General features: G+C 39.9%; 2 protein-coding genes and 1 long non-coding RNA gene across 3 annotated transcripts; 2 read left to right on the forward strand and 1 right to left on the reverse strand.

The window, feature by feature from the left end:
• Positions 1-13,063: 13,063 nt before the first annotated feature.
• On the forward strand, positions 13,064-32,183 carry SLC35A2 (solute carrier family 35 member A2). The gene is made up of 5 exons (XM_072431387.1): positions 13,064-13,222; positions 16,648-16,833; positions 21,213-21,364; positions 21,476-22,143; positions 32,067-32,183. The coding sequence occupies exons 1-5, from the start codon at positions 13,120-13,122 to the stop codon at positions 32,092-32,094; spliced, it is 1,137 nt and encodes a 378-aa protein (XP_072287488.1). The 5' UTR covers positions 13,064-13,119; the 3' UTR covers positions 32,095-32,183.
• A 5,976-nt stretch (positions 32,184-38,159) lies between these two features.
• PLXNA3 (plexin A3) lies at positions 38,160-111,043 on the reverse strand. The gene is made up of 31 exons (XM_072431321.1): positions 109,807-111,043; positions 103,069-103,251; positions 89,788-89,916; positions 88,724-88,824; positions 75,075-75,198; positions 74,640-74,793; positions 74,045-74,144; positions 73,380-73,494; positions 67,753-67,953; positions 63,673-63,769; positions 61,128-61,318; positions 60,673-60,818; positions 58,157-58,277; positions 57,331-57,467; positions 57,075-57,245; positions 56,816-56,909; positions 55,607-55,849; positions 54,272-54,415; positions 52,863-53,097; positions 50,673-50,815; positions 49,983-50,239; positions 49,002-49,068; positions 47,778-47,924; positions 46,283-46,442; positions 45,641-45,744; positions 45,431-45,527; positions 44,745-44,935; positions 44,474-44,643; positions 43,303-43,515; positions 42,381-42,531; positions 38,160-41,708 (listed from the first exon to the last, which is right to left on the reverse strand). The coding sequence occupies exons 1-31, from the start codon at positions 110,950-110,952 to the stop codon at positions 41,613-41,615; spliced, it is 5,628 nt and encodes a 1,875-aa protein (XP_072287422.1). The 5' UTR covers positions 110,953-111,043; the 3' UTR covers positions 38,160-41,612.
• LOC140344271 (uncharacterized) lies at positions 43,516-50,380 on the forward strand. The gene is made up of 3 exons (XR_011923533.1): positions 43,516-43,737; positions 44,489-44,685; positions 50,021-50,380. It is a non-coding gene; the product is annotated as an uncharacterized lncRNA (long non-coding RNA).
• Positions 111,044-137,548: the final 26,505 nt, after the last annotated feature.

Below are 137,548 nucleotides of genomic sequence, written 5' to 3' on the forward strand. Positions count from 1 at the left end.
ATTTTTCTGGGTTTTTGAAAAGATAGCAAGTGCTATCAGAATTAAATATCTTTATTTTTTGGACAGTCAGAAATACATTTTAATGGCTTTTTGGATAGATAGCAAGTGCTATAAGAATTAAATATCTTTATTTTTTGAGAGAAATACAGAAATGTTTCTGGCCTTTTGGATAGATACCAAGTGCTATCAGAATTAACTATCTAAATGTTTTTTTTGAGAAAAAAAAAATTATGGCTTTTTGGATAGATAGCAAGTACTATCAGAATTAAATATCTGATTTTTTTTTTGAGAAAAAAAATGTTATGGCTTTATGGATAGATATTTTTGGATAGATAGCAAGTGCTATCAGAATTAAATATCTGTATTTTTTGTAGAGAAATACAGACATTTTTCTGGGTTTTTGGATAGATAGCAAGTGCTAGAAGAATTAAATATCTGTACTTTATGGGGACAAATACAGAATTTTTTCTGGGTTTTTGGATAGACAGCAAGTGCTATCAGAATTAAATATCTGTATTTTTTGGAGAGAAATAAAGAAAATTTTCTGGCCTTTTGGATAGATACCAAGTGCTATCAGAATAAATATCGGTATTTTTTGAGAGAAATACAGAAATTGTTATGGCTTTTTGGATAGAGAGCAACTGCTATCAGAAATAAAGATCTGTATTTTTTGGAAAGAAATGCAGAATTTTTATGGCTTTTTGCATAGATAGCAAGTGCTATTAGAAAATAAACATCTGTATTTTTTGGACAGTATAACAACATTTTTATGGCTTTTTGGATAGATAGCAAGTCCTATCAGAATTAAATATCTTTATTTTTTTAGAGAAATACAGAAATTTTTATGGCTTTTTGGATAGATAGCAAGTGCTATCAGAATTAAATATCTGTATTTTTTGGAGAAGAAATACAGACATTTTTCTGGGTTTTTGGATAGATACCAAGTGCTATCAGAATTAAATATCTGTACTTTATGGGGAAAAATACAGAAAATTTTCTGGGTTTTTATATAGATAGCAAGTGCTATCAAAATTAAATATCTGTATTTTTTGGAGAGAAATACAGAAATGTTTCTGGCTTTTTGGATAGATAGCAAGTGCTATTAGAAAATAAATATCTGGGGGCGTGGCCTAGCTGGCTAACAGGATGGATGTGTGATCTGTGTCCTCTGCAGGCGCCGATCGCAATCCGCAGCAGACGCACACATAATTATGGGCAAACAACGAAGAGCGAGAGTGGGGAAGTTCCCCCCCACTCCAGCGCCGCAACAGCACTCTCTTCAGCCCTCTATACGGGCTTATATCGGGGATCCCTCGCCGGCCTCCTCTCCGGCTTCCAAGATGGCGCCGTCTCCCTCCCCGCACACGTGGCAGCGGGGAGAGATAGATCGGGACACGGCTGACACGGAGCTGCAGCCAGCAGATCACTCTGCAGATGGCGGGGATTCATCATCTTCCTCTTCCCACAGCCCAGAATCTCCTGCACTGGACCCGGTGAGTCCTGCGGATCATACTGGGGGACTCTGCTCCCCTGCAGCTTCCCCCAGCGGGGTAATTACCCAGTCATCAGGCCCCCTGGAGGTACTTAGGGGAGCCAGGGAGCCTACTGCATGCAGGAGGGGTGCTTATGTATCAGAACAGGCTACATATATGGAGGGGATCGGGGATAACCTAGTGCTGGGTTTCCCCTCATGTGCCTCAGGTCCCCCCCTTTGGACGCTTCCCCAACTGTTTGTGGGGATTTAGTGGGGGAAACCCCTGGCTTAAAGGCCTGGCCAGGTTCTTATACGAGGAGGGAGAGAGGCCATCGTCTGTTAGAAGATTGCCCCCACCCCCCATGGCAGCAGTACTTACAATCCTTACCTACTAAGGATGATTTCCAGAAAATAGTGGCAGAAGTTCAGGCAACATACCGTACCGAAATAGGGGCCCTGCGTGCTGATTTGCATTCCTTGGCTGGGAGAGTAGATGACCTGGATGAAACTGTACAACTGGCCAAGGAGGATATTACAACACTTTCACGCAAAGTAGGGGATAGTGATCAGAAAATAAGAGAGCTTCAACGTTCGATTGAGGACTTGGACAACAAATCTAGACGGAATTATATTAGGGTACGGGGTCTCCCTGAGGGGACCCGAGATTCTGATCTTAAACTGGTCCTGCAAGCTTTTTTTACCAAGGTGCTAGGGCGCCCAGCCTCCTGGGAAGTTCAAATTTCCAGGGCCTTTCGTACCTCCAGACAACCTGGGACTGCGGCCAGACCACGAGATGTTATCTGCCAATTGGTGGACGCAGACCTGAACGATGAATTCATGACCACCGCCAGAAATATGCACAATCTTGAATTCGATGGGGCCCCACTACAGCTTTATCAGGATCTGTCCTGGCATACACTACAGCAACGCCGTTTACTCCAACCTTTGCTGACTGTGCTAAGAGATCATCATATCCCATATAGATGGGGATTCCCGTTTAGTCTCTCAGCTCGCCATGAAGGGAGAACGACCTTGTTACGGTCCCCAGAGGACTTAACCTCCTTCTGCAGTGACTTGGGAATACCTCGTCCTAAACTCCCGGGATGGGAACGAGAGGAATCTTTGCGACCCCGCTCCCCACCCTGGCAGACGGTGGCCTCCCGGAAAAGATCCAGGGGCAATCATCGGGATTCTACATCTCCACATGACCGTCCACCTAGCCAACGCCATTGAGACATTGGACTAATGTCTTGCAAAGTGCCTTTTTTGAGCTATAATTTTTGTTTGCTCTGATGGAGCTGTTTTGGTCGCTTTTTCTGACGGCCTTACTCATATGGTGTATACTTTTATACTGCAAATGGCTATCTTGAGGCGGCTTGGTCTGCTACACTATGCATCTTGCCTCTTATTGGTTTTCCATTATATTGTTAGTCTACATAAATATTTGCTCGCATACCACTTTATGGTTTCTAATTGATGTAAAACTGTTGTTCTAATTGTCTTGCCCTATAGCCTTGCTATAATTGCATATATGCTCTATTGTTGAAATACCTGGGTATATCGCGGCCCTGGGGGGGCTCGAGGCTGTCCCTAATTTTTGCTGGGGCTGTCCCGATCTCAGTCTAGTGGCCTGACACTGACTGTGGTCGGCGCTGGCCGACACCATTTTGTTGTTGATGGGGTTTACTGATCAGCGTTCTCTGGCCCTCTGGGTCCATGGTCCCTCTGGGAGGATCCATTCATCTGCCAGGCGTATTTGTTCCCTGCCCCCACCTTGTAGGTGGCGAGGACCGGCGGATGTTGACTCCTCCCTACTCGCCGATAGGCGAGTACTCACCTACTGGCTTATATTTTTTCTTGTTTTCCGTTTTTTTTGTTGTTGTTGTTATGGGGGTGTTTTGTGACCCCTTTTCCCTCCCCCCCCCTCTTGAATGTGACATGATGTGGAACAGAACCTGGCTCTGGATGCTATCCTGGGGGTTTTCCGAAGGATACTCTAATAAGTGGCTGATTTTGGCTGTGGCATATTGGTTCCCTCTCACTCCTAATGGCTACTAGGATATTATCTTTTAATGTAAGGGGTTTAAATTCTAACACGAAGCGGAAACTGGCCCTTTTAACTTTGCCTCCAGACTTTACCCTCAGGCGTACCTTGCTAATTCCGTGGGCAAGAAGAAGGCCGGAGTTGCGGTCCTCTTAAAGGACTCCCTCAAATTTACATTGTCCCGCTCCAATATAGATACTGATGGGAGATACATTATCTTGAATGGCGCAGTGCAGGGAGTGCCTATTACACTATGTAACCTATACGCCCCTAACACCATTCAGACTCACTTTATCAGTAAGGTATTGTCCCGCCTTCAAGATTTCAGCCATACCTATTTGATAGTGGGGGGAGACTTTAACTTGATTTTCTCTCCCACTAGGGACAGGCATACTTTGCTCCATTCCCAGCCCCCGGCGCAGGTGTCCAGGCAATCCAGAGTGTTTATTCTTTAGTGAAAATGAAGGCACTGTGGCCCATAATTCCACGCTCTGGGAAGCCCATAAAACTGTATTCAGAGGACATTGTATAGCCCTGGGTTCCCGCCTTAAAAGGGACTCTAATTTACAGCGGACGCTTGTGGAACAGGCCTTAAAATCTGTATAGGCAAAATACACAGCGAAACCGTCCTTGGGTCTCTTGCAGGAACTAATCACCTTCAGGTCTAGGCTGCGGGCCCTGGAATTGAGGAAGGTTAGTTGGTGGATGCAGCGTACCCGTCAACAATACTATTATAAGGGTGATAAGGCGGACACACTGCTGGCCCGTAAACTGAGGGATATGCAGCTCCACTCTTCTCCTGGGGCGGTTAGAGATGAGAGCGGAAAGGTGCGGTACAACCCCTCCCACATTGCCTCCTGTTTTGAGACCTATTATTCACAATTATACCAAACGGTTCACTGTGCCCAAGCTCCTCTGGGTAGATCGCTGAGGCCAAAAATAGACTCGTACCTGGCACAGGTGGTCCTCCCTAGGATTGAGTCGGATCACCTGGAGCAACTTAATAACCCCATTACGGAAGAGGAACTCGCAAAAACTATTGCCCAATTGCCTTCCTCTAAAGCTCCTGGCCCGGACAGTTTGCCCTACTTTTACTACAAAACGTTCCTACCAGAGCTCTCCCCACATCTCCTGAATCTTTTAAATGATTTTTTGAAAGGCAAGCCAATCCTCTCCTCTATGCTGGCTTCTCATATAACAGTGATATCAAAACTGGGCAAGGACCCATTGGACTGCTCGAGCTATAGACCAATAGCTCTTCTAAACTCTGACTTAAAAATTTTTACAAAAATTTTGGCCTCTAGGTTGTCCAGGTTCCTTCCCTCTCTCATCCATGGGGATCAAACGGGCTTTATTCCGTACAGACAAGCGGGTGACAATACCAGATGAGTTGTCAACATTGTTGATATTGTTAATAAACGGAAGACCCCGTCCCTGATACTTAGTTTGGATGCCGAAAAGGCCTTTGACCGACTCAGTTGGCCCTTTATGCTAGCCACCCTGAATAAAATGGGCTTTACAGCTCCCTTTGTTGAGGCGATTGAATCTTTATATACGGCCCCGTCGGCCTCAGTCAAACTGCCCCATGCTTCCTCAGCCATGTTTTCTATTAAGAATGGGACGAGGCAGAGGTGCCCATTGTCGCCCCTGCTCTTCGCCTTGTGTATAGAGCCTTTGGCAGCCTGCATCCGCTCCAACCCCAGTATACATGGGGTGCCCGTGAAAGGGAAAACGTACAATCTTTCTCTATATGCAGATGACATTCTCCTGACTCTCTCCCAACCGGTTACCTCTCTCCCAAATTTATGGAGAGTACTAGAAGAATATGGTGCGGTCTCTGGATTTAAAATTAATTTCTCTAAAACAGAGGCATTGCCTCTCCACATCCCCTCATTGGAACTGCAGGCCCTGCGGGACTCTTTTTCCTTTACCTGGCAGGAGCGCTCCCTCCGCTATCTGGAGACCCAAATTACTTCCACATACTCTCAATTGTACTCCCACAATTTCCCCCCGTTATTCAGAGAGGTGAACAACTTTTTATGTAAATGGAAAGGTCACCCTTTGTCGCTGCTGGGTCGGATAGCCTCAGTAAAGGTGATGCTTCTCCCCAAAATATTGTATTTATTTGAGACACTACCAGTTAGAGTTCCGTCTCAAGTATTGAAAAGAATCCAAACTGACTTTATGCGCTTTATCTGAGCCTATAAAAGGCATAGAGTAGCTAAACACATTGTACTCCTAGGGAGGGGGGAGGTTATTCCTGGATATTCCCAAATATTACCTGGCGGCCCACCTGGGGCACCTCCAGCAGTGGACATCCCCTCATCCTCCTAGTGTCTGTGTAGAGCTGGAGGAGGAATGGATAGCCCCTATACACCCCAATGTCATGCTGTGGAGCTCCTCCTTACTACTAGCGGAGTCGGACTTAACGGCACCCATGGTATTTACGAGGAACATATGGAGGACCTGCAAGGACAAATTTGGCCTGGCATCCTCAGCCTCGAGGTTAACCTCTATAATCCTTAACCCACAAATTCCAGATAGTCTGGTTCAATGTCTGGCCCTTGGAAGGACAGAGGTCTATACCAAATCAGACATATCTTGCACCCAATTGAACAGAGGTTGCTCTCCTTTTCCGAGCTAGGTGACAGAGTGGAACTGCCCCCCACCTCTTTCTACGCCTATCTTCAAATAAGACATTATATTTTGTCACTCCAACCCACAGCCACCTTCCAAGCCCTTACTGTCTTTGAAAGATTATGAATGGAAGGACCCCATACCAAAGGTACGATTTCTGCTATTTACCGTCTCCTTCACACTTCCACACAGGGGAACTCAAATAAGTTCGGCTATATGCTCAAATGGGAGGAGGTACTGGGTCGGTCCTTATCCCCAGAAGAATGGCTTGACATCTGGGAAGCAGCACACAAAAGTTCTATCTGTACTTTGTATAAAGAAAATCTGTATAAAATTTTGCTCAGGTGGTACCACACCCCGGCGGTTCTTCACCGATTGTTTCCTAATGTGGACCCCATGTGCAGGAGATGTGGAAACCATAGAGGCACGATAGAACTCATATTTTGGTTCTGCCCCCTTATCCAGATGTATTGGTCACGGGTTAACGACTTATTATCGGCTGTGGTCCAGCATCCCCTCCCATTAGACCCTCTCTCCCACCTCCTAGGTCAACCCTCCCCAACACTGCCGAATGTGTCTCGCAAACTAGCAACTCATGTTCTAGTTGCAGCGCGAACACTGATCCCCTCCAGATGGAAGGGGACTACGCCTCCTTCCATGGAAGATCTTTATGCGCGGATCCAAGAGATTCGCCCAATGGAGTACCTTACGGCGCTCCTTAAAAACACAGTGGATAAATTTAAAATAATCTGGGAGGCTTGGGATCGTTATTATGCTAATTTGCCCGGCTGATCCACTTGACGCTTTTCTTGTTTGCTAATGTCACAACGCCTTTTCTTTGTTCCTACCACCTCCACATTCTAAGATGTTTATGCTATGTGCTATGTCTGGGAAATGGTTATTGTATTTTTGAAACTCAGATGTGTTTTGTTCTGGTTTAAGATTGTTAATTCCCTTTTGTGTAATTCCTTTTCCCTTCTGTACCCTATTATAAAAACTTTTCAATAAAATAAAATACAATTTAAAAAAAAAAGAAAATAAATATCTGTATTTTTTGGACAGTATAACAAGATTTTTATGGCTTTTTGGATAGATAGCAAGTCCTATCAGAAATAAATAGCTGTATTTTTTTGAGAGAAATACAGAAATTTTTATGGCTTTTTGGATAGATTGCAAGAGGTATCAGAATTAAATATCTGTATTTTTTGGACAGTAGGACAGAAATGTTACTGCCTTTTTTGACAAAAAGCAATCTGTATATTTCAAGATATACAGAAGGCTCCTAACCTGTCCCTGTCACAATGCACAATGGCTTTTGTGATAAATTGCAAGAGGTATCAGACTGAAATATCTCTATTTTTTGGAGAAAGAGTAGGACAGAAATGTTTCTGCATTTTTTGATAAATAGCAGGAGGTAGCAACAAAAATTGCACAATCTGTATATTTCAAGATATACTGAAGGCTCCTAACCTATCCCTGTCACAATGCACTTCTCTCCCTGCTTCTTTCCCTCACACAGAACACAAGATGGAGTGACTAACCCCTCCATTCTTCCTTCTGAGATCTCTGCTGATTGGGTTTTTGGGCCTTGCTGTGCATCCTGGGAGCAAATGATTCGTTCCCAACCGCGACATTCCCGCAAGAAATAGTCGCCAATCCCGCCCACTGCATTTTGTCTTGTTTGTTCGGCAAGAACACAACCTCATGGCGAATCACAAGGCTGTTCTCGCTTGAATGTTCGGTAAGCGAGAAATCGAATTTACAAATTTCGCTCCCTCATCCCTACTACACTACATACACCTAAACCCTGCACTGTGTATATTACATACACCTCACTCTGGTACTAGGTATGTTACATACACCTGATCCTTGCACTATGTATATTACATACAACTGAACCCTTCATAATGTTCATACACTTGACCCCTATACAATGTATAATAAATACACCTTACCCCTGCACTATGTTTAATACATACACCTGTCCCCTGCACAATGTGCATTACATACACCTGGCATTTGTACTATGTATATTACATATACCTAAGCCCTGCACTGTGTATACTACATACACCTGACCCCTGCACTATGTATAATACATACACCCAAGGCTTTTTATCTGATTGAACTCACCTTTTTATCAACAGATTTTCCAAAGGAGAATTACAACTCTAAAGCCCTCATGAAAGCTTTCCGTACTCTCTTTCCCTCACATACCTCTGTATGGAGTGCTCCCTGGGGGAAAGGTCTGGCACAGTATCTGAAGGGGGAGGGGGGGCAGTGTCTGCACTCTGGAAGACTAACAAGATGTGGGTTTCGGCACTTTATTTCAAACAAAAAAAGCACTGTATATACCTGACACATACACCTGTCCCCTGTACTATGTATATTACATACAACTGACCCCTTCACAACGTATAATAACTAAACCTGACTCTTGCAAAATGTGTGTTAAATACACCCGACCCCTGCACTATGTGTGTTGCATACACTTGACCTCTGCCCTATGTCTAATACATACACCTGATCCCTGCACCATGAATAATACATACACCTGATCCCTGTACAATGTATGTTACAAACACCTGAACCCTGCACAATACCTATCACATAAGCCTGACCCCAGCACTATATATAAAACATACACCTGACCCTGTGCATTCCATACACTTAACCTCTGTACTATGTAAATTACATATACATATCCCCTGCACTATGTGCATTACATATCCCTGACCCCTGCGCTGTGTATAATACACACCCCTGACCCCTGCGTGTTACATACCAATGTGTGTTACATACTCCTCCCCCCTGTACTATGTATAATATATACACTTTACCCCTGCACTATGAACATCACATACACCTGACCACTACACTATGTATATTACATGTATACATATACTATGTATATACATCCGACCCCAGCACTATGAGTGTTACATGCACTTGACCCCTGCCCTATGTATATTACATACACCTGAACCCTTTACAATGTTTATTGCATACACTTGACCCCTATACTGTGTTTATTAAATACACTTTACCCCTGCACTATGTTTAATACATACACCTGTTTCCAGCTCAATCTGCATTACATACACCTGACCATTGTACTATGTATATTACATATACCTAACCCCTGCACTATGTGTATGACATACTCCTGACCCCTGCACTATGTATAGTACATATTCCTGACCCCTGTACTATGTATAATAAATACACCCGACCCCTGCACTATATGTAGTGCATACACTCGACCCTTTCTCTATCTATTTTACGTACATCTGTACCCTGTACTCTGCATATAACATACACCTGACCTCTGCACTATGTATAATACATTCATCTGACCCCTGCACTATGTATAATACATACACCTGACCCCTGCACTCTGTATAATAGATTCAACCCATCCCTGTTCTCTTTATAATACATTCACCCGACCCCTGGATTATGTATAATACATTCACCCGACCCCTGCACTCTGTGTAATACATTCCCCCGATTCCTTCACTCTGTATTTTACATTCACCCAACCCCTGGACTATGTATAATACATTCACCCGACCCCTGGTCTATGTTTTATACATTCACCTGACCCCTGCTCTCTGTATATTAGTTTCACCCGACCCTGCACTCTGTATAGTACATTCACTTGTCACCTGCAGTATGTATAATACATACATCTGACCCATAGACTATAAATAATACATCCATCTGACCTCTGCACTCTGTATAATACATTCACCTGACTCCTGCACTCTGTATAATACATTCACCCCACCCCTGGACTCTGTATAATACGTTCACCCAACCCGTGCACTCTGTATAATACATTCACCTAACCCCTGCACTTTGTATATTACATTCACCTGACCCCTGGACTATAAATAATACATTCACCTGACCCCTGCACTCTATGTAATACATCCACCTGACCTCTGCACTCTGTAAAATATATTTATTTGACTCCTGCACTCTGTATAATACATTCACCTACCCCTGGACTATGTATATTACGTTCACCCAACCCGTGCACTCTGTATAATACATTCACCTGACCCCTGCACTTTGTATAATACATTCACCCAACCCCTGCATTCTTAATAATACATTCACCTGACCCCTGGACTATATATAATACATTCACCTGACCCTGCTTTCTGTATAATAGATTCACCCCACCCTGCACTCTGTATAATACATTCACCTATCGCCTGCAGTATGTATAAAACATATACTTAACCCATGGACTATGTATAATACATTCATCTGACCCCTGCACTATGTACAATACATACACCCGGACCCCTGGACTATATAAAATTCATTCACCTGACCCCTGCACTCTGTATAATACATACACCTGACCCCTGCACTTTGAATAATACATTCACCTGACCCCTGAACTATGTTTAGTACATTCACCTGACCCCTGGACTATGTATAATATGTTCACATGACCCCTGCACTCTGTATATTACATTCACTTAACCCCTGCACTCTGTGTAGTACATTCACCTGACCCCCTACACTCTGAATAATAAATTCACCTGAACCCTGCTCCCCTAAAATACATTCAACCCACCCCTGCACTCTGTATAATAATTTCACCCAACCCCTGCACTCAGTATAATACATTCACCCATCCCTGCACTCTGCTTATACATTCACCCAACCCCTGGACTATGTATAATACATTCACTCGACACCTGGTCTATGTATATTACATTCACCTGACCCCTGGACTATGTATAATACATTCACCTGATCCCTGCACTCTGTATATTACATTTACTTAACCGCTGCACTCTGTGTAGCACATTCACCTGACCCCTGCACTCTGTATAATACATTCACCTGACCCCTGCTCTCTGTATAATAGATTCACCCAACTCTGCACTCTGTGTAATACATTTACCTGTCCCCTGGACTATGTTTATTACATTCACCTGACCCCTGCACTCTGTATATTACATTCACTTAACCCCTGCACTCTGTATAATACATTCACCTAACCCCTGCACTCTGTATCATAGATTCACCCGATCCTTTCACTATGTATAATAGATTCACCAGATCCCTTCACTATGTATATTACATTCATCTGACCTCTGCACTCTGGATAATAGATTCACCCGATCCCTTCACTATGTATAATACATTCACCTGACCTCTGCACTCTGTGTAATACATTCACCCGACCCCTGCACTCTGTGTAATACATTCCCCCGATTCCTTCACTCTGTATAATACATTCACCCAACCCCTGGACTATGTATTATACATTCACCTGGCCCCTGAACTATATATAACACATTTACCTGACCCCTGCTCTCTGTATAATAGATTCCCCCGACCCTGCACTCTGTATAGTACATTTACTTGTTGCCTGCAGTATGTATAATACATACACCTGACCCATGGACTATGTATAACATATTCACCTGACCTCTGAACTCTGTATAATACATTCACCTGACCCCTGCACTCTGTATATTACATTCACCTGACCCCTGGACTATATATAATACATTCACCTGACCCCTGCACTGTGTATAATACATCCACCTGCCCTCTGCACTCTGTATAATACATTCACCTGACTCCTGCACTCTGTATAACATTCACCCACCCCTGGACTATGTATAATACATTCACCCGACCTCTGCACTCTGTGTAATACATTCACCCAACCCCTGCACTCTGTGTAATACATTCACCCGACTCCTTTACTCTGTATAATACATTCACCCGACCCCTGCTCTCTGTATAATAGAATAAACTTAGCACTCAGTATAATACATTCATCCGTCACATGCAGTACCGTATTTTTCGCCCTATAAGACGCTCCGGAATATAAGACGCACCCAATTTTAAAGGAGGAAAATCTAGAAAAAAAAGATTCTGAAAGAATATTCCCCTTCTGATCACTCGAGTGCCATTCAAATTCCCTTTCTGATCACTCTGTGCTTTTTTTTCCACTGTACGGCAGTTAGGACAGGGAACAGCAGGTGGCGCTGTGCCGGCTTCTTTCGCTCTGCTTTACAGACAGGAGAAGACACGATGCTGGCAGAGGAGTGAAGAGACACACGCTGCATGCAGCCAGAGACACACGCAGGATCAGGTATCGGGTGAGTATATTATTTTATAACACATTTGTCGTATAGGACACACTAACTTTTCCCCCCCAGTTTTGAAAAAGTGCGTCTTATACGGCAAAAAATACGGTATGTATAATACATTCTCCTGACCCCTGCACTCTGTATAATACATTCACCTGACCTCTGCACTCTTTATAATACATTCACCTAACCTCCACCTATTCACCAGTGGAGAGCCCACTGGTCTATAGACGCAAGTGATGGCGGGAACTGTAGTAGCGGCGCTTTTTCAATGCAGCAGCGGGCCAGCTGCAATTCATTTTTAGGATTCCTTTGGGGCCAAAAAAAAGGAATCTGGGGTTTAGAGTTTGACACCCCTAATTTAAAAGATTTTAGGTGCACAGAAATGATGATCTGTGAGTACAGACTACCTTACTGAGGAGATTTCTTTCACGTTCGGAGTGGACACCAGTACCGGAAATTGGGAAAACATCTCTCTGGTGTAAGAAACACAGGAAACGTTACAGAAGTTCCAGTCTTGCTCTGATCTAACAATATATTTAACGATGAAACTGTAATTCCCCCTTATGCCCCCCTTGTATACTACACAGTCATTCCTGACACTACAGCCCTCTCTTTCTATAAAATATCACTGGCGTATGAGGACAAGAGCCTCTGGGTGGTCGTTGTCATGGTTACATAAAACCACAGCTCAGACTAGGAAGTAACCCGTCCCTGGTTGCCATGAGATCCGGCTCCGCCCCCCTCCTAAGGGTTAGGTGACGCTACCCGGAAGTGAGCTGGCGTTGTCCCCGTGGTACGGCGGACCAGGAAGTGCGGCAGGACTGTGGGAAATGGCAGCGGCTGTGGGATCTGGGGACGAGGAGAGGGACATGAAGCAACTGCAGGCGGACCTGAGGGAACCGGGGAGCCCTCCGTGCAGAAGCTCGGGAGACAGTAAGTCACCAGAAACTAGACTGCAGGCTGTAATTCTGGGACTTGTAGTGCACCCGGTCCTGGGCAGAGCTTCGTGTGTTCATAATATTGCACACTTATGTATTGTACATCTGTTATATTCTAATTTATGTTCTTTACTATATTGTATTGGTGTGTTTGAAGTATTTAGTTTTATGATACATGTTTCCCCATATAGAATAGAGCAGAGTTTGTCCTTTAACCATCCCATAGTCAGGGGAGCTTTAAAATAGGGGCAGAAAAGGAAGCGTTGGCCGTGGTGAGGGAATAAATCATTTCTCTGCTGTCATTTTTATGAGGAGGACACAGGTATCTGGCCCTGGTCTTGTATGTCTGTGCCCCCTGCTATGGTTCCATCCATAACCCTTATTTTGGCCTCAGTAGTAATGTAGGAGGGTCACAGTAGGGGGCAGCAGCATCTGACAATCCCAGGGAGTGTTGTATATCTGTGCCCTCTGCTGAGCTCCCACTCCTAACCCTCCATTGGTGCCTACCATGATGTAACTGGTCATTATGGAACTGGGGCACAAAGTGGGGACACAGCATCTGATACTTCCTGGAATGGCGGAATGCTGAAGGCACTGACAGAAGCTTTAGTTCTGGCTGCAATGGAGGAAGTGGGTGACACGAGCCATGCTAGATTCAAGTACTGTATTTTTCGCCGTATAAGACGCTCCGGAATATAAGACGCACCCAATTTTAAAGGAGGAAAATCTAGAAAAAAAGATTTTGAAAGATTATTTCCCTTCTGATCACTCATGTGCCATTCATACCGGTATTCCCCTTCTGATCACTCATGTGCCATTCAAATTCCCTTTCTGATCACTCTGTACCTTTCAAATTGCCTTTCTGATCACTCTGTGTCATTCAAACTCCCCTTCTGTTCACTCTGTCATTCAAATTCCCCTTCTGATCACTCTGTGCTTTTTTTCTATTGTACGGCAGTTAGGACAGGGAACAGCAGGTGGCGCTGTGCCGGCTTCTTTCGCTTTGCTTTACAGACAGGAGAAAACACGATGCTGGCAGAGGAGAGAAGAGAGACACGCTGCAGCCAGAGACACACGCAGGATCGGGTGAGTATAATATTTTAAATATTTTTTTTAACACATTTGTCGTATAGGACGCACTAACTTTTCCCCCCAAGTTTTGGGGAAGAAAAAGTGCGTCTTATACGGCAAAAAATACGGTATACCCCCGCTTCTTTCACATTGAGAATGAATAGTTTAGTAACGTTGGTATATTTGGAAGGTTGGTACTGGGAATAGTAAGTGATGGCTGACAATATACCTGTAAAGGGTGCTGATGACATATTGAGGACTGTAGGTGGGGGAGCCATATTTGTGATCTTGAGATGATTGGTGTGGAGCTGGTGCTGGGAATTTCCTTTGTTGATGGGAACAGGTTACCTGGGTTCACACTACACATGAGAAGGACACACACTGGCTAGAATCAATTACACATTGATGAGAAACACTCTGCAACTGCTGGGAACTGACAGAGAGGTGTGAAGAATGGACAATTGAAGCCATCATTCCAAAGGATTGATGTTGGAGACCAGAAGAAGTAAGGAGTGGACGTTCGTGAAACTCCCCAGTTTTGTGAATGTTTCATACCAAAATGGTTTATATAGGTGATTTTGATTAACTGACGACTGTAATGAATGGTAAATGATGCATTATGAGGTAATTTCTAGTTTGCTTGCCATATTAGGATTCAGTCCTCAGCTGGGCCTGGACCTGGTCCTTGGCTTGACTCTGCATCTGGTCCTCCACTAAATCTGACACCAGGCCTAAGGATATTTTTCAGATATCTGCTGATCCCAAGTTGATGCAGGAAAGTTAATTGTATTAGGCAATAATAACTTGGCGTCTAGTAAGGTATTATAACCTAGTTACAAGAATTTGGTTAACACTAACAAAACAGTCAAATCCCAACATTGGGATATACTCTGGTCACAAGGTGTCTCTGGGAACACTTATGCTGCAATGGTAAGGGGCAGTGGGTGCCAAGTTTGCAGATCCGTGCCCTATTAGCAGACATTGGGTATGCAATAGACTTTTAAGCTTCCAGTGTCTGTGTTGTCCTGTTTCGGCTCCCCAGCACTGTGTATTGTATGAATGAGATCGGTGTTGCAGGCTTCTCCTATTTACAAGACCTCCAGTGTTTGGCTCTCGCTGCCCCTGTCTGGGAGTGTTCCAGGCACATACAGTGTACACCTTTGTAGTCTGCACTCCAAGGACTATGCATAGGACATTGGTATGTGACGGCAGTATTAATCATTACACGCCTACAATCTGTGCAGGTATTTAGGGTGTGTGTAGTCAGTGAGTTGAATGAGATTTACAGGTCATCATTGTCAATGTAACTTGTTTTCTGTCCTAATTACGACAGATTTATCCAAACAATTAGTAATGTAAATAAAAGATGGGGGAAGGTTGTTTTCTTGTGTAGGCCAGACTTTATGTCTTTATCATGGTTGCTTGCCTCCATGCAGGGTGACTTTTGTTTGTTAAAAGGGGAGACAAGAAACCAGTATTAATCTGACCATCAAATAAAACACAGCATGATGGGATGGTCTAACTAGCAGTCTATGGAGATGGGGAAGGCAGATAGAACATTTACATACTGGTAGAGTCCAGTCAGACAGGCTTGCCCTAATCCTCTGATTGAAAGTCAGATAAGGTATTTAAAGAAGACATTCTACCTATACCAGCATGACTTGTTTGTTATAAAGGAGAGGAAAATAAGGAGGTTATAGAGAGCAGTCAGTAGGAGGATATGTGACAGGTGCATGTAAAAACAAAAAGTGACCACAGGTTCATACATGAAGACATTGTCAATGATATTTCAGAAATTATTGTGGTGTTATTAATGGTATTAAACGTATTATAAACTGGTTTATATAAAAAATTATATTTTATTAGGGCAAGAATCTGCCTTTACAAAACATATTATACGTGTATTAGATTGTTTAGAAACATTGTCCTCTCATTGCTGCCTGTTGCCAATGTAAATAACCAGTTGTTAGGTACACTAAACTTAGTAATGTTATGCCCAAGTGTTAGAAATCAATACAGTATTGCCAAAAATATCACAATACTCGAGTGTGTGTATATTTTCAAACATTTCATGGATTATTGAAATTTTTCAGAAGATGGTCATATTTCTAGAAAAGAAGGTGCTATGGTAAAAAGCTATGGTTTTCTTAAGAACTGACTTACCTGTAAAGTGATCCCCAAATACAAAACTGCCAATTCTTTCCTTGTGCCTAGGGTGACATCCTGCCTGGGTCATCAGGGTGCAAAGCAAAGTTCAGTAACATAAAATGTTTCAATATCTGTACAGGAGTTTGTTTTACATAATGCCATTTTTAGATTCTGTATTCTTTGCTCTTTTATCTTTTGCAGGGGTGAACCGTCGCCTCAAGTATGTGAGCCTGGCTGTGCTAGTGGTACAGAATGCTTCCCTCATCCTCAGCATCCGATATGCCCGCACCCTGCCTGGGGATCGCTTCTTTTCCACCACTGCTGTGGTCATGGCAGAAATTCTGAAGGGCATCACCTGCCTTCTCCTCATGTTGGCACAGAAGAGAGGTAAATTGTGTAATAGACTATATTGGAAATCTTTGGAAGGATGTCATTTGTTTGCATCTGGCAGAAATCCACAATCGGTGTCATATCTCTCATTTGGATTTTTTTCATGCTCTCATGTTTTGCACGCTGGGCTAAACAGATCCTGGCTAATGACATACTGTTGCCACTTGTGGCCTTTTAAAGTTTGAAAATTGAAGGTCCTACACATTAGCTGCTGTTATCTTCCAAACATACTTCTGTTTATCTGGTATGTTAACTTCTGCAATTTTAGAGATGACCACCTTCCTCAGTGATAAGCCATACACACCACCACCATCCAGTGTGGTTGAAGCTTCAGTAATGCTAGACAGTGCGCTTCTGCCTGGTAGGGAGTTTAATCCAGGGGAGGGTTCCCCCACAAAGTAGAAGTCAGAATTGACTATACTTTACTGGGAGAAATAGCTAGATGATAGATTGCAAGCAATTCTTTCAGTTTATCCATTTTTTTTAAATATGATCTTAAAGCTTACCTAAATGCATGCACAGTGAGGTCAGCAAGTTTTTTTTCAACCTAGGTCACCCGATCTCGCGCCAGGGTCGGGTGACGTAGGAAGAAGAAGAAAAGATGCCAGGGCGCTGGCTCTGAGACAGATGCTGAGACGACACGGGACCCGATGGAAGACACCTCCGGACTGATTGACTGCGCTGCAGGATTAAAGGTAAGTGGATTTTTTTTTGTTTTAGGCATTTTTGAGTTTAGCTTCTCTTTAAGGAAAATCTATTACAGAGATGAGGTGAGCTGTCATTTCTGAACTCCTTCCAAAGAATGCTACTTCTCTGGAAGTAAAGCTGTTGGTTTTAGAAGCTTGTTACACCCCTGAAACAAGCATCCAGCTAACAGTGAAAATGAGCTGCATACTTGTTCTGTGTTACATAGTCAGGTCAAAAAAAGACATAAGTCCATCAAGTCCAACCACTAGGAAAATAAACATATCCCAGATATAAAACCCTATGCACATAGTTGGTCCAGAGGAAGGCAAAAAAAAACCCTGGTACAATTTGCTTCAACGGGAAAAAATTCCTTCCTGATCCAGTGAGGCAATCTGATGTTCCCTGGATCAATAGTTTCTGTTATCTTTACTTTAAAACTTTATTACCAAGTTATATTCTGTGCTTCTAGAAAGGCATTCAGCTTCACAGACCTTACAGTGAAGAATCCCTTCCTTATCCGGAGATTTAAATTCTTTTCCTCTAGACACAAAGAGTGCCCTCACATCCTTTGAAATCACCTTAAACTGAATGGTTGGGAAGATATTTCCCTATATGGACCATTTATATAGGGTATACATATCTCTCATTAAACGTCTCTTCTCAAGGGAGAATAGATTCAGTGTTGGTGACCCAAATAAAGCTAAAGGCAGAGGATAAGATCCACAACCAGGCAAGCAAAAAAAGTTAGAACGAGGTAAGAAAAGGCGACTTAAAAAGTCTCAGTAATAGGTCAACTTCATTTAGAAGTTCTTAACTTTGTTGTAGAGTTCTTTTGGTATCCAGAGTGGTACTCTTTCTAAGATTGCATCATCCTTTCTTGATGATATTTGAGAAGACACTGTCATCCAGAAAACATTGATTGCTAACAAACATAAAATTTTAGGCTATGTACACATGTGCAATAATTTTCGTTGAAAAGGATCTTTCACGATACTTTCCAACGACTGCACGATTCACTGGCTGTTGCCTGTAAAGTTTGCAAACTTAAGCTGTGTGTGTGAATTTCTACATGTTATCGGTGGGTTTCAATGCTGGACAGAAAAATCTTAGCATGTTTCCTGCTGTTATTCACAGAGTGCTGGTGGCTTCACAGGCAGCATTTAAATACCATGATGGGCATAGGAGGGCAGGGGGGAAGGCACAATGTGAGCTGACCAGCAATAATAGAGGTTGCAGAAAAATATACGCATTCTACGCAAAAGGCATAATTCATTACTATGCATGAGCAACATCAGTATGTAAAACTTTTTGAAAGAGGTTAATTAATGAGATCCACAGAAAAAGGTTGCTCGATAACAGTGGCCCTGATTTATCAAAGTTCTCCAAAGCTGGAGAGAATACACTTTCTTCAGTGAAGCTGGGTAATCCAGCAAACCTGTAATGGATTTACTGAAAGTCAAGCTATTTCTTAGCAAATGTTTTCAATCCTTGACCAAATCCATTTCAGGTTTGCTGGATTACCCAGCTTCACTGATGAAAGTGTATTCTCCCCAGCCTTGGAGAACTTTAATAAATCAGGGCAATTGTCTCTAAAAATTTGAAAAAAGAACACACCCACTTTTGTCCACTTGCAAATAAGTTATCCAGGGGACTAATGGCAAAGTCTTTGTTCTGGCCTTTATTCATTCACATACCTGGCATTGTTTACAATATTGCCCTAGGATCTATTTCTAAGACAAAAGATATCTTTACTATTCTTTAGTAACCTACTGTTGGTATCATTATACAATGAAAGGGGCTTTGATGTTACCTTTGTGGGGAACATTATCCTTATCCGACTTAACCATTTAGGTCTCCTTTCTGTACTGATGGTAAAATCAAACTTGGAATTAAGCTACATACACACATGCAATATTTGTCATTGGAAACTAGCGATAATGACTAATCGGTCGATATTTGTTAACAAAAAATGTGCACAATGACAGGCCAAGGACGCAGATGAACGAGGAATGTCACTGGAGATGAACCACCATCCTGGCGGATCTGATTGGGCGACGATTGTTTGCTATCTATTGTGTGTACGGTCGTGTAGTGATCGTTGATTGTTCTGCGGTACACTTTCTCTGGTACATGTCACTTCCTGCATCGTTCAAACGATCATATCTAGTGTGTGTACATTATTGGTGGATTATTTTTGAACAATGGTATCGTTACAGCATGTACAGAATCGTGCACTATACGATCAGTCAAAATAATCGTGAAAAATCATTGATCTGTCTTTAGTCATTTGTTTTCTAACGACAACTATTGCACGTGTATACCTAGCCTTTGTTTGAATTCTTTACAGTCCTTAGTCCAACAAAGCATCAGGTTTCCTTTACATCCTCCTCCTTAGGATGACACCCTCATCTTTATTTGCCCATATCTCTCTTTAGAAACTGAGATTCAAGACTAATATTTAGGGTATAGAGGAAACCCTTGGTTTGCTTCCTTCATCCAAAGCTGTGGTCATCAGAAAAAGAGAAAGCAGGGTCATAAAAAATAAACTGTATTTGTAAATTCAATAAACAATAACAAATACATACAGAGAAAACATAAGTTTCATAAATAGGTCACAATCTTTTCTTGTAATCCAAACAGTATCGGATTAGCCCCAAAAGGAGCTTTAACATAATACAAAACTCAATTTACAACCAAAAACTTGTTTGTTGGTGTAAGCATTCACAATTTGGCCCAAGGGGGCTCTAGACATCAGGTGTCTAGCCAATCAAGTAAATTTCTTGCCATACAAATATTACAATCTTCAATCATTTGTTCATGTTGATTGCTGTATCCGACGAGTTTTGCACTAAAAGGCTTCCTCAGGGGTATCGGTTTATCAACAGATCTTTAGCACTTGCAGCAATTAGGTCTAAATTAATGAAAATTGTTGTATTTGTTACATTGTGTAGTACATATAGGTGTATATGTGTAGTTGAACAGATAACTAGATCATCCAGTGTCCCAGATTACCTGCGGTTAGGATCTACCTAGTCAAATATAACACAATCCAAGTGGTTCTCTTAGTTCTTATGTGTGTGTGTGTGTGTGTATATATATATATTATTATTATTATTATTATTAAACAGGATTTATATAGCGCCAACATATATATATATATATATATATATATATATATATATATATATATATATATATATATATATATATATATATATATATATATATATATATATATATATATATATACACCAAGTATAATATGCATGTGTGTACCTAGCCTTTGTTTGAATTCTGTACAGTCCTTCATAATCGACAAAGCATCAGGTTTCCTATACATCCTCCTCCTTAGGATGACATCCTCATCTTTATTTGCCCATATCTCTCCTTAGACACTGAGATTCAAGACTAAAATTTAGGGTATAGAGGAAACCCTTGGAAACCCAAGGATTTTGGCATAAATGTAAAGGATTAGTTTGATCTACAAAAGTAAAGCGTCACATTTCTATGCTAAATACATTTTTCATGTTATTCTGTAAGCCACCCTTTTTTCCAAAAGATATGTCCTATTTCTAAAATATTGCTGAAACCTTCCAAACTACTTACCTGCTATATGTGCATAATTAGGTAAAGTAATTATTGTTGCCACAAATGGTGATTGATGCTTTTAATACATTTGTATTTTACAGGTAATGTCAAGGAACTGGTTGTGTATCTGTATGATGCCATCATTATTCAGTATATGGACACCCTGAAGCTGGCAGTGCCCTCCCTTATATACACACTACAGAATAACCTTCAGTATGTGGCAATATCCAACCTTCCAGCAGCCACATTTCAGGTGAGAATCGCTCTCTGGATTTTGTCAACACAAAACACCTACTCCTTTCTCATTGATATTGCAGAAAAAGTTTATGCAGCATTTCACATTTCGGCATTTCTCTATTCACAGGTTACTTACCAGCTGAAGATTTTGACCACAGCACTATTTTCTGTCCTCCTTCTAAGAAAAAGCTTGTCACGGCTCCAGTGGGGGTCCCTAGTTATTCTCTTTATTGGGGTGGCCATCGTGCAGTCTGAACAGACTGGTGGAAAAGAGACCATAGGATCAACCGAACAAAACTACGTAGTAGGCCTGATAGCTGTAGCAGTATCTTGTCTGTCCTCTGGCTTTGCAGGAGTTTACTTTGAACGCATCCTGAAAGGCAGCTCCGCTTCAGTATGGCTGCGCAATGTTCAGCTTGGCATCTTCGGCACAGCTCTTGGACTTCTGGCCATGTGGCAGCAGGATGGAGCAGCTGTAGCCGAGCATGGCTTCTTCTATGGCTACACACCACTGGTCTGGTGCGTCATCTTCAATCAGGCCTTCGGAGGTCTCCTAGTAGCTGTAGTGGTGAAATACGCTGACAACATCCTAAAAGGTTTCGCCACATCGCTATCCATCGTGGTCTCCACAGCAGCCTCTGTTCAGCTGTTTGGATTTGAAATAGACCTACCTTTCGCTGCGGGAGCTGGCCTGGTCATAGGGGCAGTGTATTTATACAGCCTACCAAGGACACCTGATCCTGCCGTGTCTAGTGCCAATCAAAGTTCCTCACATAAGGAGGCCTTTTTACCAAAGTCAGTGCTCACCAAATGAAGGAATTAATTGCTATATCTGTAATCTCTCTCATAATCCTCCTGTTTCCCCTTCCCGAAATTTTCCGGATAAAATTAGGTGTTAGAGGTAGTGCTATGCACCCAGATGGTGAAAGGCTTTTGCAATTGGTAACAGCAACATAAAAAATGGCCTTTTTGAGGGAAGCCACCATGTTTGTTCCTTTTACACCCCTTATTGGTATTACAATTATGCTGCTGGGATACTGACATCTGTATGGGGGTTCTTTTCTTTAATTTTACTTGGTGTCAGTCATTTCTATATCAAGATACAGACTATGAATCTGTGTATTATACAACATACTAGTATGCACATGTATATATGCGGTCGGGTACTTTGATTATTTCTGTATTTGTACATAGAATGTTGGTGTTGAAATGAATGAGTGTGTGTGTGTGTGTGTGTGTGTGTGTGTGTGTGTGCGTGCGTGCGTGTCCGTCTGCGCGCACTTGTAGCTAAGACTTCATAAGTATGCGTGTGCAGTTGTTATTCCTACGAAGAGGACCTGCATTTTTGAACTAATGTAGCCATCATTATCCATCCATTAGTCTAATGCAAGTTGTGAAGTTTTCTTGATACGGCTACATTGCATTTTAGGATATCATTCCAATATGATTGTGTTATAATGAAGATGAGACAAGGCTGGTAGGTAAATCAAAAGAGTTTAGTGTGCATTGGGCTTAAAAGCTCATTAGAAAATGTCACAGTTTGTATAAAGCTGACAAATTATTAGCTTAAAGGTATCGGGTTCTTTTTTACATGGACAGTCAACTAGTGGTGGCAGCCATATGGCTATCTGTAGCATTAATGGTTTGCCATTGACTAAAGCTCAGAGCACGGTCATTCACTGTCCACTGTTGGTCAGTTAATAGTCAGAGCTGAAAATTGGCTTCTAAAGTGAGCAGATGTCCTCTCCACTTTAAATCATTATTACACGATGTGTATTTAAACTGATATGTTCCTGTATATTCACAGGTACGTGAACAGCGCAATCCCTGCCAGGGACCTTCCTGCTGGTGCCTAAATAATAGTTGGGGTACACATCTTTTATTGATTGACCCCCCATATACAATGTGTTCTAACCACAGATCCAGCATATCTGCTGAATGTGTTAAATTTAGATTTAATTTTTTTATGTTCTTTGTTAGATATCCTTACCCCAAGGGTTAGGCCACCAAACACTTCAGTTGTGGGTGATTACAGTTGGTCTGAATTCTGACATCTAGACATTCAAATCTGAAGTTTTGCATTTCTAGCCAGCTATGAGATCTCCTTGCTTGTGTTTTTGGCCAGTGAGAGACTTCAACCACTGGGTGAGCTGGGAACTCAAATGAGGATACAGAGTAGTCTTTTATAGATAAATTAAACTGGTGAGTGCCCTGTAATGCTCCAGAATCCACCAGAACCAGAGTTTTAGGTTATCCCCTTTCATTTGATTGTATGACAGTATACACACCTTCACACTTTTTTGAAGAGAGTTTTATAAAACCTGATTCATGGTGGACAGTACATGATAACTGGAAGAAGTTCTGTGATTGGTTGCTAGTATTTAAAAAAAAAAAACATGCAATTGGGTTAGGAAAGTCTCTAGTTTGTGGCAGCTTGCTGTCTGGTATGAGCTCATATCTGCTGAGTGGGTATGTTTTGGTCATTGGGATGACTTTGGAACACTGATTGTTAAGTACAAATAGACTCTGTCTTTGATTGGCTGGTGAAATTTCTTTGTGAAGCTGTTATTAATTTCAGCTGCTTCTTTATAAATCAAAGAGTGGTCTTTCTTGGTGGCACTAGCTGTTCATTGGTTACTCAAACTATGCATGTTTTGTTTATTGGTTGTTCTGTCTACAACCACTACTGTGTTAAATCACTACAAGCTTTTAGAGACCTTTTTTTGGCTGGTTGAAGAAATAAAACTACTGCGGTGCATGCTGTGTACAAATCTCTTGAGCAATCTCAGCCCAAAGACAAATGCCGGTCTCTGTCCATTGTCAGCCCATGGGATCATATGTATACATGCTGTGGGCAGTATCAGAAATTTTGTAAAAGGAATTCTGTTACTGCTGCCAGCATCATCCTTGCTTTAACTTAAAATGAGTTACTAACCAGCAACCTATATGGGTATATTTAAAATCCCGGCTCTTAAATCACTGACCACATGCTCATTATGCCTCAGTGACACAGCAATGAGCAAAGCAGAGATGATAACTACACAGACTTTACCTTAAAAAAAATTAAAGCAGTCACAGTGCCTGAATTTCTGTGATGACAGGTTCCTTTTATTGAGTATAACGTTTGGAGGAATGAATTTGAAGGAGAGCTAGTTTGGTTAGTTTCTCTGAATTACATATTTTATTGCAGCTAGGAAAACCATTGGTAGAGGTGGTTGCAGTGGTGGATGGGGCTCTGTATGGTGTTGTGTCTAGGTACAGGGACTCCTTTTTCATTTTCTTTTCTGTTGCACAAACGCCTCTTTCTGCCTGATACCCACTAATATTCCCTTCATGTGAGGGCTCCCCCTCCCAAGTGACACTATCCTCCCTCCTGCCTCTGCATGTCCTTTTATGGTTATTTTTGTTCTTGTACTAAACCTTTACCTATTCAAATTTAAAATAAAACAATTTGTTTGTATTACCATTTTCCTTTCTTTATTGTTTGAGTCTTTATTACTTACACAGAGCTGACTAACCTGGCCCCCCTTCCCTGTTCTCTGCTCCACACAGGCAAACACATGTGGTCTGGAAGAGGGAATACAATTTGTTCCTACCAGACCTGGCAAAGGATTTTTAATAGGAACTATCAGGGCTTAGTCACTTATATTTTGTACCTTGCTTGTCACTTTCTTTTAGGGCCTAGTTTACATCATGAACAAAAATAATGCAACACAGGCGGTGATGTGAATATTTCTTTTAGCTTTTCTTGTGTTATGTGACCAAAAAGAGCTCTTGGGTGGTTTGGAGAACAGACAGTCGCTTTCATTGTAGCAAATAATACTAAAAACATCCTCAAACAGGTTAAAACCTCTGAGATGACAGTGCAACTATGCAAAATAGTAATAAAGTAGAGCTATAAAAAGACCATAGCAGCTTTTAGGTTCTGCTTCTTTAACATGCTAATCCTTCATTTTCAGTGGTAAGAATATGTAACAAACCTATCCAAATCTGATTGCTGCACATAATTACTGGTTGGGGTGGGGGGTTGCAATTACACAAAAACAAATATCTGTTGCATAGACTGTGCTAAATAAATGTGAGTCTGATTCGCATCTAAATTTGCCACCAGCTTGCTCAATATGTCTCCTGATAAATGTATGATTCCCAAAATAAGTGGCATAATGTTGGCAACATACAGTGAGGGAAAGAAGTATTTGATCCCCTGCTGATTTTTGTACGTTTGCCCTCTGACAAAGACATGACCAGTCTATAATTGTAATGGTAGGTTTATTGTAGCTGTGAGAGACAGAATAACAACAAAAAAACCCTCAAAACCCCAGTGCTCAAAAGTCAGAGCTTGATGTGCATTGTAATGAGTGAAATAAGTATTTGATCCCCTATCAGCAAGATTTCAGGCTCCTTGGTGTCTTCCATGTATGCAGGGAACAAACTGAAATTATCTGAATCTCTCTGTAAAGGAGTGCTCCTAATCCAAGCTTGGTATAGTACCTGTATATAAGACACCTGTCCACAGAAGCAATCAATCAGATTCCAAACTAGCCACCATGGCAAAGACATAAAAGCTATCTAAGGATGTCAGGGACAAGATTGTAGACCTACACAAGGCTGAACTGGGCTACAAGACTATTGCCAAGCAGCTTGATGAGAAGGTGACAACAGTTGGCACGATAATTCGCAAATGGAAGAAACACAAAATAACTGTCAATCTCCCCCGTCTGGGGCTCCATGCAAGATCTCCCCTCGTGGAGTTGCAATGATCATGAGAACGGTGACAAAGCAGCCCAGAACTACAGGGGGGGGACTTGTCAATGATCTCAGGGCAGCAGGGACCATAGTCACCAAGAAAACAATTGGTAACACACTGCCCCGTGAAGGCCTGAAATCTTGCAGAGCCCGCAAGGTCCCCCTGCTCAAGACAGCACATGTACAGGCCCATGTGCAGTTTGCCAATGAACATCTGAATGAGCCAGAAAAGAACTGGGTGAAAGTGTTGTGGTCAATTAGGCTCTTTGGCATCAACTCAACTCGCCGTGTTTGGAGGCGGAAGAATGATGCTTATGACCCCAAGAACACCATCCCCACTATCAAACATGGAGGTGGGCGCAATATGCTTTGGGGGTGTTTTTCTGCCAGAAGGACAGGACACCTTCACTGCATTGAAGGGACAACAGATGGGCCATGTATCGTCAAATCTTGGGTGAGCACCTCCTTCCCTCAGCGAGGGCATTGAAAATGGGTCCTGGATGGGTATTGGAGCATGACAATGACCCAAAACACACAGCCAAGGCAACAAAGCAGTGGCTCAAGAAGAAGCAGATGAGGGTCCTGGAGTGGCCTAGCCAGTCTCCAGCCTGGTTGATAGGGGATCAAATACTTATTTCACTCATTACAATGCACATCAAGCTCTGACTTTTAAGCACTGAGTTTTTGATTGTTCTTTTGTTGTTGTTCTGTCTCTCACTGCTACAATAAACCTACCATTACAATTATAGACTGGTCATTTCTTTGTCAGAGGGCAAATGTACAAAATGAGCAGGGGATTAAATACTTCTTTCCCTAAAGATGTATACCCTAAAATAAGTGTTTGAATATGTTGAGGGCTGGTTTAGTTTGCTCTCATGTTACACTTCCATACTGTCAGCAAACAATTTAGGCTTTTAAAATTAAGTTTAATAAAGTACAGGCAGTTAGCGGTCCTCTATTGCGGACATCCAATGTAAGCTAAAGTATTACATTGCCCTTGCTAACAGCAAACCGTAATATTATTAATTAAAACAAAGCCATTGGTACTTCATGAAAAACTTACTGCTAGCTTGAGCAGAGGCATCCTCCCTACTGCACCCAGAACCAGTATATGTCTGCATATGTCATGTACATAGAAACCCAGGGAATTGTACTGCACCAACCAGTCTGCCTAGCTCTTCCCTCTGCATACTACAAAATGATAACAGACCTATAGTAATCACCAACACAAATATTTCAGTTTAAATAAATGTAATCCTCAATTGGAAGATATTTAAAGCATGTGTAAACACAGGAAAAAAATGTAATATAATCCAGATTATTGGTCCTGCAATGTGGTGGCTGCATTAGGTTTTTTTTGACTTATCATTTAACTTAATTGTTATCTGGTTTCCCTGCCAGTTCCCTGGAAATGTTAATTAATAAATAATGTCCTTATATTATAAGCTTACCAGATATTTATAACAGGTTATACAAAACATTTTTTCAAAGGTAAATTTACCAGTAAAAACTTTATCCCATAGTTCGTCTGTATTTAGATCAGTGTGTATCATCAGCTTTAAACTGCTTTTTTGAAACCCCTCAAATTTCTGCCAGTATGTGAATTTTGCATACAGATCTTCACATCAATGCTGCCTTTCACTTTAACAAGCGGCTAAGTCTTAACTTATTTGAAGCAGAAGTGCAGCAATCCGCTGTATATTTTTATACTTCCCGAACCTTTATTTACGTTCTGTGCACCCTATAGGACACAGTCATTGTAGCGACACATCAGGTAGCTGCAGATCGAAAGTGTCCCTGCAGGTCCCTTCAATAAAAAATTCAAACACACAGTGGGGAGGTAACAGGAATAATGAAAATTGCATTTCACTAAGCACCAAAGATGTATGTTTTTTTTTTGTTTTTTTTATATTTATTTTTTATTAGCAACCAATAAATACAGACAATTACAGAACTCAAACCAGTGTATACAGATGGCAAAAGCAAAAAAAAGCGTGAAAAGGCATACAATTTTACAGAAATAGTCATATCCAGTAACTCCAGAGAGAACATATAGCATGCCACGTAATGATAAATGGAAAAGAGAAATAAATTGTATACGTACATAAGAACATTTCCGTTATAGCAGTAAGCAATCTACCATTAGGTTTCATTGGTCGCTGATTTTATATTACAGTATAGAAAAAGAGAGGAGAGAAAGAGAGAAAGAGGAGGGGGGGAGGTGCTGTATAGAGATAAAACAGAAAAGAGGGTAGTGGGGAGGGGGGGGGGCAGGGGGAGTAGGGATTGGTGCACAGTGGAGGTGCTGTATGCTCACGGTAGTGGGCGGAGCAGCCGCAAATAATCTGCAGTGGTCTTAAATTCGTCCCAATAATACCAGGTGCGTATAGGTCTGCGTGCTGAACGGTCTCCTGCACTCATAAGCTCCTCCATGTATTGAATATCATTTACCCTGGTCAACCATTGCTGCACAGTAGGTGGAGCAGTTTGTCTCCATAGCGGGGGGGATGCAAGCCTTGGCTGCATTCAGCCAAGCCAAGGTCGCAGCAGCGACCTTTTATAGCATTTCCTCGACATTGCTGATACATGAAGCAAGACGAGCTCTGGTTTATCCCGTATCGACACTTCTGTCAGCCTTTGCACAATATCAGCAACAGCCGCCCAGAACGATACTAAACTAGGACAGTTCCAAAATATGTGTAGCAACGTACCTACATGTTGTCCACATCTCCAACACTCTGAGCTAGTGTGTTGAAAGAGTTTCACTAGGCGATCGGGGGTTCTATACCACCTGGTAAGCACTTTGTAATTAGTCTCCTGATAACGATTACTAATAGAGGCTCCGTCCGTAATATAACATACACTCTATTTGTTCTTTGGTAAATTTAACTCCAAGGTCTCTCTCCCATTTAGCAATAAAATATGGTGTTCTGGTGTCCTGAGTTGTTAGTTGTAATTTGTATATTTGAGAAAGAACTCCTCTTAAGGGATCGCCATTGACACATAAACTCTCTAGAGTACCTAGTGGGCGGCCGAAATCCTGCGCCGGAGGCAGTGATCTAAGAAAGTGTTGAAACTGTATTGTCCTCCAGTTATCCAGACATGGAAGGGAGTGGTCTACTTGAAGCTGGTCCGTAGTGGACCAGCGGGAATGATGCAGGAAATGGAAAGCACGATAAACACCGTTCTCAATCCAGATCCTATATATCGGGTCTCTTCTGCTAGTCGGGAACTTGGGGTGTCCTAGGATGGGGGACATAGGGGAGGGGAACACAGTAATGCCTTCCGTGCGGAAATACCTCCCCACCACTCTGAGCGTCTCACCTATCAGGGGGTGTCGGCGTAGGGCAACCGTGTCCTCAGCTGGGGACCAAGCCGCCACACTTAACATTATAGGGGACTGTGCGTCTTCCAGGGTCACCCATCCCTTAAAACAGGCATGTCTACGGAAATGTCAGTTTTAATTTTTACAATGTACATAGAATATACCTCTGATTTTAAAATACAAGTATATAAAACACAGTTTTTGGTTTGGCTGAAAAATAAATCAAGAACAGACTTTGGCCTTAATATTCACTGAAGGTCTACCTGTTCCAGACAGAAATGTACTGAAGAACTTTAAATCCTACCAAACTGTGAACACAACCATATTTTACACATCGATAGAAAGAGGTTCCGGAAATGCCAAATGGCCATAGCCAGACAGTATGTAAATGTGCTAGATATTTTCCTTTCTTCAGCTATGTAGTATTATTCTGTAACATTCACCAGTGTATCCATTTTTTCTCTCATATGCTAGTTGACATGTTGAATATTTCACTTATTATTTAAATTAGGGTAAACCTGCAGCCCTAACGTATTTTTCTTACTCTGAAGGTACATAGTAGTGTATTTGCAGACTCTTAACTTGCACCCTATGGTGCCAGTCATGTGACAAATTGCCAACACTGTCTCTTTCCTCCGAGTACAAGCAGAGTTTGTGATTGGCCGTAAAACACTCTCTCAGATTATTATTATTATTATTATTATTAAACAGGATTTATATAGCGCCAACATATTACGCAGCGCTGTACATTAAATAGGGATTGCAAATGTCGATTGTAGAGAAGAGGTTGCGTGGGTTGGACGCTTGGGAGGAAATGACTGTGGAGAAATAATTTTGTTTGGTGACAGTGAGCTCTGTGTTGAAGCTTTGAAGCTTGGCTTTGTAATCCATGAAGTCAGCGCAGAGGCCAGATTTCCATGACAGCCATTTTTTGAGGCTTTCCATCTATTTTCTCTAAAAAACTGAAACGCCCTTTATTTTGGCAACATCCTAAAATATTTGTGAATATTAACTAATACCTGTACATAAGGCAGTTTGCAATATAGTATTCAAAACAGTAAAGTATAGAATAAGTTAAACATCAGAACACAAATGTAATTAGACATAGAATCAAATTTTATTTTTGAATACGGTATGGCGGGGGGGCCAAATCTGTAATTATATTTGGCCCGTGGGAAAATACCAAATGTCTACTAGAGCTGGCCAGCCGCTGTACAGTGCATGCACCGCTAATACTACAAATCCTAAAATATTCTGTTGGCACGTCAATCAGGACCCACAAAGGCCCCCTCTATTGACAATCATTAGTGACCTTCCTCAATTGTAGATATTTTTTCAATAAACATCAAGGTTGGGACGCGACTTTGTCCAAATAATTTATTTTTGGTTCACTGTGTATTTGAGTTTGACATCCCTGATTTAGAGTAATATCTTCCTGTCCAATAAATGTGTATGACCACCTTTTCTCTGCACACAAATAACTTTTAGAAAGAGGGACTGTTTAACCTTATATGAAATATTTGCTTCTGTTAATAGATACATTATTAAAACAGAACTATAGTAAATATAACTACAGAGTGGGGGGTATATAAGGTAAGACCCAGCTGATATCTAGAACAAATATTGAGCAATCATTGCCATAGGGTACATGGAGGGAATTGCTGGAGCTTGTAGTTTCTTTCGCTGGGATCCCAGGGGTATGTGCTTTAAAGAAGCAAGGGAAGGAATGAGTTAAATCAGAGAACAAAGTCTCAGGAAAGCAGACCAGGTGGAGTCAATGCCCTGTACCTAATTATTCAGTCAGTTCTATCATAATTTCATAAAACCCTGATAACATTGTAATGACTGTTGGTGTCAAGCAGTGTAGTACACACAGTTAGAAATGTAATACAGTTCAGGACTGGCTCCAGGAAGATAATCAGATTTGCCCCCCCCCACAAGAGAATTAATGGATATTTCACTATATTTACATTTTTATAGATGAGCTAGGGAAAAAATAATTTTGGAAAGCAAACAAATTCCTGGTTGAGCCAAATCCTCCTTCATTTGTGTCTCCCACTCTCCCCCTCCCAGACACTGTAGCTCTCTGTGGGAGGGTTCCAGCAGCAAAGGCACTGCTGCTAATCAAGAAAGCAGGGGCAGGACTGGGTGTGACCAGGTGCTGATTGACAAACTACAACCAGTGGCAGTGCACTATTGTTGCTGCATCCTCAAAGGAAGTATTATTAGGTGGACTTTGCTGGCAAGATTTAAAATAAACCAAAACTATTATAAATTTTCTTCAAAATACATGTTTATAAACCTACTAAATTACCCTAAGCTTAGTCATCACCCCACCACCATTCTTTTCAGGTGCTTACTTAACCATTTTACTTACATCCCATTAAAATCTGTAATAGATGTTAGTGCTCGGATCAGTCAACAGACTGAAAAGGTCTAGTATGTCTGTGCTATACTAATTATTGAGTATGATTTATAAGAGCATTGTGGTAAGAGTGGTAACATGAGATATTTCAAGAATTGCAGTCCTGGCAAGTGAAAGTTATGAGAACTGCTATTGAAAGTCTTTTTTTCTCATATCTACCATAAAATTATCCAGCTTGGGGGCATTTTTACATCATGTTAACCCTTCTGTTCTGTATTTCAGGCCCATTTCAAAGCAAAAAGGCTCCTGAGCACCCTGGATGTCCAGAGCAGTACAGCCGGTCAAGCTGTACCAACACATGAAAGTATAATACAAGGACTTAATAAAATATTAATATTATTTCTGGCTCTAGGACTGTTACACATCTCATGGTCTTTATCATTGGGTGGGCCAGGCTGCCAAAAATGTCTGTTTATAGGTACCAAACCAACGAATTCAAAGAGGTTTAATTTTAAATAACTTTAAATTCTGGTTACTCATCAGTGTTAACATAATTCATTATAATACATTTTTTTTTCAAAAATCCAGATCCAGATACCTAGAGAGTGTAACAGTTAGCACACCTTTATAGAAGGGTCAGTCATAATTTAGATAGGTACTTGCTTTTTGCCTGTTGTTCTTGTGAATGTAGGATTTGACAGTATTACCCCATCCTGTGTGTTTATATTGAGTGCTAGTGACTGATTTTATTAATATGTAATAATACATCAAAAACACAAAAGGTATTTAGAATATTTGGAGAATACTTGCCTATTGGCTTTAAAATAATGAAAATGTACATTTGTAGACCTGCTCCTTCTGAATCCTCCATGTTCTACATTTATTATGTTCATTTAAGTAAGTGTATCTCAACTAGGGTTCCTCCAGAGGTTGCCAGGACTTTTTTTGTATGGGTGACTGTGAGCTGTGGATATAGTAATTATAGAAGGGTTCCCTGAGATCTGAAAATTATTTCAGGGTTTGCTCCTTGGTAAAAAGGTTGAGAAAGGCTGATTTAAAGCCTTCTTTTTTTTTACCAACATCATCCTTACTTGGCCTTCCTGCAATGGTTTGTGATGTCCACGAATAAAGGTATGAATGGCTTGTTTGATGACAATTAGGGGTGGGTTGTCGCATGAGAGGGGATTAATGCATATTAGTGAAAAGGTATCTTTCATACCTAGTGCAATACAGTTTAAAGCTCTATTTTGTTGGTGGCAATGGGTGATCAGTCATAGGACTGGTGGTAATTGACTGCTTGCCTTAGCATTGAGGCTTCATGATCCCTTTGTCTGGCCACAAGTACCCAACTCTCATTAATGTAATCTGTACAAGAACTATGTAAATTCTTTCAGACAAGAGATCACTCCTTTTGACATTAGCAGTCATCATTTAATTGCAGGTGTTCCATTATGCTAGGTTTTAGTTCCAAACCATGAGAGAGTCCCACAGGATTTGGGATGGTTGGGTTGTATGGAGGGTACAACCATAACCTTAATGAAATCTCCATGTATAGAGACAGCAATGTCACTGGGAGGATCGTAACCTTGCCTAAGCTTTGAGTAGAGACATTACATGGGGCTTCCTTTTCCTCATTGTGTTGGCTAAAATTAAACCGTTTAGAAAACACAGGGGCTGATGCTGTTCACTTCTCATGTCAAAATGCTCACTGCTTTGCCATCATCATATAGAAAACATAATGGATGAATAGAGAACCTCAAGCTTAGTTAAATTTAATTCCCTTAATATGGATTTGAAGCCTCACAGACAGAATTTAACCAATAGGGGTCAGTATGGTACAACATTCAAAGTCATCAGGATTATTCTGCAGACATGGACTGTTTTCAAGTGGTTATTTGACATTCTATCAATTGAATCCAAAGTATCATTGATTTATGCAGGGTAAGCATCATCCTTTATGGCATTGTACAATGAAAAATACATAGTGCAAACACATGCACAACATTCAGATAATGGCTAGTTATAATAAATTGTACACAGTGATAGAATAATAATGTGTACACTTACAGTTAGGTCCACAAATATTGGGACAGACAGCTTTTTTCTAATTTTGGTTCTGTACATTACCACAATTAGTTTTAAATGAAACAACACAGATAGAGATGAACTGCAGACTTTGAGCTTTTATTCAGTGGGTTGAACAAAAAGATTGCATAAAAATGTGAGGAACTAAAGCCTAATTTTAACACAATCACTTCATTTCAGGGGCTCCAAAATAATTGGAAAAATTAAAAAGCTGAAAATAAAATGTTCATTTCTAATACTTGGTTGAAAACCCTTTGCTGGCAATGACAGCCTGTAGTGTTGAACTCATGGACATCACCAGATGCTGGGTTTCCTCCTTTTTAAAGCTCTGCCAGGCCTTTACTGCAGCGGCTTTCAGTTGCTGTTTTTTGTGGGCCTTTCTGTCCAAAGTTTAGTCTTCAACAAGTGAAATGAATGCTCCAAAGAATGTTTTTCCAGGACTGTGCAGGCCTTTTTAGATGTTTTTGAGCAAAGTCCAGTCTAGGCTTTCTATTCTTGAGGCTTATGAGTGGCTTGCAAACTGTAGATTTTGCCACTCCTAATATTGTAGCAATTTCTCGTATAACAAGCACCCCCCAACCCTCAAATCAACTCCAGGCCTTTTATTTGCTCAATTGATAATGACATAACAAAGGAATTGCCCACACAAGCCAATGAAATAGCCTTTGTGTCAATTGTCCAATTACTTTTGAGCCCCTGAAATGAAGTGATTGTGTAAAAAAAGGCTTTTTTACACAATCACTTCACAATCAGCGAGTTCCTCGCTTTTTTATGCAATCTTTTTGTTCAACCCGCTGAATTAAAGCTGAAAGTCTGCAGTTGTTTCATTGTTGTTGTGAGGTTTTTTTTATTTAAAATTAATTGTGGTAATGTACAGAACCAAAACTGGAAAAAAAAGTTGTCTCTGTCCAAATATTTATGGACCTAGGCTTTCAGCAGGAGTGGCAACTATAATATTTAATTGCATTTAATTGCACAATTAGCATAGAAGGCTTTCCTTAATAAAATGATAAAATTCTTATTCCCATTTGCCTCCTGCACAACTGGATCCATGAATCAGGTGACATCCCTGGGAGGTTAAACAAGTGGGGGGATAAGCTGGGGAGAGGACACAGATACTAGAAGTGAGATGTCAAATCTCCTAGAATGTGTTTTGTATCTGGACAATCTGCCTCTTTGACATGATGGAATCCAGCCTGCACTCCTGCTTTCAGGAATGTGCAAATATAGTTTACACTTACATGTGGAAATTGTCTGGATTCAACAACAGGTTTGTGTCTGGGTAACTCAGGGAAAATCTGGCAGGGGGTGAAGCAGTGAGAAAGCATGGATGGAAGCTTCACTACCTCTGACCTACTATGTGACTTTAAAGATGGGCAATAGCCTCTGCCTTGGAATCTATTGCTTTGCAACATAAAGTGAATGGAAGAGGAGCAGTGGATAAAACTGGAATCCCTCTTAGGGAGAACAGTAAATAAGGTGCTTTTCACTAACAGGGCCATGAGTAGCAAAATTTACTTCTCCAAGTCTATAAATATTCTGAAGAAAACAGTTTTTGTTTTAAATCAAAGTATGCAAGTATTTAGGACTTGTTCACACAGACTTTACCTTGGTTAATAGGAGCAGTATGTACAGTAAGCTTTTACAAAAGTTTTAGTGTATGTCAGAGCAAAATTTTAAAAAATCATGCAGTACATCTTTGAAACACAAGCACATGTACCCCATGTTTTGTTTTGAAGGGGAATAAAAAAAAAATATTTTGTACTACTTTTTTGATATACAGCTACCCAGAGGAGGGTCAAACACCAGCAAAAAAAAGAGGCCACAATATCCACCTGGCAGAGGTATAAAACCAGCTTAACAAATGGAAAACAATGCTTGATGCAAGAAAACAAAAACACATTCACAGATCCAGTAGAATATGTCTAGGCAAGAAAGTGGGAAACAAAATTTAAGACCAAGAACTTAGTATATGATCTACCTGGACCATCCAGAATGGCTGGAAGAGATGTGAAATTGACCTACTATAGTATCAGTTGCCTTTACATGGAGATCGCTGTACCTAAAGCATATAATGTAAAATCAGAAATACAAGGAAGCTACATTAGGCAGGACCCAGGACTCTTATGAAACCGCTGAAAGGTGGATAACTCCCAGACTAAAAGACTGACATAACTCTGCGCCATCTGGAAAAGCAGGAAGACATTATCCAGCTGAGTATGAGCTACGTTGGGGGGTGGCTAGAACATAGGTCTACGTTGGGGGGTGGCTAGAACATAGGTTCAAATAACACCTCAGGAATATTGTGTTCCACTCTTATGTACCTGAGAGAAATGCTATCAATGTGATCACAAACACTGCCCCACCATTATAATGGGAAAGCTTTCTCTAGGTTTGTATTCTTTTACTCCATACTTTAAATGTGACCAGAAAAACAGGTTTTGGAGGTCATGTGTTGCACTGGAAAATAAAGGAAGAAAAAGGAAGGAAGTGGAGGAGTGAAACTTAAAAGACTTCTCCCTCAGCTGTGGGTGCCCTTACCTTCCAGGATATCCTTAAAACACTGAGCAAGTGCAAAATCACAATGGCCTTCACATACCACGTCAGTCATTTTCTCCTTCAGCATAAGGCTCCAAGACCAGCACTTTAATCAGAGGGCCCTATGCATATGTAGTGATGGCAGACATGCAATATATAGGACAAGAAACTTTGCAGACCATAACTATCAGCAAAGCATCAACTAAGGCAGTAAAGAGGCCACATAAACAAATTGGCTATTCTGCAATGGTCTGAAAAAGTGAAGTCTAAGCTTTTATCATTAGTCTATATTATGAGTATACCCCAAGAGATGATGTGTGCTAACATTGCTAAACATATTCTGAACATATACCAAATGCCTGGATGTAAAGCTGATCTTTTGGTTTCCAAAGATTTGGTCTCACACAGGCATGACACAGTTTGTTAATTAGATGAGGGTCTGAGGTCATTTCCAGGTTCTGCAACAATCAGTCCATAAAGCACTCTAAACTCCATATAGTTGACATTGAAGAGACCAGTTCTAACAGAACTTTAATCTGCAGAAAGGATGTCCATCTTTCTAGGACACTGACAAACAATATCTTGCTGGTAAGAGGAGGGGGGATGTCCTGGTCTGGCCTCATGTAGAAGGCATTATAACATTTTAACATATATGCCCCCCAATGGCCTTAAAAAGAAAAAAAATGCTGAATGTACCTTCCTACTACGTCATGTTGTGGGCTTATCATTATTATTAAACAGGATTTATATAGCGCCAACATATTACGCAGCGATGTACATTAAATAGGGATTGCAAATGACAGACTAATACAGACTAATAAGACAGACAGTGATACAGGAGGGGAGAACCCTGCCCCGAAGAGCTTACAATCTGCTTTTTTGTGGATGGAGTAGTTTTGGTCCATCCTATTTTTCTTTTCCTAAACTACCGGAATCACACCCTTCTCCACTTCACAACGTAGAAACAAATTGCTTTGTAGTCCCAAAAACACAGGGCTGCTCAGCTTCTTTTATTAACAAAATAATGTGTAAAGGATACATTCTACTTCTAATAAGAATAGGTTCTTTTTTGATTCTAGAATTTCTACATATTCTAACAGACCCAAAAATAGGTTTTGGTTTGGTTTGAAATAAAATTTAAAGTATAATATAAACTCAATTGTAGTCCTGACCTAGGGTGACCATACTGCTTCTCCATGGAAATTACAGTAAGAGTGCTGTGACCCTAGGACAGGAGGTAGGTTATTGGAAGAATCACCAGGTAAAATGAGAATAAAACAGACTGAAAAATGCAAACAGTTTGAAAACAAATGCAGTCACAAGGACTGACAAGCTTCACTATAATAAACATCATATGGTTTACATACACTGAGTTTGCTGATATTTATGGACAGACTGAAAGGCTTTGTTTCATACCAAGCAACATAGGAGACATATGACAATTTTACTTAAAGGGATAAAATATGAAACTTGACACTGTTGTGAATCTTAGTGGTGGCTCTCGGCTTTTACTATTGGTGCTGCTATCACCAGCAGAAGTGGTGCCAGTCCTCTTTGCAATGCCACAGAGGGTACAGTTGCAGCAGTAAAACAGAGGGGCTATGGAGAGTCTTGGTGTGAATGTAGGTACTACAACAGGTCAGAGTCAGAGGGGTGAGGGACATGGGCTGGAAAATGTAAAAGATAAGTCAGAAATGATTCTCTGATGACCACTGGTGACGTCCATTCTTACAAACAAAACATGAGGCAGACTGGAGTTTGAATTCCTTTATTTTGCAAAAAAGAACATCATGAAATAAAAAGGCCATGCTCACAGTATTAGATCCGCTGCCACCGGAGACATAAAGTGCTGATAAATACTGTGGACCCTGCACTGTCATGGTGTCACCTCTGTTTCAGATCCCGTGGGGTGGAGTATGTTACTAAGGCACCAAAATCCCTTCATTCACGGTGGAGAGTTTAACCCCTTATAAGCTGGATGAGGGCGCAGAGGGTGATTGATGCTGCCTCCAGCTGTCAATAGTGGTGTAGTGAAGGGGTTATGTATGATGAGGATGGGAATGGGTAAAGAAGGGGGAATACAGGACAGTGGCATGGACTTACAAAATATATATATCTTATATGTTTCTCCCTATTTACACACTGTCACACTAAACCCTTCATGTGTGAGGTATCATGAGACAGGGGCACACATATACACACACACACACACACACACACACACACACACACACAAGCTAACATGGAATGTTTCCAGTTTGGCAATAAAGAACATTGGCAGTTATAAAACCCAGCACAGAGGATCAGGAGTTTATGTTTCTAGGCTGGACATCAGGGCAGCAGGTACCTGACAAGGAGGAGAGGTTGGATATGTAAAAGGTGTTTTAAGGTATGCGTTTTTGGAACTGGAACTGACACTATGATGGGGTCCACATTCTACACCAATAGTTTCTTGTTTGAAGGGAAGTGTGTGCAAAATACACTTTCCTGTTCAACACTGTGTGCTTCAGTCAAATATCACACAGAATATGGGGGTCTAGTAAACTAATAGATGATGAGATGTTACCGGGCACACAGATGGTGGTACCGTTAACTGTGAGATACATAGTGAGATGAAGATGGCATATCAGTCACAGGTGACAGGCAAAAACTGAACATACTAACTGAGGTCAGGCCAAGTGCCAGATACTGTGATACAGGTCCAAAAGAGATTTGAGGTTCCAGACAAATGCCAGGTGTGCATTTGAGGATCCAGTGATAAGCCAGACAATGAATATAAGAGTCAAGTGGCTAGTGTGGATATGTAAATCCATATGCTGGGCTTCAGATATGAGATCTAGGACAAGAGTCCTGGATGGTGATGGTTACAGAAGAAGGTCAGTCAAGTACAAGTTAGCCTATGGACCCACTCAGGTATCTGGCCAAATAAAAAGTCAATTAGCAAATCTGAGAAGAAATTGTGGAGGGCAAAATTGGGCAAAGTCATGAGGGGCGGTCAGTTTTTTTTTTAGAAGAGTCAATAACACAAAAGTACCTGTATGTTCTGTATTTTTTTGTTTTTTCTTTGGGGGGGGGTTGGAGCATGGAGCAATAATCATTCAATATGGCAGCACAGGGGGGAAGATTGACATATGAAATAGGGGCTCTGCTACTTTGCATTTATTCAAGAGATATGATGTCAACTTGCAGTTTCCTGTTTCTGTGTTATTGCTAGTCTATATATGCTTTGGTTTGTGTCCCCATTAGGAAACCAGCAAGGAGCGCCTCCCTTTTAGAGGTGATACACATTATTGTAGCTGGCTCAGATGATCCTGATGGACCGCCCTTCCTCACCCTGTGCTTTGGGTGTTATCTGGAGAACGTCATATATAACAACACTCTACAAACAGACCCACAGCAGCGGCACCATTTTACAACTAACACACTGAAGGAAAAGACTGGTGCACGGCAGGGCAAAGATAAATCTAAGTAAGAATGATTTATAAACTTTCCACAATATCTCAATATTGTTCTTTAATTTTACGTTTTTTGCTTGTCTTAAAACGATAAGCAAAATGTAAGCAACTATGTAAAATAAATTATAATAAGTCTTGCAAATGTAAACAGGTGAACATATTAGACCTTTTCAGGGAAATGCTTTTAGTTATTATGATGCCTTTTTATTTACCTATAGAGGACACAGGAGAAGCTACTGCTTCTCAAGAAATGTAATTAATTCAGTTGCATTTTGCCATGCACCACTCTTTTGCACAGCTAAATCCACACTCTCTTTACGTTAGTAAAAATATTAAATGCAGAAAAGTTTGTGGGCAGCATCAAGATCAATCGCTTCATGACACCCCTGAGTGTTAAATGTGACTCAGGTGGTGAACCTAGGAGGAGGGGTGAAATTTAAACACTCAAACAACTGAGGACATACACACACGTAACCCACACACACGTGTATCTCTCCGACCAGCATGGCATCTATATAAAACACTGTCCACATTCTGCAGTGGAGGATAAAACAGGAATAAGTTAAATAAATAAAATTAAATATAAAAAAATGCATGATATACTAAACAGGGTCTGGAATGGACTTAACCCAAGTGTGCCCTGATACACTGCTGTACACAACTGAGGCCAGTGACAGTCTGCAAACCCTGTAAATGTCGTGCTACGGAAAAGGAAAGGTTAAATCAGAACAAGTGAGATATTTACATGGCGGGGCACTTATTGATCTGGTAAGACCCTGCTATGACCTGTTCCCTGACCTCCATCTTTCCACAGGACGGACCTAGAGGGAGCATTGGACAAGAGGCAGTGGGAATGTTGGGGAGTGGGAAGTTGAGATGAGGGTAAACTGCACGCCCACTCACATCTGCCATCTTCCCACAAAAACAAAAAAATACCACTGATATCGCATGGCACAAAATCTCATTAACATAAAGGGAGTCCCCGCCTACCTACGATACCTAAAATCTGGGGAACCCCTCGGTTTTCACGTCACAGATATGAAATAACTCCATTGTCTCTCCACAAAATCTTGGGGGTGCACTGAAAACACAGGAGAGGAGCAGCAAGGAGATTTGGGGAACAATAGTGCACTGAGATTATTAGTGGGTAACAAACATCAGGAAGGGAGTGGGGAGGGGAATAGGGGAGGTGGCCCTCTGAGTCATATGGCTTCACGATACCAAAACATCAACGTCCTCACTGTGTGCAAGCTCCTGATTAGCCAGAGAGTCCAGGCAGTTTACTGACGAGACGGGCGAAGAAGGTGGGTGAGGACGCAGTCCCCCTCGAGAAGTTTTGCAGAGAGAGAGTGAATGGTGTGCACACCGACCCCACTTAGTGGTCAGCAAAATTTTACACCAAAGGTGTGCAGTCAAATCTCTGTTCTCTCAAGCACAAGGCACTGGAACACGGGCACCTTGTCACACGGTCATAGAGGAATGAGGCGTGGGCATGCCATAGGCCACACAGTGCCATGGCTGGTGAAGATCGGCTGCTAACCCAGGTAAAGGATTCAGGTGCTGGTCACACAGGTTCCGTTGGTGGCTCTGTGGCGTCTCTGTGGCAGTGCCATAGCTTTGCACATTGCCCGTCACCCTTCTAGTCATGTTGGCCTCCAAGTGGGCCACTACCAGTCAGTTTCTGGCTCATCTTGGGGTCCTGGGGAGTTGAGGTTAAGGGGATAAGGGACAGAGAAGGGGTTCACAAGGTTCAGCTATTACTGGAGACCATGTTGATGACTTGTTCCATCTTCTGGCGCAATTTGTGTTTCCGGCAGTAGGAATCTCGGTCCAAAGCAGTAAGAATCTGAAAGACAATGGTTCAAAGTACAGTCATGTTAAAAAGAAGGTACAGCCTTTAATTTCTAAGGTTTTAGATATCAGGACAAAAAAAAATTGGCTCTTGGGGTTTTCTGTTAATGTTCCAGGCATGTCATACATGCCTGGAATATTGGCAACTGTCTGGAATGTTTTACACTTGTGAATAATCCTTATCATTGTAAAATGATGGATAATATTTAGAAATCGCCTTATAACCTTTCCCAGACTAATAGGCAGCAAGAATTGCTTCTCTAAGATCATCACCGAAGTCTTTTCTCCTTGGCATTGTGAGGCAACACATACCTGAACTATCTGGACAAGCAAACTGCCCAAACTTTACATTTTATGGAATTAGGTTCATTTGATGAGCAGAACTTGGCTGCTACCTACACTGGAAGGGGTAAAGGTGTACTTAAATTCAAACACTGCTTCTGCATTTTGTCTTTGTTTAATAATGGGATGGTGTAATATGTCTTGTTGTTTCCTCTGAGGTTGTATTTATGTAAACTTAGGACCAGCTAAGGACTTGATTTTTTATGATTTCCCGATATGGATAACCTTGAAATTGAAAGAGGTGCACTTTTTCACGACTGTATAAAAAAAAAAAAAAAAAGATTTCCATTAGACATGTGTTTTTAGCACCCAGCCAGACTCCTACCTCCTCCCGATATTTGTTGACATAGAAGAATAGCTCACTAAGAGCACTAAGTGAATTGAATTCATTTGCATGTAGGCGAGACTGCTCCACAAGATAGGCGTCCATGTCCTGGTCACTGATTGCAGGCATCTTGTTGATGTCTCTGTAATATCTGCACAGGAGAGGAGAAAAGACTTTAGAGAAGTAATCTATCAAAAAACAATGCACGGTGGTTATTAGGGAACAGACATGCTTATTTATCTCCAGGTATTGCACAGTAAGTAGAGCAGTGCTCCAAAAGCTGCAATAATTATTCAGTAAATGTAATGTTACAGAAAAGTTGTCACACTCCAGGCATTCAACATTCATTACAAAAAAAAACAGAAGAAGAAAAATTGTGATAGCACAGAAAAACGTAAGAATGTTAAGAAAATAAAACTGAAAGATTTAAAGCTACAATGTAATCCTTATATATTTTGCCTAACCTTATTAACATAACATTTTGAAATAAAGATCTTTTCTTCATTACATGCCTCTGGATCTCTGTGCTTTCTGAAGCAGACAGATCTTGTTTAAAAGTAAGCATTTCAGTACAGAAAAGCTTGAACAACTGTGCAAGAGTGAAGGCAACAAAGGTTCAGTTTTAACTACTACAGGAGCCAGGTAGAAGATTTTATTTTTACTTGAACAAGTAAAAACACAACTACATGCAGGAATTACAAGGAGTATACAAACACCAAGGGGCTACTGCATACATATAAAATCATAAAAAATTAAGAGACAGTCAATAGCTAAGCTACTAGTATTTTCAGACAGAGAGGTTACATAACATCCTTCATTTTTTTAGCATAGGTTTACAAGAAAGCAAGCTATTTCCACATGATCTTCTGCACATCCTGTAACAAAGATAAAGGAAGACAACGTGACCTGTCTCAACGCTCACCTCTCCACCCAGGTCTTGTAGTTAGGGATATCCTTGGCATAGAGCAGTTTGTTACTTGGTGAGTCTTTTCCGAGTCGGTGCTCAGAGGTGGAACAAGAATCCATAAAAGTTTGAGCTACAACCGAGAGGCAGGCATCTGTGATGCTGTTCTTGTGAATGTCAAAGACAAACTGAGGGTTTTTGATCACGTTTACCCAGAAGCGGAGAGGCAAACTGAAAGCGGAAGAGGAAAAAATAAATCTACAGAACTTGCAAGAGATTAGAGACTAGTCTGAGGGACTATGGAGCAAGATAAGTGATACTCTGTTTTAGATAATTGCCAATACAGAATGGGGGCTATATTCTGCATCAGACTGGATGGAACAGCCCTATTAATTTAGTTAATCTTTTGCTTTGAGTAAGATTTGAAACTGGAATATGACTTTCTGAATTGTGGTAAGTATTTATTGGAATTAACAATGGTAATGTTAAAGTTTTCACATCTTCGAGTTATTACTACGAAGTCTGCCTAAAAGTATTTGTTCCATACTCTTTACGTATTAGTAGAAGGGCATGTCAGATTAGGTTTATAGGTGGTTCTTTGCTTTACACTCCTAAAAGGTTTAAAGGAACAGAGTTGACAGGACTAGAGTCCTTTTGATTTTCACACAGATTCACATTACGAATGTCCTATTTAGCGAGTGTTGACATGTTGCTATAATGCACTCCAGTTATTTTTTTTTTTTTTAATAGAAGATTGCAAAGAATGTAAATACTCGCCTATTTCCAGGTTATTGCACCATTACATACAGTGTACTGAAATCCAATGAAAATAGCCTGAGAATTTAAAATCCCCCAAGTCATTCTTGAAGGATTTTATGCAAAGGATGCATTGGTGGCCTTACCCAGAAGCATATATGTAAGTAGATTCTTAACACCATTTATTGATGAACATCAGCATGATGAATACAGTTGTGAACGCATAACCCTTACCCAAGTGATACTATTGATTCCATTATTTTAGCAACAACATGAATTTTTGGATAGTGTTACATTTTTACCTAGATTCTTCACAGAAAAAAAATGATGAAATGTTAGGAGATGAGTGTAGGTTCTCGTATCAGATTTTGTAACGGCACTCAGTTATTTGAGGTGTATTCCATTGAGATTTATGATTGTATTTGTTGCTCACCAGTTACTTTTCCAGGTGTGCCGGACGTCTGGATCAGTTATCTGCCTTTTATCAGCTTGCTCATCTAAATAGTCAAACATGTATTTAATGGCAAGAGGCAAGGCACTGCCCCGGTGGGCTGTGCTGAACACTGTCTCAAACAGGTCATCCACAAACTTCTGCAGTGTACCCTACAGGGGGAAGAAGAGTAAAGATGTGTAAGCTATTTGCCAGTAAGTGACTACTTCTATAACACCCCTTTTTTAGCTTACATGGTTAACAGTGGTGTTACCTTAGTGGCCAATAACCGGGTGAGGTAAATCTCTGACACCATTTTGCTGCCACGGTCACCCTCCTTATGGTCTGTGTGGTCATGATTCTTTACCAGATGCCAGAGTTTAGTACCAGTTTCCTGGTCAGGGGTGATCATGGGAGCTCGTGATCTCAAGCTGTCTGGGCTGCTGGATGTCCGTAGAAGACTCTCTAAAATAGGAAATAGAATTCCATAGATAAAACTATGCAGAAAAAAAATCTAGAAAAAGGTACTTATCAGTGAACAGCACATAGGATTAGTGCACTGTGCAAATAAAACATCTGTCTAAAGCTTCGTACACACTTACAATGGTTCTCGCCCGAGAATCTGAAATGTGTACAGCACGCATCGTTCATCGTCCAAATGACCGTCCTGGCAGATCCACGGACGATGAACGACAATTGATCGCAATGCAAGGGAAGGGGGAGAGCGCGCAGCGAGATGCTGCTCCATCGCTCTCCCCCTCCCCTCTGCATAAAGCAGAACGTTCTCAGGCTCACATAATTTTAAAGATTTTACACAGAAACAACCATGACTGACTGCCACACCAATTCTTTCAGATATATCACAGATATTTGTTGGCACAAATTAAAACATATTTATGAAAAAAAAAGGGTAATTTAATCTAATTTTTCCACCGATACCCTCTAGCCTAATATGCTTACCATAGCGGCTGAGGGAGCGAGTGAAAGTAAACGAGTTGGTGATGTTGTAGGCAGATACCTGCTTGGGAATGAGAGCCACAGTGGAGCCATCTGTGACCTGTAAAAGCAAATAAAGCACAACTTGTAACGCCAAAAGTAAAATAGAAAAATGCCAAGGACACACAAGAAGATGAGACACATATGAAGGGAGTATGACTATGTAGGACTCACCTGGTAATGTGCCAGTGTGTTAAGCCTCTTCCAGTCACATTCAATTTTAGTAGTGACATCTTCATCCTGGAGCACAATGCGGGTGATGCGGCCCTGGCGCCACTCTGTAAAAACATAAAAATGTGTGTCACCAGTATGATTACAACTACATATCACGTACTCATTAGGCAAACTCGTTACTATACAAAACCCCCAAACTGACCTAAATATATCTAATGTTTTTAGAATCTTGCAGAAATTTATTTTAACATTAGGGGGTTGAAGCTAGTGACCCCTATACTTGAAACACAAATATGACTGCTCCTTTAAACACATTTAACGTCTTAATTTAAAGCCTCAATGGCAACAATCAGTAGGATTAATTTACACGGCATTAACACAGGGATAAGGATCTTAATATGAACTATTTAACTGTCATTTTTAGTTTTTTCTGAAAAAATAAAGATCCCTTTACTGGTGCGTTAGTTAGGTAGACTAAGTCTAGTGTGTGTTTGTCTCAATGCACCACTACCTTAGCTAGTTTAATTTTAGTAGAAGTAAAAATACAGCACTGTTAAGGCATATAGAAGACCAGAGTTGGACTCTCTTGTGCCCACACAACATATGATTTGATGAACACAGTTGTGAACCCATAACCCTTACCCAAGTCCATATCCTCTGCTTTTGGCCTCTGTGTATAGGGAATTCCTTTATATACCGCATCCAGCAACTTGTCCTTCACCTGGGTAATCGTATCGCAATTGAGAACCTTAACAGGGATCTCTGTGCCATTTTCACTGTCTGGGCAAATGCAGCTCAGGGTCTGTGGAGAATAATAAACCATTAAAGAGAACTCCTCACAAACAGGTTTATGCAATATTATGAAAAAGTAGATTTTTAACTATGCAGTCTTCATTATAAACTTAAAAAAAGAGTGAGAAGTTTTGGAAAACTTAGAATTAAACCTGACACGAACAGGAATCTAAATCTTACCAGAGGTCTGATAGCTGCTGTCTATTGACTGTTTGCTTCACCCAAGCACACAGAACGCACACAAGAGACAATCTGAAGAGAGTTACTGTCAAAATTCAGGCGACCTCTGTCTAGATCAGTGTTTCTCATACAAGGAACCTCCTGAGGTTGCTAGGGGTTTCTTGTGCATAAAGCAGTTTGTGACTGTCAGGTCAGTTTAACAGATTACAATGAGCTTTTTGGCCATCTTTGTAATGACCATCACGCTTATGTGCTGTGAGTTACAAATATAGTAAATATAGCAGGGGTTCCCTGAAAACCTCAAAGGTTTTTTAACACGGAGGATACCCTTGAAAATGTTAAGAAACAGATCTAGATGAGAGATGTTATCATTTTATATTGACAGGATCCTTTTAAAATGGTCACCACTTATGTGTGTGCATGTTGCTATGGGCATTAGTAACAGCACCAGACTGTCATGGACCGTTTCATGTATTAGCAACTGTGCATCAGCAAAATAATGGCTCAGGTACAGTTCTTGGCTCCATGAAGCTTGTTAGAGTTTCATAAGCAATAAATGGGCACAGGCAGCAAAATAAATAACATATGCTTAGAATGGTAAAAAGAGCCCTATACACGGTTTTCTAATTCATACTTGTTGTGCATGGCTTATTCCACCAGTTATACTCCATTATGTATTTTACCCCTTTTCACTACTAGTCTCCATACTTTTTCTACACTTGCTTACATTTTTACGTTTTCTGCTGAGCACAAAACCACATGGCGGCAAAAACATCCTATTCTAATCATAACTGCTTGTAAAATCACAAAAAATCACAAAAGACAAACCACATTCAGCGAATATATATATATATATATATATATAAATAATTGTATTGTACCTCAGGTGTTGCCATCTTTTTTTCTCTTCTGCGTACTTTTGCCTACGTCATCCGATCTCGCACTACACAAGTGTAAGATTGGGTGATGTAGCCTGCGGTAAATGGGGAAACTGCGCATGTGTGGGATCGTCAACCCCCCCCCGCCCCCCCCTCATGTCAGGAACAGAAAACCTTCTTAAAAATCAACACTTCTCTTTTAAGTGATATGCAGAAAAGCAGGATGTAAAATACCTAAGCAAGGTTAAATTATATGGTACAGTTCATGATGATGTACAAAGACTTACCAGGACTTTGTAGTCAATTTGTTGTCGAATTAGTTTGTCTTCACTTAGAGAGTAGCGAGCTTCCCCAGTGATGGCATCAATTGGGCCTTTTTCCATTTGCTGCTTGATGGCACAGAAGAGCATAAAAAGAGGCTCTCCAGCACATTCCTTAAAAGCAGGAAATACACCATTACCATCACCTTTTGTTTTTCATTTGTCACATGGCACGGCCGCAATGGGTCAGTGTAGCAGGGAAAGAATCGCAATATGGACCTCGTGGCAAAGGCTAAAACAATTTAAATTCCAAATTTGCTTTACGGAGAGTATTTTAAGTCTAAATCAAAAAATGCGAACGAGAACCTTAGCATTTTCTCAAAAGTATTATACTAAGCCTCCAACCTTATTTTCTCTTCTTGTAAAATTCATAATAACTCCTTAAATTGGACATAAACCTTACATTCTGAATACACAATCTAAATTTAACCTTCTTCAGATCAGCAAAAAATATGTAGTAAAAGCCTAACTAATCCACTGCGTTGTTGGTAGATCTAATAGAGATTGCTCAATCAGACAGACCTATGAACTGCTATAGGGCTTAAATGTTTTTGGGCTCTGAACTAATGCTCAGAGGACCCCCGATTTTAGTCCACTGTTGGGCAGGTGGTAATATTTTAATAACATTTGTTGCCTAGAACAGCCATGTGACTAATCATGCCATTTAAATAGACATTCTAGAAGTGTGGAGCTAAGGCAGAAAATACCACCTGGTATTTGCTGTGGCCAGTGAGAGTTGGCACCCCTTCTAATCATTTTACAAAACACATAATTTATTGTTTATGTCCCAAACAAATGAAGAATAATCACATATTCATTGAAACTCACAGATTGTTAACACCAGGGAGCACTTAGGTCATTTTAATATAGTATTTCATTATAGATCACATTAGTAAATCATTTTATTTTGTTTACATGTTTTTCTTTATAGAAAGTGTATTTAAATAGGGTACAAGTTACAGATTATTATGAAACTCATGTTTTATTTCAAAGAAATTAAAAGGGTAAACCATTTATGTCATAAAATGCATCATTAGTTGTTCCTTGAAATTGCACTAGCAGTTTTTCTTAAAGATGGGAAGATAATATAGAAAGGGTAATTGTGGGTGGGCAGAGTGATATTTGACTATGTGTTGTCAATAAACTTTGAGAGTGCATATAGATTAGGGTATAAAATTTAGATTTTCTTACCTTTAGGAACTTGTACAGCAGAAAAGTGAACCAGTTTGTCAACATCTTCTCAGCTACTGACTCGGTCCTGCAAGGAGACAATGACGTTCTTAAGATGCCACATTTTTATTGGCGAACACATTCATTTGTGAATTTAATGCCCTTGTCCCTGCATACAATGTCAAGCACACACAACAATATACAGATGTGTATTTTTCTAAGCCATTTCTTGCTTCTGAATCTAATCTACTTTCCTCTCCCACTTTCATACTGTTTATTAAAGTCAACATTTTATGGATAACTACTCTTTTAGTACATATACCCCCCTAGCAACCCTTCCAAAAACTTGTGCTAGCTTGTTCCCACTTTTTTGGGAGCCTCACTTTGAAGCTTGGAGCTGCCCAGCCTCTTTACTAAAGGTCTCCTGGGTAAATCCTGCATGTTCCCCGCAAATGTAGAAGCCTCTCTATTTCATTAGCTTTTAGTGAAAAGGCTTTGAAGCCCCTAACGGATTATGAGAGTCATGTCAAGTTGCAATAAGACTTGGAGAGGAAGAATTAAACAATTAAAGAATAACTGTGCTTATTTTAGTCCTAGCAAATCTCTTGTCCAGATCCCTTTATGTCCATAAACAACCACTTTTGAAGAGCTTGACAGAGCATTGCAATTATATTAAGTGCATTTTTTTTATCCATCTTTTGTATAGGAATGATTAAAATATCAACTTTTACTGTAGTCTTGATCTTTATTTCATTGGGGAGGTTTTTCCTCACTTTCTATCCCTGTGATCACAGCCAAATAGGAACACAGAAAGTGACAATAAGAAAACATTTTCTATTCAGAAGATCATTGTCTTGGTGACCACTGTAACTAAAAAATGAGGGGGAAAGAAGATTTTAGCCTGCCCCATTTTACCATTTTGCCCCCCAAAGCAAAAAGTTTGGTTAGGATTTTCATTGAATGACAAGTCATCAAACGACATCCAGAGTACTGTTGGCTCACCTGCGTAGCAGTAACTTAGGATGGTTCTTGCTTTCCAGGTTCTTCTCGATCAGGTCACTCAGCAGCTGTTTAAGTACAACTGTTGCATACTCCATACGGCCCTGAAGCGACACCATGGTCAGAGAGGCCACATTACCACGATCCCGCATAGAGAAGCTGCGCTGGTTTTCAAGTGTATGTATGAAAGTTAACAAGAATGTTTTGTTGTTCAGTAACTGTCCAAACAGCCTCAGGGCTTTCTCAACATTCGGAGGCATCTAAAGAGAGTAAAATTAATATTAAAAAAAAAATTATAAAATAAACTTCTGAATTTAAAATGTTATTTGTGGTCAACCATAGAAGCAAAATGTGATTAAAGGATTTTAAAATAAAGCAATAAAAAAAAAAATTAAGACCTACCCCTTTTCTGCTTGTCCTCATCATTTAACCATTAAATGAAAAGCATGCTCACCTTAGCCATCAGTATAATGACTGTTAGGAGTTTAGAGCTTAATCTTTTACAATGTTACAACTAATATATAGCACACTGCTGTTTTAATTAAACTGACAACTTGTAATTGTAATTAGGAGTTATGGGAATGACTCAATATGAACCATGACTGGTAGTGGTATAATTTAAAATCATACATTTTTGGGTAAGAAGAGGTATACCAATGAACCATTAGTTCTGGATTGTTAAGAATTACTAACATCCAGTTCCTTTAGTACAGGGTGATCTTCAATTCCTGGGAACAGCACGCGCATTGCATATGTCTTATAATCCAGGAATGGGATCTTCACACCATCCATATTGTTGGTCAGCTCATTAATGTCTGTCTGAAGCTCTGCAAAGGCTGAAAACAAATGAAAAAAGACACACAATTTCAGTGAGGCTGCCATATGGCACATATATTAAAAGTTTAACTTCCTGGTAAATAAAAACTTTTAACTGTGTATTCACTTTTAAACTTTTAACTGTGTATTCAGTTTAAAAACTTTCAGTTTTTTAACTGAATACACAAACCACACAACAGAAAACACTAGAATTATTCGGTTTACAATGCTTAATATCCACTATCTGTTTCCAGTCAGGTACATGCTGAAAACCTGGACTACATAACAGATCTGGTTTAGATCAAAGATGTACCTGTGGAGGAAGAGGGGTCACACGTAGGACAAAAAAGTACAATTCACGTTCCCAGAAAATTAGACACTTTATAAAAGTTACTGTATAAAAGAGTATTTATTCATAAAATGTAAAGAGAGCATTTAGGAAGCAGCTAAAGGCTTAGAGGACTGCTTATTAAAAACCTCCTATTTCTAGCTGTTATTGTAGATAAATTGCAAATTATTTCTTTCCAGCTTTTGTTGGCTTTATTGCTTTGGTCTTCCATCCACCTGTAGGAAGCCGTCGCTCATCGCTGCCTGTGAAACTTGGCACGACCTTGGTATGTTAGAGCAGGCAGCTGTTAATGTCTGTAGGAAGGGCCGTGTTATCATAACCAATAAAGCCTCCGACTGCTAATGAAGTTCTCAAGGGTATAGACGTGTCATTGCTAAAACAGTCCAGAAGGGAGGGGCAATTACCAATCATGGCAGGGTTTGCCAACAGTGAAAATGTTCCTAAATATAAGAGACTGCATAAAGCACCAAGTGAACCATAAAATGTATAACTAATTACATACCAATCGCAAAGACTTATTAAAAAAAAATTATGGGGCAGGTAAAAGAATTGTGGTGTTGCAGCTCCAGAGGTAAAGGGTTTAGTTTACATTAAAGATATGTAGTTTGTATGTTGGGGTTTGACATCACTCATCTGATCCTCAACTTTTAGGTGGGCACTCCCGATTACCTGGGTCTGCCACTCCAGACTTTCCTCACCAATGGTTACATTGTCAGTGTCAGTTTTTTCTGCACACTCTTCAACAGTAATAGAAACAAAACAATAGGGAACCAGAGTTTGGGCCAATTGGAGATGTAGATGTAAATATTGCCTTGCCCATATGATGCTTTAAATGCATCACTGCTGTCACTATTTTCATACACAACTGATTTGTTCTTTTTTAAAATAAAACCTGTATCACGATAATGGATTTTCTGTCTGTCTCAGAGCTTATTTAAGCTCAAGTCACTGACATGGAAGAAACACGATGCAAGTGATGCCAAGACTCCACACAGGTTCATGCTAGTTCAGGATCAGTGACTTACAATAAAATAACCCAAAGATTACACTGCTATAGCAGCTTAAATCTAAAAGAAATAAAAATACAATCACATCAACTTTCTGCTTTAGGAAGGAGGCATTTACCTCAAAAGTTACTGTATTGTAATCTACTGTAGTGCATTTGCTGCATTTAGGTGGTGACAGCTCAGTATAAGAAGTCACTTGACCATCCTCTAATCTTCCTTTCACCCCTAATAGTATTCACTGCCCTTCCCCCAATTCTTGCCACACTACCATTGCAGCAGCACTGTAAAGATTTATTGATCAAGATAAGAGAAAAAGCACCAAGATGAGGCATTTGCTGCATGAGGTCATCAGTACTCCATTAACCCCACAACTGCCACTGGGCTTCAAGTGCTCATGTGCAAACAACTGCAGTTCTAGGAATCTCCTGTCATCCAGCTAGGAAGTCCCAGCAATTTTGCACCTACACAATTTTGAACAGACGAGATCTCTATATGTAGACATCAACAGACTTTGAAACACTAACAAAATTACATTGTTTTCCAGAAGAAAAAAAACTTTTATATTAAAAGTATTTACATTTATGCAGATGATGTAACTGTAACTTGCATAAATCAAATATTATTCAAACAATTAGGGTGATTGGACTTAATGGTTGATTACACCAGGTATTATTATGTATATGGTAAAAATTAGTTTATCTCAAAGCACACCTTCTTTACACTCTAGAGCAACCCGTGACTCCAGGTTATCCATCTGCATTTGAAGACGTTTTAAGGTGCGATCGGCATCTCGGGTTTTTCTCTTATAGGCAATGAGAACAACAATGATAGCAAGAAGCAGCAATCCACCCCCAGCACCAATTCCTACAATGGCTGGAAGGGTGAGGGAGCTGTCAGAGTAGATCCGAAGACTTCCTGGTGAGAACTCCATCCCTCCAACAAAAATCTACAAACAAGAAAGAAAACAAAAATTATTATTCCCTTAAAGAGGAACTAAACGAAAAAGTGCCTAAAACAAAAAAATACACTTACCCTCAAACCCGCAGGGCAGTTAAATCAATCCGGAGGTGTCTTCCATCGGGTCCCGTGTCGTCCTGGCATCCATTCCCGCAGAAGGAGCACCCAAGAACTTCCTGGGATGCGTGAAGTAGGTATCCCGGAAAGCTTTTTTGCTCCTACTTATTCTCGATTGCCTAGGTGATTATGGGGTGATGCTACACTTTTTTTTTTTTTTTAAGAGTGTTGCACTTAAAAAAAACAACAGAATTGTTACTTTACATTAAAGGGTTGTCTACCCTTTTATGTAAAGTGAAATTTCTGAGTTTAGGTACGCTTTAGGTCACCTAGACTTAACCACTGTTGAGAAGGTAGTGGAATGATCTCAACTACCAGATAAGGCTGAAGAAGAAAGACCAACAGCGAGCATAGGGGAAATGGCTACTGCATTTAAGTGTGGCAGTGGGTGGGAACCAAGCAAATGCATGTTAAGGTGGGTAAGGTGAGTGGGCTCAGCTCCAGAAGACAGGGTTCATTGAGGATGTCAGTCAAGCTCCTACTATCAGAGTGGGCCTAGGATCTTTTAAGGCAACAAAAAATTGTTTTCAGCTAATGAAAATGAAAAGAGATATTCTCCAAAATGTAATGCACTTCTGTGAAATTAAAATTCACCAAGCACCAGTGGCATCCTCACAGAGGAAAGGTAGAGTCACACGTTCTCTTTACTTGGAAGAAATGGATATTTATTCTTACCCCCACTGGTGAATGGAGTGGCCTTGTAACAAAATAAAAGGGTAAATAAGTTGGTATGGATGGCCAAGACCAAACCTAAAGGTAATATTTAATGTTTGAACCCATCCAGCTACAAAGCACAACCCCAATGTGTGGCAGAACACCAACAAATGTCAAAGTTTTGGGAACAACGTTTGGTGATCCAACAATAATAATTGTAATGACAGACCAGGAAAATACATAAAGTAATGTATAGTGATTGCCTGCACAGACAGAAAATACATGAAATTAAAGTATATTAGGTTTATATCTCTGATGTGTGAATTAACTTTCTTATCAAAGATCAATTGATCGCAGTATAGGGGTTCACCAGTGACAGATGCTGGACTCACAGTCACGCGGTGTTCTCCTGTCTGGCTGGGGGAATCGCACAGCAGCTGAGTATCGGACACAGTAAGTGCACACGGTTCATCCCCGATCAGCACAGTGTAGTTGAGCTTTGCTCCTCCAGGGGCAGCAGGCTGCAGATTTCTTCCCTGAATAAAAAATATGCAGATAAACTTTAAGGAAATTTTCTGTATTAAAAACTTTTCAGGATAGTAGTGCTGGAGATTTAAAGGCAATCTAATATCCAGATTATCAAAATATTAAGATTAAAGCAAACCTAGGATGGAAGAAATATATAGCCTGTCACATCTCCGATACCTGAAAAAATTACAAATGCATAACTATTATGGCCCTTATTTATTGAAGGTAAGAGGAACAGTAAACCAGCATGTAGAGCAATTATCTGACTACTCATCATGATCTCTTCAATTTTGTCAGTGCAGTACAAGACTTAGTTCAACATTACCAAACCCTGGTAAAAGTGGGTCCATTTGAACCCCTGAAATGCATTCGCTTTTTATGACAAGAGTTTGAATACATTTGAATTGGGACCTGATTATTTCTGCTTCTGACATTTCTTCTTTGTTTTATTTTTTTTATAAGTCTGTTATCAAAGAAGTATATGTATATGTCTGAGGTCTAGACTAGCCAGGAGTCTTTGTTATGCCAATTACAACTATTCTGACAGGTTCCTTTTAAAATAGATTTTCTTTAAAAGTAAACTTGTGCAGTTATAATATAAGGAATTGCACCCTTTTCTTCATTCCTTTGCCCCTCCGTTCAGCTGCCTCAAGTCAATGTAGATGGTGCTTACACACTATAAATCTGCCTCCATATACCTGTGCTGGCAACCCAACCAGCCGCCATGCACGAGCACTGTTACTTGGCAGAAGGGCGAATCACATGCCCCTCCATATCCTCCATTTCTTGCACCTTCTTGTGACTAAATAAGATGTCGGGGAGTGAAGTATAAAGCTTATTTTCAAGTATCCGAATAGTTAGGTGCACATCAAACCAAAAACATTTGTTTTATACAGTTAAGGAAATACTGCAACAGGAACCCAGAAATGAAAAAAAAATGACAGGGTCTTTAGCCTAATCCTAATTAAAACAATCAAAAATCCATCCTAATCAGTCTTAACTGACAGTCTAACAAGAAGTTAGTTTGTTAAGTTATTGTTTGACATACGCTTTAAGGCAAACTGGCACAGACAGGGCCATACTAGCATGGAAATTCTGTATGCACACTTCACAAAATCAAGTGACACAATGTGTATTTCTTGACCACACTTTTTTCTGATCAACATTAGGTTAATATTCATCAGTTTTATTCATAATACCTTAAGGATGACATGTGAGCCTGGCTTTATCTCCAGAGTGCCACTAGGCCCAAATGGCTCCACCACAGGGTTGGAATAGTAGGTAAACATAGTGAAGTTTAGGGTGAGCAGGCTTGTCACATTGTCCAAGACAAAACCAAACTCATCTGGCTGAATACCATCATCTGGAACAGGGTCCACGTTGGAGGGGTAGATCCCTGGAGCCTTGCAGATCATCAGTGTGTCATTAATGATGTGGCATGTCTGCCAATCACAAGAAAATACATGGTTAGCAGATTTGAGACAAAAGGAAAAAAATCATGAATTCTGAGTGATGGTTTCCCTGTTTTTTTACAGCATGTGCACACTGGTTTTTACAGTGTACTAGCTTGGTATTAAAAAAAAAATACAAGATAGAGATTGTAAATTTGTAAGTTTTCCCTCCAGTAACAATCAGTATGTCAAATAATTCTGTCAGCATCCTTGTAAAAATTGCTGCTAAAAAATAGTTTATCTAGTGTTTCTAGAGTTTAAATGTAGAAAAACCACTAAAACCTAACATACATATGTATTTACTTGTTCTGACAGTCCTGTGATTTGCAGGATTACAGATCTATAATAAAATGCATTGGTAGACAGGGCATACTGTGTATCAATTGTATGTTTCAGTTTTCCTGGAGTGCTGCTTTAGCCATTCCTGCTGGACACATTAAAGGCCACAATAAGTCTGTACATACCAAACTGAACCAGACAGGAATACTAATTTAAAAGGCTCTCAATAAGGCTGACCCACAGTCAAGTTTAAAGCGGGTCCCATGTCGTCCTGGCACAAAGGGAACGTCAGGTGCCTACATCATCTTCTCTCTTCTTCCAGGTTCTTCATCCTGCATCACCCGATCTTGCACTGCACTGTTCGGGCATGCGCAAAAGGAGCAGCCAAGAGCCTGCACTCCCAATAATTCCTAATCCCCTAGGCAATCAAGAATAAAAGGGTGGTGCTGCACTTTTTTTTTTTTAAAAAGGGTGTGGCACTTAAAAAAAAAAAAAAAAAAAAATTTTTTACTTCAAATAAAAGGGTTTTCTACCCTTTTGTGTAAAGTAAAAATTATGAGTTTAGGTACACTTTAATATTTGTTAGAGAAGCCAGCCTAACTCAAATGTCTTTCAAGTGTATTGACCTTATAAAGCTGCAGCTCCTAGAGAGTTAAGACAGATTACGCAGCCACTTACATTTATGGTCTCTATGCCAGCATACTTGGATCGAATCCGTGGTTCCTGAATAGTCATTAGGTGGGTGCCAGTCACTGTCACTGATGTGCTGCCACTGTTCAAAAAACAACACATACAAAGGATTTGAAAGGTAATCAGACCAGACACAGGAAGCATATAGGAGCATTCATTATAAAACAGGAAATGGCAAACTTGAGATAACAGATTGGTCTGGAGCACAATTAAAGTGCTTGAACTGACCTCTCCTGGCCCCACTCACTTGAAAATACTCCAAGCCGGCTCCAGTCGAGAGATAGTTGGATCTTCGGTGAAGGTAAAAATTACATCTTGGTTCCACACACTGGCCCGATCAATTCGTAGAGTGATGGTGGCTGTGCTGGGACCCTGTGATGACGCTGGCGATATGCACACAATTTCACGAAAGTTTCTCCTGTTGTAGAACATACATTGCGAGTTATGACAGAAGTAAGGGTAAGATAGAGAATTACAGGATTCAAGAAAGAGTCAGCACTTACTTGACAAAGCGGCATTCTGAATCTCTGACCAATACAGATACAGAGCTACCAGCATCAAGGTTTTTTCCACTAATAGTGAGCCGTGTGCCACCCGATGCTGGACCCTGCCTGGGGCTGACTTGATGAAAAGTGGGAGTCTAGGGGTTAACAGAAGAATAGATACATAAGACAACCAACATTTTGTTCTGAGATACTCCCCTTCCCCAAAAGTCAATGTGTTAGTATTTACAGAACACGCGGTTTTAACAAAGTGAGTTTGCCGGTATTTGGAGGTCCAAAATGTGTGCCAGCATACATGTTGAGTACAAAGAATACACCCTAAATTCTTGTATGAGCAAGGTACAAGATAAAAATGTCACTGCTGTCTAAACTAAATTGTCGCCACTGTCTAGTAATATTTAAATGAGGAGGTCAATTTTCTATCCTTCAATAAAAATGCTGTCAAACTAACAACTGTTTAATGTGAAAGGCAATGGACAATTAGCAGCAAAATTTGTAAATTATTTAGGACATTTTCGGATAGGAATGTAAAAATGTCCATTCAAAAACCTGTAAACTGGCATAGCTTTCCTTACGAGAAAAGACAAAGAAACAGTTTATCTCAGATTGCTATAGCAATCCGTGATAGTATAATTTTCGGTTCCTTCTCACCGAAAAAGCCCAGTGTTTTTATCCTATGCTGTAAGACACATTTACATGTTTTATACTAAGAGCTCACCATTTGAACCACCAAGCCGTTTTCAGAAAAATCAAGGAATGTTCTCCACTTTTGAAATGCTATGCAATGGTTTACCACAATTATATTATGCTTCTATTATATTCTTACCACGAAAGTGTAAAGCTGATTAGACTGGGTTCTATACTCGGCACTGCAGTCACCAATACAAAGCTCCACCACACCTGGGGCAGGGTTAGGCACAAGTGACTCCTCCATTTCACATACAATCCTGTGGTGGGAGAAGAATTTGGGTATAAAAGTCCATTTAGGCATTCACTGAGCCAAACTGGGTAATTATATTAAAAAGGTTTTAGGTAGATAATAGAATGCTAAGCAACTCATGTTAAATTCATCAGGATCACATTGCTTTGTTAATTTATTTTACAGTTATGTGAACAAAAGCAAATCTGATCAACATCATTTTCTTTCTTTTTCTTATTTTTAACATATCCAAAGATGCAAACAATATCTTTATTCTACCAGAACAGATAAAGATTATATATTTGAACAAATTACACAATTGCGATGGTGTGTTCAATTTTATAATCTAATTGAGCAACTATGCTGATTTGTTAAATGGAAAAAGTAGGTACCACCATTTTTAGACTATTAAATTAGAATCCACTTTTTCAGATTCCATGCACACACACACAAAGTGTTCATTATGGGTATTTAATTCATTAAAGATTAAAAAGAGGCAATTGTTTAAAACCAGACCTGTGTGTTAGTTTGTAAGATTGGAGTACACAACACCTTACCTCTCTGCAGAAATATTAAAAAGGAATCAAGGGTCACATATACCACAAACTATATATGGCTTTACACAAAGTAAAAGGTGACGTAAAGTAAAAGTTAAAAAAGCTGCTGGCCAGGATGTACTGAGTGTCATGGTGTGAATGCTGTTATGTTCTTTTAAACTATGCTAAATATGACATACTTGACTGTTCAATCTGCATAATATGCAGCAAGTTACATACTTTACACTCCCTACCACTGGGAAGTCCGTCTCTTCAATAGACAGGCACTCTTAGGCTGATTTGTAATCAAACCTTTTTTTTGGCTTGGACCTCTAGAAGCAATATTGTATCATTAGCCTTCATCACTGGAATCTTCGTTTGCAAGAACTGACCCTTTTGCTTCTTGGAAATAATTTTAGTAATATTCTTTAATTACATCTGTGCACACATCTTAAAGAAAAAAAATGATTTCAACAACTGTAACAAGTAGTACTATTTTAAAGGGTGATATGAGTCATGGAAGTATGCAATTGATGTATTTAAGTAGGTGTTTTTAAGTTCAACAAATTTAAATTTTATTCGGTGATGACAGACCTGCAGTACATGGGCCATGGCTGTGGGGAGAATTTCATAATAAGTAATGTGGGGGAGTAACAGCAGGTGTGTGCGCAGGCCCTGGATAGTGATTTAATGAGGAAAGCAATGAGGAAATGCGCTATCCATCATCCTGTAACTATTTATCTACTTGCAATTTGTGCGGCAACTTCCTGGCGCAGCTTAGGGTAGAAAGAGCGACGGTTTGATTCATGGCGAGGCCATTACGTCTTAATTGCTTTTTACTAAGCATGGGAGAATAAGATTCCTTATAAAGTTCATTAAGCACTAGGCTTGTTTTCCCTGGCTGAACAAATGAATTAGTCCGACCTCAGAGTCCAATCTGCAGGTAACGGTGGTCAGCAACTGTTAATGGATGCTGACAGTGTTCAAAATGGTGATCATTAAAAAAGAAGACATTTCAAATATTACTTTTTTTATCTTAAAGTGGACATGTCATTAAGATTCACATGCCACATAAGCAAATCACCACTTATTTTTTTGAATAAAGAAGAAAATACTTTCCTAGTAAAAATGATTACCACAGGGAAATTACACCTAGGTAGAAACAATCTTTATCTACAAGGAGCACTACAGTATGTCAATGGAAAATGAAGTCAGGTAATTTCTTGGGTCAGATGCCTGGTAGAATTACAGTGGATTTTGGTTTTTCAATTACCAAGGTTTTGAAAGTAGACTTTTATATAGTTCTTAGCAGGCCATGGGAAAATAGGAGTGTGCTTGCCTTGTCCAGTCATATACATTTAAGCTCAGCTGGACTCAGTTTGGCCTGCTAACATACAGCCCTGTAAATTATCTGCATTCTTGCTGAATGAGTAACAATGATCTTGCCTGCACATGCTAGATTATTATAATAACTTGTGAGGCAATCCAATGATCACAAAACAGCCACCCACAGATATTAAAAAAGCAGCTCTAATTAAACGGATGCCTTGATAATCCAAAATAATCAAAAATGCTATATACAAAATATGCCTCTATATATAAGACAGTAGGTTTGCCTATAAACAAACTTGTCATCACATGACTATGTCATGATAGTCCCATCATCAGTAGATAAGCTGATTACTTCCTACACTTTAGTTGGAAAAGCAGCGGTTTTCAATGACTGAACAGTCTTACAACCTACATTCTGTCAACATGGGCACCATGTTTGAAAATTTGAAACTCTACAGAGAGTGTAGCTGGGAACAGGTTGACAGATTCTGTTTTGTGTAGAACAACTGCCTGACTTCCCCCTTAAGCCACTACTGTCCCTCAGGCAAATCTCACCTTTCAGCACTGATATACTGTGAGGGTACTGAAGAGCACTGTACCCCAGCCACCTGTACCCACACCTCTCTAAAAAAGAGACCCAAGTTAGCACCCGTGATGGTTACTTTGGTTCCACCTTCTCTTGGACCAGTGAGGGGATAGATCTGTGGGAGGAAAATAAAATTGTCACATTTAAAAAGGCAAAGAGACATGCACAAAAATAATTAAAATAGTAAGATTTAAATAACACTTTATGCAACAGTATAGCAAACTTATCATACCTATACGAAAAGTACAAAAGAACAAAAGTACAAGAAGCTGGTGCTTCTGGATTGCTGAGCTTGGAGGAAGGATCCTCAGAACAATGTTCACCCCAGTCCCACCTACCACTAAGGAACATCCAGAAGTTGTCAGTTAAACACAAATTTTGGCCATTTTGCAGTGTGCACTAGTGGTATAAGGAGATCACTTACCTCATAGATCTGAGGGTTGGTACAACGTGTGTTCCGTTTACTGAGATGCATCCAGTTGGTCTTTGGGTTAGGGCAATACTGCCTTAAGAGGCATTTCCCTTCAAACACGCACCACCCACATTCAAAACGAGGATCTGCCTTCAAACAGAGGCCACAGCTATCGCGTTGTGCTGGACATTTATATAGCATAGCTAGTAGGGCAAAAAAAGTTGTGTAGTAATAGAAATGAGTGACATGAGAAAAGTGGTTCATTTGCCATACAATTAGAAGGATGGACAGTTCCTGCTGCTAGCAACCAGTGACATTCCCCATTCAGTCACCCAGAGAAGTACTGGAAACAAAACATATTAGACTACAACACTTTAACACTGAACTCACTGTCACCAAGCAAAGTTATTTCTCTGCTATCATTTCTTGCCAAGCTTCCAACCCACGCAGCCTATTCTCAAAAATTGACTCCATCCTAAATCCCACACAACTACTCAACATGCCCAAGACATAACCACCTACTTTAGGGATAAAATTGACAAAAATCAGACATGATGTCCCTGCTCACTGGGCCACTCCAACCATATTCACCCCTTCCATCTGCAAATCATCATTGGTCTCCCTCAGCCCTGTTACTGTTGATAAAGTGTCCTCTCTTTTCTCATCATCTCCATCTACTACCTGTCCACTTGCCCCCATGCTCTTTAATCTACTCCGTGCCCACTCCTCCACCCTGCCCCCACCCTAACCGAGCTATTCAACCTCTCCCTTTCTACTGGTATATACCCCTCCGCTTTCAAACTTGCCATTATTCTCCCTATCCTGAAAAAACCCTCACTAGACCCCTCATTACCTAATACCTACTGTCCCTTCCCCTTCTCCCATATGTTTCCAAACTCTTGAGTGCCTTATCTTCAAAAGACTCACCGATTACCTGAGCAGCAACTCTCTCCTTGACCCTCTCCAGTCTGGCTTCCGAGCTGCCCCTTACTAAAGTGGCCAAGGACCTCCACAGAGCTAAGTCTCAAGGCAATATTTTCCACCCCCTTCTCCTTGATCTTTCCTCAGCGTTTGACACTGTTGATCACCCCATTCTAATACAAATCATGCGGTCCATTGGTATCAGTGGCACTGCTCTCTCTTGGTTTGCTTCCTATCTGTCTGAGCGCTCCTTTCAAGTTTCTTTCAATGGTAATTCCTTCTCTCCAACTCTCCTCTCTGTTGGTGTTCCCCAAGGGTCAGTCCTTGGAATTGTTCTCCTTTCCCTGTAGACCTTCTCTCTTGGTAGTCTCATCTCCTCCTGTGGCTTACAGTTCCATCTGTATGCTAATGACACTCAAATCTATCTGTCCATCCCGGTCTTGTCTCCCTCAGTCCTGAACAAGGTTTCATGCTGCCTGTCCGCCATCTCATCATGGATGCCTGACAGATTTCTGAAATTCAACCTGGATAAAACCAAACTCATCATATTCTCCCCCCTCAAATTCCAAATCTCCCCTGACATATTCCGGTCAATGGTATAACGCTCAACAACACAGTCATTAATCCCTCCCCTCAAGCACGTTGTCTTGCCATCAGCTTCGACTCTGCCCTCCCATTTACTCCCATATTCAGAACATTTCCAGGTCCTGTCACTTTTACCTGCGTAACATCTCCAAAATCTGCCCCTACCTGTCTCCAGAGACCACCAAACTCCTTGTACACGCTCCTATCTCTCGTCTGGACTACTGCAACATCCTCCTCTCAGTATTCCACTAACCCAACTCTCTCCTCTACAACCTATTATGAATGCTGCAGCCAGACTCATCCATCCTTCCCAACACTCTTCTAATGTTGCCTCTTATTGTAGTTCCCTTCTTTGGCTTCCATTTCACCTGAGAATCAAATTCAAGCTTCTGTGCTTTGCTTGTAAATCCTTACACAGCTTGTCCAACCTACTTTTCTGACCTGGTAGAAAAATACTTCCTCAGTCGCTCTCTTCACTCCTCCAATGACCTACTTCCTCATAACCTCATCACACGCACAGCTCCAAGAATTTTCTAGAGCTGCCCCGACTCTCTCGAATGGTCTTCTTCGGCTTGCTCCTACCTTCTGCTCATTTAAAAAGCACAAAACACGCTTTTTCAGACTTGCCTACCCATTTTCTTCTGTCTCTTTAAACCCTTACTACTTCCCACCACTCCATACCTCCCCTCCTATTGTGTGATACTTCCCCCACCTCATACGCTCTTCTGGTCATGGTTCTATTCTTCCCCTGTCACTGTCTGTAACTGTCTGTCATTTGCTAACCCTATTTAATGTACAGCGCTGCGTATTATATTGGCGCTATATAAATCATGTTTAATAATAATAAAATTATAAAAATCTGATTGCAATAGGAATCAAGTACTGTTTTGACTTTTGTTTTGAACAAACAAAAGTCAACATCATTTTCATGGGGTTTACCAAAAAATAAAACTCAAGAATCCATGAGCAACATGTCCATTCCCCCAACAATTTCATAAACTGTCCATAGCAATTGTTGAAAAAAGGGAAGACATTGTCTTTTATGTTTTACCTTGGAAGGATGCAGGTTTATCAATGTAAAAATGTCCATCCCACACAATGGAGAAGTCCACCTTCATGTCACCGGAATCATTGCCTTCATATGTGTACTGTAAGACATTTGTCACATAACTTGTTAGTAAGACACATTCAATAGCTTAGTAGTATATGCTTGCTCCTTTACTTAGCAAATATTCTTAAAAAAAAGTCCTGAAAGGGGAGAGTCTTACACAGAGTAATAAAAATGCCCCCATTTCAACTACACAGTGCGCATCCCACTCTAGCCAATGACTTATTCTAGATTCATCTAATCAAACCGGTGAAGCTTTGTGAGAAGAGTACAGTTTTTAAGCCACTCACAGAGTCTATTTTCACAAAGGGATATCAGAAAATTCTGTCAGTCAACTTCTGATCATATCCGGTGTAACTCACTGTGTTTCTTCCAATGTTTCAGTCAGGTAAGTTAAGCAGGCCATACACTGGCCAATTTGTGCATGATCAAGAAAACCAATATCAATCATATTTCAGCAGACGTACAATAAGATGTGGCTAAATTTGTATAAATATGCATTGTTTTAATGCTAGGAAACATGTGTTGATGTATGATCTATACACAAACACAGACATATACACAGTTCAGGTGTATATACAACCTTGTCAATATACATATATATTGTATGTGTTTATTAGGTAATGTAAAGGATTTACTTTTACAATTTCTGCAGAAAATGCTGCAGACATCTTTTAGCATTTTTGTCATTTTGGAAGATTTCTGCAAGCGAACATTTGTAATTGAGGATTGTCCCCCCTGGTGCATTTGTCACACATGCGCTGAAAGCCTATCATCTGGAATTAAACGTCACAGTAGCTTTGCAAGCAGTTAGATGGAAAGGTAGAGCTTCTGGCTGCCTGTAAATGTCACCAGAGAGACATATATTTTGATGACAAGTAGCAGGGATGGAACTGGATAAGAATACATGGTAGCCAGATAAAACTCTCCGTGCATCCTCTATATGTAGTGTACATACTATACAATGTGAAGGTGGAGGGGTCATGATGGTAGCAGGGGCTCGGCATACCAAGAAGGGAGGATGGGAACAGCTTTTAGATGGTCCTCTGTTGCTATAGTAACAGAAGAGCTCTGTCCCCTAGCAACTGCCAGCATCTCCATCCTTGTTCAGAACCCAGCCACACCCATCCGCCATCAGCTGCGGAGAGCAAGCTTTAACCTCTTCCTGCCGGTTGAGTGTCCTGTAGTCCCTGCTTATGTAACAAGTCATGTAGTAGATTGGAGACAGCAGTGGCTGGAAAGGGCAAGGATTACTGGGGAGTTTATAAACTCTTTTTGGCACATTTTTCAGTTGCATATTTAGTCACTAGTTGTCTTATGTGATCACTGACTCAATCACTCTGCCACATGAACAGCTATAAAAAATGTGGTCCATTTTAAAACAAGGTCTAAAAACACAAATCTTTAGGTATTCACTTTATTTTAATTATCGGTGTTGCAATCACTGCAAAATGATGACAATGGTTACAGACAGAGGCTTCCAAAGATTTTTTTTGGACTTTATGGGACCTGAAATGCAAGTCCTAACTAAAGAGCCTTGGTTTTTAAACCAGGAGGTGTTGAAGTGCCAATGTTTTGCTTTTCAATACCAAAGAGCCTGCGTACTACGATGCCAGTTTATTGTCAGTAACTTATTAAAGGTCCCAGTATCTTGCTTTGTTATTCTATGGAAAATGCTGCATGAAAGAAGGGCTAATAAATCCATTTTGGAGTCCACAATACAGAAAAATGCTGAATGGGTGGATGCTTGAAACCATTCATGAAATAGCTGAGCTGTGGCAGCATCCTTATCTCTGAATTAACCAGTATGATCATTAAAAAGCTTCTATAAAACATTCTGCATAATTTTTCTGTCAGACAAAGCTTTGTCTTGCTATTTTATACCTTTAAAAGCAACATATTCTAACAGCACATTAGAAAGTCAAAAAAGCCTAGTGAAGCAAACAGTATTATTTGTGCAACATGTGCAAAACTGGAGGGGTTAGCTTCATTTCCTGACTTATCATTCCTATATAGAAGTTTAACAGCTTTTGAGCAGTTGGTTAGCTCTCCTGACCACCCCTCTCATGTTGTTTCTAGGTTGTATGAGCTAATTACCCAGGACTCTGAGCCCTCTGCACCTATATACACTAGATATTGGGAGAGGGAAACGAATGGTCCCATAACTGCAGATGATTGGGAAAAATCATTTACCCTAACGCATAAGTTGGCCCTAACCTGTAGAGCTCAAGAGGTTAATTACAAAATTCTTTCCAGGTGGTATTATTGCCCGGTGGATCTTCATAGAATCTCCCCCTCACAATCTGACCGCTGTTGGCGATGTCACTCACAACTGGGGACGATGCTTCACATATGGTGGGAGTGCCCGCCTATATATCGATTTTGGGACACGATTATTCAGGTGTATAACAACAGTACTGGGTCCACCATAACCAACACTCCCAATATAGTTCTTTTATCCATGGTTCCGGGTTCGCTCAAAGCCATCAAAGGTGGGGTCCTACGTCACTTTCTTACGGCGGCAAGGGCTACTATTCCGAGATTGTGGAAGCAATCTGCCGCTCCTTCTATGGCCAATTGGGTCTCTGAACTTGAAAAAATCCGCCACATGGAGATGTTGGTCGCGGAGGATGATGATAGAATGGAACAATTTAAAATTACCTGGTCTATCTGGGACTGGTTTAAAGACTCTCCCCGATTTCGCAATTATCTTATTTAGTGTCTAGGCTTATTGGCTGGATCACAACCCCGGTATTGAGGGTTAATATTTATCTCTTTTATTTTTCGTACCGCTGGGCATCCCCCCTTCCCACCCCCCCTTCTCCCCTGGGCTGATTTGTTATATGCGTCTGTTTGTGTTTTTAATTTTATCTGTTGTTTATGACTATTGGTTTACACCCTATGTTATATGCTTCCGTTAGCAGATATGTAGCTGTTCTCGTACAGGTTTACCATGTGCTATTTGATCCCTCTAGAACTGTATGTTTCTCCTGTCAAATTTTTTTTGGGTATGTACAGCTCTTTGGTATTGAATGACTGTTAATCTGAAGCCTATAATGTTATGTTGGATACGATGTATGTGTTATATATTTGATTCTTTGTTATGTTACCTGTTATTTTTTTCTCTGAAAATCTAATAAAACGGATTGAAACAAAACTGGAGGTGTTGTCACGGCAACAGCTGACCTGAAATGCAAGTGAGCTTCTAAGATGATCCAGAGGAAGAAAAAAATCATCAAGAATCTGGTTGTTTGAGAAAAAGTATATATAAAAAAAAAAGAATATAAATAATGCTGCATTCAACCAATTAGGAACATAAAAGACACTTCTAGTTATAAAGCATGCTTCCCTTCCTCTCATGTGGCAGCACTTGTGAGTTGTCCAGCAATGCCACATATGGATGGGGAGTGAGTTATTAGCCCTTTGTAAACTTTGACTCTGCAACCTGGAACTAACAAGAGCACTGTCAGTTCTGGTCGATGAGGACCACCATTCAACAGCACTATCCTCAACTACATTTGCTATTTTAATAAAATTTTATTCAGAAATCAATAGCTTTGTTTTGTTTTTTTTTAGGTGCAACATCCTTTTAAAAAATGAATAAATAAATAAAAAAGGGTGCTGCATCGCCCCCTAATTCTCAGCCACTCCTACGTCAGGCATCCCGGGAGGCTCTTGGGGGCTCCTTCTACGCATTCACAGAAGGAGTATTTTTGCTCAAAGAGAAAAATTTACCGATCTCATGCATGCACAGTGAGATAGGCAAATTTTTTTTTCATCCTACGTCATCCGATCTCGTGCCTGGGTTGGGTGACGTAGGACAGGATAAAGAATGCGACAGAGAAGACAAAGACGGCGGTGCCCAGAACGGATGCCAAGATGATGTGGGACCCCATACACCCAACACCCCCCGAGTAATTGGACTGCCCTGCAGGATTAAAGGTAAGTATATTTTTCTTTTTTTTTTTTAGTTTTGAGTATAGTTCCTCTTTAAGTTAATACTTCTGCATACTATGCACTCACCGAAGTGTTCTGACACTGCACACTGCTGCTGTTGAACCTCACAGCTGGAACCCGCTGGATTTTCCCCTCTATGTTGAACAAGCACTCATAGTTCTTCTGGCCGGACTGAGGCTGGGGAAGGTTCTTTGCTTTTAGAGTGATTGGCTGCACCACACCAACAGGTATCAGGATTTCACCAGTCGGAATAATCTCCGGACAGCCCTGGAATGTAGACCATTCATGTTATAGAGGTTGGAAGCTGATAGGAGAGGACACAAAATAAAAGTTTTAAGTGGTTAAGGGTTTGATGGATTTAGAAACCAAAGAATCCATCTTAAAAGGGAACACAAAGAAATATAAACACTACAACAAAACTATGAAAATTTGAATTTGTGTGCACCATTAGTTTTTGCTGTACCAACAACTAAAACAGATTTCAATGTTCCATAGGTCCAAACAAAACTAAACATTTGCTTTGTATACCACTGGGAAAACATTGGTAATGATATATCCACACTTAAAATCACCAGTTCCTGCCACAAAGCCTCCCCACCTATAGGTTCTTCATATTACCCTATTAACATATAAAAATAATATTAATAATCTGTAACAAAGCTTAGAGAAAAAAAAAAGGTGGGAAATCCAGCTGGCAACAGTAACAATCTTACGCAAAATTTTAGAGACCGAGAAGTATAATAGTTCCCCACCAAACCCACTTTTAGGTGGCTCTGGCTTTTGGCTACCCTTTGGTGAATGGACCATTTACTAAACAAAATGTATTCTTCCCAGCCTTTTATATTGCATAAGGAATATGAAGCGGGAAACAAAATACCAAAATAAAACTAAAAGAAATTGGAGGATAGATAAGCAGCTGCTATTGTATGGAATCCCCAGTCCAAAGGTCTTTGCAGTTACACATTCAATTTTTTATGCATAACATTTCCCCTAATAAAATGAATAGAAGGCCATACAAGCATGCACACAATAATTTAGGGTAGTTTTACACACATATAAAACCTCCTCAGTATGGAGAGGACAAACAGAGGACACACATGAGGTCATTGGAATAAATCAGTCTTTCGTGAAAAGAGAAATGATGCATATTAGCTTGAGTGCCACTTCAACTTTCACGTTTTATGGTTTTAAGAGAGCTTTTCCGTGTAAATCTGAGCTTGTTGGCACTTCTCGGGCCGTTGCATTACCAGGAAGGGCATATTTATGACGCTGTGGGAAAGGAATCCAGGCCGATAATGGTAAAGTATTTCTAGCAGTGAAAAAAAGGAGATGGGCGATATATTTTTAACACATGGTGGTGTTGATAGAAATGAGTGGTTTACAGTAGCTGCATATGGGTGTATTCAGTGTGTTCACACTTCAATTGCATTTGCTGTTAAGTCAAAGATAATCTATTGGGAAAGTTTTATCTAGTAGTCGTTAGTCACATTTATGTTCTGGTAATACGGAGGAGATTTTATACCCTGTCCAAGCCACATCTTTAGATCTAACGTGTGTCAGGAAAATACTCCAGCGTTTCTATTCACAAGTAGCTCAGCTTAGTCAATAAATACTGGGATAAGACCACTGTCCTAACTACTTCTTCAATCCTAATGAGCGTCAGAGTATTTTTCTGACAGTGATTGGAATTGATAAGGCTGCTTCGAAAAAGCCACAAAACATCTTCAACATTACAAAAACAAGGCCAGTAAAATTCTGCTAGACATACTATGACATGGAAACATGTGATGCTTCACAAACATATTGGTAATGTTGAAACAATATTATCTTACTAAGTAAGCTATATCTTAAAATTAAACAACTTTATATTTAGCCTGTAAGATAGTATAAGAACTTACCCCAAGCCAATAGTAAAACTTATTATTTGTTTGGCCTCAAAATGTGGAGTTAGAATAGCAGCTTTCATTTGTGGCTTCAGACATGTCACACTGTAGTCAGTCCCTCAGTAGTGTGGTTAGATATTGTATTAGGAGATTAAGATGCTAATCATACTAAACCAATTACTGTTAAAATCAAGCACCTTTTATATTATGTTCCTAAATATGTTTCATTTATAAATATGCCCCCCCCCCAAACTGCAAGGTAATTTATGACTTTTACATAAAGTCATTAGGCTTCATAGCAAAGGGGCACAAGGTGCAAACCCGTATCTGAAAAGCAGAATGTTGTGTGTCAGCAGTTTGGTAGAATTTTATATGTAGTAATGGTATGCATGTCAGCAGTGATTGAATTACAGCTGCGTGGTGCATTAATCTGCATAGATGTTTTCATACAATTCTTCCCTTATTTTCTGCACAGCAGCTCTTCCCCCTAGTGCCCCAGGGAGATGTGCAGCGAAAGATGAGGAACCATGTGGTCTCCTGCCTACTTACAGCTTGCCCCTTCAAGAAGGCTCCTGTTGCTATGGCAACACATCCTCTCACTGCTAACCCAAAACTGGTGGACATGGGTTACATCTAGGCTAAGGGCTGCATGTATGCAAATCTACTACAGTGTGTTCGAAAAGATGTGTAGATTTACCATCAGTCCACACATCTGGGTCAGGTCTGACCGAACACGATTAACATACAGAGTGGCGATAGATGGTTAATAGGGGGCAAAACATTAGCATTAGTTAGCTGGGGTCTAGTAAGCATGTACAAGGAACTCTGTGGCTCTGACACTAAATCCTAATGAAAACAAGTCAAAAGAACAAAATGGTGACTGCCATTTCTGACCAACTTCTGAAAATGTAGCTGCCTAAATGGAAGATGATCCAAAACCTTAAAGACACGGATCTGAAAAAAAGGGTGTAGATCAGAAGCATTATTGTCCCAGATTGCATGACAGCCCCAGCTCTGTGTTTCTGAAAGTATCAAAACAAATTGCAGCCAGTCCACTAGAATTATCTGAAGGCGCTATGCAATAGCAGAGTCATGGATTTCATTTCATAAAGGTTTAGTTTCAAGAATGATTGGCTAAAATAAATAAAAAGCTTCAGTTTTGTCACAATGTGCAGTAAGATGACAGATACTTGGAAAGATGCCATGCTGTAAGGTATAGCATTGAAGGCATCAACCTTGTAATATCCTCATCTCACCCATTATCCTGCATGCCCATACAGGCTACAGCAATGGTAATCATATTGCCTTTTCTACAGCCAACAATGAAATGGTTAGGGGACCACTTTGTCTCCCTATGAAAGGCGCTGAAAGAACAGCTCTTGGGGGGTTTCGAAAACAGGCAGCCATGTTTCAGAAAGATGGGGAGAAAGTACTGAACTGTTTAATTGGTAAACTTCAAACACAATCTACTACATGTACTTTATTAGCAAGCATAATGAAATAAAATAAGCAATTAAACCTAATTATTTCTATTTTATGTATAGATGCAATAAAAAGAATATATCAAAAAACATTACAAAAGGACACAAAACATACCTCATACCTTCACCCAAGTATGTTTTAAAGAGAGAATGGTAAGGATATACTCAATGACCTTGCCTAAAGGTCTCTTCTACTTCTAGAAGGCTGAAAAGGTTGCAGATCCAATCATTCTGATTAGAAGATGGATGATTTAGAAAGACAATGATACCAATTTTGTTGAAGATATTATGCTGCACTTGAAATAGTCACATTCCTGATTAGCAGATTCAGATCTTTGCATAGACATGAACAAAAACAGCACCTTTCCACAGCACTCCTCAAACTTTTACTGGGTGTTGCTTGGAATATTCTAGGGCTGTACATGGCATTGTTCAGGAACGATTGACACCCCCTGATGAGGTGCGAGGAGATGGGAAGTCAGGCACTCCTGATTAAAACCCACTGCTCCTCAAACCCCTGACACTTCCAGATCAGTGAGATTCTCACTTTCACACACTAACACCAGCATTTGGCACTGGAGCCTGCTGACAATGTACATGCTGGAGAGAAGGGGGGGGGGGGGTCTTAATAGTATAAAGACATTACTTTATATTCACTATCTTTACAAAACAAACATAGAAAGAAGACAAAGGGAGGGACAAGAATACATTTTATGGATATTAAGCTACTCCCTCTAGGGCCCTGAACCTTTACAGAAATTCAAAGTCAGATGGCCCCAGCTGGAGATCGCAATGCCCCCTATGCTTTACTATGGTGTTCAGTTTCCATGCCCTGATCTCTCTCTAGTAAGAAATTACCTTTAAAAGGAAAAAAGTAAGGTTCTATTTGGAAAGGCGGGAACCTGCTGCCCACAGATTGCACTACTGCAGTCCTCCGGCAACATTAACAAATCAGTGGGTGATTTGGAACTCAAACAGCTAAGTGCTGTTAAAAGTGAACTCACCATTAGGAGAAGCTTTAAGCCTCTGAAAGGCAGAGAGATGTATAGTGACAAATAGGAACATCACTATGGTGTAAAGCAACAAACTTCAGTTACTTGGAAAATTGCATTTTTTACTGGCAAAATTAAAGCATTACCTTTTGTGTTGTATGTTGTTTTGGCAACAGTTGTATGGGCTCCACCCTTGTAATGAAATAGCTTACTGATGCACACTGTAAACTTCTTACAGTGTGCATTTAAAGCTAGCAAGTTAGAGCCAGCCTAATTTTCCAGGTGGGAGGACATTTTATAATATATCATTGGGGTGTCAAAATACAGCCCTTGAGTGCCAAATGCAAGTCTGGATTTTCATACACGTTATTTTCTGACTTATTCAGTTTTCATTTAACTAGTTACAAAAAAAAAAATAAAAAAAAGAAGACTAAATGTGTGCAAAACCATGTCCTCGAGGACTAGGGTTAGACATTCCTAATCTAACCCTTTATTCCCTAGCCAAATTGTCCTCGACCCACCCCTTTCATTTACTGGATTTTATTTCAATCATTGTGGCTCTACAACTCATGTTGGTGTTACCAAACCTTCCTTTTTCAGTAGGCTAAGTACATTAAGCTGTCAGTGCCTCCCAGATTTGTCTCCACTGCATAGAGAAGCACAAATCAAAAGTACATATGTAATGAAAACAAAAACATTTTATATAATTTTATAATTTTAAGGGGGGGGAGGAGGAACCATGAATGACAACATATGAAGTTATAAGTTATTAAAATGCATGCTTTCAGAACACGTTGGGTTCCTTTTTCAAGGAGCACACATTTGGCTATAATGGAGGAGGAGTGAAGATCTGTTGGCTTTACTTGCTTTGCCTTACTGGAAATACCACCCCTTAATTCTGAATATTGGTGGACCAGATATCTGCACATGGATTCAAAGAATATCTCCCCAATATGGCAGAGCAATGAAAAGCTGGACATAATTTTTTAATGTCTCCACATTCTGTCAAAATAACGGCCTATGTCTATGTTCGTGAGGTTTCCTATCACTTCCTGCCCAAGTAGCATCAATCACTTTGACCCCTTTCCCACTCTATTAAAACAAGGTTTGATCAGAGTTTCACTTTACTCTTCTGGGTTGTTACCCATCTATTTAAATTACAGGTAATATCTGAGTTTCCCCAGCTGTTACAAAATCTCAAAAATGTTTTCTATGACACCTTCCCGAGACAGTCTTTTGCTTCAGCTTGTAAAATAAAATACTTCACTGATTTGGCAATTGGCAGTCTAAGAATAACCCATGATACCTACAGGTAGACAGCAGCCAGTGATACATACATCAGTGTTGTTCACACGTCCCTCCAAGAAGAAGCACTCTTCGGCATTATGTGTACAAATATGGCGGTATTTACACCAGTGGCATGCATACGGGCTGACCACGCAGGACATACACCTGCCAACAAGAAACCAGAGTAGAAAATTTGAAATCCAATAATACTTAGACATATTCTTTTCATATTAAAATACACACAATTTTAAATTGTAAACAAAGTAAAAACTTTTTTTTGATTGCTAGTTGCAGGTTTTACCCTTCCCTGTTTAACCAACGAACATTGAACTTCATGGTATGACTGACAACACTTAACGGGAAGGTACTCTAATAAAGATGTCATCATCCTGCTCCTCTGCTTGAAATACACCTTTCAAGAAATGCACATTACCCAAATAAATAACAAATATTACAGTTGGAGATAGTTTGTAACTTTTCAGATTTTTGGACTAAAATAGAGATTTCCCCCATTTTGTTTCTATTAAAAATAGCGGGACTGGCAGTACCTTCATTAACAATTCTCACTGGCTGGCAATAAATTCTTACATCAAACATCCAGTGAGAACCTAATAGAATATATTTCAGCATACATTTAGTTCACGGACCAGGAAAGCTACTCAGACATTAGGATGATTTAAAATGATAGATCTACAGGCAAAAAAAGGCAGCTTACGACTGAAGAACGCTGCAGTTGTAGAACACAAAGTCGGTGCTGGCAAATCTCAGACCCGTCTCTTTGGATTTCAGATGAAGCTGGACTGTGTGCTGAGCTCCTGGTGTAAACACAAGATAAACCATCAGAAAACACCTAAAGCAGGACACCAGCATAAAAAGGAGGAAAAAGTGTGGGGACAGAGCAGAGTATGTAAAAATTTCACAAATGGCATACTAGATAGAATAATGCTAAAAGTTGAAGAAAATACAAACGTCCAAGGATTTGGGATACACAGAAAGAGGATTGAGTTGAATAATTCAGATACATAAATGTTGAAGCACTGAACTAAGGTATAAAGGAAAAGAGTGTAGTATGAGAATTTTCCCCAAACTGCAGAAAATCCTTCAGATTTTAATTTAGGCACAGTAGCATAGAATATAGTAATAACTTCCGGACTTGCACCTTTGTCCATCCCTCTGTTATATGATGGATAAGGATTTATCACTTAAGTGTGATGGCGATATTAATAAAGACAACGTTGGTATAAAATTCACCCCATTTTATTTACTGCACTTAGCAGTTTTAGTTTTAGTTACAGAACACATGGACCCACCCTGTCCTCCTATGATTCCAGGAATGTCCCGCAGTGAGGGTGAGGAGCACTGAATTGTTTCACCTAATAGAACAGCTTCACTTTCTGCCATGTCCCCAAACACACAGGTGACACCAGAAGACAAATCTGGGACATTCTGTACAGACAGGTTCAGCTGTGGAGAGACAAATTATTGGATACATGATAAAATACCTTAAAGTTTAAATCTCAGTCTTTATAAAGAACCATTTCAAGTTGCTCTACCATGCATAACCCCATTTCATTGTTAAGTCATAAAACTATTCAGAATCAGACACCATGTAAAGCAGTAAATGCAGACAATGTTGTAGAAGAGATATTTCTTCACCGCAAGCACCCCCCCCACACACACACACCCTTATTTTGTTTGACATTAAAACTACACAAGGCAGATATTCCCTTTGAATTGCACCTTACCAGAAGTTCAGGTACACTGACAGAAGCATTGTTAGGAGTCACCTCCAGACGCACACACTGGCTGAGATCGTTTGTAAAACGGTGGGTTTCAGATGCCCGCTCACACTCACTCTCCCTACAGCACCTGGACAAATATTAACAGGTGTACATCAACATGTAAAAAGTATCAACACAAATACAATACATACATCTGGAAATAGGATATTTAAAGAGGAAGTACAGATTACAAAAACAGATATGTAAAATGCAGTGTTCAACTACAATCAGATGCTGTGGGACAGAGAAATAAAATTACAATTTTACAGCAAGGCAGGTATATAAAAGTAAATGTTATTATAAATTAACTTCCAGCTGATATAAAAAGCCACCGTCTAATCTTGTTATGCACTTATTTAAAAATATAGTAAGCTTTGTTACATTTGTATGCATACACCTTGCTTCTGTGCATGATTTTTCTGTAATAAAGACCCATCACTGCTGCTTCGGGCCTTGTTACAGAGGACTGGTCATAAAACCACCCCCCTGTACTTTATTGCAGACAGCTTTTAATAGGGTGATAATGTCATCACTTCTTACAAGGGAATATCTGGGGTTTGCCAAAATTTTTGATGCACACAAAATAGATATATCCTTTAAGTTTTTAAGGAAAGTCATTTTTGTCATAGTTCAGCTTTAAAGAAAACACAACTCAACAAGCAGGTACAAAACTGAAAAATAAGTCAAAAATAACTTTAAAAAATGCAAATATTGTATTTGCTAAAGTTACCCTACAGTATAGAGTCAGGAAGGATTATAATGTCTGTAAGATGATGAATTGCACAATATAGCTGTAATGCCTAATTAAATGCAACAAAGGGAGAAACCTTGGGAAGCTGCACATTGACATCTAGCCAATAAAATTTGATGCTTGATGGGAGCCTGTTGTACAACCTATGAGTTTTTGGCCAAGTACTGTACTGCAAATCTGCAGTGATTATTGAGTTACAGAGCTAAAATCAGAATCCATTATACATGACATCAATAAAGAATCCTCTGTGTAAAGGTTAGTTACACTGTCTAGCAATATTGATTGTCTTGACAAAATATAGAAATATTGTCTGGGATCAGCAGAGGCCAAGCAAGTATAAGTAAGCACCATCTGCTGAACCGTATGTGACGTGTCACATGACCTCTGCACATTCGGAAAACAGAGGAAGCAAAACCAAAAGTACAGCTGAGAAAGACAGAAAAATAAACATAAACTGTATAACAGAAGGGCACAACACATCATATGCAGCATGATATTCATCATAAGTAACCAACCACAAATACAACTGCTGACAGTAGTTGCTCAATGCTTTTTTACAGTTTTTGTTTTGTGGCTTACTGGTAAATATAATCATATTTGGAGAACAAAAACATTACAAACTGCTTAAGGAAAGCGGAGGTTGTAAAAGCATTTGAGAGAAAAAAAAATGTAAACTTTTTTGGGGATGACGACAACTTACATTTTTAGGTTTTTTAAAGCAAACTAACATTTTACTACATTTTTTTCCTGGGTGGCAAAATAAATAGTATGCCAGACTCTGTATTTTCAGATTTCAATATAACCTCACCAGCAATTACCAATCACAACCACTGTGAACATCACAAGTCTAAATGACAGTGTCACCATTCTGCATATATAATATATAAAGGCTTTTTGCCATATGGGTGTTGATTCACAAATTACAAAGTAGAATTGGCTTATTCTGTTGGTGACAACCTTTAGCTAGGTATATCCAGCCGTATTCCAGAACTTTATCTATTATTACTGGTAGAAGTTGCTGGTCCCTGTCTAATCACTATCAGGGGACACTTCTGACTCGTAAAAAAATATTCCCCCAGCTGCTCTCTCTGCTCCTCCAATGAACTACTAATGATTTCCTCACTCATAGCCTCATCACACGCACGGATACAAGACTTCTCTAGAGCTCCCCCAACTCTCTGGAATGGTTTTCCTTGCATTTGCAATCCTTATTTAATGTACAGCGCTGCGTAATATGTTGGCGCTATATAAATCCTGTTTATTATTATTAATAATAATAATAATAATAATAATAAAGGGGAGAAATGATTTAGCAACATATTGCCACTATTGGAGCATCTTAAAAATCAGAGTGCAAGGGGAATTAGTGAAATTCTATCACTAGCAAAGAGTTGCACTTACGATAGCAATGGATCCGCCTATCTGGCCTGTGCCGCTGCTTTTTCGTTGTCTAGTCATTATGGATGAGTTACCTTCAGAGTTGTTTAGGTTATGTGCCACTAAGTTTAGGGAACTGGCTGAGCTTTATGATTAGGGTCTTAGAATCACAAAACATGAATTCTGGGAGAAATTGGGAAAGAATTCTATTCTTGTTTTTAATGCCAAAGTCCATGGAGCTCTTCCAAAAATCCTTCACACCATTTGAACTACAGATCTACCGGACAGCGAGATTCTCCTCTATCTGAACTTTTTTTTTTGTCAATAGCTCTTTTAATTAAAAAAAAAAAAAAAAAAAAAAAGTTTTTGTTAGCCTTATGGATCCTTTAAACCTGACAGTGACAGGGTTCATAAAGGCCTAGAGACACAAGACAAAGCAATATGCTAAGAGGACAGTCTGAGGCGGGGGTCTCGGAACAGTTGCTACCATTGTGTGTGCGCAGCAGAGGCACCCTAGATACCCTCCATTCCTCCTTAGGGGATAAAGAAATACAATCCCCACAGCTCATTGTCCCCAGCATTGTTGGGCGTGCAAGTGACCGGAAGAATGTTGCCCTCCTGCGCCCGTAAATGGGTTTCATTAGCACAAAGCAACCTGCATTTTCTAATAGGTTTTCAGAGAATGACCCCCTCAGCTCACTAGGCTCATATTGTTCCCTGGCTACTTCCTACTCCCTGGAGGGAGAATAGATGCAGCAAAGCCCCAGTCATATATTACCCAGGGTCATAGAAAGACTACACAACTACTTTAATCACCAGGAGAAGAGGGGAGGACGGGGCAAGAGGGCCATGGTGCTGACAAAAAGGAGGCCAGAGGGAGGAGGGCGGTGGAGGAGTGCTGACAGCCAGCACAGGAGGGTAGGCACTCTGCCTGGGTGTAGGAGAACAGACTTTAAGATTTACTGCTGTTTTAACGGCCTTACCATTTAATACATGAGATGAGAACACAGTATAATTATCAGGAGAGGCAGGCCAGCGATTAACAGATTTGACCTCTGAAGTGGGATACACTTCATCTTCTCATGAATTATACTGACTGCAGTGGAAAAAAATAAAATTAATTGTATGTAATAAAAGATACTTTCCAGGCCCAGTGTCTCATATTGCTCAGAGAGGATTAAGCATCGTTCTGAGCTTAGTTATGAAAATAAATGTTTGCAAACCAGTCTGCAAAAAAAAGGGTTTTTGTCATTCCATTTTTTTCTTACTATAATTTCCTGTATTTATATAGCACTGACATTTTGCAGTGCTGTACATAGAACTCAGTGTTTGCACTCCATCACAATTATATACTATTACACATTTGTGTAGCTCTAACATATTTTAAAGTTCTGTATAGAGAACACTATACTATTGAGGTTTGTCCCTGCACCGGAGGAGCTTAAACTCCAATCCATTACTATAATACATTTGGGGTTATCTAGGATGATTGTAGATAGAAAGCAGAATAAAGTGGAACCTCTATCAACTAAACCAAAAAATCTATTATACATAGAATATTTTTTTTTCTATTTAGAAGTCACTGTGGACCTCTGGAGCAGGCTACCTGGCTGGCTGGTATAGTAAACACAGTGTGTTCTACATTTTGAATCACTGACTTGAAGATGGTATGAAGATTGGGACATCTGACTTTTCAGCTAGCATGCATGTTCTAGCCAAAGGGGCTTAGCTTTGCAGCCAGGCAAAGCAGTTTAACAGCTCCCTTGTTTCTCTTATTACATGGTTCCATTGAGCCTACAGGTTTGTACCTTTTGCAGATATTTCCCCACTGTTATTCTGCTCACAGGTGAGGCCTTTCCATTGCTCCCCTCCACCTGCAAGCTATATAGACACATCCTTATGTGACTGCTAAATTGACACTGGACAATGCATTATCTGCATTATAGAAAAGTCCTACTGTATCACAGTGGTGTGCACATGGTCCTAGGCTAAAGGTGGATTTTTTGGTAGTTATTGTGAGCAGTAATGAGTAGCCAATGGATTTCAGATGCACTTTGAGTTCTGCTTTTATCTGCCAGTATATGTTTGCAGCAGCTGAAGAAAACCCACACAAACACAGAAAAGAACGCAATGCAGAGTGTCCTTGATGGCAACCCAAACTAGAACTCCCATTGCACAAATACTAACCCCACACACACAAATCTGTTTACTTGGAGAACGAAGTGGTGGGTGATTCAGTCGGATGGTATCTATCCAAAGCTGAACAGTCGTTGGACTGACCCTTTTAGACAGAGCAGTGTAGCAAACGAAAGCCTTCATGTTTTTCATTACACTCTACTTCATCAACAAACCCACAACTGGCTAGGCAATGCAAGATGCATACCAACCGCAGCAGAACAGTTAATAATTTTGTAGGGAAGAGGGATGCAGCTCCGAAGGTGGGCTCATTAGTGTTGGAAAGCATGCTGTCATCAGGCAATGTGACATTTCAGAGAAAATCAGGAGATGCTTGAGTAACTGGCAGTGCCAAGCCAGAGGCCGGGAGACTGCCACAACCATGCTTTAATAACTCCTTGATTTTCCAACCACAGATAAGGCAGAAAAACTACAGACACACCAACCCTAACAAAGGGAAAACATAAAATGCATATATGTGGATATTATTGCATTGTGAGCCTCTAAAGTGGTTTTACCATAAATGTATCATTTCTTCATGCTTATTTTACTATATTTGTTACTGTTATTAAAGTGGAGATAAACTCACCCAAACAAGATTGCATGTTTATTGTCATGCAAATAAAATCTAAATTTTGCCAATTTTTGCCCTCCTCCCCATCCCAAAAACAAACCTTTTTTTCTGTCCCCATTTGATTTTTTTTTTGTGTGTGTGTGTGTGTGTTTTCTGTAAACTGGATGGCACACGTGCTGTGCAGTGTTCTGCCCAAATCATTCTTGGTATGCCAAGAATAGAACCAGGGGCAGTGGACAATATACCTTCTATGTACATGTTACATTATCAGTGGCCTTCAAGGATTGACACTCAACCTGGATAAAGTGGTGCTGGAGACTGTGGTGAAGCACTGGCAGGGGACGCCAGGGTGAAAGGATCGCTGGAAGACAGCACTGCTGTACATACTTTATTATAGCAAGCTTACTGTCATCTACATAAAAAACATAACAAAAGGGGTTCCATCACTTTAGCACTTTTTTTTGTTTTTCAGAGAGAAATACATCTATTACTAAACTTCTAAAAATGCAAGTTTCCTGGCTGAATGACCCTAGAACAAGTGTACAGATCAGCTGAGCTGACTTTACTTGCTTCATGTTTGAGTAACAAACTTCACAACCAGACAATACTTAATTCATTTTTCTTTATGTGCCAAACCTAAACATATTTGCAAGCAATTTAGATGCTACTAACAATTGTTGGATATTAAATTTCTGTTCCATATAAACAAACAAATAATCCAGCAGCTAGATAGTTATCACAGTTTAAAATCAATTGCAGCTTTATCTACAGAACAACTGGGTAGGTCTCCACTAGTTGTACCATACATTGTATTGTGAATTACAAATGTTCAGCAGGCCAGAGAACACTTCTCTTGCTACACATCCCTTGCCCTACATCTCCCAACAAGGAAGGCATTGTTACATGTGTGGCAAGCTGTTTTACATGCATTACCATAAGGGTTTGTATTTCAACAAGGAAATAATAATGTCCCTGCACTCAATGGTGCCAGCCAGGAAAGAAACGCAGTAGCATTCAGACTGGGTGGGCACTGTGAGCAAGTCAACCTGTACACAATCAACCAGTTACCTGTCAGTATAATGCTTGGAGCTTACTGGCAGGAAAAGAAAGTGATGGCTTCATCAACATGGCCATGCCACTATATTGGAAATTTAACAGGCTGGGGGGTAGCTCAGTCACCAAGCCATTTTATAGTGACTGGATCATAAGAGCAAGAGAAGGGAATTACACATCCATTGGTGGTTTAAACAGTTATTATTATTATTAATAAACAGGATTTATATGGCACCAACATATTACGCAGTGCTGTACATTAAATAGGGATTGCAAATGACTAATACAGACAGTGATACAGGAGGAGAGGACCCTGCCCTGAAGAGCTTACAATCTAGTAACAGTTCATATATATGTATGTCAACTGTGAATTCAGTTTTTATGACTTGTTTAAAGTGTGTAAAAGTAACACCACTGCCCACCCCCCCCCACCAAAAAACCCAAGGCACTTTAAAGGTAATTAATGCTAAGAGAAATATTAGGTCCCCATTTGCAGCCTTCTCATTCTGTTGATGCTGGCTGTCATGACGTTATCCTTAAATACTTTAAACCATACGAAATAAAGTATATACTAAATAAAGTAAGCAGTTGATTTTCCAGATATCTGTGCTTGCCCTGGATCTGTACATTATTTCCTGAGGGTTGCCAAAACAGCCAGGCAATTAGCATTTTGAGAGAAGGTTAGCAATGGTTCATATTTATTGGTGGGTTGAACTTTGCCTCAAAACCAAAGGAAAAAGAAATGATAAGGTTTAAAAAAGAATAAATCAATTAAAATAAATAAAATAGCCAAAGCACTGAAGAATGGTTAATGGGTCATTACATATTATTGTGGACCAATTTCCAAACACAGAGCCAAAAGTGCTAAGAAGAGCAGGAATAAAAACAAGGGCAGCTAAATCGCCCAGTAATGACCAGGCCTCACTATCAGTATAAAAGTATGCAGCACACTCAGCAGAGCTAACCTTGATAGAGCTTTATCACACAGCTGTGTATGCACACCCTCCCTGGTCACACACTGAGCACATCCACAGGATCAGGCTTCTTTGAACAGCATTTGAGCCCCTTCTAATAGGATTAGGAGTGTGGAGCTGGCTGATAATTCAGACCTTGCCACAACACAAGGAAATAAAAATAAGTGGAAGGCATAAAAGGCACAGGATGACATCTCTACTCACAAAGAGATGATGCCCTGATATATAGGCTATGAGAATCAGCCCAATGAAATTGTAATTAAAATAGCCAGTCCTGTGCTTGAACTTAGCTTGTGAAGACTAAGGACTCTAGACAACACCTTAGTCCGGTAGGGGGAAAAAATTGTCGGTCACAGCAGTATTTTTGAACTTCGGGGTAGGAGCAACGTTCTCACACAACCATGAGCATTTATGGAGACAGAATTCTGTTGACTGCTGACAAACCTCCTCCTCATTACCACATTCTGAAGACATCAGTTTAGTAAGCAGAAACTTTGTTAGTGCCAATTATTACACTCTCTTGCACTCCAACTACTTCACTGAAACTTCCTTATAGGAAAGCTGTGCAGTTAAAATATGGACCTTTCCTGAAAAAAATAGTGGCTTATTAGCCCAACTGATCTACTGGATTTAGTATTTTCGAAACCACTGACCTTTAGCTAGTACGCAAAGATCAGGAGTTCTGAATTTATTCTGACACTCTAATCCTAATGCTTATTGCAGGTTAGAGGTTTACAATATTACTATATTATTGGCTATCCACACACGTGTCCAACGACAAACAACTGCGAGAAGCATGAATGAGCGCTTTACATACAGCACCGTTCTGCTCTATGGAGAGGGCAGAAAGACAGAGCAGCACCCCGCTGCACTCTTTCCCCTTCACTTTCATTTTGATTGTATGTTGTCCATCGGCCACGGAGCCGCCTGGACGGTCGTTCGGACGATAGACAACCAGCACTGTACACATGCAAGATTCTCGTCTGATATCAGCCCTGGGCTGATTATTGGACGAGAACCATTGCACGTGTGTACCTAGCCTAAGATAGGAATACCTAGCCTAAGATCGGAATACAGAGACTGTCCCTCCCCCATCTGATAGCTCGTACTGTGTCTTCTATTAAAGGGGGGGAAAAAAAAAAGCATGTAAATGTATATGCCCAAGTGGGCGTATGTAATGACTTACCTGCCACAAATCTAAAACTGTCATACTATGTTACCCTGTCTGCTTCTCTTCTTTGAACTACAATTTCCCTAGAATGGTGGGGTGTGTCTGTGGACAACGACCCCCCCCCCCCCCAAAAAAAAAAAAAAAAAAAAAAAAAAGTTAATCAATATGGCATCATTAGAACATAAAAAACTCTGCCCATCAAAATGAAAATGGGGTTCAGGTACTGGTAGGGTACAGTTATGTGTAACAGGGAGGTGCATTTGATGGGCAGAGTTTTTTATGTTGTAATGATGCCATGCTAATGACATTTTACGGGGGAGTTGTACATGTGTCCCTCACTTCCACCTACATTTTCAGTTTCCTGCACATTGGCTGTCCTGCTCCCATTATGCTATCACATGCACGATGCTCTTAAAACATCACCACATTTTAACATATAAAGAAATAACTTTATAACTTTCCCCTTTTATAAAATGGAATAATGTGTTTTCTTTTACATTTTTGGGGGAGGATCCCTTCCTTTCCACTTTTACTGCCATGGTAGTAAAGGCTGAATGGTAAATCCTTAGCCTCCTGGGATATTTGTGTCACATATCCCAGGTGGCTGTGGGCTGCCCCTTCTGTGCATGCCTGACACCGGGAATGTATATCAGGACTTCCTATAATGTAAAAAAAAGTGCTTAACCTAATGCAGTGGTCACTAGCTTTTGCAGTCCCGCGAACCACTAAAATTACCAGCTCCTGACCATGCATGTGCAGCGAGCCGGGTGTCAACCAAAGGGGAGAAACCTCCCCGTAGTGATGTCATGACATAAACCCACCCACTCTCTCATCGCAGATCTAAGCCTGCAGTGGGAGAGTGGGCTGGTTGTGTCCAGGGACACAGCCCGTCCACTCACCTGAGCCTGGATCTGTACAGGGGACGTTGCCCGCGGCTCTGGCTGGTGCGTCCCCCCAGCTGGGTCCTTTTCTAACCCCGCTCGGGGGGGCACCGGCCAGAGCCATGGACCACCACTACATTTGCTGTGTGCTGCTCACTTTACCACCTGGCTAAAGCTACCCACCACCCAGCAGAAAAAAAAAATTCTAAGGAGAACACTGAACATATTGCTGCAATGATAGGTTTCCATATTGAAAAAAATAACACTACTACTACTTAAATATTGCTACAAATGTAATCCTGAACACATGCCATAAAGATAACATCTCTTGGCTATCCTTTCTACTGGAATGTCAGTATGTTTACAGAAACTCAAATGCAATAAGAGTAGTTGCTATTTATTTTTTTAAATATAGTTTTATCAATCTGCAAATAGCAACTGAAAAGATTTTACTCTTTATGCCACTGAAATTTTTTTCAGCAGTGGCTTATAAATTGCAGTGACAAAGTACAAACAGGTACTAGAAAGAAAAAAAGTAATAACTAATAAAAACTAATAAAATGTAAAAAGTGTAAATTAATTGAAAATGCCTTGTAAACATAAATATGGTATGAATACATCTACCTCTTATTTATATTTTATTTTTTTGCAGAAAGGAAGGCTGTTTATTTAAAATTATATTGGTAATTGTGTTACATGACCATTTTGGATACTGAGATTATCAGGGCTGTCCTTAAAACTATGCTAACCAAGCAGTCACTGGTAGGCAGCCGCTCTGGAGACCTAAATAATTTTAACAGCTGTCCCCCGTGTAAAAAGCATTCTTTTGGAAACAAGACTTGGCCCTGCAGAGACAGCTTGAGTGCCTTGTAAAAGACATCAAACGATGGGCACTACTCCACCTCTCCAGGACAGTGAAGGGGGTTGACAAGCCCTTGATGGAATGGAGCAGAGCCTTGAAGCCTGGCCTGGCAAACAGAGCAGGTGCAACTGCATGGCCCAGCCAATACCCTTATTTCCACCACTTCGAGAACGTCTGGCATTACCAGGGGTACTGTGAGGACTGAAGTCAAGCTAAAAATGGGGCTGCAAATCAGTGGGTGGGGTATTGCTGGAGTGTTTTGGGCAAACACAAAAAAGTATAATAGTGGCGTTACAATATGACAATATTTAGGAAGGGACTGAGGAAACATCTTTCATAGAATGACAGTTTAGCAGCTAATGGCATTTCTGCATTTTGCAAATATTGTTGCTGCAAAAACAGAGGTTTAAGCTGGCAAATCTAAAACAAGAATTGGTATTTCTATAGATATTTGACAGCTTGTGCCCTGCCCTGTTAAAATAAAATGGGAAAGATTTTATTTTAAGTTATCCATTAGTCGAAGATGTGTCCTTCGCACAATTTATTTTTATTTATAGATCATATAAAAGAATAAGCAGAAACATGAAAACCCATTTCACCAAGAAGGACAGGTACACGGCCTGGAGTTATGGCACAGAGATCTCACAATTGGTATATCCTTAGCACCAGTGGATGCCCATAGCTATATATAATTTTTAGGGGGTCGGGGCTTTTCTTGAGATTGCATTATCACAAAGGCTTCAGATTTGCACTTACTTAGCTGGCTTTGCTACCAATACACAAACATTATTGCTTCACAATGCTTGGCAAAGATCTGACCATACAAAGGAAAGATGGTGAGGGTTTTGCACAAAGCTGTTTCTTACTCCAGTCTGGTCCAGCGGTGAACAACTATTGGCAATTGGCCATGGTAAGCACTAGCTGCATTTAAAAGAACCATGTAAAATAGCACCATACCGACTTTTATACAACACATGATGGAGAAAGCTTTTAACCTCTCATTGCCACAAAAAAGGACTATAGTGATTTTATGTGGTGTTTCTAGAGTCTACATAAAAAAAGAAAGGATCTGCAATGTTGTTCACCTCAGAGAAAGCTCCTTCAGGTCTCCAGAGTGACATCAATGGGAACATGTACTCTTTAAAATGGCTGTGGAATGTCCGTTGCAAATTCATTTTACTAAAAATATTTGTCAAAATAGGGGGACAAAATAGCTCCCCAACTGTTCTGCAGTGCTTGCTGGGACATGTAGTTCTGCAACAGCTGGGGAGTGTCAGAATTCCACAACTATTTTGTAGTCTAGTTGTTGGGGTTTAGAAGGAGGGGGTATAGGAATGAACAGCTAGCATTCCAGACCAACTAACAGACTAGTTAATGAGGGCTATAAATGGGGGGGGGAGGGAGATTCCATACTGAGGTATGTGAGGGGATTACATTTACAGAACTGGAACAGGTTGGGACTACAGTAAACAACTGTTTTAAAAAAATTATTTACACAGTCATTTCCACTTTAGAAAAATTTTACTTAGTTTATTAGACAAAACACTGCTGCTGACTTCAACCATCCATTATTAATATTTTTTTTTTTTTTTTTAATTTGAACAAGATTGGCCATTCTTTGCAAAGTGAATTATTACCACTTTCACTAAGCTACGTGATTTATGCCTTGCAAATCTTTAAGTGAATCTGCCCCATCGAATATTGAAAATATACATACATACGTTTGTTGTTTGCTTATATGCAGTTACAAAATTCTACATAGTGTGCAGAAACATTTTTAAAACAGTAGTATAAAGTAGTATAATGTGTGTCACGAAATGAGCATTCCCTGCAGGAATGGTTTTATAGAAGAAGCACATTTGGGACATTTTTTTCATCTTTATCCTTCAGGTGAGAGACTTAAATCAAGCGATGTTAGGCCTTCCCTGTTTATCATAGGGTCCACTGTCACTGGGACAAAAAATAGAAACATTTTACAGTTATCATGGTAATTAAAATTTCCCAAACTTTTGGGAGATTTTCATGTTACTCCATGAAATGTCTTCCACCTGGGGAATTTTATTTTATAAACAAATTCAGTGTTCATGAACTCTAAAAAGATGACAGGGCAGCTGTGCTTTATACATGTTTGATACCTTTTCTTTGACAATATAAAGAAAAAGCTTTAAACAGGACAAACTGCCTATATCAACCCTTCCCCCACGTCAGAAAAAAAAATGTACAGTCTATAATAGCTGTTGGAGTCCAGAAGCAGTTGGAGTGATATGTGCACGCAGAGGATCAGTATTGCAGTGTGTCAGTATTGCAGTGTGTCAGTGTACAGATGCAAAATTAATGTCTGTGTCTGGCGGTCTGCCCTCCCTCCTCTTCCCCCTCTCTCAGCTGGATTTAGCAGGAGTCATTTCCCAGGTGAGGACTGAGATTCTCCAGACCAAAAGCAGTCACATCCCACACAATACAGCTCCACTGAGAGCAGAAATCCTATCACTGTCCTGACAGTTGCCTTTGCAGTCATGGTTTAAAGCATCAGTCCACCCAAATAGAACACATATTATGGGTGTATAATGGCAGTCAACCACTGGCTTCTTAGACACCAATGGAGGGATGCTCCTAGCTAAAATAAATGTTTAATTCAAGAGAATAGTAACCCCAAAAGCAAGAAAAGGGGTGCCAAGTTTGTACTAAATACAGCATCCAGGTGGAACTGGAACAGATAAGCATACAAGTGAACCGTCATTTAAATATCCACCTATTTAACATTTGTAAAACCTCCACTCTTTGCAATCGCAAATACTTTTTCTTGAACAAAACAAATATTTGTTTGAATATTAAGCTGAATAACAAATGCAAAAATAGATCCATATACAAAGCTATATATACAAAGCTGTGAGCGCACAAGAAAATTTCATTTCATATTGCATGTCAGGAATAATCATCCATATTGTCAGGCAACTGAACAATCATGTCTGTTCCTGCACAGAAGTGGGGAATGGGTAGAGCAAAAAACATTAACAGAATGTGTTAGTTTGGAAAAATGACAACATATTGTCTAGGAATGAATCTAATTTATGAAAATGTGGAGTCTTGGCTCTCTAGTAAGAACTCCATAGCGCCAAGATGCCACGTTCTAACAAATAAGGCAATGCAGCAGCTGAACCTTACAAGGCATTAGTCTGACAAAAACTACATTGGCATAATGCTGGCACAACTAACCGTTAACAACAAGTTATTGTGTCAACAAAAAACATTAGGTGTATCAGAAATAAACATACAACCCAATGATTATTTTATCTGGTGCACATAATGAGGTGTACAAAGCTGGAAATACACAGGTACATTGTATTGGCAGTTCAAGTGAAGCTCGGTTGATATTAAAAAGAAACAATGATGGCCTGAAGCCAATTTTATTTTTAATTGGATTCTAAACTTGAAGTTTGAGTTATAAAATGTTAATTTTAATCCCCATCTTCAGGCTCAGGTTTAGATGGCACAATTGAGTACTGATAATAGTTATGCACCGAGTGTCAGGTTAACTAACTGTTTTCCAAGATTTTAGGGTTGACTGCATGTAGTTACTTTTCACAAACCTAATGTTGCACCAAGGAAACAATGCCAATGTAATTTACATTGCCACCAGCCAGGATTGGTTGATGAATTCTTACTGTCAGCACCAAGTTCTAAACCTACCATCAGCATATTTTAGAAATTATTTCATTAGGGCAGACAATGAAAACTGACTGACAAATATTCCACAGTTGTATGTTACTGTTGGATAAAAAAAAAAGAGGTACATACCTGCTATGAAGCACACACCATCCACAGTGAGGATCCCCAGACCCTAGGCAGGCAGCACATGTGTTGTACCTCTGACAGCTCTCTACAGGAACACGGCTGACCTGTGAAAGGACTAGTTTTTAGCTAATCACACTCACCCAATTTTTGCATATCCTACAAAATGCCACTTATAGGACACACTTGACATCACTTTTTAAACTGATATACAGGATAGGAGACTGAAAACTAATCTGACGGCTGCTACAGTTGAGGCGGCTTTCCCTCCCCACACACCTTCTGGTAAGAGGCCCTTGGAAGGTGTAACCATTCCCATTCATTTCCTCCATGAGAAAATTGTTCATGATGAATAATATTACACAGTAAATTTATAGTGCCGACATATACCAGTGCTTTAAATAAAAAGTCCATAGTCATGTCACTAGCTGTCCCTCAAAGGGGCTCACAATCCAGTGTCCCTACCATAGTCACATTTGATTAACACAGTATAAGGTCAATTTGGGGGGAAGACAATGAACCTAACTGCATGTTTTTGGAATGTGGGAGGAAACTAGAGTACCCGTAAAAAAACCCAAGCAAACATGGGGAAAACCTGCAAACTCCAAGCAGATCGTGCTTGGCCAAGACTCGAACCTGGGACCTAGTGCTGCAAAGACCAGAATTCTAACCTCTGAGCCACCAAGCTACATTTCAGTTTTACAAGTCTGCTAGGCAAAGTTAAAGCCCAACAATGGCTTCATAGATTTCCTGGGGACTCCAGTAGTGTATACTGGTAATTTGCGCCAGAATTTCCTGTTACAAACAAATGGGATGGATATTCCCCAAGGCTAAATGATGGTAGTGACATTCTTGCTACATTGGAGTCTCCATTACCGCAAATAGGGGATGTTAGATGGGAATGATTATCACTGAGGTGAAAAGAAACTACTAATGGAAAACCCTAGCAACCAGAGTCTCCAAGAGAATAGGTGATACCCAAAAAAGGATATTTCAATTTTATTGGAGTTATATATGGATTTTGTAGTATGGCAATGTCTCAAATGTATTTTTATGTTTTGTTTTCTCACCTGTTTCTCACTCAGTATGTATACAGATTGCCAGTCTGGACTGAATACCATATCCCGCAGTATTGGTTTTCCTGGCACCACCACAGCAGTGTCATACAGTACGGCATCTATAGGGGTATCCACACGAATCTGTCACAGCAAAAGGAAAAAAGAACAATGAAAATATGTACCCACAGGACAGAGAGGCCTCTTTGTGCCCAGTCATTGTACAATACAAAGACTGTCTCGTGGCTCTGCAAACGTCTGCCTGTTCATTATTTGTCATCTTACAACATGTCAAACATCATTAGTACAAATGACTGTGAAACAGACTATGACACATTTCAGGGTGTTCAGACATAGCAAGGAAGGAGGGGGCTCTCTGTCCAAGGGCTGGGAAAATAAAATTAAGCCTGAACCCAAAACAGATTTGATGTGTATGAATTGTAGTAAAACAACTGTATCCAGGTTTATGAATGCTGTATATTACTGTGGGGAGCCCGTAAAACTGATTTAGTCCACCATATTTTCCTAATATAAATTCTCTGCGTGCATCTGTTACAGTACACAGTGCTTACACATCGCTGCTTCTCTATCTAAATCAGTGGTTTGCTGATTTGATTGAAACCTTTTATGGCTGTATACTGTATGAAAAATGAAACTCCAGAAATGTGTATTTTTGTATAATTTGGGAGCAGATTGGAATCTTGTCAGTTTTTTAATGCTCTGCCCCATTTTATACATTTTTGTAAATAGAAAAGAAATTCTGTGCTAGAGTTAAGCATATTAAAAAGTGTAAGTATATATATTAACAAAGTTAAGTATATTAAAAAATAACAGACATCCACTAAAGGTGAGGATTACTATATCATATTTACAACAGATTTTCAGCTGAAAAAAGCACCCATAACAAACATTGACACAGTAGATGATGGTGTTAGTGCTCTAAGAAAGGCATTAGAGATAAAGCCATTGAAGTGATAAGGCACATTTGAAAATCATAAGGTATAGTAATCATGTATTTTAATATATAAAAATGTGTGTGTGAAGGAAGATATTATCAGCAATGGAGGGGGGTCCCAGGAAAGCATGATTAGTGTAAGGAAAACCCATTGTCATGTGTATGTTTGCCAGAGGCTTAGTATAACAATGCAGGTCTCAAAGAGGGTTGGTCTTAAGGTGCGTACACACTTCCAATTTTTATCGTTCCAATCGAACGACGAACGATCGATTGGGCAAAAAATCGTTAGTAAAAAAGTTACCAACGACGCCGACGAACGAGGAAAGTCGTTGGAAACGAACGACCGGACCGGCGGATCGGATTGGACGACGATCGTTGAACATCGTTCGTGTGTACGGTCGTTCGTTGATCGTCCATGTTCAGAGCATGCGTGTTGAACGAACGTCCGTTCACTTTCCTGTCGTGCACATAGTTCCTCTATCGCTTAAACGATCGTATCTATTGTGTGTACAATATCTACGAACGATCGTGTCGTTAACTCTATGTGCAGGATCGGTGCTATACGATCGTTCATATATATTGTGCAGGAACGTTCGTCGTTCGTTTTCCGACGATAATAATTGGAAGTGTGTACGTAGCTTAACTGACACAGTCAGGCATTATCTTAATGATGGCATAAAAACATTTCAGCAACTTCAGTGCAAACCCTGGACAATGGCTTTCTAAATTCTAGCAAAATAAGATGTATAAGGGAAAAATTTTATATATATATATATACATATATATACACATACACATATATATACACACACACACACACACACACACTTTTAAAATGAGGAAACTGGCTTCTACAGATTTTACAGAGAAATTCTACTTCTAGGAACATAAAATTGTCCCAGTTTCCCCCCCAGGCCTCAATCTTATGTTCAAGAAAAAACAATACAAAAGGTAAAAAAGATAACACAAAATACATTTTCATTACAAAACATAGTCACAAATAGGACTTGCCTCACAATTTGGGAACTGGTAAAAGTACAATAATGTAATTATAAAAATGTAAAACACCCGCAGAGGTCATCAATAGCCAAATACTTTACAATTATACTGGCAGCACCAACCCTAAACAGCTCCTAATTCTTGACTGTGGTGTCTAAAAAGTCAGTGTTACAAACGGTTTCAAGTAATATGTACACATCTATGTAGTGACAAGTGATCTATAATTTTACCATAATTCACAAATCTTAAACAAGTATAAAATTATCTAACCATGTGACTGTAAATTTCAAATTCCATTGGCTGAAAATAGTTGTATACCTACCCTGTTATGTTAACTTGAAAGAATTAAACCCATCATCTTACTTTTGCGACGATTGTAAAAGAAATGTGGGGTTTGGTTGTTACTAGGGGAAGACAGACAAAAAAAAGGAAACATTTTTACTGCATTTGTTTTTGTCTGCTTCTGTTACATCCATGGTACACTAACAAGCTTTATAGCAGAGACTGTAGCTGTGACAAACTCTCTGCTATTTTCTTTAGTGATTTGAGGCAAGCTACACTGCTTATCCAGGAAGCTCTAAATTTCTAGTGTGGTTTGGTTTTTATCAGCTGCAGTGGATAGGACAAGGAGCTAGTGAAGTTGTAGCAAACTCCAAAATGATGAAGGAAGTCATTGCTCAGCAAAAGTTGCATAGGATATTAAGGACACCTTTTATTGACTGCAATTTTTTCCCCAGCAGCTCTGCCACCATATGACTGTAGGTGCTACAAATCACTGCAACACGGAGTGGTCGGGTGTTGAGCTTGTGTTGATGGCCTTAAGCCGCATACACATGTGCAATTCTTGTCGTTGGAAAGGATCTTTCACGATCCTTTCCAACGATAATAACCGCAAGATGCATGAACGAGTGTTGTACATACAGCACCGTTCTGCTCTATGGAGAGGAGAGGGGGTGAGCGACGGAGCGGCACCCTGCTGCGCGCTCTCCCCCCTCTCTTGCATTAGGATCGCTTATCGTTCATTGTCCGTGGATCTGCCAGGATGGATCCACGGACGATGAACGACCTGGGCTGTACACGCCAGATTCTCGCCCGATATCTGGCCGATGACGATTATCAGGCGAGAAAAATTTGACGTGTGTACGTACTCTATGAGAGGTGCATTTGACCTGCAGTTAAACTCCTTCATTACCTTTTTATTTCACACCTCAATGCAGCTTCCTGTGATGGGGGTGACAACAATTACATTATACTGGGATGAAAAAACTGTTATGGTGTTGTGGCTATCAGTCAGTGTTCCCCCCAGCACCTTTTAGCTGGGCGCACCACCCGGCACTTTTCAGTAACCACCCGGCTGTTTTTGGGTGGTTACTGAAGAGTTGGGTCATAATACAGGGGCTGACACCCACTACAATTTCTTCCTGGCTTTTAGAAATTTCTGGGTTCACCACTAGGGTTCATCAGTACTATCAAAGAAGGTTTGCAAGCCTGTAGCTTATCAATCAGCACCCTGGCCACAACTAGTCAAACCCACCGCTTTCTGATTTGACAGAACTGCTGCCATTACCAAAACTCTCCCACTAAGACCTAAAGGAGAAGGCTTTGACCAAGTCAGTGAAAGTAAAGGTGGCTTTCCTTCACATTATGGGCTTGTGCAATACATAACTGGATTAGATTGTTGTTCAGACTGCCATAGCGGTTCCTTTGGCTGTACTTGAAATGGGAAAAAAAGGGGAAAAAAAAATGGAAATCTAACTAGTCTGGTAAATACAGCAACCTAAATTTATGTGCCAGTCAGTGATGTGTGGACAAGAGGAAGGTTTCTTTTTACTTTTCTCTCTAAGTTATACCACCATGATTGTGTTCTCTATTCACCCATTAAAAAGGGAGAATTTGACCACAAAATGGGCTGATTGCCTTACATGAAGGAAAGATTTAAGTTATCCTTTGTCATATAAAACACCATGCCCTCAGCGTACACCAAACAAAAATAAAGCTTCTTTTTCAGTTTTCCAAATGTCTTTCCACAACATCTGTTATAAAGCAATTAAAAAGTAATTGTGAGAATGTGTTAGCTATAAAAATTTGTGGAAATTTCACTTGCAAGCAATGGTTGGAATAAGGGCAGGCAGATATATGAAATAGACAAGGTGTGGCTATACTCTGTTGGACTTTTTTTGCGTCACCAGTGGTAGTTCAAATCACTAAGAATGTATTGCAAAAATTCATACAACATATTAGAAATATATTTCTTTTAAAAAATACCAAACTTCCTTGTGTGCAGGGCCTGCCATGCCTTCCCTTCCTACTCCTGCATAGGCCAAATCTAACCCCAAACCCCCTGCCCCCACCAACACACACACTCCCCACACCTTGCCTAGCACCCCTATGGGCCAAACCTTGCCCCTGCTGCTAAAAACAAACACACCAAAAGTAATTTTGTTAATAAAATAAAGACAATAGGAAAACTGTCACAGCCACATACAGTTGCTACAACACCAGAGCAGTACAAATTTTACAGGATTCGCATTTTTATCACTTTTTCTTAGTGCTGCTCCTCTGGAAAAAAGTTCAGTCTAAGCCATTTGACAGCTCCGAGTTACACAGTGTTAAATCCAGAATCCTGCTCTCCAAGTAATCATTTCATCCCTTACAATTTGCCAGTAATCTATTATCCATCAGGAGAATTAGCATGAAATATTAAGCCAAGCGTCAGAGGGGGAGAGAGAAATGATGGAGGTGAAGGGAGGTGGGGGCTGCAGACAAGAGAGAAAAACAAGAATTTCTTCTAAGACAATGAGGTAATGAGAAGTGAGGTGAACATGAGAGGGGGGTGATCAGCATGATCAGAAGAGTGCTAGAAGAATTACATTTTTAAGGCTGCTGAAGAGACAGGACTCAAACAAAACTGGAGCATTAGATGTCAATAACTTCAGTTCATTACCTACACTATATGGGCTAGTTTTCTATTCTCTTACTCAGGAGACTAGTGATCAGGGATATACTTCCAGCTTAAAATATTTATGTCCTAAAGACATACATGTAAATAAATATTGGTAATTTAACACACATAATTTCTTTACTTATTCTTTAAAACAGATTATGTAGAACCACATTCTTCGAAAACCAATTCCAATTAAACTTTACATACACTGACTTTTGGTTTGCAAACATGAATCACAGTATTTCTTTGACTATCTAACTCCCATTGGGCAACAACATGTCACAAAAAACTATATCAGAACAATAGGCCATAATTCTGCAAGGTAACTATGCATACAGTTTACCATTTGACCACTAAAAATCTACCAGACCAAAACAAAACTAGTACATATATCATGAAATGCCAAGTTCCCTGCCGACAAGCAGCAGAACAGTTGATGAGTGAGGAAGTCTGAAAACATCACACGCCTGTGTTTAACCACACCACCTTGAAGGCTGCATTTGATCACTTGGCAGTAAAATGAATTTCTTTCTCAAAGTTTTCTGAGATAACATTTGATTATGGACAGCAATTAAATTTACCAGCTAAAACCGCTAAACTAATGCAGCAATTAATGTAATTGCTCTTCTGACACAGGGCTGACCAACTGGGACAATTACTGTGTGGGTGTAAGGTTTCTGCCAGAAAACATGGTTTACATTTGACAGATAACATATTAAAACCACAATGACTTATTAAAGTGGACCTAAACTCAAGTAGTAAAGATTTTCCATTTCATAAAAACATCTACAAATGGTAATTGTGCACTCTCTAGGGGGCCTAGGCACGAATATACCTGCACCTATGTATTGGCAGCAGGAGATCCAAAGCACTGCTCTATTTGCTAATCTCTGAGAACTGGAGTAAATTTAGAAATTTAGAACTGCTGCACATTTTCCTTGCTGGAGCTCTGACAGAAGGAAGATAATTCCCTGCCTCTACCAAAATGGCTGCTTCCACACAGACAGTGCATGATGAGGCAAATCAGCAGTTGGGATAGCACAGACAAAAAAAAAAAAATTATATATATATTTTTTTATATAGTGCTTGAACCAGATTGTTTTCCTTGGAAAACCTTGTTTGTAAGACCTGTGAAGTCCTTTGAGGCCACTGCAGGTGTCTATTATGAGGGGACAACCACAGGAAGTTTTATTTAATGCAAAAAACAAGCACACAAAAACATCAATGAAGCCCATCAAGTGAATGCCAATATGGTATTCTACCAATGTGGCTGCATCCACTTGTTAGAGATGTTTAATCAAGAAACAACAAAAATGTATAAACCTGGCTCTAAAAGATCATTTTCCCCACGACAAACAATAAATCTCCAAGTAAGGAAAAAATAAGATTAATAACCAAATTACTATTAACAAATGTGGGTCAGGTGCATCATGCATAAGGCAATACATTTAACGGATACTGAGTAGTATTAAAAACTGAAGTAACTGAACACAGCTCAGTGTTCAAGGGAAAACAATCTCTTCAGATGTTAAAATATTACTGCTCACAAATCAGCTGACAAACTCAAAGCTGTTTATTGCTTTATCTATACGAGAATACCTGGGGATTTCGCATGCTGCTATTCAATTACACTTTAGGCGTTTCCTTAGCAGCAAAGATGACTACATTCACATATTCTACAGAAGGCATGAACATTAAAACTGCCATCCACCAAGCAAAGTCTTTAGCTAAAATGTCAGTTTAGTCAGCTAGCTGTTTGCATTTAGAGGGAAGCTGCTACAAGGGTAAAAGGTCCTTGTTTACCCGGTTTGGTAGAAAAGAGCATAGGGAAGGGTGGAGGAATTAGGTCACTATGAAGAGGTTCTAAACAGTTGAAGCAGTGACCAAAAAAAAGACCAAAAGAGGGCAAGGAATAAGTCACTTAGTATTATGTGTTGGCAAATGGATTCCCCATTCCCCAATATGTCAGGGCTGTCCAACTCCAATCTTTAATGGACAAAAAGGAAGAAAAAAAAAAGGCCAGGAATTTATACAGTCAATTTTTAACTTTTTGTAAACTCTAGCTTACTAAATTGTATCCTGGAGAAAAGTAAAAATGTTCAATGATCCTGGCACTGGAGTTGGACACCCCTGTGATATATCATGCCTTGTTCGACAATGTCTGCATAGAGACAGCCATGTTGGCGGATGGGCAGGTGTCCCCTGATGAAGGTCATTTGGCAACTGGTAATATTGGTAAGGGCAATATTCAACATGTAGCAGGAAAGGTGTAGGGAACCCAGATCCACGCAATATAGCAGAAGAATTGAGATTTTTTGCACTGCAACTTTCTCTATAGCAAGTAGCAACTCTATAAGTATCGATGCCAATTAATTTGTAGTCTCAAAAAAGAACTGGGAGGGATAAATATTTTGCATAGTCTTTCAGAAGTTTGCATACAGTCTTCTGCTATCTTGACTGACCAGTCCCACAATGACCTAACACCCGCACAGGCAAACAAGAATTTATTCTCAGCATGTGCAAGGGAAGTCGGGATTGTAGGGCATCTCTGGCTGCTTGAACAGCGAAATTGGACAAAATAACCAGGCAGGTAAGAACCGTTATTGCAGAATGGATATCGCCTGTCCCTTTCTGCAATAAAAACCTGCCTAATCACAGTTTGTTAAAAGTGGGACTTTAGTTCCACTTTAACAGACCAAAATGAAGCAAAAAGAGAAGCTCATGGTTGGGTTTACGCACACATTAGGTGAATCTAATTGTTTTGTTTTACAAAAGTGCTTTCTTGACAAAGTGAAACAATAGTAACTTATAGTTCACAATCGCTCTATTCTATTCAGGGTATTTTAGGTAATTTCTGCAGGCTTTTATTTTCTAAAAAAAAAAAAAAAAAATTACCCTAATTATTTGAAAAATGACCGCCTACAGAGATCAGTTAATCCATTCGCTAAATGTTCATCAACTGCTAGGTTCACTAAAAGGGACTAAGTTTGTGTGCGAAGGCAAACTGTATTTTGGAGTGGAGTCTAAACAGCTGAGGAACAAGCGATGGCATCAAAATCCTTTAGTAAAATAACAAAACATAATAATTATCAGATCATCAGACAAGGAGCCAGTGTTTGGGGAAGGGAGGGGGATTGGGGACCTGAGCAGAAAGGCTTGATTTGCTGGAGACATAAAAAATTTGCAGGACCCAAAATAAATGTGTAAAACAGGAGTGCGCTAATGGATTCCAGCTGGGCCGGATTGTGTGCAACAGGCTCGGATTTCACACCGTTTTATGAAAAGTTTAATGTTTCGCCTCTCCCCTGGGCACACTGCCTTGGAGTTAAACACCATAACCACATTCTCACCGATCAGGGCCTTGGAAAAAATGTACATGATTTAGCACGGATCAGGGCTTGGGATCATGTGGACAACCTTTAAAATGCATAGGGAGGGAGCTTACACCAGAAATACTGACTGGGAACTGCCATTTTATGCTTATCTACAATGTAGCTGTATGTGGCCAGGCAACCTGTGCAGAAAGCAGTAACTTAGAACCGCTAAAAGTGTATGTAAAGAAAATCTTAATTGAACTTTTAATTTGTTTATTCTGTTAAATCTATTTTAAAAAAATCCTAATTCTACCAGAATTTACCTTACCTGTTTTTCAGCTGTCTCCAAACTACACTTTCACTATTGTTAAGGAAAAGGGGGTTTTGTATTTCTGTCTTAGGGTGACACTATTAATATTACACAGTATTTATATAGCGCCATCATATTACGCAGCGCTGTGTAATGTCCATAGTCATGACACTGAATGTCCCTTAAAGGGGCTCACAATCCAATGTCCCTAACAGTCATATGTCATTAATGTAGTCTACGGACAATTTTGGGGGGGAAGCCAATAAACTGCATGTTTTTGGTATGTGGGAGGAAACCCACGCAAACACGTGGAGAACCAAGAAACTCCATGCAGATAGCACCCTGGCCAACATTCAAACCTGGGACCTAGCGCTGCAAAGGCAAGAGTGCTAACCCCCTAAGCCACCATGCTGTCCTGTGATTCTTCATAGATAAGAGTACAGTGAGTGAGTGTTCAACCTAGGACAGGAACTGTTTTGTTGGCAAGATCGCCTGATAAAAAAAAGGAACAAAACCTGAAAAATGAGAATTAAAACATCATTAAAATCCAAAGACAGATAAGCTGTGATATTAGATTTTTGCCCTTAAACTAAAATAAAAAAAACATTTTACCAACTAAATTTAAAAGGACAAGACAGAAATCAGCTCCATATTCAAACCCAATATGACAATGTCCTTGGCCCGCATTTACAAATACATGGGAATGCTCAGATTACAAAAGAGTTCCTCTTAGGTTGTGCAGGTTAGTTGTGGCAAATTACAGCACCAGAGAGAAGCCAATGGCATTTCAATGGGACTGCCCCAAATATAATCTGGCCAAAACCAATAAAATACATATATGAGCAGCTTCAGGGAAAATGTCATCTTCCCTAAAATGGCAAAGTAGTTTTCCAAGTTGGCACAACAAAGTAAAAATACAGGCATCGTCTGCAACATCACTTGCATTGAAAGTGAAAGCATCCCTGGCTACTTAGTCCCCTAGAAAGAGAACAGAATCAGGCAAGGGGCTGCGATAAAAATTACTAAAATCCCTGCAATATCTTTAGTTATCCTGGAGAAGAATATTTATTTCCCCTCGACAAAATGGGGGTTGCCTTTTTTTTTTTTTTACAATATCAATAAGCCATGCAACAGCATAAAACACTCTCTCTGTGGTATTCCAGTAAGTGATTTTCCCACAGTAACCGTTCACTGAAATTCAAAAAGCCACTAAAAGGATTGCCTGTAGAATAGGATTATTAATATATGGAATATCAAGGTTAAAAATGTGTAAAAATTAGAAAATTATTTTTACGGAAGTCCAGCACTAGCCAAATATTTAGGTTAGATTTCATGGTAAGTACAGGTAAACCCTAAAAAGCAATGGACAGAAACAACTATACTTTACACACAGGAAACGTGTATTGCTTTTTTCTTTTTTTTTTGCAAACTTTATTCGAAAATTCCTATACTGGCAACTGCCAAGACAACTACCTGAGGAGGGTAATTCATTGGGCATTATATTTGAAATTTTTATACAAATTAAAATGTGAACAAGTTACTGAATATAAAGTTTACTAAATGTTAAAAACTTACCAGCCAATGTTACCACTAAATAGTTTTCCTGCAGTGTTATGAGTGGCCAGGGTTAAAATTTTTCAAGTTCGAATAATTTTACATAAAATTTTTACATAAAAATAATTTTACATAAACATGTTGTTACAATACCTAAACACATTTACACACACACACATTTTATTGGTATGTTAGGCCTCTGAAGTGTTCTATTACATTTCGTTTCTATTACATTACATTTACATATTGTAAATGTACCTCACAGTTTTGGAGCCCCTTGCTGTCTTACCCTGTATAGTTTGGCATGCAGATTTATTTGTGATTTACAAGCCCACACTGCAGTAAATTTACACATTGCTTTGGCTACAGGTTGTGTTTTTGGAATGCCCAGCTGGGTCACATTCAGGCAAACCAACAAACCTCCCAAAATAAAGACCAGTAGACAAACAAGTCTTATACATGGTGTTACAAAGTATGTTCCTAGGTTTGGTTTAAAAAAGTGCCATTTAAAGTTGAATAGCAGTACTTCTACACCTAGGTTTTTGAAGGTATCAGGTGCCATTTACCAAAATTAATCTTTCAGTGCATTAGGTTAAAACAACATTAATCAACATTAATCCGTAAACAGAAATCCACCTAAGATGCTTGTAACTTAATTGCTGTGAAGTTGGCCGATTATGAGAAAAATAAGCGGTGAGTGGGACTGGGCACAGTGCACTCTGATAATTATCTGTGTGGCAGGCAGGATTTATGGCGCTGCATGATGTATTCGCCGTCCTTCGCCCCCCTCCTCCCGGCAGAGGTGAAGGGCGATCTATAAAAGCTGTCATTATTGCAGAACCAAAACCTGGTATGTCTCTCCATTCTCCACCACCATACCAGCTGAGCTCCTCTTGCCTAAAACCATACCCTGAGTTGTTCACATTCAATATTGCTGGCAGTCTGTCTTAAAGTGAACCTGTGCTGAAATAAAGACTGCTGAATTCTTCTTCTGAAAAGGTTAGTTGCCTGGTTGTCATGCCAAATTGGATACCACTGTGCCTGAGATGTTCAGGTGTACCGAGGAAAATTATTCAAGTCGGGGGTGGATCGCTATGGATACGCGAGTTGATAGCGGAGCCCTGGTTCAGTTCTGGCTCCGCCCACTCATGTCAGCAAGGGTAGCCATAGTTCCTGGCTTGTAGTAGCACAGGACCCGTAAAGTGACAAAGGAATACAGAGGCTGCTCTCTCTCTCATCATCATGTCATATTGCACCTTAGCTAGAACTTCTTTTTATGTATATTCTTATAAATTGAAGGCATATACTCGTTTCTTTCCCTGGATCCAGTATCCTAATTTCTAGTGGTTGTTAAAATTTTAATTTCAGGGGATCTAAATATACACTCCTTTTTTTAAAGAGAGGCTGCTACATGTCACTTGACAAATATTTGGCAAAGGTGTTAAAGCTGATTACATTTTTTTACAGCATTTTTACGCAGATCAATATTTGGGTATAACATGGGTATACTGGGTACTGAAGAAACCATGCACCATTCCAGAATATAACTAAATGGAATAGAGATTTATATTCCATTAACAGACAAGAATGAAGCATGCGAAAATATACCTACTAAAATATGACACAGTTTGCACAAAATTTGTTGCAGCTTTTTAGCAAGCCCTGTGATACAAATAATAGAAAAAGAAAAAGTGAGGGACTTTTTTTTCTTTAAAGCCTTATGCACAGCTAGTGGAGTGATTGGGCTAATAACACATAAAACTTTGAGTTTGCACATGTTCATTTGTTTTTAATATTTAAAGTGAACTTTAATTTGTAGTGAGTGAGTATAAATAAATTGAGAAACTATATTGTCATTATATATACTGTATTAAGCTACAGTGTTATTTTGTAACATTTTTGGTTTGTGGTGTGCTGCAGGATTTTTTCAATGTGAAAAATGTGCCATGGCTCAAAAAAAGTTGAAAAAAACTGCTCTAGATCACAGAACAGGGGGTAAGCATGTAGTTGTGACATTCACTGGTTGATTTTTTCACAGCAGCAAATTACAGCATAAAGAAAATCAAAGGATTGGCACAACAATCTTGAAATTAGCAAAGAATTTTGTCAACAAAGGAAGCCCAAATATTTCCTACTGACGGTTTGCCTTAAAAAGGTGCAGGCTCTAGGACTAACATCCTGCTCCTGGCTACAGTGCCTATTGAGTCCAAGAATGAAGTTACTGAAATGGTTAAAGCCTTAAACTCCTTACATGCTTTTTCCAGAGCAGTGATTAACTAGGCCAAAACATACTTTTGTGATTTGGTGCATTAGCACATTGAGGTGCCACTTTTTTTAAAATGTACCTTATGCACTAAAGGCAATGCAACGCAACTGTGTGTTGCGGTGTGCAAAAAAAAAAAAAAAAACACTGTATCTTTGTTTTTAGCCTGTTCTTATGTGTTGGAAGCCTAATCGAAATTATGATCTGCTGCAACTCAATCCTTATACTCCCATTGAGCTATGTATTTAGCCATTTGATTGCCTTTTCCCACCCATAAAAAGGTAATTTTCCTGAGGAGAACCCCTCGATGTTAAAGCGTACCTAAACTCAGAATTTTCACTTTACATAAAAGGGTAAACAACCCTTTTATAGAAGGTAAAAATTTTGTTTGTTAGTGCAACACTTTTTTTAAAAAAAAAATTAATTAAAAAAGGCGGTGCAGCACAGTCCCCTAATTATTGGGAGCGCAGAGCCTCACAGGATACCTTTGTCACGCATCCCAGGAGGCTCTTGGCTGCGTGTGCAGAAGTAGCCCTTTAGTCATAAACTAGTAGGTGGGGTTGGATGCCCTAAAACTTATTAATGGCAACAATACTGGGTGGGTCTTGGCTGGATTCCAGACCAAATTACAAATTGGGAGCAAAAGTAAAAAAAAATTAATGCAAAAAAAAAAAAAAAAAAAAAAGCTATACTCTGGTGGCATTCCCTTAGATACATTAGGGTTTGTGTCACAGTGCTGGTCTGCTCCCAACACAATGCTGCATAGAACAGCACTTGTGTCCTAAGATAGCTGGATTTTTCTTTCAAGTGCATAAAATTAAGGCTTTAAATAATAATAATTTTTCTGCTTGTTTACATTTACAGGGTAACCTCAAACTTATATAAAACTGTTCACTTTTGATCACTCCCAGACAAGGTCCCAATCAAAGGAAAATTTAAAGTTTGAACAAAACTCACCTTTTTTAATGTTCCAGCCCGAGTGCCCACAAAGACCACGGAATGCCCGTTGTAGCTGTAAGCCGCTACGCTAGCCATGCCATCAGTCTTCTCTTCAAACAGTGGAAGACCTTCAATCACTTTCAGGCCACCAATGGGCTGATTCAGAGCCAGGCCACAGAATGCTTCATGAATATGGATAGGCTGAAAGAGAAAATAAATGTTAGACTGACTACCCCAGAAAGCAAAGTATCGTGTCTCCAAGGTATGTTACTGCAAAAAAATAACAAGGTTTTAGTAAATTGATTCTATAGGTTCCCTCTGACAATGAGCCTTGAGTACAGGAGAATGTTCTGCTGAAAGCTTAACATGTAATGCCCAAGCACGAGCACTTTACAAACCTTGAGGCCTGTACTTTGTAGGAATTGACTGCAAAGTGCATGTAAGGGATTACAGGGTTCTTGTGTGCTTCTCACTGATCTCAAGGAGTGATTTTAATATCTTGCTACTTAACTAAACACAAACAGAAGCTTTTTAGTAGATCTATTATGCTGCTTAAATCACTAGAAGTAGCAAATGTTAACTAAACACAAATAATCAATAGTTCTTCATGGATTGGTTTTAATAAGATTTGACTGCATGCTATGGTTTGCTCTATAGTGAGCCATTGGCAGGACTAGGAAAGAACTGAGGAACTGGCAGGATCAACAGGTACATTTATAACAGAGGCATAAAAAAAAAAAACACTTTGCACCTTTAAGTTAAAGAACTTTCTGCTTAGTTTTTTCCCCCAACACTACATCGGCTTTAAAATGACCCTTTTAAGGAAAACTAATCCTAGGAAAAATAAAACATACCCAATAAGAAAAGTAAAGAAAGGAGTTGAACAATGAATTGCACATTTGGCTCTCTATGAATTATTATTATTACACTAGGAAATTCTACCAAAGAATAAAGAAAACAGGTTGCATTCTGCTGAGCAAACCGATCCCCTTTTCATCATGAAGACTGGCATGCATAAAGAACATCAGCCATGTGACTGGCATGTTCGGCCACGGATTACTGCCAGCCCACAGAAGTTATGCTGAATGCATTTGCTATGTGTTAGCACAGGTGAAAAACGCACAACATGTCGGAAAACACACTGTTTGTGATAGAAGGGCTGCTGACTGGTTCCCTGCAGTACATGTAAGCAGAGGGTGAAACTACACAGATCTTGTAAAGCCCTGCTGATGCCATCTGTTCCACAACGTCAGTTTCCAAAATTGAGCTGCGACATCTACTTTGTCCAACTTTTACAATGCATATTGATTGCAAAATTGAGGGGGGAAAAAAAGATAGAAGGCAGGTGAATAAGGCAAACTTTATCCAACAAAACTGTAAAGAAAGTAAAGCATGGCACTACATATGGAATGCCCTGTTGGCTCTTTGGTAAAATAATAAAGGGCACTTGCTGGAGAACTGGGGATCAGATGGACTGGCCAGAAAGATAAAATAGGAAGTCACGGCATCTTACATTACTGCATGTTCATGTTACTAGAGTAAAGCTACGTACACACTTTCAATTATTATCGTTTGTAAACGAACGACGAACGATCCTGCACGATATCTGCGAACGATCGTTCAAAGATATTGTACACACGTATATATACACACACACACACACACACATACACAATACAGCCTGTATTGATCAAATGTTCGTTCATCGCGCATGCTCAGAACATGCACGATCACTGAACGACCGTACACACGATAGATGGTCAACGATCGTCGTCCAATCCGCCGGTCCAGTCGTTCATTTCCAACGACTATCCTCGTTCGTCGGCGTCGTTGGTTACTTTTTTTACAAACGATTTTTGGCCAATCAGTCGTTCGTTCGTCGTTCATTTCCAACGATAAAAATTGGACGTGTGTACGCAGCTTTACAGTAAAAATATCTGTATCAAAGAATGTTTTTTAAACTTTTGTGGGGCCCACTAAATACATTTTGCACTATCCAAACATTTAAAAAAATGCTTGCCATGAAAGAGACTCCTTTACATAGAATAGTATCGCTTTAAGTGCACTTGCACATTCATCTGCATCATTCTCTGCATTACACCCATGTAATTGAGGTTCTGCGCTTAATCGCTTGCAGACAGTGAACTAGCCTTTATCTCTTTGCTACATAAATCAGTGCATAAGAAAGAGATTCAGGGCAAAGTATCAAAGGGTACATTCTACACAATGGTATGACAGTTTTGTTAAAGGGCCTGTACTTCACCAACCAATTCACCAGTAATTGGTAGAAGCATTATGCAAGCTGACCTTTACGTGAGGCCTGAGCGGTGTTAAAAAGGGGGTAACCATTTTTATTAGGATCAAAAGCTTCTGCTGGTTAAAATGACAAATCCTCGCTGCAAGATACTTATGTGGACCTTTAAGTTTAAAACAGATACATGACTGGTTGCCATGCTACACTTTCTTTAGTACTTTCTAAGATACTAAACATGTATGCATATCCTGAATTTTGTCCTCATACTGGCACATCTGGCTACACAATTGTTCTGACTCAGTCAAATCATCAAATCCAATGACAGCCAGACAGCTAGCTATCACAAAATGTCAGAAGCAGAAAACCCTTTGATGCTTGAATGCTAGACAGACAAGAAAGCAAGTAAAAACCTCCTCACTTTCCTTCTCCTAAATGGGTGTCTGACAAAACATGAAATAAAGGGAAAAACCAATCTGACACAGGACACCTCAAGTCAGGACTTTGTTGCTTCGTTGTTGACAGGAATTCCTCTTATTTCGAGCTCGGGTAACGGGTGTCAGACCAAAATAAGGAATCTACACTATGGTGACATATAGGGGCCTACTTGTAAAAAAGACCAACATGCGGTTTGCCAGTAGTGTAATTTCTACATGCCAGTTTCTCCCATTTTTAAAGTGGTGAAGACTGGCACTTTAACGTTGAAAGACAGCATCGCTATATTTATAAAACACCAATCAGACTGACCACCAGGGGGGCATTGGTCAGTGAAATCAGTGGTGTTTGTTTCAGTTACTACTTTTCAAGAGTGGTGATCACAACTGAACTCAAAGTCTATCACAAGTGTTAACTGCAGTTGGAAGGGAGCTTTAAAATGCCAAGTTAGGTTAAATGTATTACTGTGTATTATTATGTATCATAAAAGGGGCCATCAGAAGAATAAAGCTCTGCTTTGTTATCTAATCATCACTTGGTCATAATTTTGGTTTTGCGTGCTTTAATGGAGCCTGCCATATTAAAAAAACACTGGCATGAAATTCACTTTCTTACTTGAGGGTTGCGTTAAAGAAAATGGCACATTTCCGATACTGGAGAATAACCAGCTTGCCACGTTGACAGCAAGACCGATCTGAGACACCCAGTGAAATATCACATCTGCGGCTACTGTGCCACAAATAACAGGGTGTCGCTGTAGCCGTGCAGCCTTTGAAGAGGGTGTCGCTGTAGCCGTGCAGCCTTTGAAGTGGCTTCTCAGGGAAACCACATTGTACTTAGAGCAGCGCTGTCTGCCATCCCCATCCCCATGCTGCCAGAAGTGTGTGAGGATGAAGAATGCTGAAATGAACAGCACATGAGGCCACATTGCACAAGGAAAGAGGAGAGCAAAAGCTTAGACGAACACATGCAGGAATCAAATATGGTACACGGTGGAAAAATTAAGGAACAACACGCATTTCATGAAAATAGTTCAGACTTAATTACATTTACATAATGCCTGCTTTTTCCAGACCTCCCACTTCATGGGCTTATTAGCAGCCTTCTGTTTTCCCCCCTCTCAAAACAAATGACAGTCTGGAGCAGCCATTGTAAGCAATTTAAAATGTGCAGATTGCTATGTCTAATGAACATGCGTCTGAATACAAGAGCAATGGAAAGTGTACAGTTTTACTCATCTTTGCAAAGAGGAGCTTCATTCACAAACATATAGATCACATATACATCATAGATTTTAGGCTACAGGAAGCTTAGCAGAGCTATCAGCACTTACCTTTTTACCAGGGTTAATGGAAATAAGTAAACAAAAACGTTAAATGTGCATCATATCTGTCAGCAAATATTATATTAAGTCTGGGAAATCTTTCCAACCTGAAGTAACTTATGTTGCGGTCACCGACAAAACAGATGATTCCTAAGCAAAGCTTCTATGTAAGTAAAGTATAAACGTTAAACTGAGCTGATGCAGGGTTTAGGTTTTTAATGCATCACCCAGAAAACAGAGCCATGTCCAGCAGTAATGCAAAAAAGGAAAATGGTGGTGCTCTGGGACTAGGAAGCAGTAAATGACGTAAAATGCGTATTGCTGTGTGAGGACAAGCACATAACGGCATTTTGAACTTTAAACTGTAAATGCCAAGAGTGCTAGCCACTAAAAAGCACAGCAGTCCACCAAATTTTCCTTAATGCCTGATGAAGCCTGCTTAATACTTGTTTAAGCTACAGCAAGTGACCCTGTAAAGTAACCCTATCATTTTAAAATATCCAGATTAATGATCCTTGCAAACAAATAGGCAATATTTGCTCATCATTACAACAGCCTTTGACTCCCTCCCTTCCAGCACTGCATCTGCAGTCTGCATCTTTAGCATTTTTTATTTCCAGGATTGTCAGCTGCATGTGTCCCCAACCAAGCACCTTGCTTCCAATGCCCAGAAACCTCTACTACTGAGTCCAGTAGTGTTGGAGGTCAGTGGGAGCAAAGTTGTCATGTGAGGGACTGTCCAGGAACTGCCAACTACCAAAGATACGGATGAAGTTGCAGTGCCAAAAACCAGGAAGCAGTGAGACATGACAGCCAGAGTATACTTTTCTTTTTTATTTGTAAAATTTCAACGCAATGAAATATAAAGGTGACCAAAAAACTAAGATAAATGATCACCCATCAACTGATAAATTTTATCAAATAAAAGTATTGTAACTAGATTTTTAACCAGGAGAGACTGTTCCACCTCCATGAAAGCAATTGTTCATTGTTGAAACTGAATATTTTATAATGCCAAAGACCACTCTACAGTCACCACAAGCAAAAATTCTGACTATTAAATCATATTGGCCATCATAGTTAAACTAAGACAAAGTCTTACCATTGTTTCAGGAGAAATGCACCTCATGCTCATTTGTGTAGATGGGCTTTAACTCACAAAGACTGAATCCTGGTTGTTTTCTAGTGTTGTGGTAAACATCAAAAGGATCAGTCATGCACATTTTACTACTGTAACATTAAACCATACAGAGCCGTTATTTCAATTAAATCCAATGTGAAGTGAACCCCACCTTTGAATTTTTACACATTTAAATCCTAATCTGAAGGGCTCACGTGCTGATTATCACAAAGATTATTATTGATCAGAATGTGGTAAGATCTGCCAACTCGTATCCGCTTGAAAGTGTCTTTTGTGTGATGTAAAATCTTATAGCACAATTTCCACATTGTATGAAATGCTTCAGTTCAGTGGAGGACAGTAAACTAATTTAAAGCTTTGGTTATGTGTATAATAATATTTTTATACAGACACAAGAGGAAGAAGATATCTGCAAACAACTTGGCTATCTGTGACAGTAGTACTAAATTTTTATATTTAGAATGTATTGTGTGGGGAAGGTTACAATGCGAGTCAATGTAAAACCTAGGCAATCTGGGTGGTGCACGTGTACTGCTTCATTGGGAATGAGTGGGTTACAGAGGACACATTGGCTCCAATCTTATTAATCTTGTTTAAGTGAATGCAGCACTATTTGCCTTTCCCAGTTCCGAGCAGAGTGCCCAGGACAAGCCAAAACCATGCAAAAGGAATTAAATTAGCTTGTGCAGTGCCTAACGGAGCAAGTTCTACGAGAAAAAAAATCAATTTTTAAAAATGATAAGCACAAACCCAACGGTGCCAAACCCAAAAGAAGATCTATGGTACACGTAACAGTTAAAATGAAATAGGCACAACTAGACATGACTACACATCTATTGGGCTTACCAATGGGATGCCTAGGGGCCTCTCCAAGCTGCTCAAACACATTCTGGCAGCTCGCTCACTTATTTCCACTAGGTGGAAATCTACCTCTCCACCTTGAATGGATGATCCTTTATAGGCGGATTTAGGATGTCTGTCTTAAGGAATACCTTACAGCACTACTTAGGAAGAGAGTACAAAAAATTGAATGTATATGGGAGGCTTGGGATACACAATATTCACTTACGATGACCTGAGTTTTTAATCATTCTCATGGATCTCCTTTCCTCTTTCTCCTTTGCCCCCCCCCCCCCCCCCCTTTCCGTTTTCCCCAATTGTTTGTTCTTAATGAATATTTGTTAGTTCAGATGACTATTTTGTGACTGCACTGGGTATTCATGAATATATGGAAATATGTATATTGATGCCTGCTATATTTTGATATGTTTTGAATCTGATACTTTTTTATTTTGTGTACTTTTTTGAAAATTTAATAAAAATTACAATTTAAAAAAAATAAAAATAAAATAGGCAGCAGTTTGGAGGATCCATTGACCCTATTCAGTGGCTTCCACATGCTACACATTTCCTTAGAAATGCTTACCTTCACTATACAAGAATGCCTAGATGGCAAGCTGGCCCCAATTTTTTTCTGACATTCTTGTATCTTACTTACGCTTACTTTCATACAGTATCACAAAGCGCTATAGAGAATTAGAATGCTATGTTAAAAAAAAAAAAATAAAAATAAAAAAAAGGACATTATTATGTAGCACTTCTTACCGTGTTGATGCAGTTGAGCTCTTTATTAAGTAACCAAGGCAGAGATAACTTTCCTTCTCCACGGTAGCATGACTGTATTCTCTCCTTGATCCTTTTGTTGATCTGGCTGAGGGTAAAGAGGCACAGAACTGACTCTCGGGGAGGGTTGGACCTATTCTTTTGCCCCTGGGAGAATACTGTGAACAAAACATCCTCATCCTCCGGTATCCCCAACTCTTGTGCCAGCTTCCGTCCTGGACGATTAAGGTAGGCACTCTGTATAAGCCTGTATTCCACTCCATCCTTAGTGCATCCAATGGGGAACTCCACATAAGAATAAAATTCAGGATCCCCAGAACACATCCGCACAATTTTAGATGTAAAGAATTTCTCCCCAGTGGCTTCATTTACAGTCTGTTGGGTGTCTAGCTGGAGTGTCAAGAAATAAACAAAACCGCCACTGACAAAGCCGTAGACGTAGTATATGTCAAATGAGGGGTGCTGGGAAAGGGTATCCGAAGGGACTTTGATCTGAGAAGAGACAAATTCATCTTGGTACACCAAACGAAACATATCCTCATTCTCTTCGTTTCTCACAAGCTTGCGACTTGAAAGTGTAGGAAAGTACTCAGACTTGCCGTCAATAGAGGTGCCAATGAAGAGTTTACTCTGCTCACCATCTTGTTCCACAATCACCCCTGTCATAGAGTCTGGCTCTCGCGCTCCCGATAAGTAATGTTCCTTGCGGTGGTGGGGCTCCCCCAACTTGAAGAGATTGTCCAACCTAAAGAACTGACAAATGCCTTGCCATACACTACCACAAGCCACCAATCGGTTTCCAGTATAGTCGATCAGCAAAAGTCTATTAACATTATCAGAAGGGGAGAGCTTGTGCGAGCAGACACGCACGGAAGGTGGGGGGTAACAGCTTGCATTATCATCTATAGGGCCAGTCAGGTGGGAGCGTAACTCTGTCAGGTTTTCTGACAGCTTGTAGACTCTGTTCACAGCACCAATATAAACGTCCCCTGTGTATTTGTGCACAGCAAGATGAGTCAGAGAGGTGTCGGACACTATGAAGCTTGGAAACTGAGAAATGGCTGCACTGGAGCTAGAGAGCCACAAAAGAAAGAAGTAATGAGGGATCATGTTGTTCACTGGCCTCATGGCTTAGCCTTAAAGCAGTCAGATCTTTTCCACCAAAGAAAAACTGAGTCACAGCGTGGCTTGTCAACATCCACTCTCAGCTGATATTTTTTGAGCCTGAAAGAAAAAAAAAAATGTTTATTTATCAAGAACATTGTAACAATTAAAAACGCAACACAAAGGGACTATGCAAAGCAGGGCAAATAGAACACCCAGTAAGTTGTCACCATTTCTGGTGCAACTCACTTCACTGTAATTTGTTTTCCTATCTGGGAGATTTCCCTTCAGTTCCTGTCCTCCAACAGAAAGTTGGCAAGATATATAGAGGAAGTAAAAGTATACATTCTAAAAGTTAAGGATAACCCCTTGTTGCAGAAACAAATTTCGTATTGGAACGGTTTACCCTCTCTTCCTGTTGGGGTAACAATTCAAAATTTTATATTTACCCTCACTTTTATTCCTGGTGACAGTGATTAGAGAAATTAGAGACAGAAAGAGCAGTCAACAATCCTAACAGAGGGTCTTAAAATACTGTTTTAGTAGCCACGCTGATGCTAATTTTCACTCTTGGACTAAACTTTCAGAGAAATCACCTGCACTAGACACTTTCACTTTGTAGTCTCATCCACTGGCTTGTATGCTTCAAAAAATGAGGGGCCGACAAAGAAAACCCCAATATTTAGAACCAGGTATCCAACAAGTCAGATGCTAAAGATTCCTCAGACTGTAGATCCTCAAGAGAGATTAGTTCTGCAGTGCTGGGCAGCCAGACAGATATGTCTTTTCCTTTAAGTTTTACTAATACCGTGTCTCCCCGATGATAAGGCAGGGCCATCAAATAAGACAGCCCCCTAAGGCATCCCCCTGAAAATAAGCCCTAGAGCATATTTTGGCCTTCAAAAAAAAATAAGACAGTGTCTTATCATCGGGGAAACAGGGTAGTAGTTATAAATACTAGTAACCAATGCTTTAAAGAAAAGCTACAATAAAAAAAGGTAACACCCATAATACTAAAGTAAAAAAAAAAAATATAGGATGGTGAAGAAAAAAAAAAAAAAAAAAAAAAAAAAGAATTTGTTAAAACTACATTTTTTGACTGAACACTATTCAAAAGCCTTACCAAGTTTTAGGGTAGCTGATCCATTATGTTTTTTAAATAAAAGACCTCTTTGAGATACCACTGTTTTGTACTAGTTTTTAATACTTCTTTTAACATGTGACTAGTTTACAGACTTCACCTGCTGTTGGGACTGGACTTTCGTATTTGTACAAACTGTTTAAGAAAGATCAACTGGCATTTGGCCTCCAGGCAGAGATAGTGGAGGATATTTTTAGGTTTTTTGTTTTTTTATTCTGATATTTTGGAAATGTCACTTACTGCTTTGGTACATTTCTATTAGACAAGACTGTGAATGAACATCCCCAATAGCAATAGAGACCAGTACCTTTTTTTTTTTGTTTTCAGGAGGACAGAACCCTTCAGCTTTTTACTGCTGTCAATTTTGCCTCATTTGCTGCCTGTTAAATCATCATCTGGGAAAATATTCTGTCATTAGTAGATTACAGTAACAAGGGCTTTATTCTACCCCACTCTGTCCAAAACTAGAATAAAGTTTTGGCTTTATTTACATTTTACCCTGATCATACCCTAACAGCCCATCCTAGCCTTAATCCTAAAACACTCATCTTCCTAAACTTGGCCTTTTCCTCATTACCAAATACTAATCTTTGGTGCTGCAGGACGTTGACAACTCAAAAGAATGTTATATTCCCTTACAATGAATTTTAAACATTAGTAAAATTTAGTAAATAATGTAACTTTAGCATCAATTTTTTGACCTTTAGGATATGACCATACTAGAACCAAGCTAAAACACCCCAAAAAAAGCATTAGATTAGTAAAGAGCTGACAGAAAAATAGTTTGGCCCTGCTGATGCAAACCCAAACATAATCCCACAGCATTTACAGCTACATTGTAAATAGACTTTCTAATCCTTCAGCAACACCAAGCAGCTTACCGATCCTGAAATCTGGAAACTGAAACTCTTAATTTTTCTCTCCTGCTGGCTTCTGTTATTATGAGGGCTAGAATTCCTGACAGGAGGCCAACTTCAAATTAGAGGAAGCTGCCATCTTGTTTTCATGACCACCTAACACTTCCACCCACTGGGGTTGACTCATGACCTCGAGATGGTCTCCCTTTCACCCACACAGCAGGACTGAATTAGAGGGGAGGAAACATGTTAATTGTCTTGGTGAAAAAGCCAGCAAGGGTTTCATACAGATAATGGACAAGTTATACTGAGTAAAGTATTAGTCTTCAAATTATTAATCAAAAATGTTGACACTGTTTGTGAAAATGAAATGATTTAGAAAGGCCAAATCAATGACTGGTGGCAATTTTGCCCTGACCAGAAAGCCTTGAAGGTATTGGATTCGCATGACAGCTAGAGAGCAGAAGGAGGAATGGAAGCCCCTTTCATATCTGTGGTAAACCACAGCGTTGTACTGCATGCTCAACCACGATCCCAACTGCACCCCACACCACTCCTATTAAGTCTAATGGTAGTGGCTGGAAACCAATGGTTGCTTTTGCATTGCAGCACTGTTCCTGAAAACGACATGTTGCTTTTTAATAGGAGGAGCCAAGATCTATTCATCATGGAAAAAGAGGGTCCTTATTTACTCCACACTTGGAAAGAACCTGCATTACTTTTTGATGTAGGTGTCCAAATGTAGCAGGAAAAGGAACATGATAGGAGAAGATTGGATTTTGTAATATCACAAGCAATCACACCTTCCATCCCATTTTTGAACCACCGACACCTAGCTGGACAAATTCCATGGTGACCGGAATAGGGACCTAAGTTACCTCTGGCTACTAATGCCAAAAGGTATGTTCCAGACAGTTATCAAAGCAGAGGAAGCTACATACATCAGTGACAAAATCTTTTCAACATTCAACTAAACAAGTCAATTTTAAGGTGACTAACTACTAAAAATGTGTGTGCACCTACCAAACAAATAGAATTCAAATGTCATTATTCTGAGTACACATTGCTGACAAATGTATTTTGACTCATGTTTTACTATATATTATCCCATGTGGCACGGTCATATAAGCAATACCAATGTGGTCTTATACCCCGCTTATTGTGACTTACCCAGTGAGGTCATAACCAAAATGCAGCCAACTGCAATAATTTTGCTGTGCAATGACATCACCATAATGCAACGGTAAGTGGTCAATTTCTAATATTGTCTAGAGTGACATCATTGCCATATCAAATTCCCAGTGCAACTTTACATTTCCTGTATCGCACATTACCAAAGTGGTGACAAAATGCAGCATAGACACAGTCCCTGTGTCCCCAATTTATGCTAGGATACAGCCTATTTCCATTTAAAACCCTTGTTAAGACCAAAATATTCAGCCTGTTTTCTGAATTCTTTTGATAAGAAAGGGTCAGGTTGTGGAGGAAAGGGCTAAAGGATGCTAGATTAAATCTAGAAAGGAAAGAGGACAAGTTTTAATATGCTGCAGCTTCTATTAGGCATTATAAAGTATCTCTCAGTGTGCCATAATTGACAATTTCAATCCAGAAGAAATGCATGTACAGCTGTGCAAAAGAAAAATGCAGTATTTTTTTTTTTTTGCCGTTTTAGAAAATGTAATGTTTTAATTCAGAATCAATTATAGGAGCAGGTAGGATCATTATCAAATCTTCACCAGTATGGAAATATAAGCATATTAGGTGTTTATCCACAATTGGTAGGTTTTCATTCTGTTTAAATTGCTTTCTGCAAACCAAACCCAAAAGTTTAGAAGTATGAACACTATTTAATAACCGAGTGGGGAAATTTGCCCTTACTTCTTATTTTATCAGAGTGTTAAGGCCAAGTCTCCAACTGTATCCAAAACGTTTACAATGCTTTCTAGATTTTGGCTTTAACCAAATACCAGAGAATAACGGAGGATTCACACTGCCAAATACTAGCTAATGGCTGCCCTTTGTCATTCTGTACAGCCTTTCTTGTAGCAACATGGAAGCTGGTGCTGATATCATGAAACAAGGCAGCCTATATTTTCACGAGCTCCAAAACAAGGGCATAAGAGAACAGGAATAATGGAAAGATGTAATTGGAAGCTACTAGGGACAGGTGCTTTAGGGTGAACTTGAATTACATTTTATCACTTTAGGCTGTAGCAAAGGTGGAATTGAATTTTGCTTAAAAAAAAAAAAAAAAAAAAAAAAAAAAAAAAAAAAAAAAAAAAAAGCATTTCAGGTATGTGAAGCTCAGGAATGCGGAGAAGAAAGCGATTGTGAATTCCAAGGACCAGTTGGTGTCAGCCAAAGCATAGATGGGATGTAATAACCAGCCCTGGGGAGCAATTTATAAGGTACTTATTGAAGAAAGTTATGACCAGAAAAAGGCTTAACCAAGTTATGTAATGAAAGTCCAGAAAAACCTACAATTTACAGCATGGCACAAATATATTTCCACATTTTAGTTTTCCATGGTTGCTGGCACATAAAATCACATAATAGATTTGTAGGCAAGCCATAGAGAGAAAATGTTTCATCCATTCTGGTGAAGATTTACAATAAAAACAGCATGAACACACAAAAACAAGCTATCATTTTTTAACTATTCAGATTAGATTTGCTATTAGGGTAGCAGAAATAACACGGATGTAAAATCAAGTCCACTTAAATGATTCCTTAAAGAAAATATAAAGATGTTTATTAATTTGTGTTTATTACCAGCAACAGGCATGAAATAGTTGACAAATATATACACATGTTCCAAGTCTACCCATAACAACCCTTGTTTCCTTGGAAAACCACTATAATTGAAATCACTTTACATATGCAACACAAGCCAACCGTTCATTGAATCTTTGACTGATGAGATGTAAAATAGTTCCATCTGGCTGGAATTCAGTGACATGATATCCCTACCAAAATTTATAGTTCCGTACATTACAAAGCTAAGCAATGGCATCAATCTTCCCTAACATAATTTGAAAGAAATGAGCAGTTTAGCTGCAGGAAAGGGACACTTGTCATGGCTTGCACATCTATATTAGTTGTTTTATTCTACTTTTACAATAACAGGTAGAAATCTGCTTATAGTTGCTTGTTTGAGGATTCTCAGGCATTTGCCAGGACATCCTCCAACTATTGTAAAGCTAGGAGGTCCATTGTTCCTAGTTAGACAGATTCAACAAGCTGGAGGATGAAAATTAATACTTGTATTATATACAAGAGTGCAGCTAATGCATCAGCAGTTATCTGGTTCCTCTGTAAGCCACAGATAGGACTCCTGGGCGTACATATGTCCAGCGACTTCCTCTCATTTATTCTCACACTGACCCAACATTCATCTCATTTGTATTGGGCAAACAAAGAGGCCCCCACCCCAAATGTGAGGTATTCTAGTATTAAAATTTTTCTGGTTTACTAATACATACAAACCAGAAAACCTAATTAACATACTAAATACTCCAAATAATCCACTATATTCCATTCTATACATAATATGCATTCCAGAAGACGCCTATGCAAGGGCTAATGGATTAAAAATATAATGGCTCCAGGCGTTACGCCTTAGCAGTAAAACTTCACAAAAAAATGCATATTTTGTTTTCATTTTACACACACAGGCTAAGAAAAACTTTTACTGTAGTTTTAAAAGCAGCAAGTGTGCTTTTGTGTGTTAGCAGGCCAATTTCTGCATCTCCAGACCTAAATGCCACAGCAGAGTGTGAGATTTTTACTTTCTAAATTAGGACAGAGTCAATCAATCTGGCATCACTCCTCCTGACAGGACCCTGAACAGCAGCCATTTATAGAGGCATCACCTCAGGCCCGAGGGGTGGAAAAGCATGGGGTTATAGGTACATGACAACTGACTTGTCATCCACAAGAACATAACTCACATGGTTGACAGTGTTACAGGAAAAAGGCACTCTAGGCCAGGGGTGTCAAACTCTGGCCCACAACATCCTTTTTTTGGCACCCAAGGGAATCCTAAATATGAATTGCAGCTGGCCTGCCGATGCAATGAAATAGCCCCGCTACTACAATTCCCAGCATTACTCGCGTCCATAGACCAGCGGCTTTTCTGCCTATGCGTGGCCCCGCATTTGACCGTTTATAGACGCAGGGACTTGTAGCGATGCTATTTCAGTGAAGGGAGTTCCAGCCACTCATAAGATTTAAAAAAATTCTTAGACCTCCTTCTCTATTATAGGCTTGTTCCAGGTTGAATGTTAAGCAAAAACTCTTTTCCATATGAAAAGGTTTTTTTATATCTAATGAGAAGGAAAAACTGCCTCAATTTTTTCAAGAGTTTGACCCGCGACTTTGTCTAAGTTTTTAATGTTGGCCCACTGTGTATGTTGAGTTTGACACCCCTGCTCTAGGCGAAAGTTTAAAACGAACAGGAAGAACTTCTAGTGCATCATGTGAGATTTTTTTACATTTTATATTCTACTTAAGACCATTAAACTAAGGTATGCTTAAATTCTAAAACTGTACCTACATGCACCTGTGCCCCAAAACACAAGCATAATACCCAGACTCCTGAAAACATACCAATCTCCAAAGTTAGAAACACAAGAAGGAACACATTTGGTGATGTGTGATCTGGTAACGCCTCACAGCTCCAGGGTAATACTAAGCCAAGAATTTCACATATTCAGGATCTGGGCGACATTAATAGCATGTAGGTTTTGGAAAATGAGTGATGTACAGATACAAACATGCATTATTATCCAATTTCGGCCACCCAAATTATTAGTGCTGGAACGGGATGGGTTAGAACAGGATGGGTTATTGGTGTGTTACCTGGCACTAGGGAGATTTTCCCTCAACGAGACCCACACAAAAGTACTTGGACTCCACCCAAAGGGGTGAGACAGCACCCTACCTGGTGAGGGTGCTCCACACTGATAAGTCTGCCTGCTGATTGGATAACAAAGGAGCAGCAGCCCACTAATAATGGCATATGTGCTCTTCCTTCCTGTAAACTTGTACAATAAATTACTACACAGTGCCACTATAAATGCAGTCCACAGAGGACTGCACTGAGCAAACACAAACTATTTAGATGCTAAATGCTCTTAAAAACACACTTTCTAAATGCATCTAACTGGTAGCTGCAAAAAACGCAATATTAAAAATAAATAAATAAAAAAATACACAAAGCTTTTGGCTTTTTGTAGGACTTTTGGTTGCTAGCAGTAGAAGCATTTATTCTTTAGGGGTCTTCAGCTGGCCTTTGTGGCTTCTGAATTCCACTATTCATTCATCCAAACCTTAAATAGCGCATACAGCGACTTCACAGCTTGTTGACATCAGATGTAAGAACAGCACTGGCTAAGTTTCTGGTCTAATGGGAAGTCAGCCGCAGTTTGCCAATAAATACCAGCAATGTGCAAAATAATAGAAGCAGCACGTCTTCTTTCACAAGTAGAATAGAACATGGGGGAGACCTATAGGTAAGCGGCACAAGGTCTGCTTGTAAGCCACAATTTCAGAGCAGCAATAAGTGTAGAAAATATAGGTTAGGTAATTACTGCACAAAAGAAAAAAGCAGCATGCATGAGGTAGAATCGTGGGTCTATCTGGGAGCCGACACAGGCATCACAATCGGTGTGGGGGGTCTGCAAAGCTGGCCGTATTTAAGGGGCTGGGAATAGAAGGAGTGGTATACTATGGTTTTTCACATATAAGGCAGCACCAGCAGGCTATTTGGATAACCCCCCCCCCCCCCCCACTGCTTTCCTGCCAATTAGAGGGAGAAATAGCGCAGCTTGAGGATTGAGAAAGTGTTGTCATGGTGACTACAAGGAGTGCAGAAGAGTGATGACATCACTGTGCTATTATGGGATGGAGGAAAGGGTCTTGGCAATGGAGAAAGGACCTGCCTTTCCCCGGTATATGCAACAGACATACACCTGTAGTGAAGCCCTACATAGGTATAATTCATGTGCAAATACAGGATCTCAAGATCATCAATGGGAGAAACATCAGGCTGAGAAATATAGATCACACAAGGGAAAAAAATACATGACAGATACAGCAACATCAGCCAGCTAGATACGTACGTACTAGAAAGTCAATAGGATTGGAGTTATTGCAGAAGGTGTGGATTCAGTCGAAACATGGAATATGTTAAAAAAAAAAAAATATGAATACGAACAGGACTGGAGAGGGAGACTGGGCTATGGCACAAGCTAGGGGTGCAGATGCAGAATTGTATACAGCGCAGAGCCCAATATAATGGTGCAGAACCTATAACCTAGCAGAAAGTGTGTATACAGTCAGAGTGTATTAATACAGGCAATCAGATATAATGTAACTGGGATTAATATACTAGGGTGACAGAATTAGACAAAATGACATATAATGCACCAAAAAGATTCAGCTGGATACATGCATATATTAGGGGTGACAGACACAAACCACTGGGGTACAAAATTCACATACTGATGCTTCACAGTAGACTATTTTGTGTGTTCCTGTCACTGCCGCCAGTAGGAGGATAAGTATGACAGATTTAGACTCCGTCCTGTGGATGGGTAGGAGGAGCTGAAAATAAATGTTTTATTACTGTATGTTTCACCCAGAGATAAAAGAAGGAGCTTGTTCTATTATCACACTGCCACCTCCTATACACCATTCACTTCACATCTCTGTTCCAGTAAACGTACTGTTTCCATACATTCCCCTGCAACTCCAATACTACACAGCTTCAAATATTCCAAGACATATACCAATTTTCAGGCATATGGCTTGGAACACTGTGCCCCAACCCAATAATCTATTACCCTCAGATTAGATGTATAAATTATTTCTTCTTGCATCTGCTGTGCATTGTCCCCAACACTGTCAGACATGCACACAAAATCCTATTTGGTGATGAAAAAAATCAGAACATCTTGACCGCTTAGAAAACACAAAAAGGAAAAAAACAATACTCCGCAGACAGCATACCTTTAGATGTTGAATCCAGTTCCTCAGCACAGCAAATTCATTTAGCTAACCACAAAGCCACTAAGCGTCTGTTCCTCTAAAACACAACCAAATATTTTTGTCCTAATTTGCCTGGAATACTCAAATAATCCCCCACCCCTTTCTCTACACAACATCTTGTCGTCTGTAAACATATTTTACACAGAAAAAAAGCAAGAGAATTTTGAGGCCTGGCAACACACAATCAATGATCGCACGCACCTGCCAGGACTAAAGAGACAGCACAAAAAAAAAATGTTTTTTTTTTTTTTACAAAGTATTTCATATATCAGTGATCATCAACCAATTATAATTATAGAGGGCCTCAAGTTTAGTCTCTGACATGTTCAAAGGGCCCCAAAACAATATCGACACCCCTTTGTGTTCTTTCCAGTTGTAAACAATCGTTGTCATTAGTGATCATTCAGGGATCCAACATGGCGGTCTCTACAAGTGATCTTCAAACACATACCAAAGCTAGATTTTCTTTAAAAATCATTTGAGGCAATAAAAATCTTGTTCCTGTACAAGTCTTAAGCCTACAATAGACAAGCAGATTCATTACCAATTTTGTGCTTGACCAACTGGGATGATTGATTTAAAGAGCGGTAATCTCGTTATTGTCAGTCCTGAAACACATTACACATGATTTTCTTTCCTTCCAATTGTTGAGAGTAAAGATGGGGTGAATCTAGCAGATGGGAGCTCTAAAAACTATAGGGCAATGTGATCATTTTATCAGGTGTCAAATGAGAAGTGATATGCAGCCCGTGTGTACTAGGCCTTGGGCTGCATTTAGATATTTTTTGCCAGGTGTAAATGTGAATGCAGTAACACAAGAAAACTTTCCAACACATGGTAAATCCAAATAAATCAGGGATGCAGCTGACAATGCAAAGCTGCCAACAGCTACTTTTAACACACACATAGTTAAACTTATTTCCCTGCTGCTAACAGATGATGGACTTAGCGGGCCACATACACTGAGTTGGTGGGTTGCATGTTGGGTATTAGGGCTCTGTATGTTTTACACATGTTATTTTCTTTAACAATACAAAACTCTTCATTTCTTAAGTAAAACATGATTTTACTGCTGGATTTTGTATCATGCCTAAACAACATTAATAAAAATGCATTACATATGCTGCCCTTCTTTCTAATTAAAGATCAAATGTGATAGGTTTCTTTCCAAAGGTGGTGATGGAGTCACTTTATTTTGTATTTTTTTTTATATAGTATATGATGGTCCGGGAATGGGGGGGGGAGGTAGGAAAAGGGATGGTGGGAGTGGGGATGTTCCCTGTTGTCCCTAGGGGATTTAAGGTGTGTACAGTTGGGCCTCCCTCTTTGGTAAATACAATTCAGAGAATAATAGGGAGCACAGAGAGAACAAAGAAAGCAGGCTCTAAAGCATTGTGTCACACTATGAATGTATTAATACATCTTAACTTCATACATAACAAAGTCATACAAATACATAATTCACAAACAATCCTTTTGCTGGCACCCAACCATGCAGCAACGCTATATCCTTCCTTAATCATTGTTTGCTGGTATCCAACTCTTATACATATAACTACTACCTGTAACTCTATAAAAGCATAAGACCATTGTATGAATGCCTACATTCACCCTCATACCTCATCATATGATACCAAACAACTATGTTAGTCCATATAAACCCTACTTGTGTATCAGCACTACCTTAGGAACTACCTGTCTTGAATACACTATTTAAGACCCGACCTTCCTACTACCTACCATAAATTGTATAAAGTCAGATCCCCCTGAGGAAGCCTAATCTGGGCGAAACGCGTCGGGGACTTACGGAAGTAAGGAAAACACGGTCTTATCACTTTCTCCTGTTTCCCATACATATTCTCTGCTGTTTAATGTCCACGCTAGCAATATTATGTCTAGTGAACTATCCTATTTCCGTGATTTAGAACAGAACTAGGCAAGACAAACATAATATGTTTTGTGAACCTGAGCCAATGTTCCTACTTCTGTGATTCCTTTTACCAGAACTTGGCAAGAGAAATACAACATACTAACAATTATATGTTTGTGAATTATGTATTTGTATGACTGTTATGTATGAAGTTAAGATGTATTAATACATTCATAGTGTGACAATACTTTTGAGCCTCAAACCTCTTTGTTCTCTCTCTGTGCTCCCTATTATTCTCTGATTTTTTTTTTTTTTTTTAGATAAAATACAGAACTTGTTTTTTTTTTTTGATGTGGACAGGGTGAAGGGAAGTGAAAGATACCAGAGAGTATGAGAAAATTTCCTGGTGCGCCCTGTGGCGTATTCTCAACAACTGGAAAACTTGGTAAAGTTTATTTCTATTACATGCAGCACTGCTACTGGGTAAGTTAATGCAACTAAGGTATGGCAAGCTAAAGGTTCTCCATATTACACCAAAATTTGGCTCCCCTGAGGAAAATCAGGTTGCCCAGATTTGTACTGAACTATATGGGTTGTTATATTAAACACCAACTCCTAACCAGTAAGACTAACCAACAAAATGTAAATGTAAGAAAACACTAAAACTGTATCAAGAGGATTGGTTAGACATAACATTGCTAAAGGGCCAGTTAAGAATACAGTATTATGTGTGGGCCAGCAAAAAGTCCTCAAAATTAAATTAGCCTTTAGCCCCCCAAATAATGAAGAGCTAGAAAAGTCCTACACTCCTTATTTTAAAAGAGTGACCCCTGTCCAGTAATACCTACCAATGAAAGGCTAATGCAAGTAAATGCCACAATTGTGGCCCCAATCCAGCATTCCTTGTTACCACTGCCCAAATAATAAATGTGTTATTAACATGCAATCCACCCAATGCCTCCAGTAAAGGGACCATACATCAAAGACATTGGTCATTTTTTATATCACATGCAAACATTGCACATTTTAGCCACCAAATGTTTTAAAAAAATTTGGTTTTCATACTTCTGAACTACAAACCTGGAACAAGGATGCAGCAAAGGAAAGCTGGAGGAGAGTCCGTATTTAGGTGACTTTTAAAGCATTAAAGACAAGGACAGAATACCATTTCCAGAGATCAGCAAAATCAGCCTCCTTATTTTAGGAATGACTGATTTTAAGGTGGTGGTTGCTAAATGCATAAAATACAGCGACTCATGTGGCACCATTTTAACAATTATTTGAAATAAAATGGCATCCACACTGGGAAGTGGAAGGGTTCACCAATATAACATTCCCTTACTGTAATAAAGAAGTTGGTGCAGTGCTGTTTAGACAAAATTCAGCTTAAATATAATCTTCTATGCACTGAAACCAATTTAGGGGACATTTATGGCGTTTCTAGACAGGATTTTATTTTTTTTTTTAAGATTTGCAGCAATTTGTCATTATTTAAATTAGCTAACCGGCTGCAGGTAAAACTCCTATTCCAGCTTCACATCAGCAATTATATTGCCACATTGTTGGCTTGGACAGAAATTTTATCTGGGCATGGTAAAATTTAGAAGAGTGGGATCAGACCCACTCTTTTTTGTATTAGCAGTTATAGACTGTGCTTGGAGTTTTAAAAAGGACACAAGGACTTCAATGGACAGTGAGAACAGCCAGCAAAATATATTAAGCACCACCAAGCAGACAGGAAGGGGTTAATCACTACAGCTAGAGTTACACGTTCCATGACATACCTGGACATGAGATATGTATCTGTCAGGCCATTTCCTGGTAGAACATTTAACATAAATAAGGGAGCAGGAGTCTGGCGAGAGACAATGAAGCGCTGTAACCCTTTATGAACTAATATTTGCAGACAGTGTTTTGGCAGGCTAAGTTTATCTCTGTCAGTGGATCTAGCCTCATTACAACCAGAGGTGGAAAAGAAGGGAAAATAACAATATGCAAGGAAAGTCCCATGACAGCATTGTAAAGGATTTATCACCATCAGCCAGCAGTGTGCAGAAACCTGTAGCAACAATAGGTATATTACCCAAAAAATTCTGTGTCCAGCTTTTACAAACCCAGATATTGTCCTGTAAATATGTTACCATTGTCACTGGGCAGCACAGCCTATGCAGAGAGCTGTGTGCAACCTAGCAGGTGCTTCCACTATGGCTGCCTTCAGAAAGCTACAGGGGAACGCACAAGACCAGTCCAATGCCAAGGTGAAAATACAGAAGTGACTGGTCTTTATTACAGGAAGTTCCAGAGGCAGACAGTAGTGGTTGTTTAATGCTGGATTACTGGAAAATACACAAAACATTTTGATTAAGAACACCCATGTCTATTGTATCTAGACAACATTTGTTTAGCAGGGTGTAAAGCTGCTGCCACACTGCTTATTACACAGCTTCTGATCACACAATGTGGGTAACTATTGAGAACCAACTCCCGGTAGTCAACTGACCAAGAAACTATTCATGCTTTATTTATTACTGTGCCTTAATGGCTACTTTTGTAGGTAGAAAAAATATGACCTTCAATTACCAAGGGGTCCATTTCTAAATCAGTGTATCTGCCATTCACAAAAACATTTTTTTTGGTAATCAATTAGTGCCATTGCAACACATTGACCTGGAAGAGGCTCCTCCAGAGAATATTTCAGTGATTGTCAGAATCACCGCTTTATAAATAGACCTCCAAAAAAGTATCACTCACTAAATATCACTAGCTGGGAGATATTAGTCACTGCAGACAGAGATAAAATTAAATTTAGGAATTAAATCTAATTCATGAAACCATGGTTAAACATAAAAAATAATGACTGCACTCCAATGTGAGATATATGAATAGGAATTGAACACTGATTGAACATTTGATGTCAAATCTATATGTGTTAAATCACAATTTTAAAAACTGACTCTACAGTGGGAACAGGAAACAAATAAACCTATTCAGAACCTTCTCTACATTTAAGAACATGTTTAACCTTCCCCCTTTGTCACCACCCTTGGCTTTGCATTGTCCAAGGAGTTTTAGAAAACCAACAGCTTTGTGCTATTATTTCAGAAAAACCTTGACCAGATGAGGATGTAGTAAGCCATCTTCATTAGGCTGATTTACTAAAAGACTTGAAAATAACCATGCAAATTGTTTAAAGATTCACTTCAATTATCCAATCAAGTATAAAGAAAATTCCTTTGGTAAATCAGTCTGTTTGAGTGATTGTATCATACATATTCATTGTACCAATGACCCACAGCCAGCAGCCCCTGGGTATTTTTTTTTAACCATTTTCCAAAATTAATAATCAGCATCCAGGCCAACAACGAAAAAAATTTGGCTAGCAAATGCAAGCACCTCCTACATTTCACAAAAAAAAGCTAACCCATTCAGTCTTGTCCAGAGCTGAATGATATAAAAATGGCTGTCTTAGAGCACAGATGGTCACACCATAGGGTTCAGTGTATGGAAAGAAGCCATCAAAATATTCTTCTATGTGAAGTAGACAGTAAGAAAAATAACTGTTGCCTACAGCAACAAATAAAAAGTTTGCTTCTACTGACTAAGCATAAAAGGGAAATTCAAAAGTGTCTGTCTACAAAATGATTGTTAGCTTTTTTCATGTACCATTCTACTACCCTCACCTTTTTTCTACAATCTTTAATAATGGCAATTTCTTCCTACTAAGGATGTCTATTAAACCAGGGGTGTCAGGGCTCCAACATTTTCCAAAACTCTTGACTACCTTCCCCATAATGCCATAAAGAAAAACTTCCATTTGTCTTTTATGCTCCAGCAAACAGCATTTTCCATGCCATAAATATCCAATTTTTAATGAAGAATGAAGACTTTCACTTGTTTGTGAACAGTTTGACAGTCTTTTGACATCAAGGTATTTTTTTGATTAGGAATACTTTGAAGATGAGTAATTAGGTACAACTTGCCCAGTGACTTTACCGATACACATTTTACAGCCATTGCATCATCCAAACATAAAAGCAATTAGTTACTCTTAGTAAAAGGATTAAAGTAAAACACTAGATAAAGACAATGCGTACACATGAACACAAGCCATCTTACCAATGAAAGTATTTGTAATTCTGTCCAGTTCTTGGATTTAAACAGACTATGCTGAATAGCCAGCAGGGCAAGACTTCTTTCCTATAAATTTTCTTTCAGCTTTCCTTCAAACCTCAGCATATCTAAGTGCCAGAACTCCTATGTGCATTTGTGGGAGTTACATCATTGGTTTGGCCAAATAAACAGGCCAAAGATCTCAGAGAAATGACCAATAAAGATCTCATGGTGCAGAAGGAGCAAGGGTAGACAAGTTTACTTTAGCTTTAGGCCATGTATTTTGGTGTTTCAGTTGTGCAATATTATGATGTGTGAAAGCTGGAAAACACAGCAGCTTTCTCATCTCTGTTCTTGATCAATGTAATCAACAGTCAACAGTCTTGATCAACAGTAATAGCAAAACAGGAATAGTAGGTTTTATAGATATATACACATACTTGTACCACCAAGAGAAGATGTCCTGTGATTTCTAGCACCAAGACATTAAGAACAAATCCTACTGCCCCTTTTGACCAGCCTGCTCCCTGCTGATCCTGCTGTATACTCTTCCCTAATAAACAAATGGTTATCCACACAATCTAAAGAAAGTATTGAAGGAAAAGCCAGACTTCCTTCTTTAATTGCTCCATGGTTGAGTTTGGACATTCACCTGACCATTGCAGGAGTTTTTTTCAGTGGGCAAGAATCAGCATGTACCTTCATGTTCCGTGTTCTGAAATCTTTCTGTCATTGTCAGGAAAAAGATTTGCAGCAATTTTTACTACAGTACATGTTCATTGGTAAAGCAAGACAGGCTAACCTTGACATTGCTGATGAGGCTGCCACCCAAGAGCCTGTTGCCAGTTGTCCTTTCTTGGAATACTTTTGGTAGGTACTAACCACTGCACAAAAGGAACACTCTCTAATCTCTGATGTTTTGGAGATGCCATGAACTGGTCATCAAACGGTCACATTTTATCCATTAGATCCCTCATGCTTGTTCATCACATTCAAAAACTGGCTGTTCACCTGGTATCCAGTAAAGAATATAACGCTATCTTTGATTCATTAGTCCACAGTAAATTGTTCCAGAAGGCCTAGTCTTTGCCTAAATGTTCATTTGAAAACTGTAGTATTGCTGAAACTCTGAGGGGCAAAGGCTTTTCCTGGCACACTTCCCATGCAGTTTTGGTTATTATTATTACCTAGTATTTATATAGCGCTGGAATATTACACAGTTTTTTAGAAAGTTCATTGTCATGTCACTCAAAGGGGCTCACAATCTAATGCCCCTATCATAGTCAAATGTCATCCCCACAGTCTAAGGCTATTTTTTAGGTAAGCAAAATAAAGTAACTGCATGTTTTTTGGGATGTGGAAGAAAACCCACACAAATATGGGGAAAACATACAAACTCCATGCAGACAGTGTCTTGGCTGAGATTCAAACCTGTGACCTAGGGCTGCAAAAACGAGAGTACCTTCTATTAAGCGCAATGATTAGCACAGTTTTTCCAAATTTAGATGGATGCTCTTCCATCTTCAGGCCAATTTTGGACATATTGGCAGTCATGAAATCTCTACAACATGTGGATAATTTCCCTTCACCAGGAATTCACCAGGTCAATTATATGTGTTATTTAGTCATATGTATATAAAAAAATATATATATATCTCACCTTCACAGTGTGTTACTACGTGCCATCCTAGGTTTCAAGGGCAGAACAGAAAGTCATTGTGTTAAAAAAATTCTACATTTCTTAAATTACATCTTTCAATTTTATTCCAAACTAGTTTAAGCACACCGCAGCTTGCAATTCCTGTTTGTTGTGCCCTATACAAGGATAATAAAGAATTGCTACTTGTTATAAATGTATGCATCTGAATAAAAATATAATTGCCTTGTCCCGAGAGTTTACATGTCGCCTCTAAAAATATACAAGGTTCAAATGTCATGGAAATTGCAATTAAAAGATCTAGTGGGACATCTCCTCTGAGAAGCCGGAGAACTCGAGAGAAGGCAGCGTCGGGGGCTTTAGGGACAAACTGCTTTCCAGGTGCTCAGGTTTCGTTTTAATGAACTGGCTAATGAGTGCACTACAAATAACACTTGCCTTGTATTTGTTTATACACTTGATTTATACAATAAACGGATTGATCACATGACTTATGTAGGTTACACCAAGCTCAGAAGGGGATTGGGACCAGTCAAAAGACAATAACCTGGACATATAGGCATGAAAACAAATTTTATTTTATCTCAAGTAACCATGATCATGATCATGCAAATACACTGAATTGTACAAAAAGGCACCCTGAAAATTATTAATAGACTTATCAGTCTTTTCTATTGTTGCAATAGAAGACCATGACCTCGGACATCTTGAAAGGAAAGTTCAGTTTTCTACCTTCTTTTCTACTATCAACTCACATTATAATCTTAAGCTGCGTACACACTTGCAATTTTTGTCGTTGGAAAGGATCTTTCACGATCCTTTCCAACGACAAGGGGCTGCAAGATGCATGAACGGTGTTGTACATACAGCACTGTTCATGCTCTATGGAGAGGGGAGGGGGAGAGCGACGGAGCGGCACCCTGATGCGCGCTCTCCCCTTCACTTTCATTACGATCGGCTGTCGTCCATCGTCCGTGGATCCGGCAGATCGGTCGTCCGGACGATGGACGACACCGACTGTACACACGGAAGATTTTCGCCCGATAATTGGCCGATGCCGATTATCGGGCGATAAAAATCTGCCGTGTGTACGTAGCTTTACTGTGAAATCCTAATTATGTAGACTGAGCTACAGTCCTATCCTCAGATGTACATGCTCCTATCCTGTACTGAAAAGGTTTACTCTTTTTTCACTGCACATAGACAGCTTCCTTTATACAGAAAGTCAGATTGCAGCCACCTCATTTCCTGGCTGATGGGCAGCAAGCCAGGCAGACAAGCACATTTTGGGCAGTCCTCAGCTTTGCTGTCTCTGGTCCAATCCTTTTATTCCTTAAATATCATCTTTTTAAAATTATGGCTCAGAATCACATGTGGGTTTTACTTAGGACTGTCTATATGAGGTAGGGTTTTGTAATAATTTCAGGAAGCTATGTACACCACCCACTTCTTCCCAACTGCCATAATCTGCCCACCTATTATTTACAAATTATCATTAGCACATCCATAAAGGGGAATAATGAGCAACCAGAGAAAGCAAAATTTTAACACATTAAACTTTAGCATAATCAAACATGTGGCATGATCAGATATACACCCACAATCAGACTGCTTTCAGGTTTGCATGGCTGTATGAATGTTCTGCATGGACAAACTTTCCACCATTTTCCCTTAGACTGTAAACTCAATCTCTCCAAAAGAGCAAAGGGACAAAGGAGGGGCTTGTCTGGTGTCTCCATGCATTGACAGATGGAAAAAAACTGAACAAGGATGTCAATGCAGTCAATGCAGCACATATATGTCAACTAGAAACCATCAAAAATAGATCTCTACATGTGTATTAATGCAATGTAAAAAACAGATCTAGCATTAAATTTATTTCTTCATGTTTGGGTCATGAATGCTAAAATATTGTGTACACTTACTAGTATTTATGACCTCTCAGTATTACTCTACTCAAGATCTTTCTGCTTTTTTCTTGACCAGAACTATAGCACAATCAAGAGTAAATATATATGTATGTAGGGATATGCTAGAGTCTTACATTACCAGATCATTAGGGTAAAAGAAATAGATGCAAGTGGTGCTCTGTGTAACACACCATGAAAATAATGGTGCTATAAAAATAAAGGGGGAAAAGCTGAAAATGGTATATGTACCACATATATGATCAAAAATTTAATATTGTAGCATCTGTAAGATCTGTATGTCACATTCTGCATCTGACCTTTATTCTAGCTACCATCTGAGACACTGATCTGGAACAAAAAGGCATACAAACAAGTCCTTATCTGGTCAGAAATTCAGTATAATTTAGGCGACCAACATTTTTGGAAGTGAAATGGACTGCTGAGGTAGTTCACAGCTCCTGAATGGAAGGGAGATGTGCGGTTCTTTTACCTTTTTTGCATTGAATGCAAAGGAACTTGTCCCTGCTCTACACATACCTTAGGATCAAGCATGGATTCACATCTAATACAATAAATAATTAGATATTTCAAACCAACTGCAGCATGGTAAATTTATAAATGTCACAATAAAGAAAGGAGCTTATAGTATTCCAAGTAGCCACAGTCCATCTGAGGTCTCACTGTGGACAGGACGTCTACTTTTCTGAACTAAAGGATTAGGACTGTACACAAAAGTCCATAAAAACATATACATATACTTTTATCTTCATCTGAGAAGCAGTCAGTTACAATGTTTTTATCACTTGATGTACAACCTAAAATGTATTTGGTGGAAGCCTGCCAAACACTAGGGAACACATAATGAACATGACAGAACACACATTGCTATACAGTGTGATGCCAACCTTCCCATACACTTAGATATTATACATATGTTATTACACATTTCAATATTAGTAGCATGCTACCCATAAAAGAACAACTGACAAAAGATATGCCTTTCCTCCAGTTTGGCTTATGTTATGGTGATAGGTCACTGAAATATGATAGATTAAAAAAAAAAAATCTAAAACAGTCCTTTTCTGGAAATAGTCTGAAAATTTTGGGGGGGTTTTTGGCTGAGCCAACTCTACAAATTTTTCCTACACTTCATGCCAAAGAGGCACCTGGAGTTTCTGGTCAGATGGCTTGAATGCCAATTCTGACTTCAAAATGACTTCTTAATGTTCAAGCAGCACTGACACTTTAATATACTGCTGTGGAAACACAATTGACATATCGACAACAAATTGAGCCAAAATATCCATATCCACATATTTTAGTTTCTAAACTGGAATGACTGGTCACCTAAATTGTACAATAATCCAAAAACTTCTGCTGTTGTGCCAAAGCAAATATATTGTGTGCTAATGCATGAAGTATTCCAACAAGTTCCAGGCTTTCCATAATCACAGCGTAGCAAGAAATAAGCAGGACAAAAAAATTAGCTGTCCTTACACTTGTCCATGTCTATGAACATTGTATGTATCACTACTTTATCTTTGGCTACAGACGTCCAATAATTTTCAAGAACTGTTGACCAGGCAAATCTCCAGCACAGTTATTGTGAGGTGTGGATGAAGGGCCCCCTTGTTGGCACCATCAGAGTCCCTTGTGTTAGGTACATAAGAGATTGATATGGTTTTGAAGCTGTCCCACTGGGTGAGATGAAAATGATCCCAGTACAACTGCAGGATTATTCAAAACTGTCAGATTTTACACCATAACATAAGGATCCTGGGTCTGCTTAGTCTGTCATTTGCAATCCCTATTTAATGTACAGCGCTGCGTAATATGTTGGCGCTATATAAATCCTGTTTATTATTAATAATATTAATAATAATAATGTGCGCAGCAAACTGCTTTTGTGTATTCAGAAGAGGCAAACGGCACCACAGGCAACCACACTTGTACACAGCTGCAGTTAAGTCGGTGGCACATATCCTGAACAGCAAATGCACAGCCAAAAGCGAATCAGTATTTTAAGGAACTGTGCTGCGATCTGCTGTAGCCGCATACAAAAAATGGTCCACCATTGGGACTTTGGTTGAGCATGTGGGAAAATGCTGGTGCTTGATCAGGTCATAAAGCGTACCTAAACTCAGAGATTTCACTTTACATAAAAAGGTAGACAACCCTTTAATTTAAAGTAAGAATTCAATTTGTTTTTGTTTTTTAAGCATCACCGCCCCCTTAATTCTTGATCACCTAGGCCAGAGGTTGGCAAACTCCGGCCTTTAGGCCAGATACGGCCTAGCCAGTAGTCCGTTTGGACCCCGGACGGCAGGGGTTGGCATGCGGCTCTTGAGCCTCCTTGTTATGTCTCCCTTTCCAAATTATTGGGCTGGCGTTAACACTTCCACCGCCGGGGTAAGGGGACATTCCCTCTTCTCCGAATGCATTGCAGAGGAGAGGGATTTCCCTTCAGGGGTATTCCTGGTGGGGGGTGGAGCCATCAGTGGGGGACTCGAGAGAGAGTCTGGCCTAGTGTGCCTTCTTGAGCTCCTGAAATGGCCTAGTAGCCAAAAAAGTTTGCTGACTCCTGACCTAGGCGATCGAGAATGAATAGGAGCGCAGAACCTCCCGGTATACCTTCATCACGCATCCCGGGAAGCTCTTAACTACTACTTCTGCGCATGCCCAAGCACCTTGGCATGCGCAGACAGAGCTCTTTCATCAAAAGGGAAAAGAAGATGGAACCAGTTGAAGCAGCCAAAGCCGTTTTGGCCCATTTTGAAGCTGCACAGGACTTTTTGGCTAGGTTAGTGACCGAGAATGAAACCTGGCTCCACATCTATGATCTTGAAACCAAGGAACAGTCAAAGGAATGGCGCCACAGCGGGTCCCCGCGGTCAGAGAAGTTTCCGAACCCAGAAATCAGCCAAAAAAGTAATGGCGTCCGTTTTCTAATGGACTACCTATCTCAGGGCTCTAGTATCACCGGACAGTATTATGCTAACCTTCTGGACCAGCTGAAGGAGGCAATTAAGACGAAACGCGGTGGTAAGATGACCAAAGGGATCTTTTCTTGTGCACATGTCCAACGTTGTTGTTGCCAAATTGAACACCCCGGGTTTCCAATTGGTCAACCATCCCCCCTACTCATCTGACCTGGCCCCTTTGGACTATTATCTGTTCCCGAATTTGAAGAAACACCTGAAGAGGCAAAGTTTTGAGGACGTTTCTGACATCAAAGATGCTGCTGAGAGTTGGTTTGTGGCCCAACCAAAAGACTCATGTTTACAGTCTAGAAAAGCTGCAATTACGCTGTACCAAGTGCATCAGTCTCAGGGGGGAATATGTTGAATAAATGTGTTATTTCATAACTCTGGCTCACTTCTTTCTGGGCAAAGCCAGGAACTTCTCAGCACCCCCTTTAGAGAACTGGATTACAGGAGCACTTTTACAGTCCTCACAACCACCATTGGGGAACTTATGGCCTATAGTAGCTAGTTAACATTTTCCAAACTTCCTAAGCATAACTACACTTTCATAAAAAAAACACTTTACAGCTGTATGAACACTTTCTATTGATCCAAGGATGCTCAACTTCATATGCTTCCCACACCAAAGTCAAATTAAAAGTTTAGTAGCAAATGTTTATAACGTTAGCTGTTATAAAAACTGTTATCCATCAAATGTTTCAATCAGGTTTTTTTTTACTGTCCCACGACATAACTTTAACCCGTTTTTTGTTTGGTGCCTGACATTACTAAATGCTAGCCTACGTAAAACCTAATCCTTAATACTAACCCTCCAGGTAAGAGCCTAACTCTAACAATTGCTAAGTTAGGGCAGCAGAAAGTTTATGAAGGAGGTACATGAACTTTTAGGACTATGACAAAAAAAAAAGAAAATGCCCACTTAGGAGAAACAGATATGGATGGTAGACTGGGCTCTGAGCAAAAACATTTCCTGCTGGTCCTTCCTTCAGAGTTATCTGAAGCCCGAAAACCAGACTTGTTGATATTTCTGAGGACCCAGAAGCCCATGCCCATCAAAAATTCCACTAGGAGGTGGGCGCATGCGCGTGGCCTGACGAATGGTTGTTTCCTAGTTAGGCTCCGCTCGACTCCGGGCTTCTAGCTAGAAACGTAGCGTGTCCTACAGACCAGCGGCACACTTCCTTGCTCCACATAGTATATTGCTGCACCGGGAAGCGAATGAAATGGGTCCAGCATCTAAATCGAAGCGTCCTGCGGCGCCACAGACTTCCAAATCCAAGATGGCGCCGGTACCTTCACCCCCGGCATCCTTGACTTCTTCTCCTGGACTACATTCCGAAGATAGCATGGATGCTACCTCTGGTAACACTTTATAGAATACCTCTAATGAAGACTCAATTTTTTTACATAAAATGAGAGCTATGATCCGAGAAGATGGATGATGCCACGACAGTGCTGGAGAGCTTGGATCAGGATTTGGTTGCAGCACAAAAAGAGATTGCTTTTTTGAAAGACCAACTGGAAGATTACGAAAACCGATCCAGACGTAGCAATCTACGTATTAGAGGTATTCCCATATCTGTCATAGATTTACAAGGCTATGTCACTGCTATGTTTCAAGAGCTGGCGCCAGAATTCCCACTAGATCGTCTGGAGCTGGACAGGATCCATCGCTCACTAGGCCCTAAAAAACCTAATGGTCCGCCTAGAGACATTATAGTGAAATTTCATTTTTTTCGCACTAAAGATGCACTCTTACTAAAGGCTCGGAATAATTCCCGTTTACAGTTTCAAGGCATAGATTATAGCCTGTTCGCAGATCTAGCTTCTTCAACTTTAGCTAAACGGCGGGCTCTAAGTCCTCTCAGCTAACGGGATCCGTTACCGTTGGGGTTATCCTTTCAAGCTGCTGTTCCAGACACAAGGGGCTCAATACCAATTTTCTACCTCTGAGGATGCTCAGGCTTGCCTTGCACAGCTTGGTCTTTCTTACTCACCTGAACTAACCTCATCATCCGGTCAACAGAATTCAGGCACATCAGGCTCAGCTCACTCTGGTCTTCCTTCTTCATCTCCTCCTGGTTCTGAACACTGCTCTTAAGGTTCGGTACACCGCTCTCCAGCCCTTACCCGTCTAACTACTCAAGTTTTTTCATCTAAATCTCCATGTTAACTGTTCCGCTATTCCATCGAATGGCAAGCATATATGGTTCTTTGCATCATTTTTCACCATTTTCGTATCTACGCAAAGTGAAGAAATTCTCCCCCCCCTTTTTTTTTTTCCCTCTTCTCAAGAAATCTCCGTAGGCCCAACTGTTCCTGTTGCAGCCCAATTGTTAGTCGCATGTCCCCTCAACGGATTACTCAGGACCATCAGGTTTGGTCTTTGGGATTGTGTGATCCTAGAGATTGTTTGTTCCCGAGGACTCTTCGAGCTGCTTCGGCTCTTAAGGTCCTTTTGTTGTACCCTATTATGGGTATTTTTTGTCTGTCTTTTGATGGTCAGTCTTTTGTAGTGAATTTTTCTGTTAATGTTTTGTTTTTTTGTTGTTTTTTTTTGTTATATATTTGGTTTGTTGTAGTACCCGATTGCTATACTGCACTCAGTTTATCTATACTGCTATGTCCCTGTGGTTATCTATGCAATGGCTTTACGTATAATGTCCATCAATGTCAAGGGTCTAAATTCACCGGCTAAACGTAAAATAGTATTTAATTATTGTCACTCCTCGAGCATAGACGTAGTGTGCATGCAAGAGACACATTTTTCAGTGTCTTCCACTCCTAAGTTTCTGCACGCTCGCTATCCTCAAGTCTACCACGCGTCAGCTAACAAGAAGCATAGAGGTGTTCTTATAGCCTTTCTTCAACGCATGCCTTTTGTATGTACACATCAAGTGTCGGACCCAGAAGGTCGCTACCTGATTTTGAGTGGCTCACTGCAGAACACAGAGGTTACCTTTTTGGCTTATTATGCTCCAAATTCTCCTCCTGTTTCCTTTTTTCGGAAAATGATGGAGGAAACTCGGCTATATATGAAGGGTGCTTTGATTTGCTGTGGTGACTCTAACACTGTATTTAACAAAAAATTAGATAGATGTACTAGTTCCTCCACCGTTCCCTCTGTTGAAGATGGGGCGATACGGGACTGCTTCCTGAGTCTGGGTCTGCTTGATATATGGCATGAATTACATCCTTTGTCCCGCGACTATACATACTACTCTGCTTCCCATAATTCTTATTGAAGAATCGACTATATTTGGGTCCCGAGAACTCTGTTACCAGCTGTCTTAAAAGCTAGCATACCGACGGTGCCATGGTCTGACAATGACCCAGTAATAATAATATGTTCATCACCAGTGGTTAGGCCCCATACCAGACAGTGGACACTTAATGATTTTCTACTAACTTGCCCGGACACGGTACAAAAATTGACTGATCTTACTGCAGAATTTTTTCAGTTGAATACCGGCTCAGTATTATCCCTGTTAATCTTGTGGGAAGCTTACAAAACGGTAATGCGTGGTCATCTCATTCAAATAGCTGCAGGAAAAAACCGGGAACGAAAGCAGACCCAGATTCGGTTAGGAGCTGCTTATTCGAGACAAGTCCAGTTACACAAGTTAGGTCCCTCATTGGGAACCTCAATTGCACTGCGCAAAGCGCGTACTGAATTGAATCTTTGTCTCACTAACCAAGCTGCATACCAGCTACAGCGGACGAGACATAAGTTATAGTATTGTGGTAATAAACCAGGAGCATTGCTTGCCAAACGATTACGAACATTTGCACCACGGTGTACTCCGATCTCCCTTCGTACAGCCACCAAACACCTAACTAGCAACCCTTTAGATGTAGTCCAGGAGTTTCAGACTAAACTGTCAGATCTTTATTCTGCTCCTCCAGCTATGGACAAAGACAGAGCTGATTGTTTTTTTGCTAATATCGATTTGCCTAAAATAGACAGTACAGATCTGGAGAGGTTGCAACGAGATATCACGACCTCAGAAATTACATTGGCCATTAAATCATTAAAAGTAGGTAAACACCCTGGCCCAGATGGCTTCTCTCCACTCTTTTACAAAAAACTGTCAACAGCTCTAACATGTCAAATGCAGATTATGTTTAACGAATTGAAACAAGGGTGGGTTTTTCATATGGAATCCCTAAAGGCATCTATTGCTATGATACCAAAGCCATCGACCGACCACACATCCTGGGCTAACTATAGACCTATTTCACTCCTCAACACGGATGTGAAAATTCTGGCAAAAATCTTAGCCACAAGATTGAACAGGTTTTTAGGCAGCCTAATACATGGTGATCAAGTGGGCTTTGTCCCACGATGCCAAGCAAGAGATAACGTTCATAGAGCTCTTCAGATATTACATCTATCTCATTCTAAATCTATTGAAAGTATGATGTTATCGTTGGATGTGCGGAAGGCCTTTGACACTATATCATGGCAGTATTTGTTTTATGCCCTCAATAGATGGGGTTTTGGTTCTTCTTTTCTGCATTGGATTAAGGCATTGTATGCTTCACCGTCTGCCTCCGTGAGATATATGGGCTATGCCTCAACCCCATTTCCGATTTTGCGAGGGACCAGACAGGGCTGTCCCCTTTCTCCCATTCTGTTCATATTAGCTTTAGAGCCCCTAGCAGCTGCTATCCGCGCAAACCCGGATATAGCTGGAGTAGAAGTATTTAATACGGTGCACAAAATCATGCTGTTTGCTGATGTCATATTGTTGACACTTACAGCACCAATCACAACTTTGCCCAATTTGCATAATTTACTTACTCATTTCTCAGAGGTATCAGGTCTAGCAATAAATAATGAAAAGTCCAAAGCTTTAAACGTTTCTTTGCCAACATCAGTTGTTGGAGCTTTACAACCCCATTTTGCCTATAAATGGTTGAGAGCTATCCCGTACTTAGGTATTAAGCTCACATCTCATTTATCATCTATTTACCAGGCTAATTATCCGCCTTTGTTCAGGGAGCTTTCTGTCATACGTAACAAATGGCACAATTTCCC

The sequence above is a fragment of the Pyxicephalus adspersus genome, chromosome Z (genome assembly GCF_032062135.1).
Source record: "Pyxicephalus adspersus chromosome Z, UCB_Pads_2.0, whole genome shotgun sequence".
Classification (NCBI taxonomy): Eukaryota; Metazoa; Chordata; class Amphibia; order Anura; family Pyxicephalidae; genus Pyxicephalus; species Pyxicephalus adspersus.

Coding starts and splice junctions, on each gene's coding strand:
- PLXNA3 (XM_072431321.1), bottom strand. CDS start 110,952: ATGAGGCCAGTGAACAACATGATCCCTCATTACTTCTTTCTTTTGTGG. Junction 46,443..47,777: donor AAATTGACTACAAAGTCCTG/GTAAGTCTTTGT, acceptor TATTCTCCACAG/ACCCTGAGCTGCATTTGCCC. Junction 43,516..44,473: donor CACACCTGGAAAAGTAACTG/GTGAGCAACAAA, acceptor TTCCGCTTTCAG/TTTGCCTCTCCGCTTCTGGG.
- SLC35A2 (XM_072431387.1), top strand. CDS start 13,120: ATGGCAGCGGCTGTGGGATCTGGGGACGAGGAGAGGGACATGAAGCAA. Junction 13,223..16,647: donor GTGCAGAAGCTCGGGAGACA/GTAAGTCACCAG, acceptor TATCTTTTGCAG/GGGTGAACCGTCGCCTCAAG. Junction 21,365..21,475: donor TTCCAGCAGCCACATTTCAG/GTGAGAATCGCT, acceptor CTCTATTCACAG/GTTACTTACCAGCTGAAGAT.